This window comes from Mobula birostris, chromosome 14 (assembly GCF_030028105.1).
Source record: "Mobula birostris isolate sMobBir1 chromosome 14, sMobBir1.hap1, whole genome shotgun sequence".
Classification (NCBI taxonomy): Eukaryota; Metazoa; Chordata; class Chondrichthyes; order Myliobatiformes; family Myliobatidae; genus Mobula; species Mobula birostris.
The window spans coordinates 78,092,173-78,195,689 of NC_092383.1; the positions used below are offsets into that span (position 1 = coordinate 78,092,173).

The 103,517-nt window shown below is 42.7% G+C and overlaps 1 protein-coding gene across 2 annotated transcripts; it reads right to left on the bottom strand.

The window, feature by feature from the left end:
• Positions 1-5,669: 5,669 nt before the first annotated feature.
• On the bottom strand, positions 5,670-82,967 carry LOC140209999 (putative helicase MOV-10). 2 transcript variants are annotated; one of them, XM_072278720.1, is made up of 22 exons: positions 82,444-82,967; positions 75,735-75,801; positions 71,399-71,544; positions 69,790-70,028; positions 67,875-68,115; positions 65,932-66,072; positions 64,322-64,475; positions 58,061-58,212; positions 51,917-52,093; positions 49,179-49,326; positions 41,607-41,768; positions 39,540-39,643; positions 34,332-34,429; positions 27,142-27,258; positions 21,325-21,433; positions 18,098-18,215; positions 16,587-16,778; positions 14,197-14,271; positions 13,207-13,332; positions 10,195-10,283; positions 8,420-8,535; positions 5,670-7,443 (listed from the first exon to the last, which is right to left on the bottom strand). In XM_072278720.1, exons 1-22 carry the CDS (start codon positions 82,578-82,580, stop codon positions 7,379-7,381), a joined length of 2,973 nt encoding a protein of 990 aa, XP_072134821.1. In that variant the 5' UTR covers positions 82,581-82,967; the 3' UTR covers positions 5,670-7,378. The 2 variants fall into 2 exon arrangements, with proteins under 2 accessions (XP_072134821.1, XP_072134820.1); XM_072278719.1 differs by having other exon boundaries at positions 75,702-75,801.
• Between the last annotated feature and the right edge of the window lie 20,550 nt (positions 82,968-103,517).

Genomic DNA, 103,517 nt, shown 5'->3' on the forward strand with positions numbered 1-103,517 from the left:
GGTAAATCTCCTCTGTACCCTTTCCAATGCTTCCACATCCTTCCTATAGTGAGGCGACCAGAATTGGACACAATACTCCAAGTGTGGCCTAACCAGAGTTTTATAGAGCTGTGTCATTACCTTGTGACTCTTAAACTCTGTCCCTCAGCTTATGAAAGCTAACACCCCATAAGCTTTAACTACCCTGTCTACCTGTGAGGCAACTTTCAGAGATTTGTGGACCTGTACCCCCAGATCCCTCTGCTCCTTCACACTTCCAAGTATCCTGCCATTTACTTTGTACTCTGCCTTGGAGTTTGTCCTTCCAAAGTGTACCACCTCACACTTCTCCAGCTTGAACTCCATCTGCCACTTCTCAGCCCACTTCTGCATCCTATCAATGTCTCTCTGCAATCTTCGACAATCCTCTACACTATCTACACCACCACCAAATTTTTTTTGTCGTCTGCAAATTTGCCAACCCACCCTTTTACCCCCACATCCAGGTCGTTAATAAAAAATCATGAAAAGTAGAGGTCCCAGAACAGATCCTTGTGGGACACCACTAGTCACAACCCTCCAATCTGAATGTACTCCCTCCACCACATACTGGGTTAGCCTACCCAGTATGTCTTTCCACTGTGTAGTAAAGTGGAGGATCCAGAGAAAACCCATGCATTCAATGGGAGGACATGGAGACTCCTTACAGGAAATGCTGGGATTGAACTCCAACTCCCTGAACTGTATAGTGTTGTGCTGTTATGCTACTGTGGTGCCCTTTGGTCACATTTCAAATCTCAGTCATTGGCCTTTGAATAAAGAAAGTAAAGTCTATCAAGTAGGACAGTAGCACTGCTAGTAGCTGCTGTCTTGTACACCCAGGGACCAGACAGTTCAATCCTGATCTCCAGTGCTGAACTTTGCATATGTACCTTATTACCATGTAGGTTTCATCCATATCCTTGATGGGCAGTTGTAAATTTAATTGGCCATAGCAAATTGCTCTTGGTAGGTGAGATGAGAGAGGTGGGAATAAAGTGGGATTAGCGTAGTAGGCATTTGATTACCATTGTAGACAGTGGTCTGAACAACCCATTTCCATGTTTTTGTTTCACAGAGTAACATTTCCAAATTATGTTAAATAGATAACCCACCATATTTAACTTCAAACCTGTGTCATAGTTGCAACTCAAGTTAAAAATCAAAAGGCTGGATATCTGTGGACTGGGTTGAACAACTCTCTGCAGAATGCCTGAATGGTGCAGCACAGAAATGGGGGTCTTTGTATCAATTCATCTAGAGTAACTAAAATAGCTTCCTGTTGTAATACAATTTGCCTGTGTTTGGACTATACTTTTCCTAAGTGTCCATGACTGAACTGTTGTATTTGCCCTTTCCAGTTCTGTTGGTTTATTCCATATTATGCATTTTGTTAACTTGTCCCTTGTATCCTCTTTAAATCTTTCCCCACTCTCCTTAAACCTAGTCCTCTAATTGTAGACTCCCTAACCTGAGGATAATTTACTTCATGCTACTTATTATCTTGTATAACTAAAGGCCCATCTGCTTCTGCAATCTGGTGGGGGGGGGGGGGGGGGGAAGAGTGGTGGAGAATATCCTAAGCTCTCCAGGCTTGCAAACATCCTCATGAATCTATGTGCACCCTTTCCAGTGTTGACATCTTTCCTACAGCTAGGTGAGTAGAACTGTACATGATACTCAGTATGGTCTTGCCAAACTGTACAGCCATAGCATGACATTTCAACACCTATACTTAATGCTGACAATGGTAAATGTGCCAAATGCTGCCTTTATCACCGTTTTATGTACTTGTTCTAGAGCTTTCTGTTGTATGACTCCAAGCCACTTGTATGCAAGTCTACCCTAATTAACTTCCTGAAATAAAAAGTTTGCATTTAGTTAAATTCCATCCTCAATTGCTTGGCCCACTTTTCCAGTGAATATAGATCCTATTGTAATCTTGGATAATCCTTTACCACCCACTTTCTGGTGTCTGCCACATAATTATTAACCATGACACCTACTTATCCAAATCTCTGATAGATGAGCAACAATAGACCAATTTTGATCCCTGTGGCACACTCCTTTTAATCTGTATACCCATGACTGTGTTGCCACCCACAGCTCCAATCTGCTAATTTTGCTGATGACACTACATTGATTGGCCTAATCACAAATAAAAGGCAGCTTACAGCAGTCATCACCATGACTGTGATGTCCAAAAACAAAGGAGCTGGTTGTGGATTGCTGGAGGAATTGACAGGTTGACATTGCCATCAATGAATCTAGGGTTGAGAGGGTGAACAGCTTTGTCTGTTGGCATACACATCACTGAGGATCTCACATGGTCTGTACATACCAGCTGTGTGGTGAAAAAGAAGCACAACAGTGCCTCTTTCAACTCAGTGGAAGTTTTGTACGGGCTCCCAAATCCCAAGGATTTTCTACAGGGACACAATTGAGACCATTCTCACTGGCTGCATCACTGTCTGTCCAAGTCCCTCTGCAGGCTCTGAAAACCTTCCTCACTGTCTGCTACACCTCCAATCTTTGTATCATCAGCAAATTTGCTGATCCAATTTACCACATTATCATCCAGATCATTGATATAGATGACAAGTAACAATGGACCCAGCACTAATCCCTGTGGCACACCACTAGTCACAGGCCTCCACTCCGAGAAGCAATTCTCTACTACCACTCTTTGGCTTCTTCTGTTCAGCCAATGTCTAATCCAATTTACCACCTCCATGTATACCTAGCGACTGAATTTTCCTAACTAACCTCCCATGCGGGACCTTGTCAAAGGCCTTACTGAAGTCCATGTAGACAATATCCACTGCCTTCCCTTCATCCACTTTCCTAGTAACCTCCTCGAAAAACTCCAATAGATTGTGCGTGGTAGGTCATATTTGACCAAAGCCATGTTGACTCTCCCTAATAAGTCCCAGTCTATCCCAGTGCTTGTAGATTCTGTCTCTTAGTACTCCCTCCAATAACTTACCTACTACTGATGTTAAACTTACTGGCCTATAATTTCCCAGATTACTTTTCGATCCTTTTTTAAACAACGGAACAACATGAGCCACTCTCCAATCCAACGGCACCTCACCTGTAGACAGTGACATTTTAAATATTTCTGCCAGGGCCCTTGCAATTTCAACACTAGTCTCCTTCAAGGTCTGAGGGAACACCCTGAAAGGTCCCGGGGATTTATCCACTTTAATTTTCCTCAAGACAGCAAGGACCTCCTCTTTTTCAATCTGTACAGTTTCCATGATCTCACTACTTGTTTCCCTTAATTCCATAGAATTCATGCCAGTTTCCTTAGTAAACACAGATGCAAAAAAACCTATTTAAGATCTCCCCCATTTCCTTTGGTTCTGCACATAGCCGACCACTCTGATCTTCAAGAGGACCAATTTTATCCCTTACAATCCTTCTAATATACCTGTAAAAGCTCTTTGGATTATCCTTCACTTTGACTGCCAAGGCAACCTCATGTCTTTTAGCCCTCCTGATTTTTTAAGTATTTTCTTGCACTTATACTCAAGCACCTTATTTACTCCCTGCTTCCTATACATGTTATACAACTCCCTCCTCTTCTTTATCAGAGTTGCAATATCCCTTGAGAACCAAGGTTCCTTATTCCTATTCACTTTGCTGTTAATCCTGACAGGAACATACAAATTCTGCACTCTCAAAATTTCTGCTTTGAAGGCTTCCCACCTACTGATCACATCCTTGCCAGAGAACAACCTGTCCCAATCCATGCTTTTTAGATCCTTTCTCATTTCTTCAAATTTGGCTGCCTTCCAGTTAAGAACCTCAACCCTCGGACCAGATCTATCTTTGTCCATGATCAAGTTGAAACTAATGGTGTTATGATCACTGGAACCAAAGTGCTCCCCTACACAGACTTCTGTCACTTGTCCTAACTCGTTTCCTAACAGGAGATCCAATATTGCATCCCCTCTAGTCGGTCCCTCTATATATTGATTTAGAAAACTTTCCTGAACACATTTTACAAACTCTAAACCATCTAGACCCCTAACAGTATGGGAGTCCCAATCAATGTATGGAAAATTAAAATCCCCTTCCACCACAACTTTGTTTCCTGCAGTTGCCTGCTATCTCTCTGTGGATTTGCTCTTTCAATTCTCGTTGATTATTGGGTGGTCTGTAATACAATCCCACTAATGTGGCCATACCTTTCCTGTTTCTCAGCTCCACCCATATAAGGACTCAGTAGACAAGCCCTCTAATCTGTCCTGCCTGAGCACTGCTGTAATATTTTCCCTAACAAGCAATGCTACTCCCCCACCTTGCAGCCCTTAAAGCCACCCTCCACTCTGTACAAGTTCTGTTTTTGCTTCCTTTCACAGATGGATGGTAAACAGCCAAATTACCTCAACAACATTAGCCTTGGTCTTGCCCAATCAGGTATTCTCCTTTGCTGTTTAAAACTGACTTTCTCTTGCCATAGATATGCCAATTTTTTTTTGTTTTAAAGCATAGTCTTTGTTAGGAAGTGACTGGCTAGTTAAACTGAATTTCCTTTGCCATTTTGTATAATTTGCTGTCATTCTGTGCAGTACTGATTCTTTCTCAAACACTTAATTTCTCTTAATCAAGGGAAGCAGAATGTTGCAGACTTGAGTAGCAGAGGTAGAACTTTCCTCCTGTACATATTATAGTTGAAGGGGGAAGTGCAAAATCAAGGTCATATGATCTTATTTCCTGCTGTTGTGTAAGCTGGTTTTTATTTGTTACTATGCTCTTAATCTAGTCATTAACTAGTCAATACATACAGCTAAAAGCCTTTACCTCATTGTCTCACCCACCTTCAGTGGAAGAAGCTTGCTTGCCTATCCCCATCTATCTCCCTCATAATTTTGTTTAACACTATCAAATCTCCCTCCAATCTACTTTCTGGGGGATAACACGAGTCCTCAAGTCCTGGCAATTTCCTTGTAAATAAAATTGAAAGAATACAAAGAAAATTTGCATCTTTCCTGTAGGATGACAAAAATTGCAACAATACTCCAAATTAGGCCTCACTGATGTCTTGTACAACTTCAGCTAACATCCCAACTCCTTACTCAATAGTTTCCTTGTCTGCATTAAATTCCATCTGGTTCAGATTCCATACCAGCTTTAAGTAGTCTTTGCTGTCTCCTAAACCCCAATCCTTGAGCCATTGCAAATTTGCTGATCCAGTTGACCAGTTGTCATCTGTATCAAAAATGGACTCAGTACTGATCTCTACAGCACTCTATGAGTCACAGGCCTCCAGGCAGAGAGGCAACCATCTACTGCAGTCTGCTCTCTAGAAATTTGTTCTAAATCTTGTGGCCTGTTGGGTGTTTTACATTATAGCTCAATGTGGTCATGCCTTTCTTCTTCCTCTGTCCCACCCATAAAGCTTCACTTGACGACAACTCTAGTCTGGCCTGATGGAGCACTGCTGACTTTTTCCCTGTCTACTCATGCCATCCCTCCCACTCTCACATCCAAAACAACTGAGGTGACATGTATCTGACATTCAAATATTGCTTTGCAAAGCTCTTTTACATCCTGCCAGCAACCTTAACAGCTTGTCAGTTATTTCCATTGTTTTGGGTTTTCATGCAGCAGTAGCTAGATAAGAAGCCACAGGTCTTTACAACTCATTTGAATTTGTTTATTTATCTCATACATTGAAACATACAGTGGAATGTATTGTTAGCATTAAGAACCAACCCAACCTAACAATATGATGGGAACATTTATTTGGATCAGAAATGTAGGTTGAGTATGAATTTACAAAGGCATTAACTATTCCAGTATAAATGCTAAGCAGTTTTAACACCAACTTGTGTATTTAAGACTGTAACCAAAATATCTTGGACAGTGATATGCAAGAGGGAATTCTAACAAGGCATTTTGAAGTTATGCCAAGTGTTGCAGGGTTGTAACCAATGCAGCCTGTTATTAAAGGTTCGTGCTGTACATAATTAATTCTTTGTGAGGGAAAGGTTGAGTAAGCTAGGGCTTTTCTCTTCAGAGTGAAGCAGCATGAGAGGTGATTTGATACAGTAGATAACAGCACATTCTCTTTCCCAGGGCAGCTAATGGACAATACCAGAGATCATCATTTAAGGGAAAAGTATAGGGGAGATGTTAGAGGTAGTTTTATAAACAGTGGTAAGTACCTGAAACACTTGTATAGGGACATTTAAGGAAGTATTTAAATAGGCATGTAGATTTAAGAAAAATATTGGGTTATGTAGGAGGAAAGGGTCAGATTGATTGTGGAGTAGGTTGAAATAAGTTGGCAGTGTGCTATTCTGTTCCATTCCATATTTACCCAGACTCAAATTATACATTTGGTTTCAAACTTTAAAATATTTTATCTAGTTGGATTTCAGTGATTGAGGTAACATTGGGAAAACTTGCTACTAATGAGCACTGCTGCCATAATTTAAGTACAGTTCCCAAGTAAGCTTTCAAAGCCAAAATGCAGAAATATGGGATTGTATTTGAAAGGGTGGAGAGAAAGCATCTGCAGTGCATTAGAATTGAGCCTTGTTATTTTTTTCAGCACATTAGCTTGCTTTGCACTTTGAGGTTGATTGCTTAAATCAGATTACGCAAACTAACAGTTAAAGTGACTATTTAGTACTTTGAGTAAATGTCCCTGCTACCAAAAATCTTGCCTACACATTTTCAGAAAAAAACAAGATCAGCATAAAAGATCTATCTTGGACAGTGCATGGGTAGTTAAATTGAGCCTTTAGGTAAATTTTCTAAGTTTCTGCTATAATTAGTCTATTAAAAAGCATTAAAGACCTGACAAAGGTAACATGCTTTTTAAAAAGTCTCAGGAATCCTTTGTTTATTTAATTACCAAGCAGACACCTTTTTCAATTCTGACAATGTCCTCAGTTAACTTCAATCCAGCCCTTTCCTGTGACAAGTTTCAGGTAGGAATACAGTCCTCTGGTTGCCGCACACTGACCCTGACTTCTAGATCCTGTAAACTCTTGCCTAGTCAAATTAAACAAATTCAAATGTAAAAACGATCCTTCTGGTCTGTGTAAAACTGCTTAATTTATAAAAAGCACAAACTTCAATTGCATATGACTCAGTTACCAAAATTCAATATGAAACTCATGCAGCCATAGAAAAATACTGGAGAACTACAGTAGCATTAAACTACACAACTCATTGGTAGAAAACGGAAAGTGCACAGGTATGCAATTTATTATTTTTGGTTCAGATTCAATTAAGAATTAGTTTGTATTTAAATATTGTATAAACATTTCCCTAACACAGCATTTCCTTCCATTTTAATCATGTAGGTATCAAGGTACTATCACATCTTGTCCAGTGTCAATTAAACTTCACTCCTCCATTCTGGCTCCAAGTATTGTTGGGCAATGCTGATATCATTAGGATCTCCTGTCAAGTCAAATCAAATGATTAATTTGTTGCACCAATATCCCACTAGTTCAGGGTTGTTCTCCCCCACCACCCCCTGCAACACCCTTTCAGTACTATGAACAGTAGATAAAAATTGTTTCATATAAGAAATCCAATCCAAAAAAACACTACTGCTCACATTTCAAGATAACATCCCACTGGATGGGTCTTGTGTTCTTTCATTATATTGGCTCACCAACTATTTCTAATATAATTATTACACATTTAACACCATTTTTTTTTCCCCACAAGCTTTAAATGAAAGAATGGGTGTTTGCTCCCCATTTGTAAACTCACCAAGTTAAACAGTTTAATTCAGCCTTAGATGTAATTATATCCACAAACTCCAATCTAAGCCTGCACTGTAAGTCATGCTGGCAGTGACGTCTGAATGCCAAGGTATCACCCCATTGTGTTATTGTCCTACAAGCTTCTGAGAGACTACCACCATAGTATCCAATTCAAGAGGCCAGTCTTCATATGGGAACCAGTGATGGTACAACCAGGTATCAGAAGTACAAAACAAATGTGTTCAAAACTCAACTGACACAGTGCAATTCTGTTTATTAGACTGCAACCAACAGTTGGTAATCCGAGGAAGGTTGTTTGTGGAGATACTAGAGGCTGGAATTTTGGAACAAACTGCTGGAAGAAGTTGCGTCAAGATACAGTGGGGAGAGGTAAACTGTTGGGAGGTCAAACTAGATAAGATGATGGGCACGTGGATCCAAGTGGGGAAGGCAGGTGGAAACATTAACCAAGGGAGAAGAAACCTAGCTGGAAAAGTGAGTGAAGTGTGGGGGGGTGGAAATGCTGAATAATGATAGTGTGGAGGGAACACAGGGAGTGTGGATTACTTGGAATTGGCCAATTAATGTCCCAGCCTTTCAATTGTTTATAACTGGACTTCAGATTTTTAAAAATGTAGCTACTTCATAGTAGCCTGGGTCATCACCTGTTGATTCGCTGCCAAGGTTGAGCTGCTCAAGCTGATCAATGAGGCAATTTTCAATATCATCTTCATCTCTGTAGCCAGTGTAACCTTGCTTGACCTTGCAGTGATCTAGGAACCTGGCAATAAAGTGACAGAATCAGTATTTAGTAACCTGAACAATTACTACTTCATAATGCATCTTTAAATTTTTCAAAATCCTGTTCAGACTGTGTCCCTCCCCATCCTTCTATTTCCTCCATGAGGTCTAACTTGTACATCCAACTATTTTTATTCGTGCTACTGCCTGACTATCTGACCCAAGCCTAATAGTTTCAGACTCTGATGTTAATATCTCTGGCTTAGGACAGGAGGGTAAATAGATTGCTGCAGTCAATCTTGCCTTCTATTCATAAATTTTCCTAAATGTGGATAACAAATATCAACATGCAGGGGTAGTCTAATGCTTGATCCAAAGGAAAACAGTCATTCTCCCTGACCTAAATGGAACTAGGTAATTGCACCAGCTATAAATTGGACCAGCCCACTCCATAAACTTTGTTTCAGACTGGACAGAAAGTTCCAAATCAACAGAAGATTCAAGTTCTTCACACTTCTCAAACTCTACTCCATCAAACCCCAAAACCATTTTTCTCCTTTTGTTTATCTGACTTCTGCTTCAATGTATCTACTATTTGACTACAATACCCGGTGCTTGTTTTTTTTTAAAACACTACTTACAATAGAGAAGGATCCATCTCCCAAAATGTGCACCCTGGTTTTGGATCCATCATGTGGGAATATTTCAAGTTTACCCTATTTATATAATTTTAGAGAAGTGTTAAGTTCATTGGTTTTCTACTTTTTGGAGACTACAGTCTGCACTTGGGCATGTACAGCTCTTGAGTCATCGTCATGTGCCATGTCATATGAAGTGGGCAATCATGGTCTTTGACCATAATTGTTCTTGGTAATTTTTTCTACAGAAGTGGTTTGCCATTGCCGTCTTCTGGGCAGTGTCTTTACAGGACAACGACCCCAGCAATTACCAATACCCTTCAGAGATTGTCTTCAGCGATGGTCACGTAACCAGGACTTGCGATATGCACTAGCTGTTCATACAACCATCCACCACCAGCTCCCATGGCTTCACGTGACCCATATCATTTGGGGGCGTGGGGGGGATGGCTAAGCAGGTGCTACACCTTGCCCAAGGGTGACTTCTACCTCCACCCCGTGCCCCGAAGCTCAGGCGTAGAACCCAATTTTTTTTTTCTTTCTTAACAGCACTTAATGTATATTAGCGGCATTGAGGATGCCCCAGCCTCCTTCAAGGAATGCTTTTTATGAGATTGTTTACAAGGCTAACTTAGCTATGTGGTTGAAATGCAACTCTCAAAGAACTGACTTGAATTATCAGAAGAAATCAATACAGGCATTGTTCAACTGGGGTTGAATAGCCTCCTCCCTTCCACAGGTTTCCTAACATGTTTTGTAGCGTCTTACTGATATGCTCCCCGTCAGCGTCTGGCCAATAAAATAGATTGTCAATGTGTCCAAAGTTTTCCATATGGTAAACTTTCACTTAAAATGTAAATAACTGCCACCCTCTCAATATTCTATCTAGGGTATTTCCAGTATTTTGGAAACTTATTTTCAATTCCCTGAAATCCCTGTATAATCCAGACTGTTGGAGTCCTCAGCAATACCACTAGCCCCACCTAGGAGCAACTTCTGGAAAATTACAAGAACAGACACGACAGCAAAACAGGCGTCACCACCAGCACCAAGCCACCCACCTGTTCCAGTTTGGGTCCTTGGTTAGGATTATAGGATTTCCAATCACTATCAACAGCGCCTTTGCTCTGGTCAGTGCAACATTAAATCGCTGTTGAGAAGAACAAGGAAGATTACTCAGATTCATTCATGTTTTTACATTATTTAAAGCACCATAATAATACAACCGTTTACGGGGGAGGGGGTAGTGGAAGGCAAGAGAATGAGGGAAGTAGAAGAGCACAACAGCCTTTCAGCCTGCTGTCTGTATCAACTGTGGTATCAACCTAATCCTATCTTACTGCACATGATCTATATCCTTCCTACTCTTGTGCCTGTCAAAATGCCTTTTAAATGTCACTATCATAACAGCTTCTACCACCTCTGTTGGTAGCACTTTAGTCATCTACCACTGAATATTTGACATTTCAACCACATGAAATCTAAACTACACCTTTTCCAATCTTGCAGATTTCTATCAGCTCAACACCCCACCCTCCAATCTCTGATGTTCCAGAGGAGGGGAAAAAATCCAAGTATGTCTAACCTTACAGCTAATACAAATGTGATTAGGTAGGTTGAGAAAAAAAGTTGGCATGGATGTGGTGAACCATGGGGCCTACTTCTACGCAGTACAACTCTACAAAGGCTCTTGAATTCTTGCTTAGTGGACAGCTGAAGTGTTCCACTGCCTCAAGACTAATGTACATGGATAATCTGCCTTCAATTATGCAGGGGATCTGTTTTAAGTTAAAGTGTTAAACCAAAGCCCTGTTAAACGAAAAAAAGCTGCAGAGGGTTGTAAATTTAGTCGGCTCCATCAGAGGTCAAACTAGCCAGGACATCTTCAAGGAGCAGTGTCTCAGAAAGGCAGCATCCATTATTCAGGACCTCCAGCACCCAGGGCATACCCTTTTCTCACTGTTACCATCAGGTAGGAGGTACAGAAGCCTGAAGGCACACACTCAGCGATTCAGGAACAGCTTCTTCCCCTCTGCCATCTGATTCCTAAATGGAAATTGAACCCTTGAACACTACATCACTTTTTTAATATATATTTGTTTTTTGCATGATTTTCAATGTATTCAATATACACATACAGTAATTGATTTTTTATTTTTTTTCTTTATTATGTATTGCATTGAACTGCTGCTAAATTAACAAAGTTCACGACACCTCAGTGCCAATAAACCTGATTCTGTCTGCTCAGGATTTCACGGTACAATCAGAAGTGAAGCATAGAGTACCACTGGCTAATACTGAGCCCCCAACCAATACCCAAAGCTGGATTATGTAGATATTCATAAAATGAACATCTGTCTACACTTCAATAGTATTAAATTGACTCTAGAAAGCTTCAGAACTTTCTAATGGCAACTTTCTTTTCCTTTTGTATGACACTTCAGATTATTTCAGATTGACCAGAATTTAGGAGTGGTTAGTGTGAAAAGAATTGTCATTACTGTTATACAGCACAGAAACAAGCCATTTGGGCCAACTTGTATCTGCTGACAAAGTCACTCAACGGAGCTAGTCCCATTTACCAGTTTTGGCCGAAATCAGTCTAAAACTTTCTTATCCTGCCTACAGGAATGATGTAAATAAGGTTGTCACTAAAATCACTCAAGTTTCTACAGATGTACTGTAGAGAGCATTCTAACTAGCTGCATAACTGTCTGGTGTGGAGGGGTCGACTGCACGGTACTGAAGCAAGCTGCAGAGAGGTGTAAAACTAGTCAGCTCCATCATGGGCCCTAGCCTCCGTAGTACCGAAGACATCTTCAAGGAGCAGTGACGCTAAAAGGCATCCATCATTAAAGACCCCATCACCTAGGACATGACCTCTTCTCATTGCTACCAGCAGGAAAGAGGTACAGAAGCCTGAAGGCACACACTCAGTGATTCAGGAAGAGCTGCTTCTCTGCCATCTGATTTCTGAATGGACATTGAACCCATGAACACTACCTCACTACAGTTTTTCTTCCCCCCACTACTTATTTAACTAATATATATATATATATATCTACTGCGATTGTTTTTCTCTTATGTATTGCATTGTACTGCTGCCAGAAAGTTAATAAATTTCACGACATGTCTGATTTTGAAAATGTACAGGGAAATTTTACAAGGATGTCAGAGGACTGAGCTATAAAGAAAGATTGAATAGGTTGGGACTTTATTCCTTGGAATGTAGAAGACTAAAGGTTTGATAGAGGAATACAAAATTATGAAGGGTATGGATTGGGTAAATGCAAGCAGGCTTTTTCCACTGAGGTGGGGTGGGACTACAACTAGAAGTCATGGTGTAAGGGTGAAAGGTGAGAAGTTTAAGGGAAATATGAGGGTAAGTTTTTTCACTTGGAAGGTGGTGAGTGTGGACTGAGCTACCAGCACAAGTGGTAGATGTGGGAATGATTTAAATGTTTAAGAGAATTTTGAATAGGTACACAGATGGTAGGGGTATGGAGGGCCATGGCCCCAGTGCAGGTCGATGAGAGTAGGAAGTTTAAATAGTTTAAAATGGACAAGATGAGCCGAACAGCCTTTTTCTGTGCTGTACTTTTTCTATGACTGTACTTGTCTGAGTGTCTTTTAAAGGTCGTAATTGTACCTGCCTGTACCACCGGCAGCCCATTCACCACCCCCTGCGTGTAAATGTCACTCCTCAGGTTCCTTTTAAATCTTTCTACTCTTGCCTTAAATCTATGTCCTCCAAGTTTAGACTCCCTTACTCTGGGAAAAGAGTTGGCTATTCACATCCCTCATAATACAAAGTCTGAGGTCACCCTTCATCCCCCACATTCCAGAGAAAAAAGGCTAAGCCCATCTAGCCTCTCCTTATAACTCAAACCTCTAGTCCTGGTAACATCCTCCTAAATCTTTCTTGCACCCTTTCTATTTTAATGGCATCCTTTCCATAGCAGGGTGACCAGAACTGTATGCAATTCTCCAAATGTGGCCTTAGTAAATGTTGTGAGGTATTAAAATTGGACTGAATTATAAGAGCTGGATGACAGAAAGTGGTGTCAATTTACCTTTGGGTTTTTGAGGAATCCTAGATTGAAATCTTCATCCATCTGTAGGTAGTTTGAGCTGCTTCGGACAGTGGAGATGATGATTACCTTCCGTTCTTGTCCCTGAAACTCCTCGACTGATCCTACCTAATGAAATGCAAGTGTATGAAAATACCAACACACCACTGAAATTGTTCCTGCTCAGCCCAAGCACCCACTGATACGCCACACAGGAGAGACAGCAGATGCTAGAAATCTTGAGCAATGCACACAAAATGCTGGAGGAACTCAGCAAGGTGGACAGTAGTTATGGAGGGAGATAAACAGTTGACATTTTGGGTCAAGACCCTTCATTAGGACTAGACAGGGAAGTAGCAGAAGCCAAAATAAGGTGGGGGGGAGTGGTAAGAGTAGAAGCTGATAATTCTTCACAAGAGTTTAAAAACACTGACTCACAGAGGAGATTTCATGACAGGTGTACAAAAACTTAATCCAGAGGGACAACACATTAAAAAATGCTGGAGGAACACAGCAGGTCAGGCAGCAGTCCTGATGAAGAGTGTTGGCCCAAAATATCAACTCTATTCGTTTCCATAGATGCTACCCGACCAGCATTTTGTGCATGTTGTTCCGGATTTCCAACATCGTCAGAATCTCTTGTTTATCCAGAAAGGCAGGCAGGTTTTGATGAGATAGGAAATATTAGGGCAGGAGTTCCTGAAATAAGACCCTTGCCAGCCATACTATTACTGCTATTAAACTCAAGTATGACCAAGAGACAATAATGCAAGCTTCCAGGATTGAAGGGTTGCATCCACAAAGAGATTTGAAAACATTGAGAAGTTTTTAAATTGAGCTATTTATCTGGGAGCAGATGAGACAGCACTGGCAACAAGTAATCACCAACTCATATCTATTTGCAAACACAATGTGAACAAAATTTCAGATAGTAAGGAAAGGCAGAAGCAGGGAGAGAGGACAATGTTAGCATACACTATAGGCAAAACATACCTTCAACTCCTTGATGTCATTCATTGCTTTCAGCTCTCTGTCCACTTCATTTATTGCTTTTCTGATCTTTTCCACCTGTGGGAAAGGGAGAAGCAAATCAAAAATGCACTACTCAGAGTTCCCTCCATTGATCACACTCTGCCATTCAATCAGACCATGCCCAATTTGCATTGCTTAGTTCTTAAATCTACACATCTTAGTATCCCCTTCTATTAAAAGGAGTTGAAAAATTTCTTAGATGATCTTGACCTTTGGGGATGGGGTGGTCTGCACAATTGACTTCAGCATTCAACACCATAACTCCCTCCAGGCTCAACAAGAAGCTCAGAGACCTCAGGCTTCACCCTGTCTTGTGTAGCTGGATCCTGGATTTCTTGTGTCAGATCGCCAACAGCTGGTAAGAGTGGGCTCCTTCACCTCTGCCCCTCAACACAAGTGCCCCTCAGGGCTGTGTACTAAGACCCCCTTTTACTCTCTACATACCCATGACTGTGTTGCCACCCTCAGCTCCAATCTGCTAATTTGCTCATGACACTACACAGATTGGCCTAATCTCAAATAATAATGAGGCAGCCTACAGAGAGGGCGTCATCACCCTGACACAGTGGTGTCAAGAAAACAACCTCTCCCTCAAAGTCACAAAAACAAAGGAGCTGGTTGTGGACTACAAGAGGAATAGAGACAGACTAACCCCTATACACATCAATGGATCAGGGGTGGAGAGGATGAACAACTTCAAGTTTCTTGGCATAAACATTACCAAGGATCTCACGTGGTCTGTACATACCGGCTGTGTGGTAAAAAAGGCACAACAGCGCCTCTTTCACCTCAGGTGATTGAAGAAGTTTGGTATGGCCCCCCGAATTCTATGAACTTTTCTATTAGGATACAATTGTGAGCATCCTGACTGGCTGCATCACTGCCTGGTATGGGAACTGTACTTCCCTCAATTGTAGGACCCTGCAGAGAGTGGTGCAGACAGCCCAGCGCATCTGTAGATGTGAACTTCCCACTATTCAGGACATTTACAAAGGCAGGTTTGTTAAAAGGGCCCGAAAGATCATTGGAGATCCGAGTCACCCCAACCACAAACTGTTCCAGCTGCTACCATCCAGGAAACGTTACCGCTGTATAAAAGCCAGGACCAACAGGCTCCGGGACAGCTTCTTCCACCAGGCCATCAGACTACTTAATTCACGTTGATGCAACTATATTATATAGATGCAACTATGTTATATAGATTATCCTGTTGTACATACTGTTTATTATAAATTACTATCATTGCACATTTGAAAGGAGATGTAACAAAGATTTTTACTCCTCCTGTATATGAAGGATGTAAGTAATAAATTCAATTCCATTCCATTCAATTCCTTAAGGCTTAGGGACGGAGAGGAGGTGCTGTCAATAGGAAGAAGGGATATTTAAGTAAGTTCCCTACAACTTTCCAGCATCTCACCCACAACCCTTCTTCATACCCAATACTTCTCTAACCCTCAGCCTCTTGCACACGACATCAGCACATTTCAGTCCATCTCTGGCAATTGCCTTTGGTCACATTGGCTACATTTTATTGATATTATATATGGATAGCTTAGATAGGCACCTCGGTCAGTAGGGATGAGTTGTGCCAAAGAGCGACTTTCTGTGCTGAATTTCTAAGATATCCATCCACCAAACCACCTCAGGTCAAGCTTTTAGTTACTGCTCTCTGTATCCTCCAAAGACTTGTACTTCAGAAGCACCTCTCTATTGTTCTGACTCCAAACTAGTCATTACATCGCTGACGTGCCGTGACATTTTGTTCAATTTTGAAAAGCTGCTTTTTTTAAAAAAGGTAATTGAGAAAAGAACAAGGGTGGGAGTTCAGAACATGTTGTCTGGTGATCTGGTCTCCAGTTTCTTAAAGAACGGTGGAAGCAGACTGATAACTTAAAATGTAATTAGATACTTAAAGGTAGTATTTAGGGTGGTTGTGGTGAGAAAGGGCAGGGGAGTGGACAGTTCTGAGATTTGTAAAACCTGTTGGGATTAGAGCAGGGGTTCTGCACCTGGAGTCCACAGACAGCTCACCTTAATGGCAAGGCTTCATGGCATAAAACAAAGTTGGGAACCCCTGGATTAGAAATAAGAGGACGACGCAGAGGATCCCATGATTCAGATACTCTGAACAGGTGGAGAGAATTCAGGTAGAGGCAATGATTTTTACTTGTTTGTGGTGGAAGCATTGGGTGGAGGAATGCTAGAGACGATGGATCAAAAACTTGAGGGAAGTTGTTGCCGTGAAGCTGATGCAAGTGAAAACAGTGGTTGGGGATCTGTCAAGTTTGTCCTTGCATTTCCTCTGGAAGTTATTTATCAACATCGCACTGAAAGTGGAATTTCCAAACCTGTTTCCTGTAAGGAGTAATCACTCCAATTTCTTTTGGCGAAATCTTGGCAAGACCTTTCTTTCCCTGGTTGGTCAGAAGGCTTTTGAGGTAGAACAGCACTTGATCAATCTCGTCAACATTGAAGAAGGATGGGCTCTTCTCTTCTCTCTCATCTTGTCCAAGAACTCCATGGAAGATTATGGGGAAATTCTAGAATTCCAAAGCATTCAATATCAGGATCTTGATCACTGCTTAATACACAGAGATTGAAATTGATATGTTCAGTCACTAATTTGCACTCCTCCCCCAACCTCAAAATGATTAGTCTTTGAACACATTGATTTGCACTCACGTTTGAGAAATAGAATGATTAAAAACAATGAAAGTGCATGGAAGGCTATCAATTCTGTCATCTGGTTCACCACTGCTGGTCTATAGATCACTCTAGTCCTCATCAATGTCAGCTATTTCATAACTGCTCTGAGTGATCCTGATACACTGCTGCCTCAAACTATTTAGTGCGCAAGGGCCCAATCACTACAGGACCTCCTCTAAAAGTTGATAGGCAATAAATGCCAGCATCACCCACTTGTCAAAAATTTGGAAAGCGCGCACCTCCACCATGACATAACCATTGCCTGTAGAGTGGCCTCTGAGTAGAGGGAGTGATTTTAATTTTAATTTAAAAAGTTTTACACTAGAACAGAAGGATGATTTAATAGGAAGCACTTTTTGCATGGAATAGGAATGGTGAAAAATCATCCAACAGACCACTAAAATGATTGAAATAGATTTTTTTTTCCCCCTCCAAGTTGGAGTTTGATGCTGAGGAAGAAGATGATTGAGGAGAAAGAGTTCTAAAGTGGAAGACACAAATTGGTTATGCAATAATCAAAGGATTCAAGAGAAATTTATGTCCTTAGACAGTTTAATGTAGTAGTCATAACTTAGATATATTTAAAGGTGAATCTAAGTAAATAAATAGAATAATATGAATTTATCAAGGAGTAGAAAGAGACTCGCATAATCAGCACTTGAGTAACTGGGCCTGATTCTGTAGCATGTGGTTAATGTAATTCAAAAATGTTTCTGGAGATAAAGAGAAGCGACCATGGAGTGGAAATAAGATATGTAGGTAAAGCAAGAAATGCAAGATACCAAAACTCACATTTTGGAAACCCTTGCATTGTAGAAGGAAACGGTGACGTAGAGCAAGGGGTTTCCTTGTCCCATTGGGCTGCTCACACACGACTGGGATGTAACGGAACGAGGATGCAAACATTTAAACGGCAGTGCACAGGATGGCGAATATGCAGATGGAGCAGACATTTCAGACAGGCACAGCAGGCACACTGCAACAACCCCTGATGCAGGTACTCCTTAAACTGATCTGGAAGATAATCCATCAACGGGTCTAAATCCCAGAACTTCACACAACATTGGTGGAATACTGTACCTTCACCACAAGAGAAGCCCCAAACTTAGCTGATGTGTAGTGCAAGTAACTAAGCACTGTCAAACAAGCTTACCTGCATTGGCAAATGTTCCCACTGGCAGTAGGAGTTGCTGATTATTGGATCAGCATGATTCTGAAGCTCTTCTTCATAGAACAATTCATTAGGAATCTTGAGAATCTCAGGATGGGACCTAATAAACACAGCAACCACAAACACTACTGCAAATAGTCTGTCGTACTGCCAGACCTCTCATTCATTTGGAAATCAAAACATGAGAGAGGCCATTTGCCCCAACAGGTTATGAGTCTGGTAAAGAGAAAGGGGAAGTACACACTTAACCCAATTCAATATACATGTCTGTTCCTCTGTGTTCATCTAACAGGGGCTCCCAACTGAGAATCCACAGACCCTTCATCAGTGATAGGGGTCTGTGGCATAAAAAAGGTTGGGAACCCCGATCCAGTAGATGATCCAATCAAGAGGAAGCAGTATAACCCCGTGACATTTTCACCATTCGGTTATATCATGGCTGACAGCAAGTAATACAGTCCTCTAAACACAAATTCTGCTGAGCTCATGCTCTAGCATTGAGCACCCCCGTGAGCCACGTTGAAGAGCAATGTGTGCAGATGCTGGAAATCTGAAATGGATTCCTGACTTCCTCATCAGTGCAGATTGGTGATAACGTCTCCTAGCTGACAATCAACACAAGTTCAGTTCCACTATCTGAAGGGAGTTTGTAAGTTCTCCCCGTGACCATACGAGTCTCCTCCCACATTCCATACATGTATGCATGGGTGTAATTGGATGGTACAGGCTCATTGTGTTAGGAAGGCCTGTTACCGTGCTGTATCTCTAAATAAAACTAAATACATCGGAACTGATGGGTCTGATCAAAACAAGCAAACGAGAAAGGGCAGGTTATCTGAAATTCCTGAGTTAACTAAAACTGCTAGGGCTACAGCAGGGCAAGATGGAAGTAATACACACACAATGCTCCTGATGAAGGGTTTGAGCCCGAAACGTCGACTGTACCCTTTTCCATAGGTGCTGCCTGGCCTGCTGAGTTCCTCCAGCATTTTGTGTGTGTTACTTTAGAGCTGCAGCACCTGCAGATATTCTCTTGTTTCTGAAAGCAAGAAGGAAGATGAGTTGCTGTTCCCGGACCTCGCGTTGGGTTTGTTGAAATGTTGTGTGAGGCAGAAAACAGGTCACAACGGGTGCAGGATGGATAATTGAAGTCTGCAAAGGTCATGGTCGTGCTAGCAGACTGAATGGGGGCATTCTGTAAAGCAGCCAATCATCCGCATTTGACTTGTCAAATGGAACTGAGCACCTAAGAAATGTAGTGCACCAAATGGAAACAAGTGCAAATGAATCTCTGCTTCACCAAATGGGCCACTGGCTGACACAAGGTAAAAGGGCAGGGATTGATTGCATCTCCTGCTGTTACAAGGGAACCTGCTGCAAGAAATGCATTGAATGACTTAAAACAAGGAGTCACTGGGGAAGGGTCTCCTCAGAGTGTTGGGAGAGAAAGAAGAACGTCCAGCGATAGAATCACAGCTGACAGAAATCAGAGGGCAATCTACAGACGAGGAACCTGAGGGCTGGAAGGAGAGAGGGAGAGGGGTTGAGCAGAAGTGTGGGAAATGGAGGAGATATAAAGGGAAGCCACGACCGAGAAAACAATGTGCACTGGGTGCAGAAAGTCTGGTCAATGGAAGAGATACTATAGATATAAAATTGGAGAGTGGAAAGAAGTCCTTGCAGGAAGCAGGAAGTATAGTTAAGATTACTGTGGATGTCTGGCTGCACATAATGGATATTGGTCACTAAGCCCTGTCAAGGGAAAAATAGACAAGGGAAGTGGAGAGGTTTCTCAGGTTGCTCGCAATGACTTCCCACCTTAAAATCTGATTACCATCATGTATTTCAATAAAAGTGAGTAGCAAGATCTTCTCAAACATGCCCGTCACTCTTCAAACAAGAACCACTGAACAGTGCACTCTACAGCCCTTACAAAGGGAAGAAAACTGACTCGAGGGGGATTTCACCTTCCTCTACCAACAACAGGTAAAATACAGCATTCACCTTAAGACTTTCAGAGTCTTGCTTCTTCTCCATATGGTTTCTACCTCCCAGACCTAATAAAGTAACCATCTCCCCAAAGGAACTGTCCAATTTCAAGTCCCTGGCTGAGCCACAGATGACCACAGGAAGCGAATAAACAAGGATGACAATTCTCATTTGACTGTGACCCCAACTTGTGACCAAGATCTTGGGAACTCAGGAGAATCCACTGCCAAAGACTCATCCCTTCCAGGCGAGGCCATTCAATCAGACTGTGGTCCAGCTATACTGCTTTTTCCCCAGTTTGTGGCACTTGCTGCAGGCAATCCAAACTCGGTACCATCCTCCACTCAACTCAGTCCTGCAGGCATTACAATCTGCTCCCTCAACACTCCCCCAGGAACTATTCCTCCACCTCAAAGGTATATTCCAAAAAGCAACAGGAAGCCTTACTTCCTGGAGTCATGGGTCATTTTCATCCTAGAAAACATTAATTAATTATACAAGGGAGTAACTTTAGCAAAGCACCAATTTCCACACGTGATCCTTTTCAAGTTGGGTTGCAAGCTCCTTCAGCCCAAATTTGGGCAGGGGCAAAGTCTGAAAGATTCAGGTTCCGATTAATTTATTTACCACATGTACATCAAAACATACAGGGAAATGAGTCTTTGTGATAAAGCCAACATAACCCAAGGGCATGCTGAGGGCAGCCCGCAAAGATTGCCACATATTCTGGAGCCAACGTAGCGTGACCACAATGCTCGGCAGAATAACGCAGAGCACAAGCAACAAAACAACAGCTCTCCTTCTCCCTTCCACCCACACACACACTCACACTGTCCAACATCTACAATCATAGTCCCAATGTCAAAATAATATGCCTATAGAACAGCTGTAGAGCTTTCCTGAAAGAAAAAAAGTTGAGGAGAAAGATTAGCAAAAATATATACAAATTACTAGTAAAATACGGAGGAGAGGTGGCGAGCAGGAGACACTGCTTTTATGTACTGCTCACTCTGCTTAAATAGCCCACAAAATAAAAACCCATGGCCAGAAGGCACATTCTTCAAACAGTGATCACTTGGGTGAACCACCAGAAAGCAAAGAAAACCATTTTCCAAGCCATGGAAGGGAAGAGGTTAGTACAGAATGAAGCTGAGACACCACAGGACTAGTCAGAGGATCACGGGCCAAGGCTTTCTAGATATGACCTGAGCAGGTCTCACCTGTAATTACGAAGAAGCTTTGTTACAAAAGTTTGGTTGTAAGATCCACTGTCTGGATCCTTCTGGTAAAGAGCATTCCCATTCATCAGCCGCTCCAGCAAAGACAATTCTGAAAGACACCATGAGTAAATGTCACTTGGACAATGAAGCAGACGTCCTAATAAACAGAAGAATATGGCCGAAAAATACCATGTGAATGAAATTTATTTTTCTCTCAAGAGATGAAACACTTTTCAAAACAGTTATTTCTGTATTTGAATTGCTCCAGAATGTTGTCCCAACTGTCTCCTTCCAGCTCCACATTCCTCAAATCTCCACACTCTTCCAGCGCAAAATACACTTCTTTCATCCCATCACTGGTTTGCAAAGTCTACATCTCCCCATTCATTTCCCTTCCTTTAAAACTCTAACTACGGGCCACCTTTTGTAATGTGCATCATGTATCTGTTTGTGGCCAATTATGCCATAAAGAATCTTGGAAAAAATTACAACGCTCATCACACTAAAATAAATGGCAAACAACTAACATGGCCATTAGGAGGAGCCAGAGAGCTACAACAATATTCCCTGCCTCTCATCAGTGATCAAACTAAAACACGAGGAAATCTGCAGATGCTGGAATTTCAAGCAACACACATAAAAGTTGCTGGTGAATGCAGCAGGCCAGGCAGCATCTCTAGGAAGAGGTACAGTTGACGTTTCAGGCCGAGACCCTTCGTCAGGGCTAACTGAAAGAAGAGCTAGTAAGAGATTTGAAAGTGGGAGGGGGAGGGGAAAATCCGAAATGATAGGAGAAGACAGGAGGGGGAGGGATGGAGCCAAGAGCTGGACAGGTGATTGGCAAAAGGGAAATGAGAGGATCATGGGACAGGAGGCCTAGAGGAAAAGAAAAGGGGGAGGGAGGAAGCCCAGAGGATGGGCAAGGGGTATAGTGAGAGGGGTGTTCCCAATGCAGCAAGACCCGATGCAGACTGGGAGATCGCTTCGCTGAACACCTATGCTCTGTCCGCCAGAGAAAGCAGGATCTCCCAGCGGCCACACATTTTAATTCCACATCCCATTCCCATTCTGATATGTCTATCCACGGCCTCCTCTACTGTAAAGATGAAGCCACACTCAGGTTGGAGGAACAACACCTTATATTCTGTCTGGGTAGCCTCCAACCTAATGGCATGAACATTGACTTCTCAAACTTCTGCTAATGCCCCACCTCCCCCTCATACCCCATCTGTTATTTATTTATATACACACATTCTTTTTTTCTCTCCTTTTTCTCCCTCTGTCCCTCTCACTACACCCCTTGCCCATCCTCTGGGCTTCCCCCCTCCCCCTTTTCTTTCTCCCTGGGCCTCCTGTCCCATGATCCTCTCATATCCCTCTTGCCAATCACCTGTCCAGCTCTTGGCTCCATCCCTCCCCCTCCTGTCTTCTCCTATCATTTTGGATCTCCCCCTCCCCCTCCCACTTTCAAATCTCTTACTAGCTCTTCTTTCAGTTAGTCCTGACGAAGGGTCTCGGCCTGAAACGTCGACTGTACCTCTTCCTAGAGATGCTGCCTGGCCTGCTGCGTTCACCAGTGATCAAACTAAGATAGCTGGGAGGTTCATAATCATCACATTACAGGTTGAGTTGTGGCAAGGAAGACAAATGCAACGTTGGCATTCATTTCGAGAGGAATGGAATTAAAAAAAGAATGTAATGGTGAGGCTTTACAAGATATTGGTCAGACTGCATGGAATATTGTTACTGGTTTTGAGCTCTTTATCTAAGAACGGGTATGTTGGCATTGGAGAGGGCCCACAGGAGGTTCACAAGAATTATTCCAGGAATTAAAAGGGTATGAGAAGAATTTGATGTGTTTGGGCCTATGCTTGTTAGGGTTTAGAAGAATGAGGGGGGATCTCATTGAAATGTATCAAACATTGAAAGGTCTAGATAGAGTGGAGGTGCAGAGAAGATTTCCTGTAGGGGGAGTCTAGGACCAGATGGTACAGCTTCAGAATACAAGGACATCCCTTGAGGAAGGAACTTCTTTCGCCAGAGGATGGTGAATCTGTGGAATTCATTGCTACTGAAGGCTGTGAAGGACAAGTCATATATTTAAAGCAGACATTGATAGGTTCTTAATTAGTAAGGGAGTCAAAAGTTACAGGGAGAAGGCAGGAGAATGGGGTTGAGAGGGTTAATAAATCAGCCATGATGGAATGGTGGAGCAGACTCAAGGGGCCGAATGGCTTAATTCTGCTCCTATAACTTAAGATCTTATTCAGAAGATTAACTACAACTCATTACTTAAGAGTGATGACAGCGGGAGCACATCAAAGTGCAGTTATTATCAATGAATGTATAAATTGTACAAGCTTGAGATTTGTTTGCTTAACAGGCAGTCGCAAAGCAAGGAACCCGAAAGAACCCAACTGAAAAAAAAGACCAACCCCCAGTACCCACAGAGAAAGAGAAAACAATACAAATCATGCAAACGATAGAAGCGAGCAACGACAACAGCATTCCAAACCAAATTGAGCCCTTAAATCCAAATCGCTGGAGCTGCTCGGAGTAGGCCAGAAGCCTCAGCATTCAGTTCATCATATTGGCGGGGCAAGCCGCCACATAGTTCACGGCCACAAAGCACAGCAGCAAGGGGCAGTCTCACAGCCGTAGTCCCATGAAAAGAGAAGCCCCCACACCATCTGAGCCAGCGTTTGAATTGTCCGACCCTCGCACTAGGAACTAGACCCCGCCATGGCGAATCACTCCAGGCCTAGATTTCGCTGCCAGAGACGCCATTCTCAAATCTCTCCAAATCAGGACTTCTGCTTAATGACTGCACCCTGTAATTTTATGTGACTGTACTGTGTGCAGCTGTTGTTACTGGGTTTTGCATCTTGGCCCTGGGGGAACACTGTACCATTTGGCTGTATTCATGTGTACGGTCGAATGAAAACTAAACTTGAACTCTAAAAACAACCAGGATTGAAAACCAGCCAATGTGTTCACCGATAGTGACAGGAGTGTATGAATTTTGTACATCAGGAGCTGTGTATGCAATGTACTTGTGGAATATGTGCAAGCCCCCCATGTTAGAAATTTACAGTGTACAGCAGTCCAAATATCCCAAAGAATGAGTAATGATGGTAAAGAATTTGAGAATTGTTTACATCACTTAGTTATGGACTTGCCTACTATTGGGCACATTATCTCAATGAAGATATCCAACCTCAGCCATTTATCTTGAGAAAAGACTTTACCAATACATCCTTCCAGACCCCCAATGTTCTGGCATGTTTACTTAATCTTTATTTTTGCACCTTCTTCAGCTTTCCTGCTAAATGAGTAAAATGGAGAGCAAGAGATGCACTTTAGAAGTAATGCACAATGTTAAGTGAACAAGAGGATATCAAGTAGCACGGGGGTCCCCAGGCTTCTTTGCACCGCGGACCAGTTTAATATTAACAATACTCTTGCGGACCGGCCGACCTAGGGGGGTGTTAATCACGACCGGAATATAGGTGATAAGTCAACTATGAGTTACTTGTAAGTGGCTAATACACTCAATTTCATTTCTAAAAGGGTTTATCTAACGAACTTAATATTAAACACACAGCGCATATTTTCCTCGCATGAACGTAGTGATAAGTCAACAGTGGTTCCCAGCCTCCGGGCCGCGGACCGATACTTTGCCGCGAAGAATGCTCATTTTCAAACCCCTTCTCGGCATTTGTTCTTTTGCCCAGTTGTAACCTTGAGCAGCTCCGTAACTCTCCAAGATCTCCACTCCTGCCATACTGAATGTTTTCACTTGTTCCAATTCTTTTTCACTCATCACTAGCCTTACCTTTAGCCGCCTCGATCACCAGTCTCAGAATTTCTCCTTAAAATCTCTCCACCTCACCAGCCTTCTTAAAGATGTCTCTTTAACTCCACTTCATAGACCAAGTGTTGAATTAACAGATTGAATGAAGCTCTCTATGCAATTTTGTTTGATCATGCTCCCTTGAAGCATCCGGAGATAGTAACCATAGCAAAAACATAGTAAATAAACATCTGCAAGGCCTCATTTCTCATTCAGGCAGGTAATGCTGGTATCCTGTGGTTATCAATGCTTAGCAATCCCACTGCTAAACCTCAATCCTACCCTTCTGATCTAAATGTGCGTTGTCTGCAGCAACAATTAGAAACCATCCAGTTAACGTCTGTTATTTGTTTGAACTGTGGCCGATCAGTGAACGGGAATGCCAGTAGAAGCAGCAGCTTCACACAGATCCACAAATAAAGATTTTAAAAAGCAGCTTTTCAAGGAGGTTTTTGGACTTTGAACTGTAACCAATCAGTGCACGGGATTCAGGTGCAAAGATGAATAAAAAAGTAAGGTGGGGCAAGCTGAGCGGCCATTGTGTGAGTGGACCAGCGTCAGAGTGGGGAGGTGTTGGCTCAACAGGCTTGCACAAGGTAAGTAGCTGATAAGTTTCTACTTTTTTTATTCCTCATTCCGTATCTGTTAGGGCATAGTTAGAGCAATGAGAATGACTCTAGGGGCAGTATTATGTACTTTCTGTAACATGTGGGGGTTCTGGGAGGCATACAGCCTTTCCAGATCATCAAATCTGCACCAGGTGCACCGAGCTGTAGCTCCTCAAAGAGTGCGTTAAGGAACTGGAGTTGCAGCTCGATGACTACCGGCTCAGATGCCAGACTGAGGAAGTGATAGGTAGAGCTACAGTGAGGTAGTCACCCCTAGGTTGCAGAAGACAGGGTAACTGGGCGACTGTCAGGAGGAAGAAAGGAAGTGGGTATAGGAAAGGATCTAAAGTGGTGGTGGGGGGGGGGGAATGGCCTACCAGGGAGCTGCAGCTGCAGGGTGTCTGGCACTGTGGCTCAAAGCAGAAGAGATGCAAAGAGGACTGCAGTAGTGATAGGGGATTCCATAGTTAGAGGAATAGAGATGAGATTCTGTTGCCGCAATACAGACACCCAGATAATATGTTGCCTCCTGGTGCCAGGGATGTCTCTAATCTGGTCCTGGGCATTCTAAAGGGGGAGGGTGAGCAGCCAGAAGTCTTCATACATATTGGCACCAATGACATGGGTACGAAAGGCAAGGAGGTCCTGAGGAGAGGTTTTAGGGAACTAGGTAGAAAGCTGAAAAGCAGGACCGTCAAGAGTAGTAATCTCTCGATTGTTGCCTGTGCCACGCACCAGTGATGGGCAAGATTTGGCAGATAAATGCATGGTCGAGGAACTGGTGCAGGGGGCAGATGGTCAGATTTCTGGATCATTGGGATCTTTTGCCTGGTGGAATTCATTGCCACAGGTTGTTGTAGAGGCCAAGTCACTGGGTGTACTTAAAGCAGAGGTCGACAGATTTTTGATGTCACAACAGAAGGGATACAGGAGACTGGGGCTGAGAGGAAAAATGGATCAGCCATGATGAAATGACACAGCAGATTCGATGGGTCAAATGGCCTAATTCTGTTCATATATATATATATATATATATATATATATTATGGTCTATGACCTTACGGTTATTGAGCTTTGGTGAACTCAAGAACCTGGAAAAAAATTATCAATTTAGTTTGTGATGTAAAAAAATGAAAATGAATGAAAGCTGATTAGGAGGCTGCTGACAGGATGTAAAAGTGATGAGTTTAGCAAAGCAACAATGAAACTACTCATTCATTTACATTTGCAATTGGCACCAGGGTAACATATCAGAAAGGATCTAAAAGGAACATTTAGATCAGTTAAAGGTTCAAACATCCTAAGCAGGTAGGGAGCAAGAAGGAGTTCAGAAAGCCCACCTCAATCCACACTTACCTAGTCCGTGCCTGATGGCGATGGGAGATCTCAGCACAGGTCCCAGCTGCTTTGGATCCCCAACCAGAACCAGCTGTCCACCATCTTTGTTTCCCAAATCCACTGGATCTAGCAATCCTTGAAGAGTAAACCGTGGGCATCAATACACTGAGAACTGTGCAACAGGCAACATACGGCACGGGTAAGGTACAGAGTCAGACTCACTCTACTCCTCAACAATTCATCTTGCCCTAACCTTGATGGAGCTCCCCCTACTGCATCATGATTAAAGATCAAGATCAGCTTTCTCACAAGTAAATCGAAAAATGCACTGTTTCTGTCAATAGCAACACAGCATCCCTACTACTTGTGAAGTCTAACCCATATATTTTTGGAATGTGGGAGGAAACCCACATGGGGAATATACAAAATCCTGACAGAGAACGGTGGGAGTTTGAACCCAGACTGCTGGTACTGTAATGCATTATGCTAATGTTACTGCGTCGCCCTATAATAAGACACTTATTTAATTTGTCACATATAACTGTCTAAGTGAAGGTGAAGTGGGGGGAAATTCTGTTCATGTGGAGTGAATTCACTAAAGGGTTTGTTCCATTCATCCTTCCAAGTACCAGAGTCAGCCCAGTAGTTGCACCAAAACGAAGCCCATGTCACAGGGCTGCATAGACAATGGCTCTCTCTCTACTGCTCACTTTCTGTTATAGTTCTTCAATTTCTGTGCGCAGATTATTCTCCTTACTAGCCTTCTACCTTTTGAAGAGGAGAAGATCTAGGATGGAAAATGGTGTAAGTAGTCACCTCAACTGGTTCAGTTGTGAATCATGACTGTTAAAACTAGTTCTGTTCCCCTTGAGAACAGGAAGTTTTGGGATGTACTTAATAAAAACGTAAAGTTTCTGAAGCAACACAAGAGACACTGGAGAAACTCAGTGGGTCAGGGAGTATCTATAGATGGAGATGTACATTCAACGTTTTGGGTTGACACCCTTCACCTGGACCTGAATTTCTAAATTTTGAATAAGAAATAAATTGGCTCTAGTGGCTAGTAATCAAGCACCAGACAAAATGCCTGCTAGAAAAGGATCAAGGATCAATTTTATTCACCACATATATTTACATGCTTTAGGAATTTGCTGTGGCATGTTGGTCAGGTAGCAACTTAAAACAAAAACAACATTCAACAATTATACAGAATACTATAAAAATAAAGTTTGAGGTTCAAGTGCAGATAGGAGTAAAATGTGCATAAATACAGCGCATAGGTACCAGCATGTATTTACAATGTAAAGAGTGCTGGAAACAGGAGAGAGAGTTAATGTTTCAGCTTGGTAACCCCTCCTTCCTGTACAACAAAATGATGCTATTTTATAACTTCCACAGCAAGTCGTTGTTATCTGGAAGAAACAGCAATTCCCAAAAGGAAATCAGATAAACACATATAAAACAAAGCAATGGGAAAAAGAGCAGTGGAGATGAACACGGACTGCTCTTCTATAGTTGATTCATTCTGTGCTGTACCATTTACAGTCACTGTGATTAGAGCATTTGCAGTTACCTCTACCTGATACACTGTGACTATATTCATATTCTAGTGTATTCACCACACAAATTCCATTCTCATTAAGCAGAAAGCCAAGATGTTGGAAAGAGTTGGGCCAATCATCAAAACAACAGCTGCTACTCTGAGAGAACTAGTAAACAGTCGAAGAAAAACATGAACACAATGCAGACTAATACTTCACGGGAGATCATTCTTCAATGTGCGGGGCCATCAAAGGAACTTTCCAATTAGGCCCACTCTTGTTCTTCTGCTTCATACCTGTAAATTCCTCTCTTTCAGATATTTAATGGCCTTTTAGAAGTTGTTTGATCTACCTTCACCAAACCTCGGTGTTTTCCAGATTACAATTTGCATCATTAAGAAATCTTCACCTACCCTTTGCACCAGATGTTTCTGCTACTTATTTAGAATGGTGATCTCTGCAGAGAGGAGAACGGTTTACCTTGTCATTTCTTTGGCAACTCCTTTGGTGCTGAGCCTGCATTAAAATCTTCCTTCCCATCTATACTTGAGTACAGCCACAACTTTTCCAGTCTCTCCATAGAACCAGTCTTTGGCTCTATTCTAGTAAATCTCATCACTGTGTGGACTGTAGGCACGGGCTTGATGTAAATTAATTTAACTTCTAACCTCTTGATTTTGATCACTTACCACATTGTCTCGAGTTAATATAACTGTAATGGAAATCTCTGTGGTAGAAACTTGTTCCATCCCCATTAATTGGAATTGAATGCAGAGAAGTGCAAATGGTTGCACTTCGATGGGACCAACCAGGGTAGGTCTTAGAGTGAACAGTTGAGCACTGAGTAATACAATAGGACAAAGGGATCTGGGAATACAGGTCCATAATTCATTGAAAGTAGATGGGGTCTTAATGAAAACTTTTCACACACTGGCCTTCATAAATCAAAGAATTGAGTACAGGAGATGGAATGGTATGTTGAAGTTGTATAAGACATTGGTGAAGCCTAATTTGGAGCACTGTGTGTAGTTTTGGCCACCTACCTACAAGAAAGATGCAAAGAAGATTGGAAGAATACAGAGAAAACTTACAAGGATGTTGCTGGGTCTGGAGGACATGGATCATAAGGAAAGAATGAATAGGTTAGGACTTAATTCTTTACAACATAGGAGACTTAATAGAGGTATACAAAATTATGAAAGGTATAGATAGGGTAAATGCAAGCAGGTTTTTTTTCCACTAAAGTTTGGAGGGACTACAAGCAGAGGTCATGGGTTAAGAGTGAAAGGAGAAAGGTTTAAGGGGAACACGAGTGGAAACTCCTTCACTCAGAGGGTCGTGAGAGTGTGGAATGAGCTGACAGCACAAGTGGGTGCACATGAGCTCAGTTTCAACATTTAAGTGAAGTTTGGATTGGTACAGTATGGATAGTAGGGATATGAAGGGCCGTGGTCCCAGCATTGGTCAATGGGAGTAGGCAGCTTAAATGGTTTCAGCATGGACTAGATGGGCCAAAGGGCCTGTTTCTGTGCTGTACTTTTCTATGACTCTACGACATCTCATCCAGTCTGGAGCTCTATACGCACTGAGGCCGAATTAAGACCCAAACAGAACAGTCTGACAATGACAATAAAGGCACATCATATCCCTGTAGTAAGTATGACTTCCTCACCCTCATTAAGGCCCCATGTCATCCGAAAACCCTGTAACCAAGGACATTAAGCTGCCAGCTCTGTCCCTCTTTAGGCAACAGACACATACAAACTACAGGAGGAATTCATTAGGCCAGGCAGTATCTATGGAGGGGAATAAAAGTCAACACCTCAGGCCGAAATCCTTCCCCAGGACGGGAAAGGAAAGGGCGGAAGCCATAATAAGGTGTGGAGAGGGGAAGGAGTACAAGCTGGTAGATGATAGGCGAGTTCAGGTCAGGGAATGTAGGAGGATGAGGGAAGAGGGGATGAAGCAAGAAGCTGGGAAGCTTAAATTTGGTCAGAGAGCAGGATGTCTATCTGTACTCGAGGGGCAGGGTAGCCACTTCCTGAAATCCTGTGGAATTGGCCTCTTGTACAATGTACTTGGAAAGGATACAGAGGAGATTAATCAGTGTGTAACATGCAGTGATGTAGATCAGCTGGAGAAATTGGAACTGATGACCTGAGGAAAGTGACCCAGTATATGCAATGCCTATGAGAATTATCCACCCCCCCCCCCCACCCCCAGAAGTTTTCATGTTTTATTGTTTTACAACATTGAATCACAGTGGATTTACTTTGGCTGGCTTTTTTTTACACTGATCAGCAGAAAAGACACTTTTGTGTCAAAATGAAAACAAGTTTCTACAAATTGGTCTAAATGTATTACAATTATTAAACACAAAATAATTGATTGCATAATTACTCACCCCCTTCAAGTCAGTATTTAGTAGATGCACCTTTGGCAGCAATTACAGCCTTCAGTCTGTGTGGATAGGTCTCTGTCAGCTTTGCACATCTGGGCACTGCAATTTTTCCCCATACTTCTTTACAAAACTGCTCAAGCTCTGTCAAATTGCACAGAGATTGTGAGCGAACAGCCCTTTTCAAGTCCAGCCATAAATTCTCAATTAGATTGAGATCTGGATTTCTCAATTTGGATTGGTCACTCCAGGACATTAACTTTGTTGTTTTTAAGCCATTCCTGTGTAGCTTTGACTTTACGCTTGGGGTCATTGTCTTGCTGGAAAACAAATCTTCTCCCAAGTCACAGTTCTCTTGCAGATTGCATCAGGTTTCCTCCAGGATTTCTTGTATTTTGCTGCATTCATTTTACCCTCCTTCACAAGCCTTCCAGGGCCTGCTGCAGTGAAGCATCCCCACAGCATGATGCAGCTACCACCATGCTTCATGGTAAGGAAGGTGTGTTTTTGATGATGTGCGGTGTTTGGCTTATGCCAAACATAGCATTTAATCTGATGGGCAAAAAGTAAAATTTTGGTATCATCAGACCTTTAACCCTTCTTCCAGCTGACTTCAGAGTCTCCCACTTGCCTTCTGCCAAACTCTAGCCGAGATTTCATGTGTTTTTTTTTCCAACAGTGGCTTTCTCTTTGCCACTTTCACACAAAGCTGCGACTTGTGAAGCACCGTGGCAATAGTTGTTGTATGCACAGTCTCACCCATCTCAGCTAATGAAGCTTCCAACTTCTCCAGACTTGTCATAGGTCTCTTGGTGGCCTCTCTCACTAGTCCCTTTCTTGTACAGTCACTCAGTTTTTGAGGACAGCTTGCTCTCAGCTGTGCTATATTCTTCCCATTTCTTGATGATTGATTTAACTGTACTCCAAGGGATATTCAGTGACCTAGAAATTTTGTCTCCAACTCCTGACCTGTGCTTTTCAATAACCTTTTCAAAGAGTTGCTTGGAGTGTTCTTTTGTCTTCATAGTGTAGTTTTTGCCAGGATACAGACTCACCAGCAGTTGGACCTTCCTGATACAGGTGTATCATTACTACCATCAATTGAAACACCTTGACTACACACAGGTAATCTCCATTTAACTAACTAAATGATTTCTAAAACCAATTGGTTGCACCACTGATGATTTGGCGTGTCATTTGGTGGTGAATACTTATGCAACCAATTAGTGTTTTCTATTTGTAATTAATTTAGATCACTTTGTAGAGATCCGTTTTCACTTCGACACAAAAGTGTCTTTTTCTGTTGATCAGTGTCAAAAAAGACAAATTAAATTCACTGTGATTCAATGTTGTAAAACAATAAAACATGAAAACTTCCAGGGGGAGGGGGTGAATACTTTTTATAGGCTCTGTATATAAATGAAGGCTTTTAAGAGCTCAGGGAGGGACAGTTTCCTCTAATAAGTGAGTTAGTGCTCAAAGTTCTTGCGATTTTAAATTAACAAGCAAAAAATGAGATGAGAAGAACTGTATCCCCAGTTAAGATCTAAAAAAAACTACCCGAAAATCTAATGACATTGGAGCATTAAATTTCAAAGGCATGAGCTTGAAATTGCTGAATGCGTGGGATTTGGGAGGAAAGACCAGGATGCAAGACTAAACTGGTGACATCTTTTAACGAGACAGCAGAAGAACAAAGTACCAAGGGAGTCCATCTACGGTGCAAGGCAGCAGTCTGTCTACAGTCCATAAGACATAAGAGCAGACACAGGCCATTCAGCTCATCGAGTCTGCTCTGCCCACTCCATTATAGCTGATCTCAATCCCAATCTCCTGCCTTCTCCCTGTTACATTTTATGGCCTTACTAATCAAGAACCTAGCAACCTCCACTTTAAATATTCCCAAATAACTTGGCCTCCACAGCTGTCTGTTGCAATGGATTCTACAGATTCGCTACCCTCTGGCTAAAGAAATTCCTCCTTATCTCTGTTCTAAATGGATGTCCCTCTATTCTGAGGCTGTGTCCTCTGGTCCTAGACTCACCCACCATGGGAAACATAGCTCCTCACATCCTCTCTATTCAGACCTTTCAATATCCAATAGGTTTCAATGAGATCGCCCTCTCATTCTTCTAAACAGCGAGTACTGGCCTAGTGCCATCAAAAGCTCCTCATAGTTCATTCCTGGGATTATTCTCTGGAACCTCCTTTGAACCCTCTCCAATGCCAGCACATCTTTTCTAAGTTAAGTGACCCAAAACTGCTCATAATTCTCCCATTGTGGTCTGGCCAATGCCTTATAAAGCCTCAACATTATATCCTTGCTCTTCTATTCTAGTCCTCTGGAAATGAATGCTATCATTGCATTTGCCTCCCTTACCAGAAACTCAACCTGCAAGTTAAGCTTTAGGGAGTACTGCACCTTTGATTTTTGAATTTTCTCCCTATTTAGAAAATAGTCTTCACCTTTACTCCTTTTACCAAAGTGCACGACCATACACTTCCCTATGCCATATTCCCTCTGCCACTTCTTTGCCCATTCTCCCAATCTTCCTAAGTCCTTCTCCAGACTCCCTGCTTCCTCAGCACTACCTACCTCCCACCTACCTTTGCATCGTCCACAAACTTGGCTACAAAGCCATCAATCCCGTCACCCAAATCACTGACATATAACATGACAAGAAGCGGTCCCAACACTGACTCGTGGAACACCACAAGTAACTGGCAGCCAACCAGAAAAGTCCTCCTTTATTCCTAATCTGCCTCCTGCCAGTCAGCCAATCCTCTATCCATGCTAGTAACTTTCCAGTAATACCGTGGGTTCTTAGCTTGCTAATGTGCAGCACCTTGTCAAAGGCCTTCTGAAAATCTAAGTAATCAACATCCACAGACTCTCCTTTGCCTATCTTGCCTGCTGGTTCTTCAAAGAGCTCCAAACAAACTTGTCAGGTGTGATTTCCCCTTAAGGAAACCATGCTGACTTTGGCCTACTTTATCATGTGCCTCCAAGTACCCCAAAACCTCACCCTTAATAATAGAGTCCAACATCTTCCCAACCACTAAGTCAGGCTAACTGGCCTACAAATTCCCATCTTATGCCTCCATCCCTTCTTTAAGAATTGAGTGACAGCTGACAGTCTTCTCAGACCCCGGAGTTGATTCTTAGAACAACACTAACCTTGTACAATTAAAGGTAGAGAAATGAGGGCTGATACCTCAGGAAAATAAGGAAAATAAAGTTCATTTGTACATTATTAACATATTTTTACCTGCAATTGCAATGATACTTTCAGGTTCAACAGCATGTCCAGCCTCGTCAATGAACACATGAGAGAAATGGCCAGGTGGAAAATTTGCAGAAGCTAGTCTGTTTAAAAATAGATAGAAAAACAACAATAAAATGCTCTGTAATCCTTACCTGATTCTCACTCCACCCATTTCAGAAATGCACAATATCCACTCAAATATGTAGCATTTGTCCACTACCAAACACAAATCCTTCCAAAATACTCATGTATGAACTGAACACTGGCCAAGTGCTCCTCTGAACGGGAGTTTGGTGATCAGTAGAGGTCCACTCTCCATTTTCTCAAGAGTGTTGAGTTTGCTTGGGCTCCTCTGTTATGTGTAGAGTGGAATCAGACTAGGCACAATATTAAAAGGTTTTGAGAAGTGAAAGGGTGATTGGTATTATAAACGGTGGATAATAAAATGGTACGGGAGTGGTAAAGAGAGTGGAACTAGCATGGGCTCAACTGTATAATGCAGAGTAATAAAGAAAATGCTTAAGGAATTCAGCAGGTCAGGCAGCATCTACATTGAGGAATACAGAGCCATTTCGGAATGAGACTCTTCATCAAGACCAAGTCTGAAAGGTTTTGGCCCAAAACATTGGCTTTTTATTCCTCTCCATAGATGCTACCTGACCAGCAGAGTTCCTCAAGTATTTTGCGTGTGTTACGCTGGATTTCTAGCATCTGCAGAATGTCTTGTACAGGAGCAGAATTAGGCCATTCAGCCCATCGAGTCTGCTCCGCCATTCCATCATGGCTTATCCTGGATTTCACTTAACCCCATACATCTGCCTTCTCACCATATCACTGGCTACCTCAACTTCTGTGTGGACTGCAATGTTCCGACAAGAACTGTCCTTTGTTAGTCAAATAACAAGCCATGGGTAACAAAGGACATTAAGGACATCCTGAATGCTAAAAAGAGGGCGTTTAGAGATGGAAATAGGGAGGAGCTGAGGGCAATACAGAGGGACCTGAAAGCCAGGATCAGGGAGGCTAAAGACAAGTATAAGAGGAAGCTTGAGTGGAAACTCTAGCAGAACAACATGAGAGAGGTCTGGAATGGGATGAGGACCATTACTGGGTTCCGGCAAACTAGCAACAGAGGAGCAGAAGGCAGTGTGGACAGGGCCAATGAACTTAACCTGTTCTTTAACAGATTTGACATTGTGGCCCCTGCCCATCCCCCACGAGTCATCTGTTGTTGGCCCCCAACCAACACATATTCCACTCTCCCCTCCTACCCCTCTTCACAGTCCCCCACCCTGCTCTCATGACTATACCCCTTCCCCACACGAAACCACCATGGTGGGCTTCACAGCTGAACAGGTGAGAAGACGGTTGAAACGTCTCAACCCAAGCAAGGCTGCAGGCCCAGATGGTGTCAGTACCAGGGTGCTCAAAGCCTGTGCCCCTCAGCTATGTGGAGTACTTCGCCATGTCTTCAACCTGAGCCTGAGGCTCCGGAGGGTTCCTGTGCTGTGGAAGACATCCTGCCTTGTCCCTGTGCCGAAGACACCGCGCCACAGTGGCCTCAATGACTATAGACCGGTGGCATTGACCTCCCACATCATGAAGACCCTGGAGAGATTTGTTCTGGAGCTGCTCCGGCCTATGGTTAGGCCACACTTAGATCCCCTCCAGTTCGCCTACCAGCCCCAACTAGGAGTTGATGCCATCGTCTACCTGCTGAACCGTGTCTACACCCACCTGGACAAGCCAGCGAGCACTGTGAAGGTCATGGTTTTTGACTTCTCCAGTGCGTTCAACACCTTCCGCCCTGCTCTGCTGGGGGAGAAGCTGACAGCGATGCAGGTGGATGCTTTTCTGGTGTCATGGATTATTGATTACCTGACTGGCAGACTACAGCACATGTGCTTGCAACACTGTGTGTCCGACAGAGTGATCAGCAGCACTGGGGCTCCACAGGGGACTGTCTTGTCTCCCTTTCTCTTCACCATTTACACCTCAGACTTCAACTACTGCACAGAGTCTTGTCATCTTCAGAAGTTTTCTGATGACTCTGTCATAGTTGGATGCATCAGCAAGGGAGATGAGGCTGAATACAGGGCTACGGTAGGAAACTTTGTCACATGGTATGAGCAGAATTATCTGCAGCTTAATGTGAAAAAGACTAAGGAGCTGGTGGTAGACCTGAGGAGAGCTAAGGTACCGGTGACACCTGTTTCCATCCAGGGTGTCAGTGTGGACATGGTGGAGGATTACAAATACCTGGGGTTACGAATTGACAATAAACTGGACTGGTCAAAGAACACTGAGGCTGTCTACAAGAAGGGTCAGAGCTGTCTCTATTTCCTGAGGAGACTGAGGTCCTTTAACATCTGTCCGACGATGCTGAGGATGTTCTACGAGTCTGTGGTGGCCAGTGCTATCATGTTTGCTGTTGTGTGCTGGGGCAGCAGGCTGAGGGTAGCAGACACCAACAGAATCAACAAACTCATTCGTAAGGCCAGTGATGTTGTGGGGATGGAACTGGACTCTCTCATGGTGGTGTCTGAAAAGAGGATGCTGTCCAAGTTGCATGCCATCTTGGTCAATGTCTCCCATCCACTACATAATGTACCGGGTGGGCACAGGAGTACATTCAGCCAGAGACTCATTCCTCCGAGATGCAGCACAGAGCGTCATAGGAAGTCATTCCTGCCTGTGGCCATCAAACTTTACAACTCCTCCCTTGGAGGGTCAGACACCCTGAGCCAATAGGCTGGTACTGGACTTATTTCCTGGCATAATTTACATAGTACTATTTAATTATTTATGGTGCAACTGTAATGAAAACCAATTTCCCTCGGGATCAATAAAGTATGACTATGACTATATCGCTTGATGCCCTGACCAACGAGGAAACTATCAACTTTCACCTTAAGTATACCCACGGACTTGATCTCCACCGGGGTCTGCAGCAGAGCATTCCACAGATTCACTACTCTCTGGCTAAAAAAAATTCCTCCTTACTGCTGTTCTAAAGGGTTGCCGCTCAATTTTGAGGCTGTGCCCTCTAGTTCTGGATACCCCCACCATAGGTAACATCCTCTCCACATCCACCCTATCTAGTCTTCTCAACATTCGGTACGTTTCAATGAGATCCCCCCAGCATTCTCCTAAGTTCCAGTGAGTACAGGCCCAAAGCTGCCAAACACTCCTCATATGTTAACCCCTTCATTCCCAGAATCATTCTCCTGAACCTCCTCTGGACTCTCTCCGATGACAACAAATCCTTTCTGAGATATGGTGTTGAAAACTGTTGACAATACTCCAAGTGCAATCTGACTAGTGTCTTCTAAAGGCTCAGCATTATCTCCTTGCTTTTCTATTCTATTCCCCTTGAAATAAATGCCAACATTGCATTTGCCTTCTTTACCACAGACTCAATCTGGAAATTAACTTTCTGGGAGATTTCACAAGGACTCCTAAGTCCTTCTGCACCTCTGATGTTTGAACCTTCTCCCCATTTAGATAGTAGTCTGCACTATTGTTCCTTTACCAAAATACATTATCGTACATTTCCCAACACTATTCCATCTGCCACTTTTTTGCCCATTCTTCCAATTTGCCCAAGTCCTGCTGCAATCCTTCTTCAGCACCACCTACCCCACCACCCAACTTCGTATCATCCCCAAACTTTGCAACAAAGCCATCAACTCCATTATCCAAATCATTGACATACAATGTGAAAAGTAGCAGTCCCAATACTGACCCCTGGGGAACACCACTAGTCACTGGCAGCCAACCAGAAAAGGCCCCCTTTATTCCCACTCACTGTCTCTTTCCTATCAGCCATTCCTCTATCCATGCCAGTATCTTCCCTGTAATGCCATAGGATTTTATCTTGTTAGGCAGCCTCATGTGTGGCACCTTATCAAATGTTTTCTGAAAATCCAAGTAAATGACACCCACTGCCTCTCCTGCTTGTCATTTCCTTGAAGAGTTCTAGCAGATTTGTCAGGCAAGATTTCTTTTCACAGAAACCATGCTGATTTTGACTTATTTTATCATTAGTCTCCAAGTACTCCCAAACCTCATCCTTAATAATAGACTCCAACGCTTTCCCAACCAAGGAAGTTAAGCTAACTGGCCTATAATTTCCTTTCTTTTTCCTTCCTCCCTTCTTAAAGAATGGAGTGACATTTGCAAACTTCCAGTCCTCTGGGACCATGCCATAATCAAGTGATTCTTGAAAGATCATGACCAAAGCATCCTCTATTTCTTCAGCAACCTCTCTCAGGGCTCTGGGATGTAGTCCATCTGGTCCAGGTGATTTATCCACCTTAAGACCTTTGGGCTTGCCTGGCACTTTTTCCTTTATAATAGCAGTGGCACTCTCTCCTGCTCCCTGACACTCATGGACATCTGGCACACCGCTAGTGTCTTCCACAGTGAAGACGGATGCAAAGTACCCATTAAGCTTATCTGCTATTTCTTTGTCCCCATTACTACCTCACCAGCATCATTTTCCAGTGGTCCAACATCAACACTGACCTCCCTTTTACTCTTTATATAACTGAAAAAAATTTAAGTATAGTGCAGTGTATTGTTTTGGGTATCAGAGAAGAGGGAATTGCTATTAAGATAACTTATCTACTGGCTATACAATATATCAACTCACAACATTGATGCCAACATTGGTTGACAGAATACTAATGATTGGGACACGTTCACCCACAGTATAGAATGGCTTTGTTTATTTTTGTTGCAAAAGAGGCATCAGTTCAATAAACTAAATTATTACATTTCTTAAGAGCAGAGGAAGTTATGGGGGTGTATGTTCAAAATCATGAGGGGTCCTGTTAATGAAAAATGCTTTCCGTCGTCAGGACACTGGTAACCAGAAGGTTAAAAAAAAACATTTCTTGAAATACTCCGATTACTCACGGAGTATGAAGAAAGAACTAGAACCTTTCCAAATGTGATTAGATAAATCATTAGGTTTTAGAGTAGAGGTTCCCAACCATATGTCATGGACCAACATCATTAAGCAAGGGGCCCAAGGACCCCAGGTTAGGAACCCCTGATTTAGTGCTTTGAGGAAGGGCAGGGAATGGGACTAAATAAAGTTCCTTTTTTGAAAAAAATAAATGACACAGAGCCAATATCCTTCAGCCCTGTAGGCTTCTATAACATTATAGTAAGGTTACCACAAGTCACACCGTTTTCATTACTCACCTTCCAGCAGTTACCAAAGTGCTGGCAATGACTCGATATTGCTTTAGCACTTCTTTGGATGGGACCTCATAACTCCTAGTAGATTCATTCCAGTTGGAGTACTCCTATCAGAAAACAATATCATGTATTATTTGGGCATGAAGGTATCAGACAAGAAGGGTTAATTATCTTCAGTCATTACACTTCCCGTGTAGAAACCCAACTGATTGCATTTGAATGTGTCATTCTAGAGTAGAGAATTCCAAAGGCAAATCACTGTCTGGGTGAAAAAGATTCACCTCAGTTCAGCCTCCTGTGGCCAACCCCTCATTTCGAGTCTATGACTCCAAGAGACAAAGGGGAAAATAGAGAAGGTTAGCTTTATTTGTCACATGTATGTTGAAACATGCAGTGAAGTGCGTCGTTTGTATCGAGAGCGTGCTGATTGCAGCCCGCAACTTTGTCGGCATGCCTCTGGCACTAACGTAGCATGCCCACAATCTATGAACCCTAACTCGTACTTCTTTAGAATGTGAGAGGAAACCAGAAACGCAGAGGAAACTGACTCGGTCACGGGGAGAACGTACGAGCTCCTTACAGACGGGCAGAGATTGATCCCCAATCTTATAACTGGTGCTGTTAGGTGCTACGCTACTGTGCCACGAAACAGCATAATCACATCGATTCTATCAATGTCTTTTCAATGACAAGCTTTTCATTGGCTGCAAAGCATTTTGACATATTAAGTGGCCTGTAAATGCAGCTTTCACTGACAGTGCTCTCATCTCAATGTGGAGAATTAAGCACGAAACATACACACACCTCCCAAGGATGTGCTGTGGGAGCTTGGAGGAACTAAATCAAGAACTTGTCAGCTGAAGAGTGGCCACAAGCCTCTCAGTACAGATTCTCCCCAGTGTCCACCATTTATCTTGCAATTAGCTTCACTAAAGAAAATGATCAGTTGTAATTACATTGCAGCTCTGGGAGTTTTCTTTGCACCAGTTAGGCTGCCGTGTTTCCCTCAGGAGATGCAGAACTTTTCCTTAAGACTTGGTAGTGCAAGAGACACATCAGCATCTGAAGGAAGGCGATAGAGAGATGAGAGAGAAAAGGGAGTAAACTAGTTTTAAACAATCCCACACTAGAGGTCATGGGTTAAATGTGAGAGGTCAAAAGATTACGGGGAAACCTCTTCCCTCAGAGGGTTGTGAGAGTGTGGAATGAGCTGCCTGTGCAAGCGGTGCACGTGAGCCCCATTTCAATGTTTTATTAGGATGGTAGGGGGAATGGAGGGCTAGGGTCCTGTTGCAGGTCAATGATTGTAGGCAGTTTAATTGGACTAGATGAGCTGTTTCTGTGCTGTACTTGTTTACTCTATGACTTCAACTCAAAGGGCACAGATTTGTCACTGTCCTACAAATACAGTCACAGCAGGATCAATGAGTAAAGCCCTCCACGTCTTTTTATCAAACACAGTATGGCAAAGAGTAAAGATCTTTGTGCTTCAGTCATCATCTCAAAGAGCTCTCCTACATCGTCTATGTGACATTTCACAATCAGCATCCGCTCTGTGGGCAGGGAAGTGACTATACAACACTAAATCTAGTTGATCTAGAATCTCCTTTCTGATTTAAAAGCTGGAGCTAAACTGAGCAGTCCCAGAGTGTAACTACCTTCTGCACGCAATGGTACAAGACAGAAAAATGTGCCACAAAACACTTTATACACCACACAATACTCCACAACAAGAAATCTCCTGGAGGAACTCAGAGGATGGAGCAGTATCTGTGTGACAGTTGATTGTTGATAGTCAATGTCCTCCCACAGATGCTGCTCGGCCTGAAGATAGCCTGTTGCTCCAGGTTCCAGTGTCCTCAGACTCATGTCTCAACAGCATTCATTCCCCTTTAGTTTTCTTATTAAATGCATCTATACAACACCATGACCCCCTGAAGTAAAATTCCACATTCTCACCAGCTCATTGTACTCGGTAGTGGCTTTGCTTCACTCACACATCCGAGCTTTTGACTCCGAAGGTAAGATCCACAGAAAGCTGAGTTGTGAGCAACAGCAGTACAGTCCTACCTTCACATCCGAGGGGACGGAGTCCCAGTTCCGACTGGCAGCATTGAGGCGGTAAATATATCTTTTCTCAACAGACCTCCTGATTCGTTGGCAGAGCAGGTCAGTAGCACTGTTAGATGGTGCACAAGCCAGGATATGGGCCGTTGGTATACAGTTTAGCACCTGAAAGTTAAATCCAATATACAGTATATTAAAAAAACACAATGGCTCACAGATGTGTTTCAAAGCAAATGATGCTTCTTAGGAAAACAGTGATAATAAACTCTAATTACACAGGTAATGGCAAAATGGTCCATCATGCCAAAGGTGGCTCCTTACAGTAATTATCCAATTTAATCTTTCTCCTCCTGCAGCTTTCTTCAGTTCATCAGACTTTTTCTTCAGGCATTTGCTCTATTTCCTTTTGAAACTTCACCAATGAATCCCCTTCAGTCCTTCATACACATTTCAAATCATAATTAGCAATAAAAAGAGAGCTATTTTTAATCTTGTTGTCTTAACTCTGCAGCTCTAGTTCCTGACCCTATCAGGGAATCATTTTTCTATCGACACTCTTCATTTTGAAGACTTTGTTTTAAACTTCCAGGGCAGAACAGCAGACATCATTTATATGGTCTTTAGTGAGACCTTCCACAAGGTCGTTCAGGCACGGTAGGCTGGTCTGGAAGGTGAGATCATGGGATCCAGGGTGAGCTGGTCTCTTGAATACAACCATCGGCTGAGAGGAAGTAGTCAGAAAAAAATCAATGTCATCTATATTAATGGCTTGGATGACAATGTTATTAAAATGGTGAGTAAATTTGCAGATTGGTTGTGTGGTGGAGAGTGAAGAAGGTAATCTAAGGACCCAAATGAACTGAGGAACTGGGCCAAGCAACAGCAGGTGGAATTTCACATAACTTGCTTAGTTAAACCCAGGCAGAACTTGCACAGTAAATGGAAGGACCCTGGAGGATGTTGCAAAACAGATTTAGGCAACAGGGTACATCATTCCGTGAAAGCACTGTCACGGGTAAACAGAATGGTGAAGATGATGTTTGGCATGCTTGTCTTCATCAACTGAAAATCAATTACAGGAATTGAGACATCATGCTACAGCTGTACAGGCCATTGGTGAGAGCACCATTGGAGTATTATGTGCAGATCTGGTCTCCCAGCTATAGGAAGGGTGTCATCAAGCTACAGTGGTTCATAAGGTGGTTACAGGGGCTGGAGGGCATGAGGAATATGGAAAGGCTCAATTGGTTGGGGCTTTTCTCTCCCTGGAGTGCAGGAGATAGAGACATGACCTTACTAAAGGCATAGATAAAGTCAGTCTGTTTCCCCTCTAGAGTAGGGAAGTCTTAAAACTAGAGGGCATAGATTTTAAGTGAGGTGAAAAAATATGAAGGGAACCCAAGGAGAAATCTTTTCCAGGGTATACAGAAGGAGCTGTCAGGGGAAAGTGTAGAGGCAAGCACAATTACGATGTTTAAGGGACATTTGGACAGGTATATGGGGGGATGCAAGTCCACTGGAAGCAACTGGAATTGGCTTAGAAAGATATTTTGGTCAGTATGGATGAGTTGGACCAAAGGGCTTGTTTCCAAGTTGTATAACTCTTATTAAATATTCTTGGATCAACAACCAAAGTTCCTCGTGCCATTCCCTCAGATGTCCTCTCCAAAAACCTGTCTTCCTTCTCAATGTGTGCTTCCAATGGACCATGTCCCAGATGAGGTCTAACCACCGAACAGTTTGCCATCACTTCCTTTCTACAGCTGCACTGAAGTTCCAAATCCATGGAGCTTTTTTTTAGATTTGGCATATATGAATGAGAACTGGATTTGCTCCAAGTGGAACTCAGATCTGGAGCGAGACACACAAAATGCTGGAAGAACTTATGGTCTACCTCAGCAGGTCACACAGCATCTGTGAAGGAAAGTAAACAACCAACATTTTGGGCCCGTCATCAGACCTGAAATCTCAACTGTTTATTTCCCTTCACAGATGCTGCCTGAGCTGCTGAGTTCCTCCAGCATTTCATGTGTACTGCTCACAATTTCCAGCATCTCCAGAATCTCTTATGTCCCAGAGTTATCTCCAATCTTTTAGACTGCAATTCATTTCAATCTCCTACAGGCAAGTTCTAAAAGAAAAAGTCAAGAACAAAATCTTTATTCATTTTATTTTGAAGGGAAGTTTTCTACCTCTTTGGAGATCACATGGTTCTTTGTCAAGATGGTTCATGTGCTGCACAAAATCTACCATTTACTTAGGACAGGTTGGATTAACGATGGAGCCTTTACCTGTCCATCATTCTGTAGGTTCACAACATTTGATTGTCTTGCTTTTTTAATAAAGTATATAGTCTAATACAATGTTAGTTGTTCATAATTTGGAAAGCACTTTGAATGAATAAAGAAAATAAGCTGATTTCTCCTGATAGAATTCAGATACATTCCCCAATAGGGACATTTATGGTCTCCTGAAAAAAAATGTTCAGAAAACACATAAATAATATAACATGTTCAGCAGAATATTTCAGAAAAATTTAAGACCTGATGCAGGATACTTGGTTGAACTTTTATATCCTTCTGTTTAAGCACTGAGAAAACACCCTTCAGCTTCCTCTATCATCCCTTTCCCTGTCATATATTTAGTTAGCTTCATTTAAATATATCAGAACTTTTCACTTAAAGTACTCCACACAGCAGTAGCTTCACACTGAACAGACACTGGAGAAGGAAATGGAAAAAGAAAACAGAAAATGCTGGAAACACTCAAGTCTGGCAGCATCCATGGAAAGAGAAACCAGGGTTAATAGCAGAATTCTCAGACCACACTTGGAATACTGCGTTCACTTCTGATCCACTCATTATAGGAAGGATGCGGAAACTTTAGAGAGGGTGCAGAGGAGATTTACCCGGGATGCTGCCTAAAATAGAGAGCATGTCTTATGAGGATATATGTCTTATGAGTGAGCTATGGCTATTCTCTTTGGAATAATGAAGGATGAGAGGTGCATTGATAGAAGTATACAAGGTGGTAAAAGGAATGGAGAGATTGGACAGCCAGAGATCTTTCCCAGGGAGGAAATAGCTAATACGATGGGTCATAATTTTAAGGTACACACACAAAATGCTAGAAGACCTCAGCAGGTCAGGCAGCATCTATGGAAAAAAGTAAACAATCGACGTTTCGAGCCGAGACCCTTCATCAGGACCTGTTTACTCTTTTCCATACCTGCTGCCTGACCTGCTGAGTTCGACCAGCATTTTGTGTGTGTTGCTTGGACTTCCAGCATCTGCAGACTCTCTTGAGTTTAGTAACACGGAGGGTTACTTGGGAAGGATGAGTTAGATTGTTTGTAGAAGTCGGTACAACATCTGGGGCCGAAGGGCCTGTACTGTGCTGCAATGTTCTATGTTCTACTTCACCAGCTCTTAAAGCACTTTGGATAAAGTTTCTCAATAGTACAATTAAAATGTATGTAATTCTTACAAACTCTTCTTATAATCTGTCGACATTCCTCACTATTCGTTAAACACACACCCACCCTGGATGCCAAAGACCCCACCCACCCTGGACGTTCCCTCTTCTTCAACAGCCCCCCCCCCCAAAAAAAAATTCAGGCAGAAAATACAAAACCCTAAAAACACATATTGCCAGACACAAGGGCAGGTTACACAAGTTTCCATCCCGCTGTTACAAGACTCTTGAATGGTCCTTTAGTGTAATAAGATCCAATCAAGTTTAATTATCATTCCACCATAATAGATACCGCGAAAGAAACAGCCCCCCTCTAGGGTCAAGGTGCAAAAAAAAACAAGCAAAATAGCACATTCAAAATAGTGAACAAAGAACTATATTCATGTGGAAAAAATATATTATATATATTTATAGCCCAAGAATCTCAGTGACATTTCCCACAATCGATGGTACTGTCTCCCACCAGATGCACTCTAGACTTAAAAATCTACCTTGTTAGGGTTTTGCACTTTCTCTGTAAGTGTAACTCTATATTCTACATTGATGTACTACCTGTGATGAAAAGATCTGTATGGATGGCATGCAAAACAAAATTTTTCACTGTGCCTCAGTACAAGTGAAAATGGCAGACCATTTTACTCATTTCTGGAAACAAGTAGAATCACGGACGTTCAGTAATGCCCAATCTTTCAACTGATCAGCCAGCTATCCCACCAGAAATAATGACCAAATTCAAACAAGTGACAAGCAACATCAGTTCAAAGGTTAAGCATGTATTAGTTATTTACATTCTGTGCAAGTTTAATTTGCTTTTTTTTTTGATGATTTGTATCACTCAGCTCCGTACTAAGATCTAAAGCTACCAAAAGGGGTTGGTCTAGTAAGATACTGTGGTGAGAGTGGGTCAAGGTGTGGAGTGATTTGAAGTCAAGGTTTGCTAGAGTTAAAATTAAAGAATGATCTAAATGAAATGGTTCTATGATTAATAGGAGTTAGCAGGTCAAACTATTTGAAAGAGTAGGCGAAATGAACAGAATTTCCCTAATGAAACCTAAATGCATCCACCAAGGGTATCCAGAACAAAAGGCCTTTGAAAATTTGTTAATGTTTCAGATATTCGGAAGCACTTACCTAAGCTAATACAATTCACGTTTAATTGTCATGAATGCAGCCAAACGAAACTGCGTTATTGTGAGGTCAAGGTACAAAACACAATACCAATAGTCAAGCACAGCACAAAGCACACACAAGATAGCAAGCACAAATGGTATCACAACCAGGCAATAAATGGGAGTACAAAACACGTGCCATCAAGCACGGGGGGGGGGGGAGCACTGACCCCAGCCTGGATGGTTCTCCTCCACCCCCCCAACCAATACAATACCACAGCTTGAGGACCAGTCCTCACAAATACAAGATAACAAGCTCATAACATACCAGTAAAATACAACTCCAAAAGAAAAAAGTGTGTGCATATATATCCTCAGATACATTTAATATTGTATCATTTCTTAATGCATGCATTACTAAATGATAATAAGAGGACTGCATGTCTTCATAATCTAATACACGATAACAAGCTCATATAGAATACCAGTAAAATACAACTACAAAAAATATAAAGTGTGTGTGTGTATATAGATAGATACACACACACACACACTTACTTTAGTCCATACCCTTCAATCCATTGGAATCTCCACTAATGCAACTCAGCTGAGTATTAATACTTATAGACATGATTGGATTCATGTCATGAATGAAAATTTGCAACACGGAATAGTACAGCAGAGAAAAAGGCACCTACATCCAGTATGATGCTAATTTAAACCAATCCCTTCTGCCTGCACAGTCTGTAACACTCCATCCCCTACCTGCTCATCTGACTGTCCAAATGTCTCTTGAACATTGCTATCACATCTACTTCCTCCCAGGCAGGTCCATTCTAATGTAAAAACCCGGCCTTGCAAACTTTCCATTTCTCATCTTAAACCTATGTCATCTGGCATTTGACAATTCCACCTTGGGGGAGAAACTAACTTCAATCGCACAACATCCACTGCCTTACCCCCATCAATCACCTTCATCACTTCCCCAAAAAAAAAAATCAATGTTTGAGACAGGGTTTTCCCTGAATAAAGCCAGTGTTGACTATTCCTAATATTCCCATGCTTTTCCAAATGCAAGTAAACCACTGTTAACACTTCTATCAAATAGTTAAATTCTAGGGAATCAAATAAGCACTTTTCAAAAATGACATTTTATTATGCAAAGGGCATGAACTAGTGACAGGACCAGGATAAGTCGACAGATTTATCGTATGGAGCCTCCATGATTAAATATAACATCAGAACATCAGAAAGGGGTAAGGGTTTTCTGAATACTTTAAGAAATGCAAAATGATTGAACCAAATGAGAACTAGCATATTCCTTTTAGTGTTGAAATTTAGCAACCATTCTGGGTTATGAAATTATGGAGAATTATGATTAAGAACCAGTCTTCAGGAAAACAAAACCTGCACACAGTTTAACATCCAACTGATATTTTGTGGCTAGTGAAACCTATCAGTATGTGCGTGGAGGTTTGTGATTCTATCCTATTGAAACTACATAGAGGAATCCTGGAGGACTCAGCATCATTTCTTTCTATAGATGCTGCCTGGCCTGCTGAGTTCATCCAACGTATTGCGTGCATTATTCTGGATCTCCAGCACCTGCAGAGTCTCTTGTGTTAATGAACAGATGAATGTCCCTACTATTCACACTTTGTTAAAGGTGTATCCCTGCCATTTAAGGACAGATTTTTTTTTCCAGGGCAGGTGTTTTGTCACTTAATCTTCTGGTTAGTCGTATATTCATGCCGCCATCTGTCAATACTGTCACAAAAGGGAAGTTTTGGGTGTCTGGCTCTTGAAACAGACTCCAGAACTGAAATTTCAAAGTGGCTCTGCCAGTTGGGATGTGCCATCATCGTAGATATGTAATTAAGTAAATTTACGCGACTATACTCAAAATGTTAAAGTAGATGATTATAGTGATTGACACTATAGTTAATTGCTATCTTTGTGCTGAAGTATAAAGATTGGTTTTATTTGTAACATGTACATGGAAACACACAATGAAAGGCATTGTTTGTTTAAATCAGAGGGTTGTTCTGGGCAGCCCGTCAATGTCACCAGGCTTCCAGTCCTGACATAGCATGCCCAGAATTTACTAAACCTGACCCGTCTACCTTTACAATGTGGGAGGAAACCCACACGGTCACAGGGAGAACCTGCAAACTCCTTACAGACAGCGCTGGAGTTGAACCCCAAATGGTGATCACTGCCACCATAACAGCATTAATCTGATACACTGCCATACCGTGTGATTCTTCTGGACACTCACTCTCCTGGAGATTCGCTCCATGAATAAAGGCTTTCATATTTCCATTTACAGCCACCACGTGGCTCAGTTATAAGTCAGTCAAAACAGAAATGACACAATTTATCCCTCAGTGCTCATTAGATCTTTTTGATGTTATAACTATTGCCCCGAGGAGGAAACATGAACAGTCACATCACTATTTCGGAATAAAATAACCACACAAATAATCGCGCATCTGTTTTCAAAACTTGGATGAAACTAACAACATAAAAATATAAAGGAGGGACAATTAATAAGTGATTTCCACATGCAAATGAGCTTTCTCACCACATAATGTTCATTTCCTGTGTAAAAGCTGAACAATTTATACATGGGAACACCTCAACATAAAGAGAAAGGCATAGTAATCAAGAAAATAAGCTGATGGGACACTCACAAAATGCTGGAGGAACTCAGCAGGCCAGGCAGCATCTGCAGGTTTTCTCATTTGTAATAAACCGATGTTTGTAACAACCAGGAAGAACCAGAGTCAACCATATCACAATCCTTGTTGAATAATGAGAAATCAAAGGAAACACCAAACAAAACTCACAATGGTGATCCTTAACTAGAGCAGTGGGAGGGGTTTGGGCAGCCTATTATTCTGCCATAGACACTCAGAATCAGTAGCATTCAAGAGCAGGAAATTAATGTGATCAAAATCTATCCAGACTCATGCACAATAGCAAATGGTACCTGTTTTATAGCTTCCACAATAGTGACAGTTTTTCCAGTTCCTGGTGGACCAAATATCAAGTATGGAGCAGGTCTGGAGATGCCAGCAACGATGAATCTGACAGCTCTGGCTTGTTCAGGATTGTCCTCAAGGAACCGATCATAAAAGCTTTAAAAAACAAAGTTATAAAATATGGAGAGATGCAAATGGTTGCCGACCAGGTTCTACGATCAAGTTTAATGATTAGAATTCCCCACCATCAGGCCTTCAATTTTTTAGACCTTTCACTTTTTTCCAAGGATTGAACGCTCATCCTGCTTGGCCTTTCCAGTGAGATTATATCTCTCGCTTGAATTGTTAAATTGGATTTACTAACAAATTTAGCATAGTAAAATATCAGAATGTGAAGTGGTGACACTTGTGGGCTGCCCCCAGCACACCCTCAGCTGTGTTGATTGTTTAAAGGCAAACAAACCATCTCACTGTAAATGATAAATAAACTCAAGTCTTGAATAAATTTGACCTACAGACACAACTATTGAGAAGCCAAAGAAAGCAGAAGGGCAGGTGGCTAGAAGCTCAGTCAAAAGGTTTGAGGTTTACCATCGAGGAAGAGGTAAGGCGTAGGTGTTTGGGGAGGTACCCACAGCTGAGGCCAATGTAAGTTGAAGAAATTGGAGGTACACGCCAGAGAACAGAGATTTCTTGAGAAAGATAGGAAAACCTTTGGATTGACTATGACAATGTGGATCTGAAGAGGCTTCTTACCAGTACTTGGATACAGCACTATCTCAAAATGGGCATCTTTTCCCATTCAGTTGAAAATGTCACTTAAGTTAATTGCCCATGACATATCCAAGAAATAAGCAAATTCCGGATATGGAGTCTCAATCTGAAATGTCAATTTACACATTTTGCTGGTTGACTTGATGAGCTCTTCTAGAGCTCTGGCTCAAAAATGGATCAAAAAGATGACTTCCAGAGGCAAGGTGAGTGACTGCTCTTGACAACAAGGCAGTACTTGGCCACTTGTGGCAAATGAAGAGAAGAGTATCAGGAACAAAGACCTACCACGACTGGATCATTGGGCTCCACAGTAGCATAGTGGTTAGCACAACATTACTACAGCTCGGAGCATTCCAGAGTTTAGAGTTCAATTCCGGTGCTGTTCTGTACGTCCTCCCCATGAAATACATGCATTTTCTCTGGGTCCTCTGGTTTCCTCTCACAGCGAAAAGACATACTAGGTAGGTTAATTGGTCATTGTAAATTGTCCCGTGATTAGGTTAGGGTTAACCTGGTTTGTCTGAGGTTGCTGGGACGGCATGGCTCAATGGGCCGAAGGGCCCACTTGCACTGCATTGCTTAATTAATAAATAAATAACTCACAGCAAAGATGGCCGTGGTTCTTGGAAGTCAATTAACACAATCCACACGGTGGGTGATTGGTGAAGTCTGCGCAATGGTTGGATCTATCCACAACTCATCAGCAAATGAAACAGCTCTTGCCCACACATAGCAAGACCTAGATAACGTTAGGTCCGGGGCTTAACCAACAGAGAGTATTATTTGTGTGTCAAGAGTGACAAGCAGTGACCTTCTCCAACAGGGGAGAATCTGACCACCTGTCCTTGACACTCAATATCACCACCACATCCTTCGACTATTATCCCAAGAGCCATCAGTAACCAGACACTCAGAACAGCCACAAATACTGCACGTTCAAGTAAAGGTCAGGAGTCTTGTAGTGTGAACCTTTCCACAGTCCACAGAACAACAACTCAGGATCTCCCTGCGCGATTGGTCCCCATCCATTATCATGAATATTCATTCCCTCCTGCGTGATGTACCTACACTGCTTGTATAGAGTACTGCAGGAACATCTCCAAAATTCACAACCTCTGCCACTAAAGACAGAGGCTTCAAGCAATTAGAAGCAACATCATCTACACATTCTCCTTTGGTAAACACCAACCTGACTTGGAAATTCCTTGAGCAACCTCCCTGACAATCACATAGGACCTCCTCACTGGTACTGCAACAGTTCAAGGAGAATGAACAGAAACAGCTGAGCCTTTGGACAACAGTCCCAATAAATCCTTCTGCAATTTAATGTCAAACGTTAAGTAGGTTAATGAGGATACTGAGCGAGTTTGGGAGGATGAGAGTTGACCTGATAGAGGTGTAAAAGATAATAAGAGGCATAGATTGAGCATACGGCCAGAGACTTTTTCCCAGAGCTGAAATGGCTAATACGTAGGGATATAACTTCAACTATCAGGTTCTTGAAACTGAGTGGGATAACTTCATTCAACCCAGCACTGAACTGATCCCACAACCAATGGACTCACTATCAAGAATTCTACGACTCAAGCAACACACACAAAACGCAGGTGGAACGCAGCAGGCCAGACAGCATCCATAGGAAGAAGCACCGTCGACGTTTCAGGCTGAGACCCTTCGTCAGGACTAACTGAAAGAAGAGATAGTAAGAGATTTGTAGAAGGAGAGAGTTAGTTTGATCTTAAGAGTAGATTATAAGGCTGGCACAATATGGTGGCCCAGAGGACTGTAATGCTGTAGTGTTTTATGATTTATGTAAAAACACTCATAAAGCCCCTTTTGGGTTGTACTACTGCATTAAAGGATTGTACAGACCAGAAAAGTGCTAAGGTGATGATACCCCATTAACCTTTTGATGCTCTGCACCCAGGTCTGCCTATATCAAGCCCCCATGGTTCCATCTGGTTTTACTCACCTCAACTTTTGTTCCAGAGGATGGATGCAATTATTATTAGAGTAAGTTGGAAAGAGCACATTCTTTAGACCATTGGACTTGGCTAAATACACTGCCCGGTGTTGCATTCGTATTGGGAATCGGTTAAATGTAAACATTACATTGAACTTCATGTTGTTTATAAAATCATCCAAAAACCTGGAAAAATTGAAAGCACAAGTTAATACAAATCTGTAGATCAGGGATATTAGTCCATGGCATAAAAGACATTGAGAACCCCTGTGCTAGATTCTATTTCACCAACAGCAGCCTCCCCCAACAAGAAACACCAAGTGATCATCAGATGTATTAATTACTAAATGCAACTTTTAATGAAGCAATTGTTTTGGCCCCATATCTCACCCTTAGCTGACTTAGATGATACAGGTAAAGGACAAATTGAACTTCAGTCAGTAACAACATATACTCAGTGGCCACTTAATTAGGTATACCCTGTACCTAATGGTGGCCACTGAGTGTATGCACGCGCTCTTCTGCTACTTTAGCTTCTTCTTCTGAAGCCCATCAGCCTTACTGGGGCATAGGCCGCCAACAGCAGCTTGCTGGAGTCCTCTGTGCTGGGCCAGTCTTTCAAGTTGTTCCCTGGCGTAGCCCACCTTCGAAGAGCCTTTCTCCCCCAGGGATGAGATCTCTGGGGCTTCTGTGGGCATTTCTGTAGCACTGGGATTTTACACAACGAGTTTGCTAGCTCCATTCTCATTTTGCTGTAGCCCGTCCACTTCAAGGTTCAACATGTTGTCTGTTGAGAGATGTTCTTCTACACACCACTGTTGTAATGTGTGGTTACTTGAGTTACTGTTGCCCTACTGTCAGCTTGAACCAGTCTGACCATTCTCCTCTGACCTCTCTTAGTAACAGGGTGCATTCATCCACAGAACTGCTACTCACTGGATGTTTCTTTGTTTTTCACACCGTTCTCTGTAAACTCTAGAGACTGTTGTGCGTGAAAATCCCAGGAGATCAGTTCCTGAGATACTCAGATCACCCCGTCTGGCACCAACAATCATTCCAGAGTCAAAGTCACTTAGATTATATTTCGTCCCCATTCTTATGCTTGGTCGGAACGACAACTGAACCTCTTGACCATGTCTACACGCTTTTATGTTTGAGATGCTGCCACATGATCAGCTGATTAGATATTTGCACCCATGTCAGGAAGCTGTTCATCGACTATAGCTCAGCATTCAACACCATCATTCCCACAATCCTGACTGAGCAGTTACAGAGCCTGGGCTCTGTAGCTGCCTCTGCAATTGGATCCTCGACTTCCTAACCAGAAGACCACAATCTGTGCGGGTTGGTGATAATATCTTCACCTCGCTGACAATCAACACTGGTGCACCTCAGGGGTGTGTTCTCAGCCCACTGTTCTACTCTCTCTAGACCCATGACTTGTGTGGCTAGGCATAGTTCGAATACCTTCTATAAATTTGCTGATGATACAACCATTGTTGGTAGAATCTCAGATGGAGACGAGAGGGCGTATGGGAGTGAGATATGCCAACTAGTGGAATGGTGTCACAGCAACAACCTAGCACTCAACGTCAGTAAGACAAAAGAGCTGACTGTGGACTTCAGGAAGGGTAAGATGGAAGAACACATACCAATCCCCATAGAGTGATCAGAAGTAGACAGAGTGAGCAGCTTCAAGTTCCTGGGTTTCAAGATCTCTGAGGACCTAACCTGGTCCCAACATATCGATGCAATCATAAAGAAGGAAAGACAGCAGCTATACTTTATTAGGAGTTTGAAGAGATTTGGCATGTCAACAAACACACTCAAAAACTTCTATAAATGTACCATGGAGAGCATTCTGGAGGCTCCATGTACCGTGGAGGCTGCGTCACTGTCTGGTATTGGGGGGCTACTGCACAGGACTTGGAAGAAGCTTCAGAGGGTTGTAAATTTAGTCGGCTCCATCTTGGGTACGAGTCTACAAAGTACCCAGGACACCTTCAAAGTGTAGTGTCTCAGAAAGGCAGCATCTATTATTAAGGACCAGCAGCACCCAGGGCAAGCCCCTTTCTCACTGCTACCATCAGGGACGAGGTACAGAAGCCTGAAGGCACACACTCAGCGATTCAGGAACAGCTTCTTCCCCCCTGCCTTCCGATTCCTAAATGGACATTGAACCCGTGAACACTACCTCACTTTTTTTTAAAAATATACATTATTTCTGTTTCTTTGCACATTTTTAATCTATTCAATATACATGTACTGTAATTGACTTTTCTTTCTTTTCTTCTGTATTATATATTGCATTGAACTGCTGCCGCTAAGTTAGCAAATTTCACGACACATGCCAGTGGTAATAAACCCGATTCTGATTCTGATAATGAGCAGGTGAACATAATGGAGAGGCCACTGAGTGCATACTTCAGCTGGTCTCATTTCCTACTGAGATAGTTAAGAGTCAGCGGGTGCTGCGCCACACAATTCTTTATATTGGGTACAGCAATATGAATTTTATGGTGTGACACCAGAATGGAAAAAGACTTCAAATTCCCCAGACATCAAGTCAACACACCCTTTGGTTCATTTCTTCCTCGTGTACGCCCAAGTTGCATGATTGGAAGTTCCACATTTTCAGAAGCTCACGTAAAGAGGTTTGTCCTGGAATTCCAACAGGATCTATCAGACACTAGTATTGTACAGCAAGGAATCACTCCAACATGTCCATTCTCAGGTCAGACAGAAATGTATTTATTCAACCAATCTGATGCATCGTAGGAGAGAGAAGCGCCCATTTGCCTTAGTAGCAGCAATCTACACACTTTCTTGTGTACATTCAGAGATCAGAAACACCATGCTTACCAATGTACACATTTCATTATCCACATTAAGCCCATGAGGTGCAGAAGAGTGCATGATAGGACATTTTTTTTACATCAATAGCTCTGCTTGATATGCTCATCTGGAAACAGCTCCACCTTGTCTCACAACCAAACCTCATTACTTAAATATGTTGACGCTTGAAGGGCACTTTAGAGCTAGAGTTGGAATTCATTGCCACAGACAGCTGTGGAGGCCAAGTCATTGAGTATATTTAAAGCGGAGGTTGACAGGTTCTCGATTAGCAAGGGTGTCAAAGGTTACGGAGAGAAGGCAGGAGAATGGGGTTGAGAGGGATAATAAATCAGCCATGATGGAAAGGTGGAACAGACTCGATGGGCCACGTAGCCTGATTCTGCTATATCTTATTTGTCTATGATGAGAACCACCCTGGTTCCAGCCCTGTTATCCCTGACTCTGTTCTTTACCTCCGAGAAAATTCTAATGGGCTGCTTGCTTCTTACAATTGTGCATTTTAGCTACACAAGTGAGGGCAGGTTACTGGTGAAGAAGAGATTATACCTTTGTCCTGCTGGGTGTTTCATTACATAGAAAGCCATCCTCAAATTCTTCTGTTTAAGCTAATCACAATTTAGCTATTCCTTTGATGCAGATTCACCAGAGGAAATACCCAGGCTACTTCTCTCTGACTACACTCTCCTTTGGAGCCACGATATCTTGGGTCTGTAGACCTGGTGTCATTTGATACTACTGCTGCCACAGAAGGTCTTATTATGGAATACAATGTTCCTTGTTTTATGCCAACAAGCTATTAATTTAATCCATACAGCCTCTGGTGTCTCTTAAATTTAAAACTGTACACTGCTCTTTATATACAGTGGCATGCAAAAGTTTGGGCACCCCGGTCAAAATTTCTGTTACTGCGAATAGCTAAGTAAAAGATGAACTGATCTCCAAAAGGCATAAAGTTAAAGATGACACATTTCTTTAATATTTTAAGCAAGAAAACTTTTTTTATTTCCATCTTTTACAGTTTCAAGATAACAAAAAAGGAAAAGGGCCCTAAGTAAAAGTTTGGGCACCCTGCATGGCAGTACTTAGTAACACCCCCTTTGGCAAGTATCACAGCTTGTACATGCTTTTTGTAGCCAGCTAAGAGTCTTTCAATTCTTGTTTGGGGGTTTTCACCCATTCTTCCTTGCAAAAGACTTCTAGTTCTGTGAGATTCTTGGGCTATCTTGCATGTACTGCTCTTTTGAGGTCTATCTACAGATTCTCGATGATATTTAGGTCAGGGGACTGTGAGGGCCACTGCGGCCAAAAGGTTCTATTCAAAAGGTTCAAACGAACATCTAAACAATCCTGATGCATTTTGGAAACAAGTCCTGTGGACTGATGAAGTTAAAATAGAACTTTTTGGCTGCAATGAGCAAAGGTATGTTTGGAGAAAAAAGGGTGCAGAATTTCATGAAAAGAACACCTCTCCAACTGTTAAGCACGGGGATGGATCGATCATGTTTTGGGCTTGTGTTGCAGCCAGTGGCATGGGGAACATTTCACTAGTAGAGGGAAGAATGAATTCAATTAAATACCGCAAATTCTGGAAGCAAACATCACACCGTCTGTAAAAAAGCCAAAGATGAAAAGAGGATAGCTTCTACAACAGGATAATGAACCTAAACACACCTCAATATCCACAATGGACTACCTCAAGAGGCACAAGCTGAAGGTTTTGCCATGGCCCTCACAGTCCCCTGACCTAAACATCATCGAAAATCTGTGGATAGACCTCAAAAGTTCAATGCATGCAAGACGTCCCCAGAATCTCACAGAACTAGAAGCCTTTTGCAAGGAAGAATGAGCGAAGATCCCCCAAACAAGCATTGAAAGACTCTTAGCTGGCTACAGAAAGCGTTTATAAGCTGTGATACTTGCCAAAGGGGGTGTTACTAAGTACTGACCATTCAGGGTGCCCAAACCTTTGCTTCGGACCCTTTTCCTTTTATGTTATTTTGAAACTGTAAAAGATGGAAATAAAAGTTTTCTTGCTTAAAATATTAAAGAAATGTGTCACCTTTAACCTTATGCCTTTTGGAAATCAGTTCATTTTTTACTCGCTTTGCTATTCACAGTAACAGAAATTTTGACCAGGTGCCCAAACTTTACCTACTGTACCTACTGTTTTAGGTTGGCCCCTTATGTTCCAATTTGCCTTACTGTGAATATATCTTAATTTTTTTTTAATTCCTTGATACCACCCTCTGTATTTCCTGTTTTAATTTTATGATAGCTATCAGATCAACCAGTCCATTTAAAGCAGAAAATCCTCAATCTCTAACCGTTCCTTTTATCATTCCTTTTATCTATTTTGTATATTTCAAAAATATGAGACAACTGTTCACAGTTCTCCAACTGTTGTCTAATCAAGATCAGGCCCATTTAATCCCATGGCCCACACTCAGTGGCCACCTATTGTACCTAACAAAGTGGCTCCTGAGTGTTTGTTTGTGGTCTTCTGCTGCTGTGACCCATCCACTTCCAAGGTTTGACATGTTGTGCATTCAGAGAGTCTCTTCTCACACCTTCCTGTCACTTTGAATCAGCGTGGCCATTCTCCACTGACCTCTCTCACTAACAAGTTGCTTTCACACACAGAACTGCTGCTCACTACGTGTTTTTTTTTGTTTCTCACACCATTCTCTGTAATCTCTAGAGACTGTTATGTGTGAAAATCCCAGAAGATCAGCAGTTTCTGAGATATTCAAATCATCCTGTCTGGCACCAACAATCATTCCACAGTCAACGTCACTTAGATCACAATTCTTCCCCATTCTGATGTTTGGTCTGAACAACAACTGAACCTCTTGACCATGCCTGCATGCTTTTACACATTGACTTGCTGCCACATGATTGGCTGATTAGATATTTGTGTTAACGAGCAGGTGGACAGGTGTATCTGATGAAGTGGCCTCTGCATGTACATTATGTCCTTTAGATCTTAACTATCCACACTTAGATTTCTCCATGATCACAACCCAACTAGAAGCTTCTGATCCCATTCGTCCTAGTAGAATATCTATCATTTACGCATACAATTGATAAATTTTCTTTTTTTATGTTTTGCATTGTCCTCGATTATGACATGATGGCAAGTAATGAGAGAATAATATCCAATACACCAAATGAATCAATGCTTTTCAAGTAAAGAAACCCACTAAAACACCTACCCCGTGTGGGCCAGTAACTTTTCCCAAAAGGAACAAGCTTTGAGTAAGTTTGAAATGTGCAACCATAGAATTTTTCAAAACTTACTTCTGGGAAAATCCCAACTTAACTTGGTCCAGTTCTACATGATGTACATAGCCCTTGTAGCGAGTGATTGGTTGCTCTCGACTGTCACTCTTTGACACCAGTAGATGATCTCCTCTGAGCACTGAGGGTCTATTTTCAGCAACACCAGGGACCTGTCAAAGTGGGATGCAAAGAACAAAAATGCTATATTGTCATAAATGTCACCTTAAGTCTAAGGATTCCCTCCTCAGTCAGAAGGACACAAGTTTAACTTCAGTATGAACACCTAGGCTAACACTTACTGAAGTACCAGGGAGTGTGGCACTGTTGGGCCTGCCATCTTGAAATCATGCTGTTAAGAGTGATTTTTGGGTTCAGGTCATTAATATTTAGCAAATGGCTTTGGCTACCAGTCTTCTGTTCCTTGACAATGTATTGTGGATTTAATTTGGAACAATGCATTTCCTAAAAGCTGTGAATCCCAGTCGATGCTGGCATCTATGGGATGGATGTGAACCAGAAGGTGTGAAGTTTGCATGTAGCTTCAAAAGAAAACATTGTCTATGATTCTAAATATGAAATTGTCCTTTGTGTTTAGCAAATAAATATCGAACCCCACGTTGGGCCAGCAGACCTTTCCACTGACAGTGTCTCCATATGATGTCTGCTGTACCTGGTTTTGTCGAATGCTTTGTATCTACCAGTAACTCTCTCTGAGGAGAAAGAAGATATTCTTTAGAATTACTTTAAAGAGCTCTGTCTAAATACAATACTGTACAGAAGTCTTATGCACAAACATAGTGTTAGGGTGCTGTAATTTTATAGACGGCACTCTACTAGTGCCAAAAAAAATTCTGATACATGTGAGTGATGATAAACCTAATTCTGATATGGGTCTCTTTTGTGCACAGAGTGTGAGAAGAGAGAGGAGAATCATGTTTGGGAAAAAGGGAAGAGAGAGAGGAGAGGGAGCGGGAAGCACCAGAGAGACATTCTGTAATAATCAATAAACCAATTGAATTGAATCAAATGATTTTGCCTGGCGTCTCAGAGCTAGGTGTGTCTGCAACCAAGCCAGTACCATCGCCCCCACCCACCCCCCGGCACTCCTCCTCTGCCACCTGTCCCACACCACTCCATCCTTGCCATCCTTTTTTTTTAATACTTTATTTTCAAAAAAAAACAATGAGATCAACAAAAACATACCAGCTCAGACATGTATAAAAAAGAAATAAGCGAAAAAAAAACGTATCATTAGAGGGATGCCTATTGTACAAAGTGCTCAAAATTACTAAACATTAAATCTCAAATGAGGGCCGTGAGAAATCAGCTGGGGGGAAATTGCCCATCCGCCCCCGGCCTCGTCCAGGTAGGCAAGAAATGGGTCCCAGATAGCCGAAAATTTTTTTAATTGAATTGGTTCTCAGGAACCTAAGTTTCTCCATCTGTATGACTGAGATCATGTCAGCCATCCATCTCCGAAAGGAAGGGGGAGAAGGTGATTTCCATCAAGATAAGTCTTTTGGCAGCAATCATCCCCAGCATAAGAGACTGTTGTATGGCTGCAGGGAAACAAATAGTAGATTGCGAGCAGCCGAATATAGCGAGACCAGCTTCCAAGGGGCAGGATCTTTCATAGGCCTTTGGAGTACCAGACCCTTGCCATCCTTTGACCGTCCCAGATTTACAAACTCGCTTTCCGCTCCATGTTGACAACGCAGTACTGTGCAAAAATCCTAGCTATATACAGTATACTTGCCTAAGACTTTTACACAGTACTGTAAATAGTCAGCATCAGTATAAAATAGACTCTGGTGATTGTTATACTGCCTTTTTGCCCAAGGTTCCTATGCAACAACTGGCTGTTATGTTTGTACTCGCAGCAGTGACTACACGTTACTTGTAGACGGCAATCCTTTTTTGGATATTGTGAAAGATCTTGCCGAAAAGCATCAGGATCTGGAGCCTGTTCAGCCTGACACGCCATCAGTCATTTCAAATGCAATTAGATATCTGTTGTCTTAATGCTGCCCTACACAGAGGTCTAGGTATCACAAACACGAGAAAATCTGTGGATACCGGAAATCCAAAGAAACACACACAAAATGCTGGAGGAACTCAGCAGGCCAAGTTCCTCCAATTCGTTCTGTGTTGCTTTGGATTTCCAGCATCTGCAGATTTTCTTGTGTTTGTCATACTACAACTCTGAAGTCTCCTCGAAGGATGCCTACGCTGAAGTTTAAATCTTCCCTTTTACAGGAGTTTGGTGAAATCCCCTCTGATCTCTGCCAACCTCGTATTTCTTTCTCCAATCCTCCACCTTCTTATTCTGACTTCTCCCCTTCCTTTCCAGTCCTGATGAGAAGTCACGGTCCGAGACGTCAACTGTTTACTCTTTTCCATAGACACTGGTTGACCTGCTGATTTCCTCCAGCATTTTGTGCGTTTTGCTTTTGAGTTTCCAGTATCTGCACGTTTCCGTATATGAGTTTGTGGTAAAGGGTTTAGTTGTGATTTGCTACCCTGACCAGGCCAGCAGTCCCTCATTGGTTATAAGAGCAAGATCTCATTATGATTGAAGGATTGCAGAATCCCTCCACTTATCTCACTTCTACTAGTGAGGAAACAGTGCAATGTTTGATGGCATAAACTTCTATCTATCTGTTTAGAGGTACATACAGTAACAGGTCCTTCCAGCTCATCTAATCATATTCATTTGACCAATTAACCTACCATGCACTCACATCAATTGCAATGAAGTGTTTTAGTGCTTTGTGAGGTTAGTCATGGCTAGAATCAACTCCTGCCTAAATAAGGACCTGGACCCACTGCAATCTGCCAAAAGCCACAATAGGTGTACAACGGACGCTCTCCACTTGGCCTTGGATCAGTTGGACAATAGCAATACCAACATCAGGCTGCTGTTTATTGATTGACCAGCTCGGCATTCAACACAATCATACCCTCAGTTCTAACCAACAAGCTCCAAAACCTGGGTCTCTGTATCTCCTTCTGCAACTGGATCCTTAACTTCCTCAGCGTGAGACCACTCTCTGTGCTGATTGGAAATAACATCTCTTCCTTGCTGAGGATCAACATTGGCGCACTTCAAGGATGTGTGCTTTGCCCGCTGCTCCACTCTGTCTAAACCCACAACCCTGTGGCTAGGCACAGCTGAAATGGCATTGACAAATTTGCCAACAACATAACTATTGTTGGCAGAGTTTCAAATGGTGCCAAAGAGGCATACAGGAGGGACAGATCAGCTGGTTGAGTGGTGGCACAAAAACAACTTTGCACTCAGTGTCAACAAGACCAAGGAATTGGTTGTCGACTCCAAGAAGGAGAAGCCGAGGGAACACATACCATTCCTCAGAAATGGAAAGGGTAGGCAGTTTCAAGTTCCTGGGTGTCAGCATCTCTGAGGATCTATCCTGAGCCCAACATATCGATGCAGTTACAGAGAAGGCACAACAGTGGCTGTATTTCATTAGGAGTTTGAGGAGATTTGGTATGTCACCAAAGACACTCGTAAATCTCTACAGACATACCATAGACAGCATTCTAACTGGTTGCCTCACTTCCTGGTATGGTGAGGCCAATGCAATTGGAAAAAGTTGCAGAATGTTGTAAAGCTTTATCACGTGCACTAGCCTCCCCAGCAACAAGGGCCTCTTCAAAAGGCAATGCCTCAAAAAGGCAGCATCCATCATTATGAACCCGCAACACCCAGGAGATGCCCTCTTCTCACTGCTACCATCAAGGTGGTGTTATAGGAGCCTGAAGACAAACACTCAATGTTTTAAGAAAAGCTTTTCACCTCCACCAAGAGAACCCATGTACACTACCTCAGTATTTTTTCTATTTCTGCTCTCTTTTTACTCTACTTAATTTAATATACATTTTATTATTGAAATTCTGCCATAATTTGTCATGTATTGCACTGTACTGCTCCCACAAAACAACAATTTTCATGACATATAGCAGTGATATCAAACCTGAAAATTCAAAAATCTGAGGTGCAAAGGGACTTGGGAGTCCTCATGCAGGATTTCCCAAAAGATAATTTGCAGGTTGAGTCAGTGGTGAGGAAGGCAAATGCAATGTTAGCATTCATTTCGAGAGGACTAGAATATAAAATCAAGAATGTAATGTTGAGGCTCTATAAGGCACTGGTGAGGCCTCACTTGGAGTATTGTGAGCAGTTTTTGACTCCTTATCTAAGAAAAGACGTGCTGACATTGAAGAGGGTTCACAGAAGGTTTACAAATATGATTCCAAGATTGAAAGGCTTATCACACGTGGAACATTTGATGGCTTTGGGCCTGTACTTACTAGAATTCTGACGAATGAGGGGGAATGGATCTCATTGTAACCTATTGAATGTTGAAAGGTCTAGATTGAGTGGGTGTTTTCAATGGTGAGGGAGTTGAAGACCAGAGGACACGGCCTCGGAATAGAGGGACTTCCATAGAACGGAGATAAGGAGGATATTCTTCAGCCAAAGGGTGGTGAACCTGTGGAATTTGTTACCACAGGAGGCTGTGGAGGCCAAGTCATTGGATACATTTAAGATAGAGTTTGAAAGATTCCTGATTAGTCAGGGCATGATGGGTTATAGGGAGAAAGCTGAATATTGGGATCAGCCATGATGAAATGGTGAAGCAGACTCAATGGGCCAAATGGTCTAATTCTGTTCCCATATCTTATGGTCTGATTCTGATTCTGGACCTGTAGGACTTTGGAATGTGGAAGAAAACCAGAGCATCCAGAGGAAATTCTCTTTGTGATTTTTATAAATGATCTGGATGAAGAAGTGGAGGGATGTGTTGGTAAATGTGCTGATGACACAAAGGTTGGGAGAGCGGTGGATAGTGTGGAGGGCTGTCAGAGGTTACAGTGGGATATCAATAGGATGCAAAACTGGGCTGAGAAGTGGCAGATGGAGTTCAACCCAGATAACTATGAGGTGGTTCATTTTGGTAGGTTAGATATGATGGCAAAATATAGTATTAATGGTAAGACTCTTGGCAGTGTGGAGGATCAGAGGGATCTTGAGGTCTGTATCCATAGGACAGTCAAAGCTGCTGCACAGGTTGACTGTGTGGTTAAGAAGGCATACAGTGCATTGGCCTTCATCAACTGTGGGACTGAGTTCAAGAGGCAAGAGGTAATGTTACAGCTTTATAGAACCCTGATCAGACCCCACTTAGAATACTGTGCTCAGTTCTGGTCACCTCACTACAGGAAGGATGTAGAAAATATAGAAAGAGTGTAGAGAAGATTTACAAGGATGTTGCCTGGATTGGGGAGCATGCCTTATGAGAATAGGTTGAGTGAACTTGGCCTTTTCTCCTTGGAGTGACAGAGGATGAGAGGTGACCTGATAGGGGTGTATAAGATGATGAGAGGCATTGATTGTGTGGATAGTCAGAGGCTTTTTCCCCCAGGGCTGAAATGGCTAACATGAGAGGCATAGATTTAGGGTGCTTGGAAGTAGGTACAGAGGGGATATTAGGGGTACGTTTTTTTAAGCAGAGAATGGTGAGCGTGTAGAATGGGCTGCCGGCGACTGTGGTGGAGGCGGATACAATAGGATTTTTTTTTTTTTTTTTTTTAAAAAGAGGCTCCTGGATAGGTACATGGAGCTTGGAAAAATAGAGGGCTATGGTAACCCTAGGTAATTTCTAATGTAAGTACATGTTTGGCACAGCATTGTGGGCCAAAGGGCTTGTATTGTGCTGTAGGTTTTCTATGTTTCTATGTAATCCATACGGTCACATGGAGAACATACAAACTCCTTAGGAACAGCAGCAGAATTGAACCCGGGTCACTGGCGCTGTAGTAGCACTACACTAAATGCTACACTACCATGTCATCATTTTGGAATGGTGCCAAAGCCCAGCTCTTCAGCATAGTACACGGCTGGAACTTTTTCTCAAGTATTTTGTCAAAATGGGGGTCAACTGAAAGTTTGAAAACCAAGCGATGGATTTGTTGTCTAAGGGAAATGGAACAAAAGTGAGTCAAAGTGACGTCAAAATGCAAACTGGGAATCACTGAAGCACATGGGAAACATGAACTAAATGGTAGGAGAAAGGAGCACATGATGGGTCAGGCTCATGTGGTGTATAAACAACTACCCCCACAAAATGGTAGAAAACGACCCATTTTTGGCTGAAAATACATTGTAACTGAATGGCAGAGGAGCCCCTGGAAACAAAGATCTAGTTCTGTTCTGATTCACCTTCCAACTTAAGCCTTTGAAACACTTGCACTAACCTTGAGAACAAGAAGCCTTCTGTCCTTGGTCATGGGAACATTCTCCATATTGTACCTGGTAATGTCAACTTCCATCTGAATTTCCTCCAAGTAGAGCAACAATGAAAATCTCTCATCATAGTTTTCGAACTCCAGTTCGGAGGTCAGTAGAGAACTGCACAAAGAGTAAAAAAAGCATTACTTCTGAAGCAGAGGATGCCAAAAAGTGAGCTAGAGGGTCACAAAACATCATTCACTTGAACTCAATTGTTATTGTCGATAGCTGAGCCTCATGGCCATCTCCTGGTACCGCAGCCCATTCAAGACAATTCAACCCCGAAAGTATTTTCTAACCAAGCTTGGAGCAACATGCACAGCTCCAATCCTTCCCACTCCATTACATGTAGTAAGGACGTAACCAACTGAGAGGTGCAAAAATGGCTTGACAAATTTGATACCAGGGTTGTCATACCTCAAAGTTTAGGAAAATCTTGGGCAGTGGAGAGATGCCTTTAAGTTAACATTTGGATCTAAGAGGAGGGATAAAGAGCCTATTCTGCAGTGCACGTGGAGGAATCATATCTAAGCTATTCAATAAATCATCCATTTAGGAACTTGGGAAACTGGGCCCAGACATCTACTACACTTGGCAAATCTGGACTGAAACCACATTACTCCTGGAGTTCGGAGTCCCATAACTGGCTACTCTGGAGGTCCAGACCAAATATCAAAGCCCGAAGGGTGATCGGAGACCAGAAGTCAAAGCCCAATGGCCAAAGACTGGAGGCTCCCGTCTTCAAGCTGGGAAACTGTCCATATGTGGAGGTGGGGCAGGATTGAGGAAAGGGGCTTGTTTTGCTGTTGTATTGTTGCCTGTTGTGTTCTGCCAAGCTTTATGGGTTTGCTGGTTATTAATGTAAATGGCATATTTCACTTTATGTTTCCATGTATCTGTGATAAATAACTGAATCTGAAACTGAATCCTCTCAAGCAGGAGGAACTTCTGCGAGCACGATTCTGAGTTTCTGATTATTTAATACTCCATTCTACACTGCTTTGGAAACTTCACCATTTTAATAAAGCTTAGAAGCCCAAGTAAATTCATCTTTTGACACAAGACTCACAAAACCTGGGATCAAGCTATTTCCATAATAGCAGGAAATGACTGCCGTTCCGTTTTCCACGATGCATCAAGTGCTGGTGATGGCTTTCATGCTCTTTCAGATCCACCTTTGTCTCTTTATCGTTTCCTGTGACATCTCCCTTATTCCTGGTTGCATTATTGCTTTCCTTAATTGCATCAGGTCCTACATCCCCACTACAAGCTGTTCTTTCAGTCTCGCTCCACGTTCCCTGCTTCTCTACATGCTTATTTATAGTTTGTGCTATTTCCAATTCTACTGAAATGCTTTGGTCCGTAACTTTAACTCTGTGTAGATGATACTTGGTATGCAGGGGTTTTTTTTTTTTTTTAAGGGTTCCGTTTTAACAGTATCTAACAAGACAATTAAATTTGGATTATTAAAGGTTACTAGCCATTACTAATTATTCCCCAGACAAGGTTAAAAAAGAAACAATTCATTGATCTTGCATTCGCCATTTTAATACAGAATTTAACCTGTGGCACTTACTTAATCCTTTTTGTCTCCACACTCACTTCAGCACTGACATGTTGGTTATCCTTCAGTCCATTTTTTACTGCTTTCAAAGTGTTTTTAGTGTATTTGTACTGGTCAAGCACAATGTTTTGTTCCAGTTGATTGCTGTTGGTACTGCAAAAATTTGAAGTAGGTACAAGGTCAGTAAATGGACAATGGGATGGTCAGAAATTGCAAACATCTTGAGCAGCACAACATACCCAGGTAGAAGCACAGGCAAAAACACAGATCAGTGAGACAGGGGAGTCGCTGTTACTCAAATCCCATGCCTTGAAGATACTTCACGGTGTGAATTATATTCGAGTGCACATACATCCTGGGGCCACATTGACTATGACACTGCAAGTAGTCAAATATTGCAAGCCTAAGCAGACCAAGACCACTTCCTTTTGTTCCAACCTCCTCACAGGAGCACCCAGGAAGCTTAACTTCAATTCCAGGAAGGCCGACATCCTTAATGGTAAAGCACACATTTCCTTTATAACATCTAATTACCTGGACTGAGCAGAATATTACAATGATATAATGGAATTCATATCTACTATTCTGCTTATGTATTCCACTGTTGTGTTTTACTTGAATAAAAAGGAATAACTTCTCTCCCAGGTCTTGATGTTGAAACAGATATCCATATCCTTCAGGGTTTTTTTGCATTCTCCCTACTAATCTGATATCCTGTCTTAAATCTGCTCACCAGGTCTCCCTAATGTATATTTGAGGTTTAATTCATAAGGCCAGTGATGTTGTGGGGATGAAACTGGACTCTCTCACAGTGGTGTCTGAAAAGAGGATGCTGTCTAAGTTGCATGCCATCTTGGTCAATGTCTCCCATCCACTACATAATGTACTGGGTGGGCACAGGAGTACATTCAGCCAGAGACTCATTCCTCCGAGATGCAGCACAGAGTGTCATAGGAAGTCATTCCTGCCTGTGGCTATCAAACTTTACAACTCCTCCCTTGGAGGGTCCTGGACTTATTTCATAATTTACTGGCATAATTTACATATTACTATTTAACTATTTATGGTTCTATTACTATTTATTATTTATGGTGCAACTGTAACGAAAACCAATTTCCCCCGGGATCAATAAAGTGTGACTATGACTATGACTAATACTAATATTGACAAACACAATTTTTCAATCCACTGCCCATCTGCGAACTAATCTAATTTCTTGCTTCACGCAAAAAAAACTGCATAAAACAAAATGGTACCAAAATTTCTCAGGCTGCCCCAAGACCGGGAATAATGTATAAATACATAAATTCTTTTCCCTAGAAACACATTTCCCCACCTTTGTAGAAGCGAAGGTAGGAATACAATTTTATTGATTCAAATTGTCAAATTTGTATTACAGTTCTCACATCAATTGTCATGCGATTTAAATTTGGTAATGATTTGTAAGCTTTTTTTTGTCGGGGTGGGGTTTGATTTCTTACAGTTCGCTAATTTTTGTGTGTGTGTGTGTGTGTGTGTGTGTGTGTGTGTGTGTGTGTGTGTGTGTGTGTGTGTGTGTGTATGCGCGTGTGCGAGTTTTGATGCTCTTGTAAGTTTCCCTTTGTGCAGGGGGCAGGGCTAATGTTTTCACTGAATTAATTCGATGGCTTCCTTTGTTTCATGGCTATCTGGAGAAGGAGAATCAGAGTTGTGTACTGCATTCATACTTTGATAATAAATGATCCTTTGAACTTTTTAGAATCTCAAAGGTAACAAACGAAAACTAAAATGAGCCACACTAGAGATGTTGAGATAGAAGACTGAACCAGCTGGAAGTCTGGTGTGTAAATAAGCATCTTCGAAGGAAGGGGAAGCAGTGACAGCAAAAGACAGGAGGATACGAAACTGCAAGAGGCCAGAGACAGAAAAACGCAAGAGAGCTGCAAGGACTGCAAGTTCACAGAGGTGGGCCTCACCACTCCGGCCTCTCTCCTTCTTCAATAATTTCTTCAGTAGGACGACGAGTGCACAGCTGGTACGGCCTGTAGGGTGCGGTAGGCTTTAATTCTTCAATCAGACTGCTGGTTGTTCTTGCCACGAAGAAGCGAATGATATTAAAAGTGTTTGAGCTCTCATCTCGGAATTGAAAGACGAGCGTTATTGGGAAATAGCCATGGTGACTTACTAAGCAATCTACTTCAATTGTATGAGCAGCTCCTGCAAGAAAGAAGCAAATGTTGTAGCCATAACAAGAATCTGCTTCATTTAAAACATAACTGGATGTCTCAAACTACACCAGGTGGCCCAGCACACAAACCCTCAGACAGGGGAAACATCTTCCCTGCATCTCGTCTACCAACCCCGTAGAGAATTTTATACATTTCGATAAAAACTCATCTTCAGATCTCTTATGAATATAGTCCCAATATCTCAATCATTCTTAAAGACAAGAGATTCTGCAGAAGCTGGAAATCTTGAGCAAGACTCATTTAAGTGCTGGAGACACTCAGCAGGACAGGCAGCATCTATGGAGGGGAATAAACAGTCGATGTTTTGGGGTGCAACTCTTCATCAGGAATGGAAAGGGTAGAAGAAAGGAGACAGGATTGTGTGCAGTAATCAATCTTTCCTCGTACATCGAACCTGTCATCCCTGGAACTTGTTTAGTAAATCTCCCTCCAAGGAAAGTACATCTTTTCTTAAGTATGGAAACCAAACCTTTAGACAACATTCATCCTTATCTTTTCTTGCTGCTTCTACTCAAAAATCTTCAGCAATATGTTCAATCAGTAATTCCTTTAAACACCCGCATCACCTAATCTCGCGCCATTTAAGATGTACTCCACTTCTTATTATGCATTCCAAGAGAGAGAACTTCACAATCTTTCACATCGTACACCATCTACCAGGTTCTCTCTTACTCACACATCTTGCTAGTATCCACACTAACAACCCCACCTGCTTTGGTACAGTCAGCAAACATGGAAATGATTTTTGATGCCTGCAGCTAAATTAATAGATTGTGAAAAATTGGGTCCCAGAACGGAAAGACATCTGATCTGATGCTCAACTGTGAAGACAAGTAATCCACGAGCTCCTTCTGCACACTGTGAGAGATGTCTGAGAATATAACAGTCAAGCAATAGGGAATTATCATTGGAACTCCCAAGATAGGCCTGGACTAAACAAACAGTTTTTAGAATTGGACTTGATTGTACTCAGTATGGTCCAGCCAAATGGATAAATAGCCATGGCTATCCCCAATTTCCAGTCAAGTTTGTGCTTTTGGGCTCAAAGGAACAGAACTGTGGAATGCTCTCATTCAAGGAGAGGTTTTAATAGGAACTAAGCCACATTCAAGATTTTCTGTGGTTCCCCATCAAATCTGCTAACTATACGTCAGGTAGATGACATTTTAAAAGTCATCCCCTCACTCAGCTCTCTCCACAGCCCCAAACTAGTAGGGCTGAGAGGATGCGAAACGTGGGTACCTTTGAAACCTTTGAAGTACTGAAGAATGTAATTGAACTTGGCCGGATTTGTAGGTTGTATGGAATGCCAAAATGGAGTCTACAATTAGTATGTATAGGGATGAAATAAAATGGGGAAAGGAGCAGAACATGCTCATGAAAAGGGAAAATGATTAAAATAAAAACTGTTTGTTTCAGACATTTCATGGATCGCTGAGATCCACATTTGTATCGCTTCCTTGGTAAATAGGATCAGCTTCAAAAATATAGGGAAATCAATTGCTTTTGGGCCTTCTATTCACACAAAGGCTGCCTACAATCACTAACTCTAAGGGTGGTCACGCAATGCAAATGGCAGAGAATATCCTGAGAATGATCAGAAAACTGACAGGAAGTGGGTAAAGGAAAGTGTGCATCTCACCTGCTTCCAGCTGAAAAGATTGGGAATGGGTCACGTTCTTCTCATCCCTCAAGGTGAACACATGGAACCGGCGGAGCATCTCGCATCTTAAAAAGGTCACTGGTTCTGTGCCCTCGTTCACCACATCGATTGAAACAGTACTCAGCTGGTTGAGACTAACGAGCACTCGGATTTTCCCTCCATCAGTGTCCAAGGTTGATTCTACCTTTATGCCATTTTTATTCTGGATCAACTCATTCCTAAAAGATACAACCACAGCTAGCATTTATTTATTTAGAAATGCAGCGTAGGAGTAGGCCCTTCCAGACCTTCGAGCCACACCGGCCATCAACCCCAAATTAACGGGACAATTTACAATAACCAATGACCTATCCAGTATGTCTTTGGACTGTGCGAGGTAAATGGAGGACCCAGAGAAAAACTATGCATTTCATGGGGAAGGCATACAGACTCCTTACAGAGGATGCCGGGACTGAACTCGGAACTCCGATTACCTGAGCTTTAATAGCATCGCAATAACCACTGTGCTACTGAGGTGCCCGAACATGAGCAGCTCAGACAGTCCACCTCCTATAACCCCTCCCTTCTCCTGCGACATTCCAGCTCCAGGCTGCTACAAGATAGACCCTTGGCTTTTCAGTCATCTCAACCACTGGGCAACTTGGGAGAAGCTTCTCACACCATAGCAGAGGACAGAGATCATTGCCATGGTAATAAATAACAAACTTTATGAAATCAAAACTGCTTATGGTAATGTCGCCATCCAAAGACCATCCAATCTATGGAACAGCTTTGGCAGAGTGATGGATGAAAATGTTGATTCTTTCCAACTCATACAAGATGGATTTCTTTGAGACATCCATTTTGAAATCTAAGATTGTTGTGACTCCAAGCCAAGGTAGTAGGTGACTGGACCCAGGGTTCTCAAACCTGTCCTTCAGCTTGTTTTTGCCTCATCTTGTGATTAGTTATAGAGTAACTGATGGAAAACAATTAGCCTAATTAATCACATTACCACTAAAAAAGTACTTGGAGCTGGTTGGAGTGAGTAATTGATGAAACTACATCCCACCCCAACACCCCCCCCCCATCCAAACAATTGTTGTTCTCTCAAGTTCCATCTTCAGGGTGAAAATTGCCAGATACAAATAGCCTTTTTCTCCCATTCAGGCCCCTATTTCTACCCCTTCCCTTCCCTCAGCTCCTACCCCGCATCCTCTTAAGGTCAAGTGACTCCAACAGGCCTCAACAGTGAGGGTGGCTGTCTGATGAAGATAGAATGGGATTGACCATGATATGTGGAAAATCAAAAAAACAGCAGTGTCTGGAATTCTGAAAATGCTAAAAATACTCTGATCAGAGTCAGACCCAAAACATGAACAATTTCTTTTTCTCCACAGATACGCACGACCTGCCGAATATTTCCAATGTTTTCTGATTGGTTTAGTTCATCAGTATCATTCTATTGGTTCATATGGTTTGCTGCATCACACTATCCTATAGCATTTTGGGAAAAAAATGACACGGGAAGAAACTATGAGGGTTACAGTACCTTGAAGATCAAGAGCAACTGCTGGGATTTCATTGCTTGGGAAAGTCCGAGCTTTACCTGTTATTTTTCAGCTGACGAATGATTTTTTTGGCATAGCCCCTCTTCCCTTGATCAGCGGGTAAGGATGGAGACTGCGCTGATGCCAAGTTGCTGGCGGAGTTGGACGGATGATAATACTGGTCAGCATACACCAGTTTTCGCCTCTGGGAATAAAGGAAACGTGAGAGGTTAAGCAGTTCTTTCAAGAGAGGAGCGACAAGCACTACAAATTGGCATCATGGATGCTGATAATAGACTGCCTTCAAGAGGTACTGGATTATTAAGGACCTCCAGCACCCAGGGCATCCCCTGGTCTCACTGTTACCATCAGGTAGGAGGTACAGAAGCCTGAAGGCACACACTCAGCGATTCAGGAACAGCTTCTTTAAAAAATGATTTAATATTAAATATTTAATATTAAATTTAAGAATTTAATATTAATTCTAATGAACCTGATTCTGACCTGAACAGACAAGAGACTTACCAGATAATATGTGGCCCATATTTGCCGCCATATGTAAACTATTTCAATGGAAAATGGAAATATCAATTACATCTTTGATAAATAGTGCTCCTCCCTTGCTAAGGAACTCAGAATGGTGTGGGTGTGGTCATTGTCTATTTAACAGAGGCCTAGAGGTGATTACAAGTTTCAAAATCCTGGGACTTGATTATTCATAGACTAGTTTATCAAACAGTCACAGATCTTTGGGTGATTAAATCCATGGTGGCAATTCCACCACATTTACACTCACCCCACTTTATTCTCCACCAATCATTCAGTTATGATCAGCCTTTGAGGCCTGCAGACTAACAAACTCCAAGGATCCATTGCTAGTCCCAGCAAACTTTTTACAATAGTCCACTTCCAACACCCAGTGCCTTTGCCCTAGGGGAGAAGGGGAAAGTCAAGTGGAAGAGGCAGCCTGCAAAGTCCCTGACTGTCAATCCTACTGCAACATTGAAGACAAAGGTATAGTCCATAATTCAACACCAATGCCAAGATGAGAGCTGCAGGAAGTCACTGTACATCTGTCAACAGACCTGTATCAATAAGTCTGCGGGATAAGGCAAAAGAGATTCTGAGATCAGGCACACCAAAGTATATAAAGATCATGACTATGAATCACAAGAAAAATAATAATTGTAGTTGGCTTACAATACCATAAACTTTAAAGCTGACTTTCATAATGTACAAAATGAATTTGGACACTGTGTCCATTCCGTCAGTGCCTCCAGTGCTTCTGAACCCAGCAGAGGCTCAATTTTAAAACTCCCACTCTGGTTTGCAAATAGTTCATTAGTCAATACTTCCAGAGAGTGGCGTACCATACATGGCAGCTGAACACAAACACCTTGTTTGCTCAACTTATGCAGCAAGACTCAAAGTCAAGGCTGATGACTGAGACAGCAGTATGATCACATCATGTCACCAGGAAAAATGACTCAACTGCAGAATACCAAGGTACTCAAAGAAAAATCCAGATGGAAGCCAGGAATTTATATTTAGTCATCTCAACCACCATTCTGGTATCTTTGCAAATGAAGGGTGATGATAAGAACATTTTTCATGATGCTGTTAGTTATTGGCCTTGCTTAAAAAAGCAGCTAAAAAACAGGATAGCAACCTTGAAGCAAAAAAGGAGTAAGTAGCTTATATGTTGCTGAGTCAATCTAACCACAAAAGGTCAACACAATTTGGAAACACATCCAGCTGATTAGGTTGCTCAAGAACCATAATGTTTAAGTTTCCGGTTGATCTTGTATTTCACTTCTGGAATACACCTTGCTTAGTTGACGTGAATGGTATTTCCCACTGAAGGACCAGCCACGAACTTTTAGTAAGGATGACTCCCCTAGGTATTAAACCTATTGTTACCATTAAATCTCCCATGATCTTCAGAGGGGTGGACATCACCGGTCAAAGAGACAAGCTGGCCAGGATATGCTTCATTTTCCATTCATTAGGCCATAAGACCATAAGACATTGGAGCAGAATTAGGCCATTCAGCCCATCAAGTCTGCTCCACCATTCCATCATGGCTGATCCCGGATCCCACTCAACTCCATACACCTGCCTTCTCACCATTTTCTTTGATGCCCTGACGGATCAGGAAATAATCAACTTCTGCCTTAAATATACCCATGGACCTGGCCTCCACTTCAGTCTGTGGCAGAGCATTCCACGGATTCACTACTCTCTGGCTAAAAAAATTCCTCCTTACCTCTGTTCTAAAGGGTCGCCCCTCAATTTGAGGCTGTGCCTTCTAGTTCTGGACCCCCACCAAACGAAACATCCTGTCCACATCCATGCTATCTAGTCCTTTCAACATTTGGTAGGTTGGCTGACAAGTCAGGAGTATAAGAGCATATTTTCCATTTGTCGAGATGACTGCAGTTCCAGCAACTCTCCAATACCAGACTGTTATCTATCCTCCATTCAAGTATTTACTCCCTTCATCAATCAGCCCCCTTGGGTGCAGCACTGACCTATCTTACAATTCACTCTAACGTCATTCCAAGTCAACTCTCGTAACATTGCTGAAGCAGCCACTATTACCTGGGATAAGATCCGTGGCAGCAAGGGCAGATCATTACCCCTTAAGGTTCCTTTTGAAAGGCACCATTTGATTTGGATATTTTGTCCATTGCCTCATGCAAGCATGCTGAGGATTTAAACAAAAACAGCTGGAGGAAAATCAGCAGGTCAGGGGCAGCTGAATTTGCTGACTGGAACACCAAAATCAATTGCACAAGCAAACAAACTGTTACTGATTCCTCAACTTTGTATAGCACCTTTCAAAAGAGCTGGGATCCGGAGATCCCAAATCGCGTTAACAGCCCTCACATACTGCTGGCAGCTGGATATCCTCCAGCAGCTTCATTTTTGCAGTAGATTGACAAAATCTGCTGTCTCTTGTCTCTCCATGCTGTAGCTTAAATTTAATTACACTAGGTTTCAGGGGAAATTTTTTGAGACACAAATAGTGGTGAGACTCGTATCTCTTACTCATTTCCAGATGCTGGTGATGCTAAGCTTCTCATGAAACCAGCCAAATTTGTGCTGCACCCAGTTGGCTTTCAACTGACAAAGCTCTGTCCTTGCTAATCAAGACAGGCTCTTGATTTCTCCCTCTATCAGGACCAACCAGCTCAGAATCGACACTTTAAAAAAAATCCCAGACTACACAGCTTTAGAATTTTAAACAGAAACTAGTATCTGTAAAACTGACCTTGAAGCATGATTATTATGAAGAACAAGCATTTCAATATCTTTCTTTAGGAGAAAATAACAATCCTTATAATGTCTGGCCTAAAGATTCTTAAATGCCTTTTCAAGTGACTGAATTCCATCAACCCAGTTCAAGACAGTCCTCAGGGTGCAAGGTTACGCAGTAAAGATTAGACACTGGGTGTAGCCACTCAAAAACATAGAACCAGAGCAATTTCAAAGGCAGTCCACCATCAACCTTCAACATATGGGAATTAACAAATGGTTCTGGTCTTTTTTATTTATTGACATACAGCATCCAATAGGCCTTTCTAGCCATGCTGCCCAGCAATCCCCAATTTAATCCTAGCCTAATCACGGGACAACTCAACGACCAATTAGCCTACAAACCGGTACATCTTTGGACGTGGAAGAAAACTGGAGTACCCAGAGGAAACCGACACGGTCACGGGGAGAGCATACAAACTCCTTGCAGACAGCGGTGGGAATCGAACCTGGGTCGCCTGTACCGTAAAGCATTGTGCTAACCACTACACTACCGTACCACCCCCGTGAGCAATAACCTCACATCGAGGAGGATTTCTTTAAGTGCAGGAGCAATCTCATTAACAAAGATCTGGGGAGCACTCAAGTGTGGTAAAACTGATGACTAACATTCAAATGATTAGTCAACGAGAATTAAAATCAGGTTTCTTATCCTGACTTGCGTGACTAAAATTTAATGTTTCGCAGCAGGCCTCCAACTGCGTATATTCCTGGAGACTAACAGGTGTCTCATTCTAATTACCCTCATAACCTACCACACCAAAGTGCTCGCCCATTGTTATTGTTCCTCCTTGCTTCAGGCAAGTGGAAGGTGAGCAATTATTGCGTCTCGAACTACCACATTAGCTGTTGAAAAAAATCTCAATAAAAAAACAACACAATATCATTTAATTATTCTCTAATTTTTCTCATGGATTTGATCACTCCTGGAGGTTACCCTTTAATTCCTGGAGACTCCAAACCAGTCTCCAGAGGGAAGGTGTCAACAGCTGGATGGGGAAAATCGAAATAAGTGGTTTTAAAAAGAAACAAACAATACAATACCTGAGAGGAAAAGAAAATCTTACTGTCACTCACTCGGGCCTTGCCTGATTTCGCTAGAGAATAAATTACACTGGAGAAGTTGACACTCAAAACACCATCTCTGGAAAAGAGAGATAAATGGAAAAGAAATATCAAATTCAGTTGCGGAGATGGGGAGGAATCAGTTGACTGAAACAAAAGGGTAGGGAGGGGTCTGGGTAATGGTGGCAGGAGATCGAGAAGATCCAATGCACACAAGATTAACAGCCTGATCAACTCTGCTGTTGCACAAAGAAAAACATAATTAAAATTAGTTCCAAACAGCACTAGGAATCCTCCCCAATACAGTGGGGATCGTTTCAAATACTAGATGCAATTTAATTACTAAGCATAAATATTGTACAGTTACCATTGAATTCAACTTAACTCAGCAATAATTGAACAATGAAAGAACTTCAACACCCCATTCTGACATCACTAAATGCACTAGTTAACATAAGAAAGGCACTTTGTGTTTATTTAACAGGGAGAGTTGGTGGAGGGGTTTTAAGACGTAGGCTGTGATTTTTTTCCCCCCTAAAGGCTGTGGAAATGAGAGTATTTTGCACCACTGAGAAATTAAGGTCAACATCAAGAAGGGCCAAACAGAAACTGCCAGAGATACTCAGCGTCTGTTGAGGAAAATGGACAATCAATGTTTTCGGTTGAAACCCTTATTTGTTCGTTGTTGTTTATATATACCTTTTGTAGTTTCTATTTTTTTATTATTCCTATAAGAAAATTAATCTCAGGGTATTATATGTGTACTTTGATAATAAATTTACTTTGAACTTCATCCTTAAAAACTCAAGAGAAAGTTTACAAGACTGTTGCCAAGATTTGAGGATCTGAGTTATACGGAAAAGTTGACTAGGACAGGACTTTTCTTCACCACTGCCCCCCCCTCCCCCCCTCCCCCCGCAAGTGTAGGAGAACGAGCGATTTGATGGAGGCACACAAAGCCTTTTCCTGCATGGTCGGGTGAGAGTAGAACTAGAGGTCATCGGATACAGGTGAAAGGTGTTATATTTAAGGGGATGCTGAGGGCGAACTTCTTCACTCAGAGCGTGGTGAGAACGCAGAGCAAGCTGCAAGGTAGGTGCAGCTTTGATTGAACACTTAATAGAAGTTTGGTTAAGTACACGGATGCGAGGGGTATGGAGGGTTTTGGACCAGGTGCAGGCTGTTGAGACTAGCAGAATAACAACTCAGCATGGGATGGACTAGATGCACCGAAGGGCCTATATCAATGCCAGTACTGAAAGGGCGATGGCGGTAGAGATAGCCCAGGTCAAAAAGGCTGAGGGAAAGGGGTGGAGTAATAAGTGATTGATGGATGCTGGTGGAAGGTGAGTGGCATAGCCAGGAAGAACAAAGGGAAGCAGGTGATAGAATCTGATTGGACAGGAAGGTGGTGCATAGAACCAAATAAGGAGATGAGCAGGGCAGATGGGAACAGTGGTGATGGCAGAGGTGGTGAGACAGAGGGGGCAGGGTGAAATTGGGAGTGTGTGGGTGATGGGCGGATGAGGAATGTGTAGGAGGAGGGACCTCGTATCTCAGACCCACACTTTTCTCTAAGAATGACCATAGTTTTTTCTGATTGAATGTCAATTATTTTCTGCTTCTGACTGCAATTCAATATTTGGATATTCTTAACAGACTTTTTTCCCCCTATATGTTTGCAAAGATTGAATAAAGGCTTGTGGCATCTACCTTCTCAGTAGTTAATTGGCAACACATTTTCCCCTTGATACGCCGTCAAAACCGTCATCCTCCAAATCTTGATATGAATCCCTCTTAAGCTCCTTTCTCAGTTTTCCCATTATAACAAGTGTTTACTCTCATATTTAGGAAAGGTAAATAAGCTATAAGAGCAAAGGCAGGTTAGACACACAAGAGATTGCACATGCTGGAACCTGGAGCAGAGAAAGGAAAAGAGATACTGTTCCACCATTTCAACAACCTAACCACAAACTAACTTATATTTGGCATGCAAAGTACAGCCATGCTGCTATGAAGCAAAAGGCACCATACAAGCTTAACTGAAAGTCTCTGAAAGGTAAATCTTTTTTGTGCCATTCAAAAAAAGATTGTGAAATGAGGTGAGTAATGTTCACCAGCTGTAAAGATCCCATTACATAATTTCAAACAAGATAACTCCCTGGTTTACTCAACCAACTTAACTTCAAGCAGATTACTTTGCCGCCTGTGGGTGTTGTTTTGAAAAGGAGGGTTTGCTGTTTTTTCATTATAGCTGTGACTACAGTAGCCGGGGAAAACCACCACCACAGGTTCGCCTCCGTGTTGCATCCATTTTGACTTAGAAACATCATCACTGAGTCCACATGATAGCACTCCCAACCCAACCGGGTGGTGGACATACATTCACCAGAAAGGGCATAGCACATTTATCTTTTCGTTGAGATACAGTGCAGAAATGGCCCTTCCAGGCCTTCGAAATGTGCCACCCAACAGCCCCCTGACTTAATCACGGGACAATTTACAACAACCAATTAACCTACCAACCAGTACGTCCTTGGACTGTGGAAGGAAACTGGAGCACCCGGAGGAAACCCACGCGGTCAGGAGTAGAACATACAAACTTTTTACAGGCAGTGGCGGGAATAGCAGACAGATGGCACCGCCTTCTCAAGGGCAAATTGGGACGAACTACAGAGAAGTATAATGGTTAATATGTTTATGGTAGGGTGGGGCGTCTGTTTCTGTGCTCTATTATCTCATGATTCAATAAAAGCCAGCGCTGGCAATGTTTAGAACCAAAAGGAGGAAAATGAAGCTCTTAAAATAAATGCTTAATTTGTTGTAGAATACTTTAATATATCTTGAGGTTACACAAAAATGCTACAGAAACCAACTTCCTGAGAGTGACGGATGCAGCTGCAATGATTAATAGATCAGGGATATGGGTACTGGGCAGGTACTTGGAATTTGAACTACTGATTACGTGGATCATGGATGAACAAGAGTGCTGACTGCTTGAGCCCATTTCTATGATGCAATGTAAATGCGATTCTAAACATCTATTTGATTATCTGCTTATGAACAAGATGCTTGTAAATAACTGGATGCTTGCTTGTGGTTACTCAGATTAACAGAAAACATACGAGTACATCTTCCATCTTCCAGACCAAAGAACTGGTATACACTGCCTGACATTGAAATTTTGCAAGCTGGCAATTCTGATACAAATTGGAAAATGAATGCCTTTTCTAATGAATAAGTTATAGATAACAAATACTGTATTATCTGGAATGGTGAACTTTAAATATATTTATAAACTCCTTTATTTATAAAGGATAGACCCTACATAAGCTCCCAATAGACAAAGGTATTGTTTTCAGGAAATCAAATCGAGGATGCAAACTTTATTTTTTAAAATGGAGAGATTTAACAAAATGTTTCCAGTAATGAGAGAACCAAGATAAACCTTTCAGAGTACCAAATCTCAAGGATATAAAATGCATTAGGGCTAGGGTTAGGATGCAGACATTTAACAAAATAGTTCCAGTAATGAAAGAACATGAAATCTCAAGGATGCAAGTTTTTTTTTAATTGCAAAGATTTACCAAAATAGTTCCAGGATTGGGAAGCTTTGAAAAACCAATAGAAGGCAGCTGAAAAAGTCATTAAGGTAAAGATGGGATATGAAAGTAAGCTAGCCAATAATATTAACGAGGATCCCAGAAGTTTCTTCCGATACATAAAGTGTGAAAAAGAGAGACGAGAGTGGATATTGGACTGCGTGAAAATGATGCTGGAGAGGCAGCAATGGGGAACAAGGATGAACTGTATAAATATTTTGCATCACTCTTCACTGTGGAAGACACGAGCAGTACGATGGAAGTTCCAGGTGTCGGGGTGCGGGGGGGGGCATGAAGTGTGTGGAGTTACCATTTCCAGGGAAAAGTTTCTTGGGAAACTGAAAGGTCTGAAGATAGAGAAGTCACCGGGACCTGATGGCCTGCACCCCAGGGTTCTAAAAGAAGTGGCTCATGAGATTGTGGAAGCATGAGTAATGATCCTTCAAGAATCTCTAGATGCTGAAATTATTCTGGAAGACAGGAAAATTGCAAATATCATTGTACTCTTCAAAAAAGGGAGAGAGGCAGAAGAAAGGAAATTATAGGCCAGTTAGCCTGATGTCTGGGGTTGGGAAGAAGTTGGGAGTTGATGTGGTTTTGGAGTACTTGGAGGCACATGATAAAATAGGCCATAGTCAGCATGGCTTCCACAAGGGAAAATCTTGCCTGACAAATCTGTTGGAATTTGTTGAAGAAATAACAAGCAGAATGGACAAACGGAGAAGCAGTTGATGTTGTGTACTTGGATTTTCAAAAAGCCCTTGACAAGGTGCCATACATGAGGCTACTTAAAAAGTTACAAGCCCATGGTATTACAGGAAAGATTCCAGCCCGGATAAACAGTGGCTGATTGGCAGGAGGCAAAGAGAGGAATTTTTTTCTGGCTGGCTGCCGGTCATTAGTAGTGTTCCACAGGGGTCTGTGTTGGGACCACTTCATTTTACGTTACGTGCCGATGATTTGGATGATGGAATTGATGGTTTTGTTGCAAAGTTTGCAGACAATATGAAGATCGGTGGAGGGACAGGTAGTTTTGAGGAAGTAGAGGGGCTACAGAGGGACTTAGATTAGGAAAATGGACAAAAAAGTGGCAGATGGAAAGAGTAAACAAAGGGACTGGGGAGTCCTTGTGCAGGATTCCCTAAAGGTTAATATACAGGTTAAGTCTGTGGTGAGGAAGGCAAATGCAATGTTAGCATTCATTTCGAGAGGATTACGATATAAAAGCAAGGATGTAATATTGAGACTTTATAAAGCACTGGTCAGGCCTCATTTAGAGTACTGTGAGCAGCTTTGGGCCCCTTATCTTAGAAAGGACATGCTGAAACTGGAGAGGGTGCAAAGGAGGTTCACAAAAATGACTCCAGGATTGAATGGTTTGTCAGATGAAGAGCATTTGATGGCTCTGGGCCTGTATTCACTAGAATTCAGAAGAATGAGGGGTGACCTATCAAATGGTGAAAGGACTTGATAGAGAGGATGTCTTCTGCGGTGGGAGAGTCTAAAGCTAGACAACTCATCCTCAGAATAGACAGCTGTCCTTTTAGAATGGAGAAGAGAAGGGATTTCTTTAGTCAGAGAGTGGCAAATCTGTGGAATTCTTTGCCACAGGCAGCTGTGGAATCCCAGTCTTTACATATATTTAAGGCAGAGGTTGATAGGTACTTGATTAGTCAGGGCATGAAGGGGGTGAGGAGGCATGAAAGTGGGTCTGAGAGGGAAAATGGATCAGCAATGATGAAATGGCAGAGCAGATTTGCTGGGCCAAATGCCCTAATCCTGCTCCTACGCCTTATAGTCTTATCTTAATTCTTTATTTGGGTGCCATGAAAATTAAAAACAAACCACTTCCCACACTAAGATACATCTGTTACACCAGACACTCTCTGTCGACGCCACAATGACAAAGCATCAGCCACTTCAAAACTCACGGAACTGTAAGTCACTCCCAACCTCCAAGGGACTCTGACAGAAGAGCAGCCTTTACAAGGATAAAACCATAGAATTAAGCTACAGGGATACAGGAAAAAACAGTGAAGAAATTGGATCAGTTGAATTAAGCAGGATGCACTTTAGTGGAAATAAAGGGTTCTAGATTCAAAGTGCTGAAAGGTCTCTTTCAGTCTTGTATTTTTCACAACACAGGCCTTGGCCTACTCCACATGTGCTAGAAAAGCATCCAACCAATTCTCATCATCCAACACAACACTCTAACTGCTCCATCAAGTTTATGCACCCTCTTATTAAATTAATACATGCTTCATGGAAAGCAAAGCAAAAATATGTCTTGGGTGTGAGGCCACCAGGTTTAGAGAGAGAAAATACATAATCACTGGCCACCCTGGATTTGTGTTGGAACAAACGTCCCAAAGACATCTCAGGCAGAAATGGAAAAGTTAAGAGAAGCTGGGTGAGGGTAAAGGAAGGAAACAAAGATAATTTTAATTGCTGTCTTTCCATATTGATAGCTTGAAAAACGGAAAACCATTTCCACTGCTATATTTACTAAATTTACAATCAGGCTTTCTTACTTTTGTACACTCTAGAATCAGGAGTGAAGCATCAACAGACCACATTTCTAAGACTAGTGAACTGATGGATTCTATTTCCTGCAGGGAAAGTCTTTCTCTCTCTCTGAACTATCTTTCCAATCCCCCTTTCCAGCAGTATTCCAGTTAATTACAGGCAAACCATACTACCAGCGTCCTCTATTTTTTTAAAATTGGCACTTCTGGCTTCTTTTGGAGCTATGATTCTCCTCTCGGGCTCAGGCACTAATAGGTTACCATGTATATCTTTGTGAAACAATTACTGGAGGAACTCAGCGGGTCAACTAGCTTCCGTGGAGGCACAGGGGCAGACTGAACCCAAAAGGTCGGCGATTCCTTTGATGCTCCCTCCAAAACAGTAGCGTTTTATTTTTTGGCTTCGGATTATAACATCTGCCGTCTCCTATTTCTAAGGTTATTAGCTGTTCGCAGACTTAACAAACGATACTTTAACCTTTTTAACATGTGAAGTAGAAACACAACCGGAAGATACATTACACAACAATGTTACCGCGATCACGGTAACGCAATACAACGGAACAGGTAGAAATGAAATGGATGAGCTGTTACCTGCCCCTGAACTGAGAATTGTAAATATTTTTAAGTTGTTCTTTGTCGGTCACTTGGTGTTGGCCTGTATCCTGGAGAAATCTTATGAACTGCAGCCCGACTTCACGTTTTTCCTTCAAACTACGTTTCCTGGACATCTTGAGTCTGAGTTTTAAGTTAAGTGATACTCGAGCGAAGAGTTACAGTTCTGAAAGTCGAGATAAAGTGAATCAAGGGGGTGAGGTTCAAAGCGTCACTGAACACTGCGCTTTGAAGAGACGAGTCGCCGTGAGTCAACCGTAATTTGTTTCAGGGTTTTTTCCGTAACGTAATTATTCTCATTACATTCCGGAAACGAAAGTGAAACTCGGCCGGGTAACAGCTGTTCTCGCAGACTGCCGCCAAAAAAAAAATACAAAACTTCATCCACGATGGTGGAAATCCTGGAGAGAGAGTAAGAGGGAAATCAGGGATGGAGATCCCAGGTCCGATACCCACGGCGATGCAATCAATAAGGGATTCTCCGTTGCAAACCCAGGACACTCTGCGGAGCACGTTTGCAAATTACTGGCGTACGTAAAACTCAGTTTGAAGTTGCACAATGTGTGCTCTGGGGGGCATCCTTCAACTTGTCTCTGAACGCAGTCTAAAAGCTTAATTTCTGTTCCGGGGCGAAAATTCTATGTTAAAAAACAAGTCGACCCAATAGAAAGTTTCGGTGTCTGCCCTTGCCTTTTCCCGATTTTCACTGAAGAGAATCTTATCCAAAACTTGTCGGCCATCTGCTCCTTCTAGTAACAATATCCCCACTCTGAATACAAAACGTAACGTAACACAGCTACTCTAATGAACAACAATTACACCAACATTGTACTGCTAGGAAACAATTTATAACCATCTTGACTGAAATAAAGACACCAGATAAAGATCGGAACTTCAGCTGCGTTCCACTTCTCAGCTTTGTTCTTCATCTCTTCCACCCCCCCCACCCCTCCTTCACCACCCACCTGACTTCACCTATCACCTCCCAACATTGACGAAGCGTCTCGGCCTGAAACGTCGACTGTACCTCTTCCTAGAGATGCTGCCTGGCCTGCTGCGTTCACCCGCAACTTTGATGTGTGTTGCTTGAATTTCCAGCATCTGCAGAATTCCTCGTGTTTGCGTTTTTAACCTCCCAACTTGTTCTCTTTCCCGTCCCCCACCTTCCCCCGGCTTCTCCCGCTTCTTCTCCCGTCCTGAAGAAGGATCTCGGTCCGAAATGTCGACTGTTCATTCATTTCCCTAGATGCTGCCTGACCTGCTGAGTTCCTCCTGTAACTTGCCCGTGTTGCTCTGGAAATTCAGCACAAACGTATTCCGTCGGAGATAGCGCAATAACCACTTCAACCCAGGGCTGGGAATCGAGGTGAGCGAGGTCTAACTACGGATCCTAGAAACCTGGGATTGGAAGCATTGCTCTTGTTACAATTCCGGGGACCTGGGATTGCAAGAATTTTGCTCAGGGTACAGCCGTAGCACTGGGGCTGCAAAGCCTGAGATTGCCATTCTGGGAAGGTGTAATAGTAATTGTACTCAATGCATACCTGAACGGCTTGAACTGGAACTGCAAAGATTTATGTTCATTTATGGTCTTAACTAGTTCTTTAAAGTCCAAGTTAATGTCAGAGAAATGTATACAATATACATCCTGAAATGCTTTTGTGATTGGAAGCTTGTGACCAGAGTGCTCCCTTTCGGTTTGTTATTACATATTAACAACTCAGATACAAGTATTAAGGTGAGGGGGTGGTGGGGTTAAATTTGCATGACACAAAAAAATGGATGGTGAGGGGATAGTCTAAGATTATAGAAATATCTTTGGAGACAGGAGAGGTGTTTTGTGTGTTGCTATAGAAATATATTGATCAGCTGGTAAACTGGGCAGAGCGATGGCAGATGGAATTTGATCCTGATAACTGCAAGATAATTCACTTTAGAATGTCAAATAAAGGAAGCTCAGACACCTTTAGTAGTAGGGCCCTAAACTTCACAAGGGCAGTAAACCATTGCCCATGTGAGAGGTGTCTATGGCCAAGGGACATGGGTTAAAGGTAAGGAGTAAGAGGTTTAGAGAGGATATAGGGAATAATTTTATATTCACCTACAGATGCTGGCTGGAGTTTGGAATGTGGTGCCCAGGAGGGTGGAGGATAACATACTTTATGATACCTTATACTTTATTGTCACCAAACAATTGATACTAGAACGTACAATCATCACGATATTTGATTCTGCGCTTCCTGCTCCCTGGAGTACAAATCGATAGTAAATATTAAAAATTTAAATTATAAATCATAAATAGAAAATAGAAAATGGAAAGTAAGGTAGTGCAAATAAAAAACCGAGAGGCAGGTCCGGATATTTGGAGGATACGGCCCAGATCCGGGTCAGGATCCGTTCAGCAGTCTTATCACAGTTGGAAAGAAGCTGTTCCCAAACCTGGCCGTACGAATCTTCGAGCTCCTAAGCCTTCTCCCGGAGGGAAGAGGTACGAAAAGTGTGTTGGCTGGGTGGGTCGTGTCCTTGATTATCCTGGCAGCACTGCTCCGACAGCATGCAGTGTAAAGTGAGTCCAGGATGGAAGATTGGTTTGTGTGATGTGCTGTGCCGTGTTCACGATCTTTTGCAGCTTCTTCCGGTCTTGGACAGGACAATTTCCATATCAGGTTGTGATGCACCCTAGAAGAATGCTTTCTACAGTGCATCTATAAAAATTAGTGAGGGTTTCAGGGGACAGGCCAAATTTCTTTAGTTTTCCCAGGAAATAAAGGCGCTAGTGGGCCTTCTTGGCAGTGGACTCTGTGTGATTGGACCAAGTCAGGTCATTTGTGATATTGACCCCGAGGAACTTAAAGCTTTTGACCTGTTCCACTTGCACACCACTGATGTAAATTGGGTCGTGCGGTCCGCTACTCCTTCTGAAGTCCACAACCAATTCCTTCGTCTTGCTGACGTTGAGGAATAGGTTATTGTCTTCGCACCATGCCACCAGGTTCTTAATTTCCTCTCTGTACACAAACTCATCAGTACCCGAGACATTTAAAAGCTTGTAGAGAAGCACTTAAATTGCAAAGGATGAGCTGGCTATGGACCAACCACTGTTAAGTAGAATAGATGGGTAAATGGTGATCAGCATGGGTCTATTGGGCTGAATGGCCTGTTTCCTGTGCTGTATGACTCAATGAGTCAATAGTACCAAATATTTATGAGCATGTTGGCAGGGCTAGTGGGCCTGAGTCATTGGGACAGGTTGGCCAGGCTTCCTTGGAACATAGGAGAATAAGGGATAACTTTGTAGAAATGTTTACAATTCCAAGAAACATAGTTAAGGTGGATGGCAACAGTCTTTTCCCCAGGACATGGGAGACCAGAACTAGGGGACATGCCACTCTCATGTTGGTTTTGCTAATGATCAGCCCATCACGTGGGCCTTGTCAAAAGCCTTGCTACAATCCACATAGACTAAGGCTACGTCCACACTAGACCGGATAAATCCATAACTGAAGCCTTTTCTCTTCTTTTTGACCCTCTGTCCACACTGAAACGGCGTTTTCCTCCCCCAAAACAAAGCTTTTCTAAAACACTCTCCAGAGTGTTTAAATCTGAAAATGCTGGTTGGGTGTTGTAGTGTGTACGGGGTAAATGGCTAATTTTAAAACCACTGTCATGACGTGCCAGAACAAATGGTGGCGGCAGTGCGGCATTTTATTGCTTTCTTGAACGCAACCTCCAACACCACAACAATATCTGACAATGGATGTGTAACAGCCTAATGTAACATTGTATTGAAATACAAGGTAACACTGATGCAGACATGTTTTATACATTTAACAAGGTGCTTTATTAATGCATTGCTTGTGCAAACATTCAATAGATGCAATTGTCACTTTTGCCCAATAACTCGTTTTATTGCACATGTTAAATACAGCAAATTAATACACAAAGACATGGCAAAAGTGAAGGCAAACAAATGAGCTAACAGCAAACTTCACTTTTGTCCAGTAACAAGCCTTATTGCATTTAGTTGTAGCTGTCATCCCTTTCATCGGTGAAGAGACTATGGCTGTAGGAAATGTTTCTGGACAAACGTGCACCAAGTCTTTCGTTTGGCAATTTCCTTTTAAGATTTTCTAGTCTGTAACTGGACAAACGTGCACCAAGTATACCGTTTCCTCTTCGCTTGTTTTCTGTGTGTCCTGTGCATGCCCAGTAGGAGGAGATACCCCCAAAGACCCATTTTAATGTGGACAGAGATATTTTCAAAAACGTCTGGTGTAGATGCCTATCATTTTTACACGAAACCGGCGTTTTCAAAATTATTCAGTCTAGTGTGGACGTAGCCTAAGTTAATGTTCCCCTTCAAATGGACCCTCACTAAAGTTTATAGAAGTGAGGCAAAACAGCAGTGAGGTCATCAACTGTACAGAAATTAGAGGAGACAGTGCTTGCTGCCTTGAGCAGATTAGGGTGAATGAATTCCCAGGCCCTGACAAGGTATTTCCTTGGATCTTGTGGGAGGCTAATGCAGAAAGTGCAGGAGCCCATGCAGAGATACTTAAAATATGCTTAGCAACAGGTGAAGTGCCAGGGGATTGGCAGATATTTAATGTTTTTCCACCATTGAACAGAGACTGTAACAATAAACCTTGAAATTATAGGCCAATGAACCTAACATCAGTAGTGCGTAAATGATTGGAAGATCTTCTAAATGACTGGATATATATGTATTTGGATAGACAGGGAGTGATTAGGGATAGTCAACATGGCCCTGTGTGTGGTAGGACCTGTTTAATCAATCTTATAGTTTTTTGAGGAAATTAACTGGAATGCTGACGAAGGTAAGGTAGTAGATGTTGTCTACATGGACTTTAACAAGGACTTTGACAAGGTCCTGCCGGAGAGGTTGGTCTAGAAGTGGCGTGACATTCAGTATGAGGTAGTAAGTTGGATTAGACATTGGCTTTGTGGGAGAAGACAAAGTGATAGTAGACTGGAGGCCTGTGACTAGTGGTGTGCTGCTTAGATCAGTGCTGGGTCGATTGTTGTTTGTCATCCATATCAATAACCTGGATGCAGTACACTGGAAGGCTATCGTGGCTTACAGCAGGATCTGAGAAATGGCAGATGGGATTTAATGCAGACAAGTGTGAGGTGTTGCACTTCGGTAGAACCAACCAGAGTTGGTCTTACACAGTTAACGGTAATGCACAGAGGGGTGTGGTAGAGCAAAAGGATCTGGGGATATAGGTCCACAATTTGTTGAAAGTGGTGTCATAGGTAGATAGGTTCATAAAGAAAACTTTTGGCACATTGGCCTTCATAAATCAAAGTACTGAGCTCAAGTGATGGGATGTTATGGTGAAGTTAGTGAGGACTAATTTGGAGTATTGTGTACAGTTTTGGTTACCTACCTGCAGGAAAGATGTAAATAAGGTTGAAAGAGTACAGAGAACATTTACAAGGAAGTTGCTGGGTCTTGAAAACCCGAGTTATAAGGAAAGATTGAGAAGAGACTCGATAGAGGTATACAAAATTATGAGGGGTATAGATAGGGTAAATGCAAGCAGGCTTTTTCCACTGAGGTTGGGTGGGACTATAACCAGAAGTCATAGGTTATAGGTGAAAGGTGAAAAGTTTAAGGGGAATATGAGGGGAAATTCCTTCACTCAAAGGGTCATGTGAGTGTAGAATGAGCCAAAAACTAGTTAAGACCATAAATGAACATAAATCTTTGCAGTTCCAGTTCAAGCCGTTCAGGTCTGCAATGAGTACAATTACTATTACACCTTCCCAGAATGGCAATCTCAGGCTTTGCAGCCCCAGTGCTACAGCTGTACCCTGAGCAAAGTTCTTGCAATCCCTGGTCCCCAGAATTGTAACAAGAGCAATGCTTCCAATCCCAGGTTTCTAGGATCCGTAGTTAGACCACTCTCACCTTGATTCCCAGCCCTGGGTTGAAGTGGTTATTGCGCTATCTCCGATGGAATAAGTTTGTGCTGAATTCCCAGAGAAACACACGCAAGCTACAGGAGGAACTCAGCATCTGGGGAAATGGATGAACAATCGTCAATATCCATTACCTTGTCTTCATCAACTTTCCTGGTAACTTCCTGGAAAAACTCTATAGGATTGGTTAGACATTATCTACCACTCATAAAGCTATATTGACTATCCTTAATCAGTCCATGACTATCTAAATCCTCGTTGATCAGGTCACTCACCTAAGTGTAACCCAGTACTGCCTGCCGCATGGTCGGGTGGTCGGCGACTAAACCGGCTCCCCCACCAGGCTTGCCTGGTGAGGACGGTGGCTAGACACCCTGCAGGGCCTGTCAAAGGGCGGATGAACCCTCTCGTAGGGTCAACGGCCATTTAGCAAACACGTGCCGTGAAGCGCAGAAAGGGCATCCCTTGCATCGAAGCTTGGTCTGGCCATTCACTGCAACAGAACCTCCTCCAGCCGTCTTGGACCCCACCGTGCAGCTGGATCCAGGAGGGGATGTCGAGAGGGTGGGTCTGGGCCTGTGCAACCCCCTACTCACCTAAAATCCATTCATGCACACGCTGTTCCTTTCTGAGGGGTTGGGTATCCTCAACACACCCAAGTCCTGTAGCGACGGACGAGTGGCGAAGCGGTGGGACTGACCAGCTGGGAGCCGTAGTCACAAGTCTGTATGCAGGTGGCAGGGGAGAGTGCTCGCACGTGGATTACAGAGTGAAGATCCGGTGAGGCAGCACCCTCTGTGTCTGAGCAGCCCTGTTTAGGGAGGCACTGCTCACCCTATAATTAGGGGAGGGCCTAGAAAAGGTGGCTCAAACAAAGTCCGCTCACACCAACCTGGCCAGTCTGCCGCCGCTGGCGGGTCATCCAACTCTAGCGGTAAGAACCACAAACAGAATCTGATCGTCGCCTCATGGAACATATGAACTCTGTTGGACAATGCTAACTCAGATCACCCAGAGAGACGCACTGCACTTGTTGCTCGTGTGCTCAAGGACTACAGAGTGGACATTGTGGCTCTCCAGGAGTCCCGACTCACTGGAGAGGGTGTGCTTTGTGAAGAGAAAGGAGGGTACACATTCTTTTGGTCTGGCAGGCCCGAAGAAGAACGAAGAGAATCTGGTGTGTGCTTGGCTATCAAGAACTGCCTCGCAGCAAAGCTACCAACCCTGACTGTTGCTGTAAATGACCCAATCCAGACCTTGCGTACACCTTTGCAAGGAAAACGCCGCCTCACCATAGTCAACGTTTACGCCCCAGCTCTGACTAATCCCAGTGAAGTCAAGGAGGCATTCTACAGTGAGCTGAAAACCACCATCAGTAGCGTGGCAACTTCCAATAAGCTGCTGTTGCTGGGAGATTTTAATGCTTGGGTTGGCAAGGAGTCCACTGTGTGGCCCGGTGTGACTGGACGCCAAGGGGTTGGCAACAGTAACGGTAATGGTCTACTGCTCCTCTCGATGTGCACAGAATTCAAACTGTGCATTACTAACACACTGTTCAGATTACCAGACGAGCTCAACTGCACATGGATGCATCCACGATCTGAAAGCTGGCATCTCATTGACAATGTCATCACCCGACAACGAGACATCTCTGACGTTTGTATCACCAGAATCTGTGTGGAGCTGAGTGCCCAACCGATCATCAGATGGTGTGGTCGGACCTATGTCTATCGATCAAACCTCCACACAGGCTTGCGAGTGTGCTGATGCCCTGAAATCCTCTACGGAAACTGCTCTAGGCAGACTGATTGAGAATCCACCAGATGATATTACTGAGCATTGGAATGCCTTCACGGAAACGGTCTACAGCGCTGCCCGGAACACCTTGGGGAAAGTTGAGCACAAGCATCAGGACTGGTTTGATGAGAGCAACCAATCTGTGCAAGAGCTTCTAAGAGCTAAGGCAACTGCACACCAGGTCCTTCTTCGACACCCAAACTCAAGTTCCAAAAAACATGCCTTTTTGAGTGCAAAATCAACTTTGCAGAAGCAGCTTAGAGCTATGAAAGACCAGTGGTGGGTGAACAAGGCCAAGGAGTTACAATCCTTTGCTGACTGTAATGACTCAAGAAGCTTCTATGAAGCAATTAAGGTTGTGTATGGTCCATCAAAACAAGGTACCTCACAACTCCTGAGCAAGGACAGTACATCCATCTTCACTGAGAAGTCAGAGCACATGAAAAGATGGCAAGAACACTTCCACGAGCTGCTGAACAGACTAGGAACCATCACCGATGAAGCACTGGGCAGAGTACACCCTCGACCCACACTGTTGCTAGATGCTCCCCCTACTCTTCACAAAGTCATCAAAATCATCAAACAGCTAAAACCCAACAAAGCACCAGGGCCTGACTGGAGTTGCAGAACTGCCACAAGACTTCAAAGATGCATCAATCGTGACCACCTACAAGAACAAGGGAGACAAGAGAGACTGCAACAATTACTGTGGCATCTCTCTTCTGTCAGTTGCAGGAAAATGCCTTGCAAAGATCATCCTTAGACGCTTGGTGTCCAACATCAGTGACAACATCCTTCCAGAAGGCCAGTGTGGTTTCGAACAGGCCGTAGTACAGTGGACATGATCTTTTCACTGAGGCAGCTCCAAGAGAAATGTGTTGAGCAGCAGAGAAGTCTCTATGTCACATTTGTTGATCTAACCAAAGCGTTTGACACTGTTGGTAGAGATGGCCTGTGGAAGCTCCTACCAAAATTTGGTTGCCCCCCACACCTAACCAACATCATCCATCAGTTCCAGGAAGGCATGGAAGGCCACGTCAACATGTGTGGTGAGTTGTCAGACCCATTTTCCATCAGCAACGGCGTAAAACAGGGTTGTGTTCTGGCTCCTACTCTGTTCGGACTATTCTTCACTGCTGTTCTTCAGGATGCCACATCAGACCTGACGTTAGGGGTCTTCCTACAAATGAGGGCTGATGGCGGGCTCCTCAACCTTGCAAGATTGAGAGCAAAAACAAAAGTCAGGGACATTGTGGCACATGAGCTACAGTTTGCTGCCGACTGTACACTGGTTACCCACTCTCTTGAAGACTTACAGGAGATCACCAGTCACTTTGCCAGTGCAGCCAAAAACTTTGGACTGACAATCAGCCTGAAAAAGATGGAAGTTTTGTACCAACCGGCTACTGGCTCAAGCTACAAAGAACCAACTGTCCTCATTGAGGACACTCGTCTCAATGCTGTCAACAAGTTTTGCTACCTGGGCTGCATAATAACATCCTCAGCTTCTCTGGGTGCCGAGATTGAGTCAAGATCCAGAAAAGCCTGCTTTGCCTTTGGTCAGCTGAAAGATAGAGTTTGGACACAGAACATTAAGTTGGCCACCAAGTGCAAGGTATACAGTGCTGTTGTCATATCAACCTTGTTATACGGATGTGAGACATGGTGCCCATATCAGAGACACTTACGCCAGCTTGACCAACTGCAGCAGCGTCACCTACGTTCTCTGATGAAGATCACCTGGCGAGACAAGGTCTCCAATACCGAGGTCCTCTCTCGAGCTGGAATGCCAGCAGTTTCAACCTTGGTGATGTCAGCCCAACTGCGCTGGCAGGACATGTTGTCAGAATGCCAGTCTGAAGACTGCCCAAGGACATCTTGTACGGCCAACTGTCCAGTGGTAGCCGAAAACAAGGAGACCAGTGACTACGGTACAAGGATGTTCTGCACAGGAGCCTCAAGAAAGTTGACATTGCCCCATCAACATGGGAGGATCTGGCTCAAGATCGCTCACAGTGGAGGGACGCCATCAGAAAAGGTGTGGACGCTGCTGAGAATCATTTCTAAGCTCAACAAAGCAACAGAGGAAAAGCACAGGAAGCACCACAACAGAGCTTCTGCCCCTGCTGCCCCTCCAGGCCTCACCGGCCAAGTGTGTGGCAAGCAGTGCCTGTCAAGGATCGGCCTGTACAGCCACTCCAGGACGCACATATCAAACCCCACTAACTGACTGAAAGGAACCATCATCATCTTAAGAGATGGATAGCCAGAAGAAGAAGATCTAAATTCTTATATATCCAGTCCCTTAGAATACCTTCCAATAATTTTCCCAATACTGACTTCAGGCTCATCGACCCATAATTTTCTGGTTTACTTTTAGAGCCTTTCTTGAACGGCAGAACAACATTGGCTAACCTCCAATCCTCTAGTACCTCACCTGTCATTAAGGATGATTTAATTGTCTCTGTTAGGGCCCTGGCAATTTCTGCACTTGCCTCCTATATGGTCTAAGGGCACACCTTGTCAGGCCCCGGGGATTTATCTACCCTGATTTGCCTCATGACAGCAAACACCTCCTCCTCTGTAATCTGTACAGGGTCCATGAAGTTGGTGCTGCTTTGCCTCACTTCTATAGACTCAGTGTGTGTCACCTGAGTAAATACAGATGGCAACAAATTATTTAGGATCTCCCTCATCGCTTTTGGTTCCACACATAGAATACCATTCTGATCTTCTGGAAGACCAATTTTGTCCCTTGCAATCCTTTTGCTCTTAACATATCTGTAGAATCCCTTTGGATTCTCCTTCACCTTGTCTGCCAGGACAATTTCATGCCTTCTTTTAGCCCTCCTGATTTCTTTCTTCAGTGCTCTCTTGCATTTCCTATACTCCATAAGTACCTCATTTGTTCCTACCAACCTACCCCCACTCTGCACCTCCTTTCTTTTTCTTACCCAAGTCTGCAATATCCCTTGAAAACCAAGGTTCCCTACGTCCGTTATACTTATCTTTTATTCTGTCAGGCACATGCAAGCTTTGTACTCTCAAAATTTCACTTTTGAAGGCCTCCCACTTAACAAATACACTTTTCCCAGAAAGCAACCTGTCCCAATCTACACTTGCCAAATTCTTTCTGATACTATCAAAATCGGCCTTTCTCCAATTTAGAATCTCAACCTGTGAATTAGACCTATCTTTTTCCATATTTGAAACTAATGGCATTATGATCATTAGGTGCAAAGAGTTCTCCAACACAAACTTCTGTCACCTGGCCTGTCTCACTCCCTAGTAGCAGATCAAGTATCGCACACTCTCTCATTGGGAATTCTATGTACTTTCCTGAACACATTTGACAAACTCTACCCCATCTAGTTCTTTTATAGTATGAGAGTCCCAATCAATATGTGGAAAGTCAAAATCACCTACTATAATAACCTTATGTTTCTTGCAACAGTCTACAATCTTTCTGCAAACTTGTTCTACTAAATCTTTCGGACTGTTGGGTGGTCTGTAATGTATCCCTATTAACATGGTCATACCTTTCTTATTTCTCACTTCCACCCATAACGCCTCACTAGACAAGTTCTCCAGTCTGTCATGACTGAGCAATGCCCGTGACATTTTCTCTGACTAGTAACAACACTCCTTCTCCTATAATCCCTCCCGCTCTCTCACATCTAAAGCAACAGAACCCCGGGGCATTGAGCTGCCAGTCCAGCCCCTCCTGCAACCAGGACTCACCAATGGCTACAATATCCTAATTCCAGGTGTGATCCATGTCCTGAGCTCGTCTGCCCTTCCTACAATACTTCTTGCCTTGAAATATATGTAGCTCAGAACATTTGTCACGCTCAGCCTTTTAGTTCTTGATTTTGACTGAGGTCTTAACAACATCAGTCTCCACATCCTGTCCACTAACCATCTGGCACTGTGGTTCCCATCCTCTTGGAATTCTAGTTTAAACCCCAACATTCAGCACTAGCTATCTTCTCCTACCTTAAAACAGTTCAGTTTAAGGACATATTAATAAAGACATTACCTCTGCTTTCTCAATCAATAAGGTGGCCTTAAATGACCAAATCATCCTCTTCAGGTATGCAAGTATGTAATAAGAGGGTCATTCCTCTGAGTTATCATTCGGGAAGGCCTGTCCACGGCCCAGCATGTAAGTGCAATTATGAAGAAAGCACAACAGCGTGTCTGCTTCCTTAGAGTTTGCGAAGATTTGGCATGACATCTAAAACCCTCAGAAAGAGGGCACAGGAGCCTCAGGACTCACACTACCAGGTTCAGGAACAATTATTACCCTTCAACCATCAGGCTCTTGAACCAGAGGAGTCACGTCACTCAACTTCACCTGGCCTATCACTGAACTGTTCCCACAATCTATGGACCCTTCATCCCATGTTCTTGATATTCATTACTTTTTTATTAATTATTATTTTTTTTTCATTCTTGTGTTTTTGTGCAGTTTGTTGTCTTTCGCACACTGGTTGTCCACCCTGTTGGTGCAGACTTTCATTGCTTCTATTATGGTTATTGGATTTACTGAGTATGCATGCAAAAAATGAATCTTGGGGTTGTATATGAAGGCATGTATGTACTTTGATAACACATTTACTTTGAACTTTTGAACTGTGAACTCTTCTCCTGATTATCCAGTTCAACCAAATGAGACAATAGGATGGTTCCGTCACTTTGCTCAGTTACATCTGAAGCAAATGGGAAATCAACCCTTGTTGACTGACTTTCTTCAGATATCTGCATCCCCAAAGATACATTCTACCCTGTGGTACACAGTGCTGTACTATCCACTGTTTAAATGTGGATTCTGATTTAAGTATCTACTATAACATCCATTTCAAAACCACCTACCTATTACATCCATATGATTTTAAACTTTATTGGTTTTTTCATTCATACGGGTTACTGGTTTCCTACTGATCCCATAAGACCATAAGATATAGGAGCAGAATTAGGGCATTTGGCCCATTGGGTCTACTCTACCATATCATCATGGCAGATCCATTTCCCTCTCAGCCCCAATCTCCTGCCTTCTTCCAGTCTTCCTTTGTGCCCTGACTAATCAAGAGTCCATCAACCACTGCCTTAAATATACTCAATGACTTGGCCTCCACAGCTGTCTGTGGCAACGAATTCCACAGATTCATCACTCTTTTGCTAAAGAAATTCCTCTTCATCTCTGTTCTAGTTCGACATTCCTCTATTCTGAGGCTGTGTCTTCTGGTCTTAGACTCCCCCACCATAGGAAACATCCTCTCCACATCCACTCTATCAAGGACTTACAATATTTGATAGGTTTCAATGAGATCCCTCCCACCACTCTTCAGAATTCCAGTGAGTATAGGCCCAGAGCCAACAAATGCTCCTCATATGATAAGCCTTTCGATCAGAATTGTTTTCATGAACCTCCTTTGAAACCTCTCCAAGGTCTGGACATCCTTTCTTAGATAACGGGCCCAAAACTGCTCACTATACTCCACTTGCGACCTCACCAGTGCCTTATAAAGTATCATCTTTGCTTTTACATTCTAGTCCTCTCAAAATGAATGCTAACATTGCATTTGCCTTCCTCACCACTGACTTAACCTGAAAATTAACCTTTAAGGAATCCTGCACAAGGACTCCCAATTCCCTTTGCCCCTCAGATTATTGAATTTCCTCTCCTTTTGGAAAGTAGTCTGTGCTTTTATTTCTTCTACCAAACTGCATGACCATATATTTCCCGACACTATATTCCATGATCCACTACTTTGCCCATTCTCCTAATCTGTCTAGGTCCTCCAACCTTTCTACTTACTCAACACTACCTGCCCATCTTCATATTACCCGCAATCTTGGGCACCAAGCCATCAACGCCAGCATCCAAATCATTGACAAGTAACTTGAAGAGAAGTGGTCCCAATACAGATTCCTGTAGAACACACTAGTCACCTTCAGACAACCAGAAAAAAAAGCTCCCTTCATTCCCACTTGTTGCCTCTTGCCATGCAGCCAATGCTCTTTATCAATGCTAGTAACTTTCCTGTAATACCATGGACTTAACTTGTTAAGCAGCCTCGTGTGTGGCACCTTGTCAAAGGCCTTCTGAAAATCCAACACAAGGTGCACTGATTCTTCTTTGTCTATTCTGCTTGTTATTTGTTTAAAAATTCAACAGATTTTTCAGACAAGACTTTCCCTTAAGGAAACAATGCTGACTTTGGCCTATTTTATCATGTGTCTCCAAGTACCCCAAAACCACATCCTTAATAATTGATTCCAATATCTTCCCAACCACTGAGGTCAGACTTACTGGCCTATAATTTCCTTTCTTCTGCCTCTCCCCCTTCTAGAAGACGGGAGTGACATTTGCAATTTTCCAGTCCTCTGGAACCATGCTAAAATTGATTGATTTTTGAAAGATCATTACAAATGCCTCCACAATCTCTTTGGCCACCGCTTTCAGACCCCTGGGGTGTAGTCCATCTGGTCCAGGTCAACCTTCTGACCTTCCAGTTTCCCAAGCACCTTCTCCCTAGTTATGGCAACTTCATTCATTTCTGGTCCTCAACATTCTCGAACTTCTGGCATACTGCTACTGTCTTCCACGGTGAATACTGATGCAAAGTACTTATTCAGTATGTCTGACATTTCTTTGTTCCCCATTACTACCTCTCCAGCATCATTTTCCAGCAGTCCAATATCCACTCTCAACTCTCTTTAACATGTTATATATCTGAAGAAATTTTTGGTATCCTCTTTCATATTATTGGCTAACTTATCTTGGTATTCCATCTTTTCCTTCATTATGACTTTTTTTTAGTTGCCTTTTGTTCATTTTTAAAAGCTTCCCAATCCCCTAATTTCCCACTAATTTTTGCCCTGTTATATTCCCTTTCTTTGGCTTTTATGTTGGCTTTGACTTGTCATCCTGGCTTTGATATGTATCTATCCTGTGCCTTCCAAATTACTCCCAGAAATTCCAGCCATTGCTGCTCTGCTGTCATCCCCACTCTTGTTCCCTTCCAATCAATTTTAGTCAGTTTCTTTCTCATGTCTCTGTAATTCCCTTTACTCCACTGTAGTACTGATATATCAAAAGCATAATTAGGTTTAATATTGTTATGATTGTGCGCGACTACATATTGATTCAATAAAAGCACATACATGGGAGATGGCTTTAACTGGTGTCTTCACATTGCAGTGTGAGAGACGGAGAGAAGACAATGCACGTGCGTAGACAATAGTTCAATACGTAGTGCGGGGAGGGGGGGGTCATTGCTCTAAAAGAAATAGATCCATATATTACACTTCCTCCCCTTTAGATTACTGCAACATAAAACTGTATATGTACAAATCCAATTTCCCTTTCATAAACCCATATTACAAATAGACATGCTTTCACAATAATAGTCCATAATTAACTTCACGGTTCTGGCGTGTGGTCAAGTGGTTAAGGCGTTGGTCTAGTGATCTGAAGGTCACTAGTTCAAGCCTCAGCTGAGGCAGCGTGTTGTGTCCTTGAGCAAGGCATTTAACCACACATTGCTCTGCGACGACACCGATGCCAAGCTGTATTGGCCCTAGTGCCCTTCCCTTGGACAACATCAGTGGCGTGGAGAGGGGAAACTTGCAGCATGGGCAACTGCCGGTCTTCCATACAACCTTGCCCAAGCCTGCGCCCTGGAAACCTTCCAAGTCGCAAATCCATGGTATCACGAGACTAACGGATGCCGATTAACTTCACGGTTCTAAAGGTTCAGTCTTTGGGTGATGCTCTGTTTCTTTCAGGATAGCGCCTCTGGACTTGTGGAGTGGCATCTGATTTGGCAGCTGTTTTGTATAAAACAAAGTTCTCCGTTTCTAGTGTCACATTGCTGTCAGTAACATCATCACTGAGAGAGGTAAGTCCGGTGACTGTAATGCGTCCGTCTTGTTGGATGTAGTTGACTCAGGTGTGTTCTTCAGTTGAGCATCCACCGTCTGGTCCACGTGACATCTTCATTTCTGACCTCCAACATCCATTGGGTACACCAGATATCCTACCCGGGTATCTACTTGTCTTTTTGGTAATCACGTGCTAGGACTTCCTGTCCAATCTTGAAGCTCCTTACTGCTTCACTTGGCAACTGGCTGAAATGTTTATTCTGCACTTCCCCCTGTAGATCTGGTTTCAGGAGGTCTATGTGAGATCTCAGATTCCTGTTCATGAACAACTTTGCAGGTGTTAGATTTGTCGTCGCATGAACAAAGTTCCGATACACAAGAAGGAAGTTGTCTGCTTTGTGCTGTAGGGAAATGTCTTCCTTGTCCATTGCTTTAATGGACTTCTTGATGGTTTGGATAAACCTTTCAGCGAACCCATTCACTGCTGACTTGAAATGTCTGATGCCATTTTTCCTCATGAGCAGTTGGAATTCTTTTGACGTGTATTGTGGTCCATTGTCACTCACAATTTGTTCTGGTGAAAACAGAGCGGAGACAGTCTTTGCTGAGGTGGTTAACTTCATTGGTATAACCTCCAGCCGCTTCAAATGAGCATCCACAGCAATCAGGAACCTGGAGACAATGAATGGCCCAGCTAAATCAATATGTATTCTTTGTAATGGTGATGACGACCACTCCCATGGGTGTAACAGTGCCTGTGGGGATGCATTTTGAACTATTTGGCATTCCGAACAGCTTTTGGCCAAGTCTTCAACCTGTTTATCTATTCCTGGCCACCACATGTAGCTCTGGATGAGACTCTTTATCATGACTGTACCCAGATGGCCTTCATGCAGATTTTCGAACACTCTGGTGTGCAGTTTAGAGGGAACCACAGCGTGAGATCCACTCATCAGCATTCTTTAACATACAGTTAGTCTTTTCTTGCTGAGAACTTTGGAAACAGGGTTACCATGAGCTGACCATCCTTACATGGTGATTTCATAGACTCTTGACAATTCCTTGTATCCCCTTGTATTTTGGAATTTGTTACTGGCAACTAGTCCACCAATGCGGTATGGAGCATCTATGCTGCGCCACAGAATAAAGACTTTCCTTTCTTCAGTTCCCAGTTGTGGAAGACATGACAAGCCATTAGCATTGCTGTGTTGTTTAGTACTGTACTCTCGAACTCTATGTCATAAGAATGGGCTCCAAGAATAGTTCCCAACATTGTAACGGGGTAGCAGACATCACTGGAATTCCCTTCCTGGGATTGAAAATGGACACAAGCGGTTGGTAACCTGTCACTAGCATAAACTTTTGTCTGTAGAGGTAGTGATGGGACTTCTTTATTCCCCATACCAGACTAAGGGCCTCTCAGTTGACCTGTGCGCAGTTGCATTCTGTGCTTGTCGGTGATCTTGAAGCAAATGCAATTGGGCGTTCAGATCTGTATGCATATTGTGTGACAAAATGGCCCCAATGCCAGAAGGGGATGGATCACACGCCAGTCTGATGGGCAGGGATGGGTCATAATGGGTGAGCAGTTCATCTGATGTTAGAGCAACACTCACAACACGCTGGAGGAACTCAGCAGGTCGGGCAGCATCCGTGGAAAAGATCGGTCGATGTTTTGGGCCGGAACCCTTCGTCAGGACTGTAGGGGGAAGGGGCAGAGGCCCTATAAAGAAGGTGGGGAGAGGGTGGGAAGGAGAAGGCTGGTAGGATGTTATTAGTCTCTTTGTTTCCTTGAATGCTTCTTCACCTCTCTCTGACCATTCGCACTTTGCTCCTCTCTGGAACAGTGTGTTCAATGGATGCAGCACTGTCGCAATGTTTTGGAGAAACTGGTGGTAGTAGTTTACCAAGCCCCAAGTATGACACATTGCATGCCTGTAGCATTGCTTCAGTTTTTTCTTGCAGTTTATGTAAGCTATACTTGTCAATCACATGTCCACAATATGCAAACAGCTCCAGCCTTCCCTCTCTTCATCAGTAGGACAATGGGCGTGGCCCAATCACTCCACTCAACCTGGGAGGGAATTCCAGACACCTCAAAGCTCTGCAGTTCAGCATCCATTTTGGAACATAGTGCATAATGCACTGGACACACTTTATAATCTTGGTGTTGCTGCTTCATTCAGTTCAATTCTGGCCTTCATGCCTATGAATTTGCTAATCCCTTTCTCAAACGCCTTCTCATTAGCATTATACAGCTGTGCCAGTCTCTGGTTAGTGCTACCCTTTGAGCTGCCGTTGCCTGTTAATGTCACACTGAGAGCTGTGATTGAGTGCCAGTCTAGTTGGATTTTTCTTAACCATACACAACCGAAAAGCGCTGGCTCTCCACTTTTCAAAACATAAAGCTCTAATTGCAGTGTTTGGCCTCCATAAGTAAACCTTCACTTTCAGTTTGCCTTTGGAGGACACTTTTTCATCTGTGTAAGTCTTGAGCATCACGGAGGTCTTCTCTAATGGTACCTTAGAAAGCAGTCTGTTGGATCGGCCTCTGGAATTATAGTCAAAGCTGAACCTGTATCCAACTCCATTTCCAGTATTACACCAGACACATCTATAGTTATCCATATTATATTGAGATCTGCTTCAGTAATACTATGCAGTTCTAGGCATGACAGTTCACTTTGTCAGACTCTATGTTGTACGATTCTGTTTTACGTTCAGTAACTATGCATTTGCTTAGTTTTGTGTTTGAGACTTTTCACTCGGTTGTGATTTTTGTCTGCCTTGCACGTTCTCTCTATATGACCTTGTTTGTGACACTTTCTGCAGACTTTTTCTTTGAACCAACAGTCAATTGCATCATGGGAGGATTTGCCACATAGATAACATTTTTGGCTTTTTGCACCATTCGGGGACATTTTGTGAATTTCACGTTTGAATCTCCTTTTTGTAGTTCTGCTGCATCCTCTAATGATATTGCAATGGTCAATGCCCATTCTAAGGTTAGGTCTTTCTCTGCCAGTTGCCTTGTTTCAGTGCTTTGACTATACCCGCCACATACAAGCCTGTCCCTTAATGCAGCAGAAAGTCCATCTCTAAAATCACAGTACTGGGAAGGTTTGCGCAGTTCTGCAATTTATTCAGAAAAGCTTTCATCTTTTGATGGTTTCCTTTTGTAAAATCTAAATCTCTCAGCTGTTGCCAGTGGCTTAGCACTCAAGTGATTTTGTAAAATTGTAACAATTTCATCAAACGTCTTGCTTGCTGGCTTTGCAGGGGTTACTAGATTGTGTAAGAGACTCTATGTTCTTGGCCGATTAAACTAAGAAGTGTAGGGGCTTTCTTTTGCTCCTTCACATTGTTCGCGTTACAGTTCAACCCTTTCAGTATTCGACTCCCAGTCCTCATTAGTGCTATCACATTCAGCCATCACCACATTATTTTCACTTTGAATTCAGCACATCTTTCACTGTGTACTATGCAGTACTCACACCTTTGTTAGCGTCTGTGACAGCCTTCTCTGTACCTTTTAACTTTGCTGTTTAACTCTTGCTGTGCCATTCATGATATTTTCTGACATTCGGGTTTGTACTCGTCACCAATTTGTTGTGTCTGTGCACAACTACATATCGATTAAATAAAAGCATGCACATGGGAGATGGCTTTAACTAGTGTCTTCATTTTGCAGTGAGGGAGAGAGAGAGAACAATACGTATGCATAAATAGTGCATGTGTAGGCAACAGATCAATGGGTAGTGCTAAGATCAATATGAGGTCATTGTTCTAAAAGAAATAGATCCATACACTACAAATATCACTGGCATTTGTTATGAAACTTGTTAACTTTGTGGCAGCAATGCAATTAAAAAGACTAAAGTCAGTCACGAGCCTTGTGGTCCCTCAGGCCAGTGCTTATGCCAGTTTCTGTGGCGTGAAGCGACTGAGAGTAGGAGATTTCCCCCCCCCTCACCCCCAGATAGGACTCCAGTCTATCGCGAGGTTAACCCCCAGCACTTTTGCCGGTACCCATTCTCAGCTGAGTAGACTGGAGCAATGTGTGGTTAAGTGCCTTGCTCAAGAATACACACACACTGCCTTGGCCGAGACTCAAACTCACGACTTCAGATCGCTAGTCCAATGCCCTAACCATGCAAACAGTGCAATGCATAGATGGTAGGTATAGAAAAAACTGAATTACAGTAATTATATGTACAGTAAATAGTTAAAATAAGTTGTGCAAAAACAGAAATTTAAAAATCTAGGTAGTGTTCATGAGTTCAATGTCCATTTAGAAATGAAATGGCAGAGGGGAAGAAGCTGATACTGAGTGTTGAGTGTGTGCCTTCAGGTTTCTGTACCACCTTCCTGATGGTAACAATGAGAAGAGGGCATGTCCTGGGTGGCGGGGATCCTTAATGACAGACGCTGCCTTTCTGAGTCACTGCTCCTTGAAGATGTCTTTGATACTATGGAGGTTATTACCCATAATGGAGCTGAGTAATTTTACAACTTTCTGCAGCTTACTTTTATCCTGTGCAATAGCCTCCAAACCCCCAATAGCAGACCACAATGCAGCCAGTCAGACCTGTAGAAGTTTTTGAGTGTTTTAGGTGACAAACCACATCTCATCAAACTCTTAATGAAATAGAGCCACGGTCTTGCCTTCTTTATAGCTGCATCAATGTGTTGGGACCAGGTTAGGTCCTCAGAGATATTGACGCCCAGGAAATTGAAATTGCTCATTCTCTCCACTTCCGATCCCTCTACGAGGATTGGTTTCTGTTCCTTCGTCTTACCCTTCCTGGAGTCCATAATCAGTACTTTGGTCTCACTAATGTTAAGTACAAGGTTCTGCTAAGACAGCACTCAGCTAGCAGGTATGTCTCACTCCTGTACACCCACTTGTCACCATCTGAGATTCTGCCAACAATGGTTGTATTATCAGCAAATTTATGGATGGCATTTGAGCTATGCCTGGCCACACAGTCATGGGTGTAGAGAGAGTCTAGCAGTGAGCTAAGCACACAACCCTGAGGTGCACCAGTGTTGATTGTCAGCAAGGTGGAGATGTTATTACCAATCTGCACAGTTTGCGATCTTCCAGTTAGGAAGTCGACGATCCATTTGCAGAGGAAGATACAGAGGTTCGGGTTCTGTAGCTTTTTGATCAGGACTCAAGAAAGGTGGTGTTAAGCTCTGAGCTATGGGTCAATAAACATGAATCTGACATAAGTACTTTTATCGTCTAGGTGATCCTAGGCCACATGGAGAGCCATTGAGATCACATCCACCATAGACTTAGTGTGGCGATAGGCCAATTACAGTGGGTCCAGGTCCTTGCCAAGGCAGGACATCTGACTTTAGCTTATCCTTCTCAAATTGCAGGGTGATTTCAATCATACTATGATCACTGGCTC

What these genes read in the sequence shown, in the direction of transcription:
- LOC140209999 (XM_072278719.1), bottom strand. Translation starts at nt 82,580, where the DNA reads ATGTCCAGGAAACGTAGTTTGAAGGAAAAACGTGAAGTCGGGCTGCAG. An exon ending in AAGCTTCTTCGTAATTACAG is followed by an intron (nt 18,216 to 21,324) that starts GTGAGACCTGCT and finishes TGTGTTTATTAG; the next exon opens with GTCCCATCCTGAGATTCTCA. An exon ending in GATTCCTCAAAAACCCAAAG is followed by an intron (nt 10,284 to 13,206) that starts GTAAATTGACAC and finishes TCTTCTCAACAG; the next exon opens with CGATTTAATGTTGCACTGAC.